This window comes from Tympanuchus pallidicinctus, unplaced genomic scaffold, assembly GCF_026119805.1.
Source record: "Tympanuchus pallidicinctus isolate F22 unplaced genomic scaffold, pur_lepc_1.0 scaffold5, whole genome shotgun sequence".
NCBI classification, from domain to species: Eukaryota; Metazoa; Chordata; class Aves; order Galliformes; family Phasianidae; genus Tympanuchus; species Tympanuchus pallidicinctus.
In genome coordinates, this window is record NW_026294769.1 from 53,181,514 (window position 1) to 53,325,692 (window position 144,179).

At 40.7% G+C, this 144,179-nt stretch overlaps 4 protein-coding genes across 9 annotated transcripts; 3 read left to right on the forward strand and 1 right to left on the reverse strand.

Annotated features, from left to right (window-relative positions):
* Positions 1-47,901: 47,901 nt before the first annotated feature.
* Positions 47,902-65,239, forward strand: CIBAR1 (CBY1 interacting BAR domain containing 1). Its single transcript, XM_052703376.1, has 8 exons — positions 47,902-48,068; positions 49,267-49,501; positions 50,395-50,463; positions 54,900-55,001; positions 59,232-59,336; positions 60,247-60,360; positions 61,512-61,631; positions 64,866-65,239. Exons 1-8 carry the CDS (start codon positions 47,902-47,904, stop codon positions 64,941-64,943), a joined length of 990 nt encoding a protein of 329 aa, XP_052559336.1. The 3' UTR covers positions 64,944-65,239.
* Positions 65,240-66,161: 922 nt separating this feature from the next.
* RBM12B (RNA binding motif protein 12B) lies at positions 66,162-75,123 on the reverse strand. 4 transcript variants are annotated; one of them, XM_052703349.1, is made up of 3 exons: positions 75,008-75,123; positions 72,066-72,111; positions 66,162-71,349 (listed from the first exon to the last, which is right to left on the reverse strand). In XM_052703349.1, the coding sequence occupies exon 3, from the start codon at positions 71,319-71,321 to the stop codon at positions 69,225-69,227; it is 2,097 nt and encodes a 698-aa protein (XP_052559309.1). In that variant the 5' UTR covers positions 71,322-71,349; positions 72,066-72,111; positions 75,008-75,123; the 3' UTR covers positions 66,162-69,224. The 4 variants fall into 4 exon arrangements, with proteins under 4 accessions (XP_052559309.1, XP_052559313.1, XP_052559310.1 ...); XM_052703353.1 differs by having other exon boundaries at positions 66,162-71,697; XM_052703350.1 differs by lacking the exon at positions 75,008-75,123 and having other exon boundaries at positions 72,066-74,644.
* A 778-nt stretch (positions 75,124-75,901) lies between these two features.
* On the forward strand, positions 75,902-107,007 carry TMEM67 (transmembrane protein 67). 2 transcript variants are annotated; one of them, XM_052703345.1, is made up of 28 exons: positions 75,904-76,132; positions 77,537-77,625; positions 79,997-80,090; positions 81,208-81,307; positions 81,821-81,890; positions 81,990-82,064; positions 83,478-83,540; positions 84,710-84,864; positions 84,984-85,092; positions 87,202-87,288; positions 88,114-88,179; positions 89,178-89,334; positions 89,733-89,856; positions 90,877-90,982; positions 92,339-92,395; positions 92,490-92,588; positions 93,035-93,133; positions 93,503-93,589; positions 94,221-94,320; positions 94,422-94,561; positions 97,350-97,490; positions 98,358-98,438; positions 99,498-99,614; positions 100,995-101,111; positions 101,194-101,298; positions 101,646-101,748; positions 103,983-104,125; positions 104,487-107,007. In XM_052703345.1, the coding sequence occupies exons 1-28, from the start codon at positions 75,955-75,957 to the stop codon at positions 104,565-104,567; spliced, it is 2,943 nt and encodes a 980-aa protein (XP_052559305.1). In that variant the 5' UTR covers positions 75,904-75,954; the 3' UTR covers positions 104,568-107,007. The 2 variants fall into 2 exon arrangements, with proteins under 2 accessions (XP_052559306.1, XP_052559305.1); XM_052703346.1 differs by lacking the exon at positions 101,194-101,298 and having other exon boundaries at positions 75,902-76,132.
* Positions 107,008-128,540: 21,533 nt separating this feature from the next.
* Positions 128,541-136,636, forward strand: PDP1 (pyruvate dehydrogenase phosphatase catalytic subunit 1). Of its 2 annotated transcripts, XM_052703362.1 has the most exons (3): positions 128,553-128,672; positions 129,066-129,100; positions 132,644-136,636. In XM_052703362.1, exons 2-3 carry the CDS (start codon positions 129,070-129,072, stop codon positions 134,293-134,295), a joined length of 1,683 nt encoding a protein of 560 aa, XP_052559322.1. In that variant the 5' UTR covers positions 128,553-128,672; positions 129,066-129,069; the 3' UTR covers positions 134,296-136,636. The 2 variants fall into 2 exon arrangements, with proteins under 2 accessions (XP_052559323.1, XP_052559322.1); XM_052703363.1 differs by lacking the exon at positions 129,066-129,100 and having other exon boundaries at positions 128,541-128,672.
* The last annotated feature ends 7,543 nt before the right edge of the window (positions 136,637-144,179 follow it).

Below are 144,179 nucleotides of genomic sequence, written 5' to 3' on the forward strand. Positions count from 1 at the left end.
TAATTACAAGAAAAACAGAGGAGAAGTTGGTCTTAGACCAGAAAGTCAAGACCAGGTAAGAATGCTTAACACCTTCATACCTATTCCCCATGCAAAGATGGGGCTAAGCAGGTTATAAATCATGTTTTTACTCCGGATACTCTGTTTGCATCTAGGTTGTATTAAAGCATGCTGCAATGCCCAGAGAGGCTGAAGTCTCCATTGTATGGTAAGCCAGCTGTAGGACTGGGGCTTGCTGAGCTTCTGCCAACTGACTGAGCCCCACGTGGCCCATGTGAGCTCCAGATCGTGCAACACCACATTCAGCATCCTCTGGTACCAGCACTGAAATTTCAGGCTGCAGCAGCTGAGCTGGGCACAGAACTGAGAAGGGAGTTTGCATTAGTAATACAGTTCCTCCCAGGGCAATTGCACTTATTTATAGTCTCTCTCCTCCCCAGTATCCTTGTGGGTTGTTATAGTCTCCCCGGGGAATGAATTTTAATTTTAAAAGAGCCTCCAGTGTATAACGTGAGAAGAAAACTCTTCTCACAGGAGCTGCTACACTTGCAGCAATAATATTCATCCTCAGGGATAAAAATGCTGACAAGTGGAGCTAGGTGCTGTGTTCTGGCATGGACTGCCCATCACCCCAGCCTCACTGTCTGCTGTCCAGTGTGATCAGCATCTACGGAGCTGCCCCAGGGACTGTAAAGACAGTTGGAGAGTTTAAAAGGCAGTTAACTGAGATGAACCGCTAATTTAATTGACTCATTTCAAGCAAGTTATGTGTGTTGTGGGAAGGAGATTTCAAAGAGCAACTGGGAATTTCTGGGTTCCCACCAAGCTGGTGCTGCTGAGCACACTGCACAATCCTCTGAGAAGAAGACTGGTTGGAGGGAAAGTCCTCATGACTTTCACAGGCTTTGGATCCAAGTCTTATTTATCACTTCACGTTTGAATCCACAACAATTTCTTGTAAACCTCCAATACAGAGACACTGCTATGAAATCGTGGAGTGTGTCAGGTTTAGGTTTTGGTTTCAGTTTCAGTTGAAGTTTTGGTTTAGGTTGAAGTTGGAAGAGATCTCCAGCATTCAAATAGGGCTTAATAGAAACAGAGTTCAATCGAAAGTTTTCTGACAAAGCAGATGAAAAAAAACACTGCTTTATCTACATAAGCACTTTTCTAGGAATTCATCTGAGTCCCAGAAAAACTTGTGCTAGCAAGTCCATCTCAACAGCAGGGTGTGATTTCTGGTCAAACTGAGAATAAAGATGTTGTCTCTGAGCTTATCACCGGGACACCTGGGTGTGCATGTTTCCAGACATGTTGTGCCTGACTCAGAAGAAAGACAAGCACTTTAAAGTGTCATAAAGCTGAATTTTTCATGCCCCAGGAATGCCCCAGGGATTGACAGACTGTCTCAATGAAGACGTTTCAACATCATTAAAGGAAGCTGAATATTCACAAGTATGAAATTCTCCTTGAACCAGCACAGGAGCAGCAGTGGCCAAGGCAGGGGGCCAGGAGCCCAGAACTGCAGGCAGACAAAAGTGGGCTTCTACTAGGCAGGTTTGTGCTTCTACAGGTTTTTGTTACATCCAGCACATTACAAAAAACTCCTTTTACCAGCAGAGATCTTGCAGGACAGCAAATATGACCAAGTTGCTGACAGACAGAGCTTCTCACCTCCAGCTCCATCAGGAGGCTTCACCTCCATTAGTGTGCTGCCATGTGCTTCTCATTGTGCTCTTTTCATTTATCTGTTTTCCCTTCATGCATGTGATGTTTCCTTTCTGCTGCAAGAAGCCATCCTACCAGCACCATCATCACCCTTCATTTATCACCAGGCAGCCTGGACAGAAAAAGGAGCCCTCCTGCTCTCCTCCTGTCTTGTGCCACAACTCTCTTCATCTCCAAGGGACAAGATCTCAGCAGTAATCTCATCCACTCAGCTTTAATTCTTCCTTTCAGCCTGGGCTAAATGTTTTCTCTCAGTCTATCTATCTCTCATCGTTGCAATTGTTAGTCACACAGACGCAAGGGGTCAGAAAGGTTTTCAGGAAAAGTGTTCAGTTAGTGTTGTTTTTTGCAGTCAAGTAATAGATCAGGTAAAACAAAAAATGGAGATTACCCTCCTCACTCTTGTGAGACCCCAGCTGGAGTATTGTGTTCAGTTCTGGGATCCCCAGCACAGGAAGGACATGGAACTGTTGGAGCAGGTCCAGAGGAGGGCCATGAAGATGATCAGAAGGCTGGAGCACCTCTCCTATGGATACAGGTTGAGGGAACTGGGGTTGTTCAGTCTGGAGAAGAGAAAGCTCCAGAGGCACTTCCTTGTGGCCTTCCAGTACATTCAGGGTGCCAACAGGAAAAATGAAAAGGGACTCATCATCAGGGAGTGCAGTGATAGGGCAAGGAGTAATAGTTTAAACTAAAAGATGATAAACTTAGATAGGACACTAGAGCCGATGAGAAATTAGGAAGAAATTCTTCACTATGAGGATTGAGCAAGTTACCTGCAGAAGCTGTGGGTGCCCCATCCCTGGAGTTGATCAAAGCCGGGCTGTATGGGGCCCTGGGCAGCCTGAGCCGGCAGGAGGTGTCCCTGCCCATGGCAGAGGGCTGAAATTATATTGCCTTTAAATCTCTGCCAATCTAAACTATTCTATGACTTTATAGTGGGCTTTTGGAAATAGGCAAAATTTAAGTGCTAAATGATGTCATTTCCTATCCCATCTCAAGTTCTTAAACGGTTTCCTTCTTTATTAGAGATTCAGATTTCTCATGTCTCATCTCACCTCTGCCAGCTTTTCTTTCTTCAAGCCCGTTATCAGTTTTCTCTTCTACCCCTTCATCAGTGTCCCTGTACTTGAGGACTCTGTGCCACCAGCCCAGTTTCTTTTACTGTTCCTTATGCCATGTCCTTTCTGGGACCAGTCAGAAGTTCTCACACTGAAACGATTACCATTAGAAAATCTAGAAATTCAGTCTATGTAAATACACAGAACTCAACAGTGTTTCATTTCTTAACCCTAGGCAGTTCACCAATCCTTTAAATAGAATTATAGTCACACCCAGATTTCCTTTTTTTTTTTTTTTTTAATGAAATATTTCTGTTCTTTTTCAACAAAATCCTTCAGGATTTCCCCTTAGTGAGAAACACTCAAACTCTGTCTTTGTACTTCTGCAAGCAACTTAGCAATTTTCCCATATCCTGGAATTTCTTGAAGATGGCAAATCCCCTCTACAAATCTGATCAACTAACCTTTTCTCTCTTTGTCATCAGTCATGATTCTACAGCATTTAACCAATGCTTTGACCAGAGAGCTACATTTCACTACACTAGACAGCACTAAATCCATGGGAAAAAAAAAAAAAGCTTGAAACTTTAAAACTTTAAAAGCGTTCAAATTCTGTCAGATGCAGCTTTGCATGAGGACTCTCAGCTGTAGCTCCGCTCAGTCACTGGACAGATGCCAAATTATGAACCAGTGGAAAATCTCACTGCTAATTACAGTGCCTTAAATGATCAGAGCTCCATCGTCATCACTGAAATAAAGCCTGATCAGCAAATAATGCTTAATTTTTAATTCACAAACGGAGAAGTCCATGCTTTGAGAAAGTCCTGATTGTTCTGAGCAACAGCCTTCAAGATGTTTTCTATTCCGAATACTCCTCATATCATTTCACTTGTTGCAAAATGACATTAATAAGAATCAATGCTAGAACCAGAACACTTCATTTTTATATATTTACATTTCAATCAGCATGAATGATCTCTTTAGCACCCTGCTTCTGACAGAGCTTAGGTTTTCACTTAACGCACACCAAAACCTGTCTCACTAGCATTCAGCAATAACATCCTGAATAATCTTAGGAACTCATTTATCATGATAACGTCACATCTGAAAATTGGCTACCATATCATCTGGCATGTTGAAATAATTGTATTATACTTAACTCCTCAATAACTCAGCTACCTAAATCATTTCCAAATTGTATCTTCCATTCTCCTAGGCTTTCATTATACTGACAAATATCTGTGTCACTACGTGAGCTACAAGTTCCAAGGAATGAGTGGTCTGCCTTGCAACATTATTGCCAGCTGATGCCAGCAGCAGGATGAGTGATTTGTTTGCTTTCTGGGATTGGCTTTCATTGTCCTGGATTCAACACTAACATCTTGCTAATCCCGTGTTTAAATTGACGGACACTAATGCATCCCTTTTTGGATCTTCTCACTGAAGTATCAAAGGCTTAGAAAGGCTAGCAATAATTTCTCCATCTGCAGAGCTCACAAAAAAAAACTGAGGATTAAAATCTTTGCAATGCATGAATTGTAAATTATGTATTTCTCTGGACATCGCTATGAGTAATTCTGCTTCACTTGGAATGCTATGATCCAAAGTCTGAGAAAGATTAAAGGATGAATTTCCTTCTTGATACAATATTGAATGTTTTGTTCTTTTTTTTCATGTTTCTATTTTGTTTATGTACCAGAAATGTTTTATTTATGGATCCTTACATAATTGTCCATGACCGTGCCACAGGGTACAATCAAATGCCTCAACGCTTCAAATATATGTCTCACTTTATATTGTTTAGGATTACACAGACATTAACTGCACTGTGCTCTTTTATTTCAATGTTATGACATCAAAACAAGTACATGAGTTCAAGTTCTGCAGCATAATAATCACTTCTCCACTGTAAAACATACAGATGCAGGCCTTGCTCGCAAGAGCTTTGTTTGAGATAGATTTTTTTTCCCAGAAAAAAAAAAGTCTTTCTTGATTTTCTTTCTTCCAGATCCATAAAGTTAAAAGGTCTGGGAAGGGCAGAAGGTAATACGGGAAATCTACATCAAAATGTTTGAAGGATCACGATATCTCACACTGGTAGCCTTTTTCATCAACACTTCCAATTACAATCACAATAAAAGTTCTTTTTGTCTGGATAAGGATTTGAAGCGCAGTTGGAATGGCACAAGATTCTGCTAATGCACTCATGCAAATGAATAGTTGTGGCATACAATAAAACCTCTAATTAGTTCAGATATGACAGTGCTCTCCATACCAGTTTACTAGTAAAGTTACAGGATGGTGTGTGCTTGTTGTGAATACATTAAACACTTCGTTCTGATTAGATTCCACGCACATTTCACAGAGGAAAATACATCTGCTCCATCAGTGATATAAAATGGGTATTTCCTCAGGGGTGTGTAAAGTGTGTATAAATCTCCGCATCTGCCTGAGATTTGCATAGATGCTGGTACATAGGTCACTTGTGCACTTAGTTTTCTCTGCGATTTGGGAGCAATGTTGGTTAGCTCTCAGTGGTGTAATGAGATCATAGACACTTTTTGCTTACATATGTGGAGCTTTATTCTGTTGTGCACAGGGCTCTGCATTGCATTCCTGCGCCAGTCTGGTGCTTTCACGTATTTAGAATAAAGACCTGGCTTTGAATGGGTTTACTGGCCAGCATTTACGCTCCCATATTAGTTTCATCTTTCATGTTAAATTAATAAGTTACATATTTTGTCCATCAAGTCATTGTAACAAGGCTGTTCGTTGAAACAGCTCATGGAGAAGCACCCTTCTGCATAGCCCATTGTCTCACATTAATTCACTTTATTTTTTTTTTCCAAGGAATTCCCCCTGCAGCAATCCCCACTGTAAGCCATTAGTTGAGCACATCTGCCCACTCTAATGACCACTCTCGTGCACACATACCTGACTGCCATCTAATTTAGACATCACCCATAGGACACTAATACTAATGTCTCCTGGGCCAGCTAAGTCCTGGATTATCGACTGGCTACAGTTATCACTTCATTTGGTCTTTGGAGGTGAACCAAGTGCACCTGAGATCATAAATAGGTCAAATGATTATACGGTCTGCAGAGGAACCAAAGATTTTTGTTATCCTAATAAGAAGCAAAAATATACTTTCTAATTTGTTTTGACAGAGAATTCAATTGCTTTGCCTTTATGCAATGTCCCCTTTGTGTAACTACAAAAATGCAGCCAATTAGGCATAGCATTCTTTTTCAGTATGAGCAGCAAGCTAAATAGATTGATGCCATTTAAAATTAGAACCAGAAAAAAAAAAAAAAAAAATTGGCAGCATCAAATATCTGATAATCAATCTTTTATTTCATAAAGAAAAGAAAAAAAGGAGAAATCAGGGCTGCTATTTCTAATTAAAATAATAAACAGAGATGTGATAAACAATGGAGGTTATGATTGCTCTCTGTAAATATGTTGGGGGGGAGGTAAATACATGGAGAAGAAAGAGCTATTTAAGCTAAAGGAAAATGCTGGCAAGAGAACAAATGGGTGTAAATTGTTCCTGAATGTGTAAAAATTGATTTAGAAGGTTTTGAGCCTTTAGAAAAGCAGGTTCTTGAAAAACATTACAGCTGGGAAAAAAAAAAAAAAAAAGATAAAAAAAGAAAAGAAGAAAACAACACATCACCAATGTAAACAGAAGCTTGATAAAGATATTGGATAACCTGCTTTCACCTGAGAACAGAGAACTGCATGCAGCAATCCACTATTTCACCTTCCATTCCAAAGCTGTGAAAATCACGTTTGGACACTGGGTCACATTCAGATCTCTTGCAGAATGCACAGCCCAAGAGATGTCAGTGTCACTGTGCATTTCCAGCCTAAAGCAAATCCACTTTTCTCTAGCAAAGCATGAAATCACCTTCTTCCCTAACCTGACAGACAAACTAGAGTTAACACCTCCTCTGAACTTGTTCCATGGTGGAGCAGGTGCAAATGTTCCTAGTTATAGAGGAAACTGTCCGTACAGCACCCTTCAGGATAAACAACTGTAGCGGGACAATGTCAGAGAATGGAAAATTCTGCTTTCTTTTTCTGTGGTTACTTACATACATAATAATCCATGTAACACATTTGTCATTCCAGAGGAAAAAAAAAGGAGACAATAGGTGTGGAGTCACCCTCCGTGGAGGTGTTCATTTAAACATTTAAAACATGTGAATGTGGTACTGAAGGTTTAGCAGGCAATATTGGTGGTAGGTGGATGGTTGGACTGAGTGACCTTAGAGATCTTTTCCAACCTTGGTGGTTCTGTGATTCAATGAGCATTCTATCAGGATGCAGCCAGGATTTCAACAGTGTGGATTTATGAGAGAAGATGAAACATGGACTTAAGAAACACCGTATCTGCTTACAAAAAAGGGAGAGGTTCAACACGCAAACAAATGCATGTGAGTTTTCATGTAAATCAGTAAATCTACAGCACAGCTGAGTGGGCTTGATCCTTTGGAGCCCCTACATCTCCAAATCCAACTGCCTTCAATGTAAGCGTGGCATTTCCAAACAGTGGTTACAAATGGATCCATTTGAAGATGCTTGCATTATAAAATGCAAATAGTTACTGCATGACAAGCTAAAAATACTTTTGATAATAAAGTAAAAGGATAAAACAAAACAAAAAAAAGAAGTACCAACTCTTCTCTCCTGACTTCTAATTCTTTCAGAGTAAGAAGCAGACACGTGGTTTTCTTCAATCAAATTGCTAAGAAAACCTGTATGCAAAAAAATGCTGTGAGGTGAAGAGTTTCCTTTACAAGCGTTTTACTTCCACCTGATGTTACAAGCTACTATACTGAATACTGTAAAATCCAGGGAGAGGACTGTCACTTAGACACGTTTCGTCCCATGAACTGCCATCAGCAGTGAGCCCTTCGCCTGCCTTCGAAGCGGGGTAAAAGTCAGCGCTGCTGAAGTACCCCAGTGTACTTCAAGGGGTGATGGAGGAGGAGCTGCCTGCTCTTCTGCACGTGGCAGAGCTTGGTGAGATGTGTAGAGACGTGCAGGAGCTGCTCCAAATGTGCGAACCTCCTTCATTATCAAACGTTAGTTCCACAATAACTAGGTGGTGATGAGGCTTTATTAAAAAACAAACAAAAAAAAAAAAAAGGAAAGAAGAGAAGTAATATTGTTACAAACAGCAGCTTTATTCCCAGAGTACCACTGAAGCTCAAAGAACTGCTGTGCTGTGCACAGCCTTGCTATTAGTACTAAAAATTAAGCAGTCTCACTAGATGTGGTTTACAGTTTTTAAACTGTCGAAGTGTTTCATATACAGTATCTCTGCTCCCAATTCCATTTCCTCATTAACAAAGCCAGAAAAAAATGACTGCAGTAATTAGTTCTCCTTCAGCTTCTTTTCTTTTTTTCTTTTCTAATTACACTGGCTCTCCTTCCCCTGCCTGAATACATCAAAAACTTTCCCTAGCTTTGGGGGACATTTAAGCAAATCCTGTCTGAATGATCAGGACTGCTGGCTGAACAAGCAATGAGCAGCCATACAGTCTCATACACAAGAGTAGCACTCAAGTCTGAAGCCCATTCCTTGAACAGAGAAACACTGATTGAAGAGAGCACAGTGATTCACAGAATTATAGACTCCTTCAGGATCAGATCAACTCCAACCATCAGCCTGATGCACCCACCACTACACCCTGTCCGTTGTAGAATCATAGAGTCATTTAGGTTGGAAAAGAAATGGCTCAGCATCCTCTGAACCACTGCTAACCATTCCCAGGGCTTTGCTCTTTACTGGTACCCAATTTCTCCCCTCACTGCTGCTGCCACTACTCCTGGTGCCCATGTAAGGCTGGAGGAAAAGAAGGGAGGTGGACACGGACACACGCAGCCCTAACCATGAATCCAGACCATGCAGGATCTCCCACCTTGAGCTCCTCAGAAATGCCCCCAACCCAACCGCTGTCCATCCCACAACAAGTGGGAGGTTGATCCAAGGCTCTCACATGGCCACGGCAGAGGATTCTGGGGCTGTGTACAGGCACTGTGATGCAGGGTGTGGAGCGTAATGGAAACTGGTGCTGCAGTGCAGGGTACACTCACATCTCCATGCACGGCTTCTGCCTTCCTGCCCAGCTGCAGCAGCAGGTGTGCAGCGGATGGCCACATGCTTGCCAGCACATTTTTTCGCACGCACACTCCAGGCTTGTCAATGCTTTTGTTAACACTGAGGTGAAATAAGGATAATGCCCCTACATCAGAGTTCTCCCTGCTCTTACTTTCCTTTCTTCTTCTTCGGCTACAAAAATGCTTGTTCTTCAAGTGCTACTTTGTCACTCCGTATTTCACAGGGGAAGAAAGAGAGAGCAAAACATTTTATTATTTTACAACTGCCTTTACAAAAAGGGTAAACATGTGCAAGGTGAAAGACTGAGCAGAGATAACAGCACAGCTGCAGCTGCTGTCTCTGTCTCACTTCCCCTCTTCAGTCACACACACACACACAGAATTGGCAGTGCACAGCACTAGACCACAGAATCCCAGAACCCAAGGATGGCAGAAGCTGGCAGAGTTCTCTGGGTCCATCTGGCCCATCTCTGCCTCAGCAGGGACACCAAGAACAAGGGGTCCAGGTCCATGGCCAGGCACCTTCTGAAGGTCTCCAAGAAGGAGACCCCACTGCCTCTGGGCAACCTGTGCCAGTGCTCCGGCACCAAACAGCGCAGCAGTGCTGCCTGGTGCTCAGAGAGAGCCCCTGTGCTCCAGTCTGTGTGCACAGCCCCTTCTCCCAGCACCAGGCAATGCTGAAAAGAGCTACGTGTCTTCTTTGCACCTTTCCAAAGTCATTGCATTCCACCATCTTGAGATGTTTTCTATAGTGCACTGACACCAAGGGTACCAGTGTCTCTAGCTAAGACACACACATCATGTACAGCTGCAAAGCCCCATCCCTCACTAACAGATTAGATCTACAGCATTAAAAAATAAGCATCTGCAAGAATTTTTAGGTAGGCCCAAAATCTGAAAAAACAAGGTGATACCTGCAGAGAAAGGACTTTGGTGCAATTTAATCATTAGTTTCCTTTTGAGAGGGACAACAGTCAGCACTGATTAGGTAAATTATCTTAATGGGATTGATATCTGTACACTCACAACTAGATTTCACACAAATTCCTTTCTCAGAGGCAGCCACCCATTGGACAGTTTTATGGCTCTTTGATTGAGCCACATTTCTTCTGGTAACTAAATAAGGAATGGTTCCACATCACATTATTAATTCTCCAGTCTCCTATTAATTTCTCTACTTTACTGTCCTGCAAGCACTCAGTCTAACTCTCAACTCAATAAATCAATGCCTGGAGAGCAGACAAATTGCTGCTGGTTGTGCCGTATCCACAGGACTGGGGGATGATGTCAGAATGTCTCTGGCATCTTCGTATGTAAGCGTATCTTTCTCCACATCAGTGTGCATAAGGGTGTACCCAAAAGCATCCTGACTCCTGAGCAGAGGCGAGGCAATGATTTTGTTCCCTCTCAAATTGCCAGTAGGGAAGTGCAGACAGTGTGATTTCAGCTCTTGCCTTTGGTCACGCTGCCATTCCCTGCCCTTGCTCCTTCCATTAAGGAGAGGAAACGGGGGACAAGAGGAGAGGACACATAGGAGAACTTCAGGGAACAACAAGAAAGTGCTCCAAGCGTGCCTGGGGCTGAGGCTGAGCCCTCTGACCCACCCCACGCCGGGGCAGTCGCTGGTCATTCACTTCCACTTACAGTCAATGTGTGTGTTTTTAGCTGCCCTGCCTTGGGGGATGGCTGGCCCAGTCCTCAGTCTCTGGGCAAAAGACATGACAAAAAGGATTAGATTTCAATAGAAAATCATCTTGAGATCACTGTGAAATTTACCAAAGTTTTTGTAGGAACAGTCAGGAAATTGGAAGGAATGATCTCTCAACTTGGAATCACTCACAGAACGTCACTGGTTTTGGAAATGGCTTCCTGGAAAAGTTTCAGATATGAGATTTAAAATAAAAAAAAGCAGAATTTTCAATATAAATACGTATTTTATCTTCTACACTGTTTATACACCAGCTTTATTTAAATACATTCTTAAAATAATACTGTTGCTTTGAAACACTAGGTTCATCTCACTGTAACAGAATTATTTTAACAGTATTATTTTAACAAAATAATTTAAAGAAAAAATACGACACAGATAATGATGCAATCTTTTAATATTAAATAGTTCAATCAACAAGAAAATTCAGTCTAAGATCCTAATATTATTAGACACATAAATCTGCACCTGTCATGCACTAAGCTCCAAGCTCTGTATGCAGAGTTCTGCATGATGAGGATTTTCTAGGTTCTGAAAACAAAGCCATATTTCTTTTCCAATTTTGCTATCAAGAGGAAGGGAAGTGATTTTTAAAATGGGTTAGATTTTGTTGTTCAGTGCAGTGGTGAAAATCAAGATTAATCTGAAGCAAGTTTCATCTTCCATTACAGAGCAGCTGAGAGCAGAATCTACGCAGCCCTGCAAGTTACATTTTCCATCTCTGAAGACTTTTCTATCGTGTTTGTACTTGTCTTGTTTTGCACATGTATTGTGCTCTGCTTACAAATGAAATCTGAATAACACAATCCTTGCGGACTCTGTGCCTGTTTAGACTGAAACATAATCACTGATGGTGATGTAAGTGACATGTTTGGCCAAGGATAGAGGAGCAGAAAGATAATTTTACTTCTCCCCACAAAACTAACAAAAACATTTAAGAGCAAAAGAAGACAGTTCAGAACTAAAAACTTGGCTTTGTCCCCTGGTGTGAGAACTATAAAGTTGTATGGTGGCGATTAATGACAGGCTGGAACTTGTAATGATGACAAGTTAATGAACACTAAGAGAATAAGCTTATGAGATAGCAAAGTAATTCTTTTGGTGTATTTCTCAATCTGCACACTCCACACCTAGTAAGCAGCTATTCTAAAGTGAGAATGTTTCATAAGAAGTTGCTTTTCTAATCAGAAGGATGCTAGCTGTCTTCACAGTATCTAGCACTCCATATTTGTTCACTATCATTACACTTTCAGCATGAATTTAAGCTTCTTCTGTCCCATCGTGCTGTCACCTGAACTAATCTGGAACCTGCAGTAAAAGAAAGACAGAAAACTGTTGGAGAGGGTCCAGAGAAGGGCCACAAAGATGATCAGAGGGATGGAACACCTCTCCTATGAAGGCAGGCTGAGGGAGCTGGGCTTGTTCAGCCTGGACAAAAGAAGGCTTTGGGGTGACCTCACTGCAGCATTTCAATACCTAAAGGGAGCCTACAAACAGGAGGGGAATCAACTCTTTGAAAGGGTTGATAACTGCAGGACGAGGGGAAATGGTTTTAAGTTGGGGGAGGGAAGATTTAGGTTGGGTGTCAGGGGGAATTTCTTTACTATGGGAATGGTGAGGTGCTGGTAAGGCCAGATTGGATGGGGCCCTGGGCAGCATTAAATGGGGAGGTTGGTGGCCCTGCCTGTGGCAGGGGGGTTGGAGATTCATGATCCTTGAGGTCCCTTCCAACCCTGGCCATTCTGTGATTCTGTGATTACCTATGTTCTCTGCTTCACCTGTACCTGCTTTTCTCAATAATCCAGTCCAAGCAGCAGCCTATGCCTCAGGTCCAGTGCATAGGTGCATTCCCTTAGACAAGACAGAGAGTATGATACTGGGAGCTGGAGTGTAAAACACTGTGTACAGTCATTTGGGATTTTTGTCTCCATGTTTTCTTCTGGATCCCAGAATGTTTGGGAACCAAAAGGCTTCCGCTATGTCTAGACTGTCTGAAAACATGGCAACAGATAACGAGGGAGACTTGTGTACAAAAATAGATCAATAATCTTCTGAGTCTCTTAGTGATTTTGATAGTAATACCTCGTCATGTACTTTATTTATTAATACAAATAAATAAATATAAATGATGCTCCTTCACAACAAAAATCCCCTTTTTAGCTACATTCAAGCTGGCTGTAGCAATTGCATTCAGCTTTAGGTGGGCGAGTCATTACTTTAGATTTTTCCCTTTTCTGTGGACTGGAATTAAGACAAGTAAACTGGCAGCTCAAAGAAGAGACCAAATTCTGATTTTCAAATTCTGAAATAAGCCAAGACTAGAATGCGTACTGTGCTTTTTATTTTGCTGTTTTCATCATTCTGGTGCAACTTTGTTCAACCATATTAATGTAGAACCTTTCCTTCCCTTTGTTTTGCCTCCCAACCCACTGACCTGCTAATTCCATCTTCTAGCTGCCATCTTAACAAAACACATCTCTGTCATTCCAAACACACGCTTCTAGTTTCAGCAATCTTATTCACAAGAGTCTGGCATCTGTATAAAACTCTTGCTGTAAAACATTTTTCCTCCCTGTTTTCCTTTTCATGACAGGTAGCACTTGGAAAATCCGGACAATCCTACCAAATTTTGATAGCCAAATACCCCCACTACAGTACTACTATCAGTTCTTGAATACTGATCTGTTTAAGGTCTTATATCCATACTGCACTTGAGCAAAGTCAGCATTGCTTCTCAACAATTATGCCATAACGAATCCCATTTCCTTAATCAAAACCCTGTCTTCCTGTAACTTTTGGAAGTCTCCGAAGCCCTTCCAAAAACCAGAATGACATTTCATTTGCTTTATGTTACAGTAAAAGTACAGGAGCCACATTCTGAATCATTCATGCTCCTTATCCTGTACTTTTTTATTCTATTTAATTTCTGCTCCCTTTTCTGCTCTCTGAAGCAAATTGTACAACAACACTCAGATTATGTCATCAGTCAAGTAGATGACAGTCACATCAGCCTGACTTTAATACTAAAATGGTTGTTTGTAAAATAGTAGCAATTGCTTGCCCCATCGCTTCTCTTTTATATTAAACCCTTATCAGGACACACTGTGTGCACCAGAGCCACTGATCTGAACTTTGTAACACCTATAACAGCTAATAACAAAAATCACTAGAGTCACTTCTTTGGTGTTTACATTCAGGCAACAAGAAATGGTAAATTATACATTTCTCCCCTTAGTGAAATACAAGGTCTGTTACCTAACATTTATTCTGACCTGTTCTGAAATCTCCCAAATCTGGCTTGGTGACATGAGAGTTTCTGGCAAAATAGTTCTAATTATCTTCATTCTTTAGACTCTGTCACTGACACCCTGCTCACCTTCAGTCTCTCCTGCAACACTGTGTCACTCACTGTCTGTTCTCTGTGTCCTTCTTTAGCAAGAAGATTTTCAGCCCATTAGCATCATAACTCTAAGCCTCTGAGCAAATCTACTTCTCTCCAAGTCAAGCTGCCTATGAATTTTAATTTCTCAACAGTACTTCTAGAAAAAAATATGTATCACATAACCCGTCATAATTTTAAATATTTCTCCATATATACAATATCTGAAAACATGAGTTCCTTGAAACTTACATTAAACTGCTGCTTGCACTGTGCAGATGCCTAGATCATTCAACACTTAGTTTCCAATCAAACTATGTTTTTTCATTCCTGGCTTATTCATTTTCTTTCTCATCCCCGTGATGCTTCACTTCTGGTCCTCTGTAGATGATGTATTTTTCATAACTCTTGTAGATATAACCCTTGTGCAGTTGCTATGCTTGTTTTTCAAAAACACCTAACCTCCACTTGCTCCTTGTTGGTGTTGACAACAAAACTTTGTCACTCAAAAAATGGTTTCAAGTCACTGGCTTCAGAATTACAATCAAAAAAACTGCAATATCTGTCTTCTTCCTCACTTTTACCTGAAAGACTGCAAACTTAAAAATGCATTGAATTCTTTAATACTTAATGCCACACAGGTTTTTTACAGGTTCCTTTCTGCAGAAAAAAATTCTACAGAGTGGCACAATTTATTAACTACTGTTTACTGATTCAGCAGTAGCAGTAAGGGTGCTGATTGCTACATTGAAATGAATTAACAGATTTACTCTCAGTTACACCACTAGCACAAGTTCCAAAACCTGACCTGAAGTATGCGGCATCTCAGGAGAATCTATAACACAAAAAATACAAAGATGAGCTGGCTTTCATCCAACATGGAAGTTAACTGCCAAAAGAACAGGCAATATTACCAGCACTAACATCTTTATAGCTTTTTATCTTCTCAGCTGTGCCTGGGATCTGCTGGGTACAGCCCAGGAAAAGCTGCTGCAAAGAAATCACGTTTGAGTCCTGATTTGGGATCTGTTCATAGCCCTCACTTAGTTCCAGCTCTCCCTAAAGACTCTTAGGGCCACTCAATGTTACATTTGCTGAGCCTAAGACCTAATCAAGGGAAACCCAGCTATAGTAGATCTCCCCTTCACGGATCCCCCATAATTCCACCTGTGGAAGAGGAAGGAGGTTGAACTGAAATCAGATAGGCTGATCCTACACTTCTAACATTACCTCTGTCACAAACCGTGCAATTCAAATAGAAAAACCCCATCCTGTGAGAGAGACACAGCCTCCTTCTACAGTGTGGATAAAAGGCAGAGAAGCATTCCCCAAAGTTGTTCACAGGTATACTTTTCATTCATGGACATCATGGCAATAAGGCTTCAGAAACTAACCCAGTCTGTTTGCTAGACAAAACCTTATTTCTTCTGGATAGCGCAGCAAGTGCCATAATTAGACAACTTTGTTTGGCAGAAACCTCTGCAGGAAATGACATAAGATGATCTCATATTTCATGGCTTTGTGACAATAAAAACTTTCAGTCATACAGAATCTGGATTTGAGCAGATATGTAAAATACACCTACTACCTCATTCTGTAAGGCACCTATTCTTAAAGCAGATTTTAACATGGTGTCACCGCCTGTATTCATTTTAACTCCTGTTATGCTTAGTGGAAGCAAATACTGTCTTCATGAGGGTGATTTACGCCAGAAATGGTGCTCAAGAAATATCTGCTGTTTGAAAAACCACAGGAGAATTTGCAGAGGAAGGATGAAATCATGGCTGCAAAGCCAAAATATTTTGCTCCAGTGGCAGCATGGAGACAGTAGCTCTGGATAAGCACAGAGGAGTGCCAGCATCCAGAATACCTTGAGATCATTCTGTAGTGGTGCTGGGAGCCAGGCTGGGTCTGTCTTCTTACCTGTGATTTCTGAGAAATAACATTTGATCTGTTTGTTTATAGAAAGAAGCATATAGGCTTTGAAAGCTATATTCCACTCTTAAGTCATAACTATTTCATAAAAGCTCTAACAAAAGGTAGACAACTGTACCCTTGTGTCTTGGTGCCCTACATGGTTACACAGTGATGTCAGTAGTGAAATTTTGCATCCATTAAAGTCAATAACTTACCCCTGTAGTGCAGACAGTCTCACACTTGCTTAGAAACAATCTTTCTGAGATTAACTAGCCCCCAAATCCAAAGTCTAGGACTCAGGACAGACACAGAAGTCACATACTCATTACTGTTGCACAGGATTCAATAAAATTACAGTAGAATGCATCTCTGCAAATATCCTTCCAGAGAATAATAGAAAATTCGTACAGGCACTTCCAAATCTTTTCATGCTCTAGTGGTATAAATTTGAGGTAATTCCATTGGAATTCACAGAGCTCTAGGGCTATAAAATCTGTATCAGTGATCAGAGACTCCAATTTATTCATTTTTGGCATATCTACCATGTTTTCTTTATGTATCTGACTAGACTTCTAGGTGTAATTTAATCAAGAGAATAAGCATTATTTGAATTTGTAAAATAAATGATAGCACGTCCTGGGAAATACTTCTGGCAGGTGCACTTCTATCTAAAACAGATTTAGCTAGGGCATCATTGCTACGATTGTTGGCACCTGGCTCTTTATTACATAACAGTCTAGTAAGAGTTATGGCAAAAGAGAGAATCATTTTTGGAGCAGATACATGCATGAGACTCTGGGTGTGTGTAAACCCAACCTACCCAGCTGCATCCAAGGCATTAAAGAGTTATATATACCCACTGGAAATGCACCACACTTCTGGCAGAAGTTCAAGAATCTCTGAATTTATATAATCCTCAGAAGACTTGTTAATAACCAAAGAGTGAAAGAAAAAAAAAAGAAAAAGAAAAAGAAAAAGGTTGGCAAATCAGTCATTTCTTTTTCTTATATAACAAGGACTTTTTAAAGCAATAAACCTGAACTTTCAGTATGAAAGTCCTAAATTACCTTTCAAAGAAGAAACTTGCAGAAAACCCATGCTCAAAAACACAGGGAAAAAATTGGTCTAAAAGAATGGAAAATTAATGAGCTAAAGAAGAGAAAAATGCACAGTAATGGGTAAAATATCCACGTATTCAAGATCGAACAAAATACCAAGAGTAAATCAGAGACTGTAAAACCAATAGCAGAGAAAAAAAAAAACAAACAATTAAATAGAAGGAATTGCAATAATGACTTCTTGTACATAGTAAGTTAATACTTCGTTACTATAAACCGTCCATTCCCAATACATCAGTTGAAATGAATGTATTCTCTGCTGAAAACTCCTGCCACTTTCAATCTCTTATTTATTTTCACAAAAGTTTGCAGAGAAAACATATTATAGGTTTTGAGATGACTTACACTGTTTTGCCTGTATTTTTCCACAGACCCAAATGTTAATGAGAGCAGGATCAACACCTGTTGCTAAATCTGAATAGTGGGCATTCACACCCAAGATAGAGACATAAATTTCACAAGATACATTCACAATTCACATGAGCACTGCTTTGTAGCACAATCTTATCAGTCTCTTATTCAGACACCCTGGGAGTCTTGGTGGGCTGGCAATGGCCACCTGCATGGACACAGGTGGATTCCTTTCCTTTAAGTTGAAAGCATTTGCTGCTTCTTTTTTTCTGGTTGCCTTTTAACTTTAATTCCATTTCTTTCTTGGAGGCTTATTTCAGCAGTTGCTTTTCTTCTCTCAGATGTTACATTAATTTATATATTCAAGGACATTTTTCCCAAATCTCCTGTGTCAGATAGCAGTGCGTGTCAGTATCTGCTTTTGATTCTAAGAGAGAAGTGCTCAAGAAAAATGTTTTTGTGATAACTATAGCCCATGTAAGGAACCATCTGCTTGGCCCATAGACCCTCTTGTAATAAATGAGACCATTATCCACAGCAAGGACTACCACTGCAGGTATCTGTGCTATTCAAGGTTTAATAGGTGATGGTTAGTGAAGTCAACACTTAGCTGTGGCCAAGACAAGGGCCTCATTTTTGAGTAAGGCAAGAAGCACCAGTCCACACTTGAGCCATGCAAATGGCTGTCCTTTTGGCACACTGCTTGCCTCAGCCATTAGCTAACCATTTTTACATCAGTAGGCACAAATAATTAGTATGTTGTTAGCATTATTAACACTATTAACACTATTAGTAAAACTGCAGTGAGATGCTACAATTATATATTTAAGGTTCCAGCAGCTGTGTGGGATCACCTAAAGAAAATTGCACTAGCAGTATTCTTACTTCTTTTGATTCATGGTAGTATCTGCCAATGTGATGTACACTTATCAAGACTATAAAGCAGCATCTGGATGCTTTCATAGCATTTCTAATAGTCATTGAAAAATTGAACTTTCAAATATTTCTTCTACATGAGACAACTTCATATCAGCTGCATTTGGGGTTATATTTTGATACGAGGTACAGTTTTTAATGAGGAAACTAGAAAACACAGGTGGCTTATACAAGAAAAGTCATCCACTAACAACTACATTGGTGTCAGTAAACACAGTTTAATTAGAGATGTCGTTATTTAGATCATATTTACACATTGTTCTCACATATCGTTTCCATACATAAGTTAAAGTTGTTTTCTTACTCCTCTGCAGATTTATCTAAAATGATACATCAGGCAATCACTTAGCTCAGAATGGTCCTGGATAAGGGTGAATAGTTTCCATCAAGTCTATGTTTGCCTTTATTTACCCATAACTGAATCCAACACAGTCCTTCAGATCTCAGTATATGCAGGACTTGATTATCTCCTCAGTGCTTCTGCTGCAAGTGCTATACGCAACCAGAAAGAAGGGAACATATTTTTTCTTTAAATTTCTACTATTTTCAATAACACTTCATTTTTTCATTTGTCTATTTCCAAGCAGGCAACACATCTCCTATCAACTTCCATTCCAGTATTACTGAGCTTGGCTATTGTTCAGGATCTAGAGGTTTTGTACAACACTGTATCTTCCAGTTAATTAGCAATGGCTTCAACACTCATGCTACTGACTTGTATGAATTTCCCAGTTTCTGTTCCTCTCAATGCCTTATACAGGAAGTCAAGATCAGCCAGACTTCATAGACGAAGCAGCTGTGAAGCTAAGTCAAATATTCTCAATTTACGATAGACAGAAAATGTAGAGTGAGCACTGGGCATTGGATAAGTCTGCTTCAGATTTTAATTTTATATTTTCTTCATTTTTTAATATAGGCTTCACATTTTGGGCAATACATGCTGCTCTTTTATTATATGCCCTTACTGAAATATGCACTGATCACTGACTACTTTATCAGAGTGTATTTTTAACTGGGATCTATTATCTTTCCCTCTAAACTTCTCACAGGTGTGTAATTTTAGTCAGGTGCATCCTCTATTCAGTGCCATACACCTACCATCAACCACAGAAAACCCTGAAATCACAAATTCAAAAGTGATTCCATGTACTGAAACAATTTGGCAGAGATGCTGTGAGGTTTATCTTTTTCTGTCACAATCAGCCTCTGTTTTGTTTTCTCTGCAAAACAAAAGTCGAATCCTCAGCTTCATTAGTAATCCTTCCATGAATTTAAATCTGAAAAATAGAACTTTTTTACTCAGGTCTTTCTTCTCCCTTTTCACTTCAACATAGTAGGGCTGGCCTCCCAGCCTGTGAGCTCTCAGAATGTTTCTTTTGTTTTCCTTAGTTTCCTTCGGCTCTCTTTTACTCAGCTTTCAATATTTCATTCTATCAGGTGCAACAATCATGCTACTTTATCCATCTTTTGAACATTTGCTTCTAATGCACGCCTGGCTACCTGGTGGTGTGTAGCTGACACTGTCTTTAACATACCTTGAATCCATCTGTCTGTTGGACCATATGGTTTGAATTTATTTGGCAGCCACCCTCCAAATCACAAAAGGAGCATCCTCAAGTCTCTCCTATCTCATGAGATGCAGCAGTTCATCACTACAGCACCAGGAATACTGGGGAATTTTCATCTCTGGCTTTCCCTTGCTGCTTTACCTCTCAGAGCCATCTTTAGCATTCAGTAGCTCTCCCTGGGGATGTCCAGGAATGTGGAGCCTGTGGGTAAATCCTGATGCCAGATGTGATCATTTATAATTTCTCCTATGACACACAAGCCTGAGTCATAGCCAGTTTCCTTCAGAGAAACATCTGTTCTATCCATGCCCTAGCAGCTGTGCTGGCTTTCTCGCTTGAAGTTGAAAATAGTTCTGGCAATTGGTGATACTATCATAAGATGATCCTTGTTTCCTTACACAGTTTGGGAAAGATGGATCCATTTCTTTTTGATAATCCAGAAATCATCTACTCAGCTTATTACTTTTGTATCTGGACTGCTGGTATATAAATCATACACTTCCTAACATGCATCTCTACATCTTTTTATCCTAGCCCATCACACTCCACTCTGTAATCTTGTCCAGTTTTTTTAATTCCTAAATTTCCTTGAGGGTGAGTTCACGCTGTCAACCTGATTTGTGTGTGTCCAGACACCATCCACATTTTACACAAGCCTATAGACATATGACACCTTACTATTTCCCATCTCAAACCTTCTTCTTCTTCCACTAAATCAGAGAGAGTTAGGTCTTGTTCTTGCAATTCTATCTTGCCTAAGCTCTCTGTCCTCCTTCTTCAAGATGATGCATCTGTTCATTTCTTAAGGGTTTCTTGGCCTTGCATGCTGAAGCCGAAGGAGGTGTACTGCCTGCTAACTTCATGACATTTTCCTTCCAGACAAAGCACTGGTCCTGCACCACACAATCTGAAACCGGTCCCTCACAGTGGCTGATCCTATGGTACGTCCTGAAATGCTGCCATCTGTTATCCTGAACAGAGAGTGACAGCAACTTTCCCATGATTATTTTGCTAGTAATTACACTCACTAACATGTACTTCATGTAAGTTGCTCCCTCTCCATAGAAATTTGACCCACCAACAAATCAACCAATGCACTCTCTGTTTTTTTGCCCCACCACTTTAACATTGCCATCCAAAAAGAACTGTGGTTTTGGTTTGGGGAGGAAGTACTCATAGTCTGCCACTGCTTTTCTTCATCCATTATACAACTCTACAACTGCCTGAAAGGAGGTTCTGGTAAGGTGGGGGTCTGCCTCTTCTCCTGTATAACTGGCAATAGGACTAGAGGGAATGGCCTCAAGTTGCACCAGGGGAGAGTCAGGTTGGATGTTAGGAAATACTTCTTCTCCAAAAGAGGGGTCAGATGCTGGTATGGGCTACCCAGGGAGGTGGTGGAGTCACCGTCCTTGGAGGTGTTCAAGAAACATTTAGATGTTTTTCTGAGGGACATGGTTTCATGGGAATTATTGGTAATAGGTGGAGGGTTGGACTGGAGGATCTTGGAGGTTTTTTCCAACCTTGGTGGTTCTGTGATTCTATGAAATCAAAGACTGCTGAGACAGATCTTGACATCCTCTTGCATCCCTTTGTTCAGCAGAGCCAGTGACCACTTGGTTAGTTCACGGTTTGATGCATGATCTTATTAGTCTTTCCTGATAACAGAGACATTATCAGGTGTGTGTCAGGCTCCTGGTATGCCATAGATGACAGGAGTGATATATATTTGAAGCATGAATGATTAGCTTTCAGTTATTTCTAATCTGTTTATAATAATGTAAGAGGAGATAACTGTTTTTATTTCAAAACAAAGTTGTCTTAGCACTTGCACCTTTCTTACGTTTAGAGAAGGAAATGATGATCCTTCAAACCTCTAGTTCTGAAAGGTTATCTCTCTCAGTTTACCCAACCTTCAAGCTCATCTAGAAATGCCAAATCTGTTGCTGAAGTGACAAATGTGAGTAGCAGGCATTCAGCAACTGAGATAAAAGGTCTAACAGACAAGCACTACTGGAACATCCACTAAGCAGTGATATGTAGTCTCTGTCAATAAAATCTCAGCAGTCTGCTGCCCAGATGTTCTGTGAGCCTTGAGGATCTGGAGATGATCTGCAGTAGAGATAATGTAGATTCAACTCCTTTAAGTTCAAAGCATTCACAAGTTCAAAGCATTTGCAGGTTCTCTGTTCTGGTCACCTTTTATAATTTTTTTCCAGTTCTTTGTTTACAGCTGGTAATGCCTCTTCTTACCTCAGCAGTCACTTTTCCTCTCTCAGCTGTTGCATTCCTTTCTTTATCTTTCCAAGGAGGTTTTCTTGGCTTTCCTTATCTCCTGTTTTGTTTATGGAGTCTTAGATAACACAATGTCAGCAGCTACTCTTCATTAGGAGAGGGGAAGGAAGGTTCAACCATAAATTACTTATGCTAGCTGTTGCTTATGCTGGCTACAGGCTATTTGGCTTATAGTCTACTGACTTAAAGTAAATCATAAAATAATTTAAATTTAGCTTTTGTTTGTCTAACCATATTAACTCATCACTAATAATTCTTCACAAGTACTGGAATAGATATATCAGTAGCTTTTAAAACCCAAGCACAGTAGAGCCTGGAGTTGTGTTTATCTGTTGTTTGTTTTGGTTTGTATTTTGTGGGTGTTGTTTGTTGTATTTTTTTCTCTTTTGATTTAAAGGATTCCTACTCTACAGGTGAAGGATTTTCTTTTACATAATCACTGTTCATGTTCCATCATATCACATCACGGTTTAGTAGGAGCTATTGGGAATAGGTGAACGGTTGGACTGGATGATCTTTTAGGTCTTTTCCAACCTTGGTGATTCTATGATTCTATTCTATGATCATCTGGCTGTTTTATAACTATTTGTAGTCACCCTTCCATTCAAGTCATCTAAGTTTTGCTGACTTTCTTAGGATCATGCCCAGGTTTGCCACCATTCTCTTACTTTGAGTGTTGGTTTTACTCAGTGGTAGTTTCAATCAGAGACATGCATCGGGACAGGATAATCTAATCAGCAGCCTCGTATTGTGCTCAGAATTCATGGGTGTTCTCTCATACAGTCTTGGAATTTTGTTACTTCTTATTCTTCCCAGACACTTTTCCATCTTTATTTGACATGAGTGAGATCTATGTAGTGAACTTCCTGACATCTTCTGAAAAGAGGAGCTTAACAAAAAAATTCAGTTTTTGGCAGACTGTTTACCTACCTTAACTGTTTGCTCAATTTTTTGATAGCTGGTAAAACGGCCACCACTTTTTTAATTCTTTTGCTGTCCCTAATCATAGAATCAACAAGGTTAAAAAAGACCTCCAAGGTCATTAAATCCAAGTGTCCACTTACCAACAGTATGTCCCCACTAAACCATGTCCCTTAGTATAACATCTAAACATCAGTACTAAACCATGTGCCTTAGTACAACATCTAATATACTTAAAGGTTTCTTGTTGTGTGTGCTAATATCTCTGAATAGTGTTTCACCATATTCCATTTAATTAGGAAAAAATGTAAGGCTGTAATTAGTATGTACTCTGAACAACACAAAGAAGCAATTCAAGTATGTAAACACATGTTCAAAACCATGAAAAACAAGAACATGACTGGGAACAGCCGGTGTGAATTTACCACAGGCAATTTCTGCCTGACTAACGTGATAGCTTTGCATGATGAAAAGGTTTGTACAGTGGACAAAGAAAAAGCAGCAGGATGTTCTTTTATGTTGGCTTTAGCGATGTCTTTGCCATGGACTTCTACGGTATCCATATGGTTAAACTGATGAAATACAGATTGGTGGGTGATAAGAGAATGGAAAATTGTCTGGACTGACAGCCTTAAGGAGCTGTGTTCACGAAGTCCAGCCAGAAGCTGGTTACTAGTGGCATCCCACAGGGATTGATGCTATGGCAAGTACTATTTGATGCCTTTATTAAAGACCTGGAAGAATCAGTAAATACACAGAGGATATCAGAGTAGCTGATAGGTTGAAGGTATACCTGCTATGCAGACAGACTTCAACAGATTTAAATAAAGGGCTGGCAGGAATCTCATGAAATTCAAAGAAGCTAAATACCCAACAGAGATGTAATAATCCCATGCAACACTATAAGCTGAGAACCATTTGCTAACAAAAAACAACAGTAGTTTTCCCAAAAAGGACATAGGCAAGTAGATGGCTGAACACCATCATCAGTAAGCCCCTGCAGCAAAGAAGGCCAACACACACTTAGTCCATTCTAGCAGGAGCAGCCAGCTAGTTGAGGAAAGCAGTTCTTCCTCTGCTTGACACTAGTGAGATCACATTTGGAGGACTGTGTCTAGTAGGAGATCTCCAATACAAGGAATACAGACATAGTGCAGCAAGGCCAAAGAGCCATCAAGAGCAGGAGATATAATGAGGACAAGCTGAGGAACCCGGCTTTGTTCTACTTGGAGAAAAGGCTCAAGGGAACCTTACAGATAGCTGTCTTCAGCTACCTGATGGCAGGGTACAGAGAAAAAAGAACTTTATGCTCTATCTGTATCTTCTCCCATTACCAGTGATTGGTAGGAGGACACTAGTGGCAAATTCTCCTTCACACACTCTGATTCTTTCTTCTCAGGCACGCCAGCATGATCCTTGACTTGCCCTGAATTTCCACTTTGGTAAGTGAGAACTACATTGATTCCTGTGTTGCACTCATTTTATCACTGTTTTTATGATCACTTTTGAGAGAAGACAGTGATACTGTCTTCAATAGCCTCTGTTATTTACACAAATTGAGGTTTTTGTTTATTTTTGTTTGCTTCCAGAATAAATTTTATGAATACAAATCCTGTTAAATCAGATATGCTTTTGAAGGGAGAACAGCAGATCTCTCATTTATATTCACACTCATACACTGTCTATCAACAATATAAAAAACAGTCATAGCAAAGCTCTCTTCTTCCTCAACAGTCTCTTTAAAGTTGGCATTAAAATTAGCAAATCAATCGCCTCCTTGAGATAAAGAAGGGACAAAAGTTGTCCAAGTAAAGTAAATGAGTACTTTTCTCAGCGATCCACCTAAAGATCCCCTACTGATTTAAACGATAATGGAAAAACCTTCTGTGAGAATTCTTTGATGTCTTTTAAGGACAGAGCCTTTCCTATGGTGAGGTCCTGTAGAGTTTCATTCCTCTGTAAGGATTTCTATTTTTTACCCAAAATAGAAGAACACAGTGACTGTAAGATTTCTACCCACTTACTTATTAAATATGGTAGAACTTGATCATTAGATTCAAAACTGAGTTAGAGCTTTAAGGCACTAAAGCACATAAATTTATATGCCTTCACAAACACACACATGTATTCCTGTTACCACACCTCATTTGCTTAAGCAAAATAAAAATACCTTTGCAGAAATACACAAATGAAATCTCGTGAGTAATATTCAATCTTAGCACTTTCATTGGAGATGGTGATTTTTAACAAAACAATAATTTAAGATCAAGTATTAATATTTCATATGAGAAGACCTACTCACTGCACACAACTATTCTATAAAACTCCAGGAAACAAGAAGGAGAAAAGCAAGGTAAATCACCACCTTTTATATATGTTATTCATACTCTTCCAATTATGAAAATCCATTACAGTTCCAGTAGGATTACAAAGGATTTGTGTCAGAATTCCATCTGTTCCAGCCCTCCCCAACAAACGTGCAGTCATTGCTCTCAATTACTCAGCATTCATTACAATCACCCCTTTTTCCAATTTCCCACCTAGCTTAATAGGACTCCAGGTTAGACTCCACTGTAACCCCATGGCCTAGGACAACATCGGATACACCAAGGCATAAGCTGTGCCTGCTGCCAAATGCGTAGTTCTAGCTGTGCCCAAGAGGTAAGCATTAAAAAAATAGTTGGGGACACTGAAACTCCAAGTCAGAAATTCATGGGAGGATCTTTAGGCTGTTCAGCTGTGTTTTCACTCTATAATTCCCAGTTCTTTTTACACAAACAAGGAGCACATCACTCCTAACCACCACTAGATCTTCCCCACCATGACCTTTTCATCACTGTTACCATGGGACTTTCCTCCTCCGAAAGCAGAGACCATGGGTGGTAACATCCATATGAACCAGACCTACTGCTGGCACCAGGCTGAAAGGCTACCTTCTGTGTGAAAAACAAAACAAAACAAAACAAAACAAAACAAAACAAAACAAAACAAAACAAAACAAAAGCTGAATGTCCTAAGCACATTTCAGGAGTGAAACTCGAATGTTAAGAAATGTTAAAAAAACAATGTGAGAGAATCACAGCAAATTGTATTGTGATGACTGTCACTGCCATTTAAATTTAGCTTGCATCTTCTTTGTACTGGCATCTGTCAATCCAACACAAATTTTAGTCAATATTGACAGGTACGTTGTCACAGATTTATGTATTTAACAGTGTGACTTAAAACTGGCTTAGTTAAATTCATGTCGGTTTTGGGGCTAGAAAAGGCGTAAATTGCTAGAATAATCTTTCCAAGTGATAGAGTAGAAAAATTATATATTCTAAAAGAATACGAATCAACTAAAAGAGTTTTAAAATTATTCTAAGTGAAAATTATCATCTCTTTGGGAGATGAAAGTTATAGAAGAAAGCTTCATTAAAATGTGTAATTAGGTGCAGGAAATACAAAAGATTGATCATAAAGCAGCACAAACTAAAGCCCTGAACTACAAAGGTATTCCTGAAAGATTATCCCAGTCTTAAATAGATGATTTGGATTTGATTAAGAGATTTTAATCCAGCAAAGAAAATGAGTAAAATTCAGGCTATATTTATGCCAATTGGAGATTGGTAACTTACGTGTTGTAAGGACTTCATTCTGTGTTTATTATATACAATGAAATTGGCACATTGGCATTCAGACTGAAAGCAGTTCATGTGCAACTTTAACTTTCCCTTGTCTGCTTTTATATAACATCATAATATTAAGGGTGCCCTTCCTCCAGTCTTCCTCTTCAACTCAAGTCAACACCAAGCATTCAGTACTATTTATTTTTCCTTTGAAAAGTCGAGGTCAAGAAAAGTATTTAAAAGAAGCTGCACTGCTGTGTTTGTACCTTGGCAAGTACTCTTATCATACAATCCTTTATATGTAGCTTTCTAGCATTTGACAGACGTTTATGCCATCATGTATGCAGCTCATAGGATGACAACACGTTATTGTTTTGTAAGGTGCCTGCCATATTCTCAGTGCTCAAAAAGATATGAGTGGCAATATTGTACAGCAGTATCTGGTCACTTTATCTTAAATCTTTAATGCAAATGGCATGACGAATTCTCAGAAGCGAGCATGGATCTTAGTGAGTAGAAAAATGGATAATTAAAATAACAGTTTCCATAAGTTGATCACAGAAATGAATTAGACCAATTGTTGACTGATAAAAATAAGTACAGTCATTAGTTAAGCTGTTTACAAAGCTGTAACTTCTAACTGCGCTCGGCTAAAAACATCTTTGCCCATCAAGCTAAGACAAAGCCTGTTCAAATGACAACAGCAGTTCCAGAAGAGAGGTTATAATTAAGGGGCCAGATGTCATTTCCTAGGATAAACAAAACAGTAGGCAGATAGTGGGGACAGGATAGGGTATAACTGTTCATTATTCATAGTATATTACATAGTGTCTATTTTCATATGCAGGTTGTTCCTAGTAGAATAACTATTGTGCCAATGAACAAATAGTGATCTGTGGTTATTTTAGCCAAACTTCCAGATTTTTTCACTGGTAATATTACTGCTTATTACATTTTGTGGGTTTTAGAATCATTTTTATAAAAATTCTATTTGACAAGTTTGGCTTCATTCATTTCATCTCTCAGATTCACTTCTTCAGGAAAGGCTTCCTTTCAAACAGCTAGAAGTAAAGCTGTTGCTGTTATCTCTATCATAAAAGTCCCCAGTACTCTGAGGAGACCAATGTGGGTCTGACCCTACCCCAGGTTATCCATAAAGTACTTCCTCTTTGCAGGTGTGCAATGGATACCAGGATCCTGGGAGTTCTGCACATCTGCAAAGCAAGCGTGCTGAAATGCAAAGTTTGGAATTGGGTCACGGAGCCTTTTGTTTAAATACTGGTACAGGGCTATCGTGCAAGATCTCCACACTCATACATCCCCATCAACTGGAAAGGAAAGGATCTGAGCTTGTCTTTCTTTCTTTGTAATACGGATCTCGATGAGATGTTCAGAATTCAGTGTGGGATGTCACCTCTGTAAAACATCAGCTTTTTACTTTCCATAAGAATTTGTGGTATGCTCATAAAATGTTTGTTGTCTCTGCCATGGCGTGCAAACCCTTGCAAACCACATAGGCAGCCACATCAGGCTCTGAAATACACATCTGGATATTGTAGGTCCGCATCTTCTCAATGTGTTACACTAGATAGAGTGATGCTGTATTTAATTAAAATATATTTCTTCAGCCATGGATAGCTTAGGATAGTTACACTCTCTCTTTTGTCTAATATTCTCTCTTAATGAGACTATTTCTATTTTTGACTAAAAGTGAGCAATTTCATCCTGCTACAGTTGTCCTTTTCTTTTATGTACATATATTAAGTCTAATTTGCATGTATAAAAATTCCTTAGGGACAAAAATCAGTTTTATCTTAATCTATACAGTACACTTGACATATAATATTTTTCTAAGCACCAGTGTGTACTTCCCCACCCATCATTTATTAATAGGCTTACCATCTGCATTCAGCTTTAAATTCCACCAATTAATAGATTCAAGCCTGGCAACATTTTGGGTACAGCTTTCATAATGTGCAAAATCTGATAAGCAATTCATTTTATTCTAAGGAATTTAACCCAATACCAAGGAGATTGTAAGAATACATTTGTTCCAAAAAAACTTAAAATAAACTGATCTGGTTGGATGAGACAACTTCCACAGGCATTCATTTAAACTCTAAACCTCAATAGCTGCACAGAGTTAACAAATGTGCTACAAAGCTCTTCGACTCCCACACAAGCTGACTCACACAAGATAACAAAACTATTAGTTCTTGAATGGACTCTGCATTTTTCTTTATTATTCCAATGACTTCTCCAGTTTTGAGGGCACAATTTCAGAAGTGTATAGTATAGGGGAAGTGATGTATGGAAATGGATGGGTGACCAGGTTATAAATCAAGGAAATGACTCGTGTTGACAAGTGGTCTATGTCATCATCCCAGCTGCAAAATCCATCTGAAACTGAGAAATTTATCCAGCTGTAACCATTATTTTTCCCACTAGCAAGCAGCCCATTCCAAAGCAAGCATAATCATTGTTGTTCAGTTCCCTCTTTTCACTGCATCCCTCTCATCTCATCTTCCCTCTCACCTCATCTTTCTTTTTTTGTTGTTGTTGATATCATTTCAAAACTCATTTCACATTCCCTTAGTTAATATGCCCACACTACTCATTTGTGCATCCAAATGTTATTTTCTATGACTCACATGTTTTCTTCTAATACTTTTTTATCTGACTTGCTGCACAATGAAATACTTTTTCCGCTGGATCAATACTGACCTGTCAAACACAGATCTCAAGTTCATGAGTTGTAAATGTCAAAATAAGATCTGATATTTATTTTTCATTTTAATCGGGGGTTTTTTTGTTGGTATTTTTTTCCAAACAGATTATGTTTCATAACGCTAATGAGATGTCATAGTTACTTCCAGGAACATTATTTCTTTGCTTTGTGTAATACACCTGAATGTGTCATTATTGAAGCAGTGATTTCCAAAACAGGTAACACCAATGCAGCCATGTGTTCTTCTTCTCTATTTTGCCTGACTTGGGCCCAAATACAAATAAATAATGAATAGAAAACAACAGAATCCTTGGTGTTCTTGTCTTTTAGGCTTTGTCCAAGCTGGGGCACCTTAGAGCCCTTCCAGCCTCCTTGGGCTGAAACATGCACTCTTCAACTTTAGACTTGGGCAAAAGCAAGCACACAACAGCAGCTGCTTTACTCTTGAAGCTGCCTGGTTTCCCCACAGTGAAAGCCAGAATACATGAATCAGATCTGCCAGTGATCTGAACCTTCAAGGGACTATGACTGCAGGTGTGCTGCTGTATTAAGTGCAGTTTATACACAGCATTAAAAAAATAAACCCAATTACTGAACAGTATGGGATGAATTAAGTCTTGTGCAGGTAGTTCAGTATGATAGCCAAGAATGTCAAATAGCTGTCCAGAAGAAAACTGTTCCTCTTACAAAGAGAAAGCCTACTGTCTTTCTGAAAGGAAGAGCAAGGAATTGTAGATCTCAAGAAGAGGTTTGTGGGAAATCAACAGAGAGAAGACTGTGAGAGGGACTTCACAAAAGGGCAGAGAAACCAAGATGGCACTTCAGAGAGAATCAAGTGCAGAAATTCTTTAATGCGTCAGTCAGGTCAGGAAGAATGTCTTCCTGAAATGTGGAAACAAAAAATGGACTGAAGAAAGTTGACTCTGGGTTAAGATTAAATTTGAATTGAGAATATAATTTGAATTGAACAAGTCTGAATGTGGTTGTGGGAAAATTGCAGAAGGAAGAGAGGGTGTACAGCAGGCTTGATACCATTTGGCATCCATACTGACATGAGAATGGGAATTCTTGGATCAGGCTTGAAGAAGCTGAAGAGAAAGAAACAAAACTCTCTGCTGATCTGTACACTGAGATGTAGAAATAAGACGAACCGCAACTACCACTTGATCTATTGATTAGATGCCACCAGATGATGAACTACAAGCTAATGGCAAGCTATTACCCAATTCAGTATAGGAGTAGTGGAGTAAATCAATACATAGAAGATCTGTGACATTTTTTTATGTTTTTAGTGGGAGGAATACTAGCAACTTGCTACATTCCTTTCAGTATGGACAAGACAGATTTACACATTAGGAATTACATTTTGCTCATAAGATTTCATGGGGCAATTATTTTTTTTTCTCTGCTTACTTTGATGGGCTGACTGGACCATGATTAAAAAGGCCTTAATCCCAGAATCATTAGCAACTTCACTGTTAAAGTTACACAATGGATTTCATAGGACTGTAGAATTGATTGGGTTGGAAGGGACCTCAAGGATCATCAAATTCTAGCTCATTGGCGATAGGCAGATTTGCCAACTTCTAGATCAAGAATTAGATCAGAATGCCAACAGCCCTATCAACCTCGCCGTAAACAGCTCCAGGGATGAGACATTTCCACAATCTCTCTGGGCAGCCTGTGTCAGCACCATGCCATTCTCTCAGTGAAAAACCTCCTCCTGACATCTAATCTAAATCTCCTTTCCTTTAGTTTAAAACCATTTCTCTTTCTCCTATCACTCTCTACCTGTGTGAAAAATTTATTTCCTCCCTGTTTATAAACTCCCTCTAAATACTGGAAGGCTACGGTGAGGACAGGTCCACAGTTTGGTGTCCACAGTTTGGTGGAATGTTTTTTCAAACACATTTTTGAAGCAAGAAATTTGAGTAGTTACCTGTCTACTTAAGTAGAAAAAGTAAACTGGCTTCTTACTGACTTCACTGAGTCCCCTCTATTTCTAGTGTTGAGCTATCTTCCAAAAAGCAGTTCTATATTCAGCTAATCCAACACCCAACAATTTCCTAAAACTTAATCAAACCTTCATATCTTTCTTGCCTCCTATTTGAAGGGGATCAGGCTTTATAAGTTCTCTTCATAAGGAAACTACTCCATCCTCATTCATCCTAGCTGCCTATATCTTCTCTAATTCCACTGTCCTTGTAAGCAGAGACCAGAATTGCATTCAGAACGCAAGATGAGGCCCACAAGGATGATCAGAGGGCTGGAGCACCTCTCCTGTGAAGAAAGGTTGAGGGATCTGGAATTTTTAGCTTGAAGAAGAGAAGGTCTGGGCAGATCTCACTGCAGTTTCCAGTACTTGAAAGGAGCTTACAATCAGGAGAGGGACTAACTTTTTACAACGTCTAATAGTGATTGGACAAGGGGGAATGGCATTAAACTAAAAGAGGTGAGATTTAGGTTAGATGTTAGGAAAAAATCTTTTACTCAGAGGGTGGTGAGATATTGGAACAGGTTGCCTAGATAGGTTGTGGATACCTCATCTCTGGAGGCATTCAAAGCCAGATTGATTGGGATTTTGGGCAGCCTGATCTGGTTGGTGGCAACCCTGTCCATGGCAGGAGGCTGCAACTAGATGATCCTTAAGGTCCCCTCCAACCCAAGCCATTCCATGATTCTATGTGTATATGCTACAGGCTTTATATAGTGATAATATCCCCTCCTTATTCTGTATATCCATTCTGATTATTTCCAATATTTTGTAAGCTATATTTGCTGCAGCAGATCGATCCAAGAAATAAATAAAATGTCTTCAGTTTAGTCACTAAATGAAAAAGTATTAATCTCATCATGCTCTATTTTTGCCTTTCTCAGTTACGCTGTATTCTTATTGATTTACCTCAGCTTCAGTTTTGATACTATCAAGCAGTGTCAAGTTTTGAATAAGTTTACAAGTTCCTTATGGCAATGAATATGCCTTTTTTATTGTGAAGTGCCCATGAATTTCTTGAGCATGCTTCAAGACTGATGTAGCAGGAATGATAATGAATTTATAGAATGATGCATGAAATATGGTACTTCAGGACTAATGACAAGAACTTTTAGCTTAGCAATATCAGGAGAGGGAAAAAAAGTTTTTTTAACTGATCGTATGGTTGATCCTAACCAAAGATGTCAACACTGGAGGTGATTTTGGTACAAAAAATCATGGAACTTACAATTGATTAAATGATGTAGAAAGAGATTTGGTACTGCTAACATGGACTCTACTGCCAGTAGTAAATCCTGATGTGGAATGCTATGCTTTAGGTTGGTTCCCCTTGTTCACAAACACAGAGAAGATGCTAAGAAGAACTAAAAGAACAACTGGAAAAGAAAATAAGAACAGTCAACAAACTCAGATTATTAACCCAGGCAAGCAAAGTCTCAGATGAGATAAGATTACTCTCAAGGAATGTAAAAGGGGTAATGTCGAGATTGAAAGGATTGATATACAAATCAAAAGAAAACACTAATGTAAATGGCCAAGAATAAATTTGCACTGGGAATGGAAGCAAGCAGAAAGAAAGGAGTAATAGATTGCTATAGGAAGATTTAATGTGTAGTGACTTATTTAAAAGTCCTCTCTCTCCAGCATTGTGTGGAGGTGGTTGGACAGCTCCTGAGACAACACTTCGTGAGCCACCTTGCTTTGCTGAGGATAGCCCAGCACTCTGACTTGCTTCTCTGTCAAGGCACTTTTAACAGCTTGCTACACAGAGGTTTTTCTTGGGACTACTGGTCTCAGAGGGGCCTCAGCAAACATTGGATCTCTAAAATTCCAGAAAAGTAGATAGAAGAAACTCTCCCATGAAAGATTAAAAGAAGGTACAAAAGATTCAGAATGAGATGGATATTTTTAGCTTAAGGACTATGGATTTTGTCAGTTTGCCAGGTTGCTGCTGTCTGTATCTGCCCTGAACTTGATCCTCTCTAAAAGCAATGCTGTGCTAGAAGAATTCTGTTCAACAACAAACCTGATAGGTCTCAGCTGGAGAACTTTGTTTAACTGCTTTCACATGACTATTGAGAGAGTTCAGGGAGAAGGCACACATACACACAAAAACAGAAAATCAGTTTTGGAAAGTATCCTCTCATGACAAGATAGGAGTGGTCTGCCTGCCCACCCCAGGGAGAAAATCTGCTAACAGCCACTGACAACCAGGACTTCATAGAGAGAAAATCTCTTAGGCAGCAAAATGGCTTAAGTTCCTGCGTCAAAGTGGAAAATAAGCTGGTGACATTCAAAATGTGATTTCAGAGGAAGATGAGAACTCATTAACAGAGGAAGAATCAAAGATTTGGTGCAGTTACAAAGTCAGAGACTCAATACATATGCCAAAAATAAAGGTGAAGACCTGCTCTTGCTTTAATTATTTTCATATTGCCTGCAAAGTCTGTTTTTCATTCAGTGTTTTCATAGGTCAAGTATGCAAAGGGGCACAAAGTTTGCTTATCCCAGTCCTCTCACTGTAGAGCTTATTCCAGAAAACAAGGAGAGCTTTAAATGTAAATTTTGCTCCTAACAGCTCCGGATGATTTTACAAAAAGTCTCTAAGCACTTTGGAGCTTCTGGAAGAAACCAGCAGTTTCTTTTGAGTCATCTTACCCTCCTATTTCAGTGCCTTTCCTCATTAGAAATCACCGCAGCAAAACTATTTCCACCACAAAATTGTTTCATGATTTTTTCAGCCCTGTGCCTGTGGTTTTTTGAACGCATTGCAGTCCTAAGAAAAACATAGGGAGGCAAATATTAGGCTAGCATATCAGCGTATGAAGTGGCAATGCAACTAGATCAGTGAACTTTTTGAAGTCCCAAATTTTTTTTATTCAGTATCTCTCTGTTCATTCACTCCAAAAGAAAGTGCAATAGTGATTATTCATCAGCAATCATAAATATGTACGATTATACATACATATATAATAATTATAAATAATTATTGTATGTTACAATGACTCCTCTCCCATGGCCTGAGAATGAAATAATAATGACTGTACTTAGAAATTTCACAAATATCCTTCTTACTGAGAAGCATAACATTTTTATTACGAATGTACAGAGGTTCCCAGGGATCAGACAGTTCTGCCTCCTGGCAACTTTTCAGAAGTTACCAACATCAGGCAGAAAGTCAAAGTGTTATGAACTGAATTAGGACAAGCCCTTCCAGGAAAAGAAAAGGCAAGCTTAAGAACACATGTTCATATCTTATAGAAATGCTCTTAGATGAAGATCCTTTCTGACTCATTTCTGGTGTCAGTTCTATGCAAGCTAATGATCAATTTCTCTCAAGAAGCTAAAATATATCTTAGCTGATTACTAAAGCTATGAATTACATGTTATTAACCACATAAAGAGAGTAGGATCCCACCTTAAGGGCTCAGTTCTGCCACAAGTAGACACTAGGCTTACTGGTGTATCTGCAGCTTGGAAGGGTTTCCTGCAAACCTAGAAGTATACTGCTATACTGATCTTGGAAGGCTCACTGCCCTCTCAGGTGTGGTTTCTCTCCTCACACCTTCCCACTGCTGCAGAACTGGGGCTGACACAAGTCAAAGGCCACAAACTCAAGGAAAAACAGATGCTCAGATTTCAATTTCAAAGTTATCCTACACACTGTTGCCTTCAAAAGAATTCCCAGGAGCTGGGTGTGTGTTCACCTTTCAGCTGTAATTTCAAACATCAGCCACCTTTTGTTATCCATCACATCTTCCTACCACTGCAATCAGCTGACACAAAGGGCTTGGCCTTCAGCTTGTGCCAGGCATCCCATAACTAGCATGCCTCTCCTCTGTGTATGTACACAGCCCATGGTCAGCAGGTGTAACACTCAGGGGTCTCAGACAAGCTAAGAGGAGCCCCTAGAAGGTGCTGCATGCAGTTCTCCCTCTGCCCTCCCTGGATGGCTGGGGCTGTAGACCTGTGACATCAGCCCTGAATGGAAGAGCTTGGGGGGCTTCCTGACTGTCCTCAGAAATTTGATGACTGATTGGATTTGGAGAAAAAGGAAAAAAGTGACTCCATGAAAGAAGAGCAGCTGATGGGATGCCACTATAAGTTTCTGCCTGGCACAGAACATGGCTCTCTGAGGAGCTCTCCAGTGCCTCCAAACCTCTACATACTACCAAATCTTCTTAGCCTCTCTTCCCCATCCAGGCCTTTTGCTCCTTTACTCTTTTGTTGAACTCGCTGTCTCACTCCTACTAGGGTCATGGAAGTAGCTTTCTATCTACAAAGACAAATATCAGTATACAGTCAGATAGCTGCAACTTGAAAATAAAATATAAACTCCTACAAACTAAGCATATTGATGAAACAGGCAGCATAATTAAAAACCTGAATGAAAATACCAATGGGACCTCAAGCTCCTAGTCAGAGAGCATAGGGTTGACAGAAAAAAAGGGATCCTGGATTTTTTCTACCTGAAGAGCACACCAAGTGCATCATCATCACTTAATTATATGGTGAAGTAATCTCTCAATTTTATTTGGTTCTATTCTTCAATGTTTAAAAAACTTACAAGCTGAGATGGTAAAAAAAAAAAAAAAGAAAGAAAGAAAAAGAAACAGTAGTGCCATTAATCTGCTCCAGATCTAACAGGTTGTGAAGTCTGAGGATAAGGATCTTCCTCAGATGAAGGTTTTCTTGTATGCAAGCTAAAAAAAAAAAAAGACATTTAAAAATAAGGAGGACTGTTTCATTTTAAAGAATATTTTAGAAAAAATATGATTTATTTTAGCATACCATGCACTTTTTCTGTTAAGTATGCATCCTGTTACTGTCAAATAGAAGATTAAATTCCTACAAGCATCAATTTATTATTTAAATGATACTTTACAGTTGTAATATATTTCATTCTCTTTTGGCTTTCTAATCAATTCTTAGAACTCCTTATGTATACAACCAAAATTATCTTAAATGAAGCTCAGCTTTAATAGAATCAATCTTCAGCAGATTTCTGTGAAGTGTCCAAGTATGTTTGCATTAGGAACATATCCTCCTGCTGCTGCACAAGAGATAAGAAGGGTTTTTCTGATTCCCAAAGACAAGTACATACATTCACTCAAATGAATCTCCCAGAACCCTGTATCTTTCTATCTTCCATCTTCTGTGAGTTAGCATTGCTCCAACCACGTTTATAATTTAATATCTGCTTTTTTTATTTTATTTTATTTTATTTTTTGCAACTACTTTCCGTTTTTTTCTCTTTTCAAAGAAGTCTGCTTTATGCAAGAATGCCTATGGCCAAAGTTTGTCACAAGCTTTTTGTTGTAATTCACTATTCAACTAATGAATTTTGTCTTGAACTTCCGCACAAACAAGAACAAATTGCTTTAATATTAAGAGAGTGTCCATAGGAATCTTTTAGCACATTTTGAAAGAAATGTAAGCAGTATGCTCTCATTAGAAACATTTCTGCATTTTCCATACACTTATTTTTCTGGAATATTATAAAATTGCAGTTACGCAGTCCATATCTGACAGTAATTCATATAACCTACAAAATACTAAGATTTGTTCAACTGCAGAATATAGAATTAATCACCTTGTGGGGACACGCTTCATTATTTCCTCATTGTCGAGGCTGACAAAATTAAATCTCCTTTGTAACCCTTAAACTCTTTGACAGATGCAGTGTCTGAAAACCTAAATTAGACAACCTTAAGAATAAATAACGGTGCAGCTACCAGAGAGTTTGCTGTGTTATGTAGTACATGAACTAAGCAATTAGTTGAAAACAAATAATTTTTCTGATTTTCCATTAATCTGTATACATTTCACCTCCGCATTATCTGCAGTAAATGTACACTATCATGATGATACATCACCAAAGTTCAAAGCTGGAGTCTCTCACAAAGCACTGGAGACACTACTAATGGAGTATTATTAATGTCTTGAAGATAATCATGCAGATGCTGGATGATTCTGTTTTAAACTTTAGTTAAAAGCAATTATGGAAAGCACTTTGGCATTTCCATGATTTTAGTTAGAAGTGAAAAACATGCATATTTCAAAAGTCTTTGTTTTCTCAATGAAAAAAAAGAAAAAAGATTATTTTTTTTTTACCATAATAAGCATCATTTTAGCTATAATTTGTTTTCATTACCAGTTGAGCTCTGCAACTGATGGCAAGAACTGGTAAGCAAGTCTTTGGTGACCTTTGAGCAGTTCCCTGGAAACTTTTCCAAGCACTCCCATACTGCTACCCTCCCAGCAGCTCCAGCTGGGCTCCAATGGGCAGCAGGGCAACCAGGGTGAAAACCTCTCCGAAAGGAGCTTAATCTCCAAGGTCTGCCTAAAACCACACTTAGCACCACATTTCAAAGCCTTACCTTTGCAGTAAGCATATCTTGACTCTATTGCAATAGCCAGTAGCATCGCTCTTCCAGAAGTATTTTTCTTGAATGTCCACTAAGTGGAAAAAAAGCACAGAAGCCAGGCCTAAAAGGGCCATAATGTGCAATATTTTCTATTTTGGGTGTGAACATTATTGTTATCTCAGCTAAAATTTGTATGGCATTTTCTTCTTAGTTGTGAGGTTGGCTTTTGTTAAATGATGTGGTTCCTTTGGGCTGACGTGGTCACTGAAAACAAGGCTTAACCAATAGTTTCAATCATTAGCATTGCTCTCTAAAGGTTTGCTTGACTGAGGATCTTATACCTTATTCATGTGATACATCAAATAAGAGCCCGATAATGTATGGAATCTGCAGAAAAAGACAATGCAGTATGACTTATTTATCTGATGACAGTATCTCATGGAGAATTTGAAGTGAGATATTTCTAATGTAATAGAGCAAAAATCTCAATTTCTAATAAGTTTTTAATGTCTGCTTGAACTGGAAATGATTTGTAATGCATGCCTGTCCATGTGCGTGTGCATGAAACTCCAAAATACAAAAGTGGAGAGTTTGTGACCATTAACAAATGGGGATGACATTATTGCAGCTCATGTTACACTACAGCAAGATTGCCTCCATATGTGCTCTGAGTGAGGAATGGGATGGATATTTTAGCAAATTCAAAGCAGCGACAATGGCTAATTTCACATATCTTATTTCTGTCAATCTTAAGAGGTCTTTTGTTGTTGGTGGTGGTTTATAAAGATGGCCAATTTTATTAATGTAGAAGCACTAACTTCCTGCTTGTTTTCAGTTTTGTGCAATTATGGTCTTAAACTAAGACAGGGGAGGTTTAGGTTAGATATTAGGAAGCAGGTTTTCACACAGAGTATGGGGATACACTGGAACAGGTTGCCCAAGAAGGCTGTGGATGCCCCATCCCTGGAGGCATTCAAGGCCAGGCTGGATGTGGCTCTGGGCAGCCTGGTCTGGTGGTTGGCAACCCTGCACATGAAATGGGGATGAAATTAGATGATCTTTGAGGTCCTTTTCAACCCAGATCATTCTATGATTCTATGATTCAATGAATAAACTGAGAACTGATCATAAAAAATTCCTTATGTGAATATGAAGTGATCTCCTGCCCAAAGAATGGGTTTCTCAGCGAGCTGACCTGTGCATGACCAGTTCAGATCTATTAGCCACCCCAGCTGTTACGCACCACATCTGGGGCAGCTCCCAGAGCCAGCGCAATCCCTTGCTCCTCTCACTGAACTCCAAAAGCAGCACACGAAAAGCTGACTCCTCAGCTTTTTTTTGTTGTTGTGCCCACAGCGTAGTTATGCCCAATAAAGCTGTAAACTGGAAAGGTATTGACAGCTCTGAACTCAGTCGCAAATTTTGCTTGGTTATCTCAGCCTTTAGTTTTCTGATTGCTTTGCATTGGAGCTGTCAAGCTGACTTATTTACTTGTCTGCTCAGAGAACAAAACGAAAGCATGGCTATTCTATAAGGGCTGGAAACAAAACCTTCTGAACTGCGTGAAACAAAACAAAAATCCCTACCTCCATATAATCATAGAGAAAATGTATTCTACATCACGAGAAAGAAAAACACAGAAGTGATTCCCAGATTTTTAAATTATCCAATTTGGATTTCATTGCTGAAATGGGAATAAAAGATTGAGTTTTTCTACTGAGATCTATTTAAAACTTGACTGATAGTTTAACAAACAGTAACTGTATAAAAACCTCAGCTGAAGCAGATATCCTTAATGGTACCTTATTAACAGGGAAAGAGTTCACAGAGCTGTCACACAGGAGCACACGCAGCCCTGAATACACCACATGAACACTTGGGCACTGGCTGCAACCCCTGCCCTGAGAACAGAGGGATAGATAATGAAATCTGGTTTTGGCAGTAGTCAATAATGATGCACAAGGAACTTATTTGCTGAATTAGTTGCTATCGTCTTAAAATCATCACATTTCAGAGCAGAACCACAGTTTAAACAAGGGAAATGCTATTTGGGGTATATGCAACAATTATTAAGCATAATGAAAGTTGAAAGCCACAGAACCACACTCAGTGCTACTGCAAGACTATGGAACATTTCTGTGGCCAACACAATAAAGTGCCATATGCTGAAGACGTAAGCAGCCAAGAAGTAATACACTAAGCCTAAACTGCAACATGCTGTGGGCCAGTATCCGTGCAAATATTTCTGAAACGAGTAATTATTCTAAGAAGCAACTATGCCATTGCAATCATCATTTTTAGATACACACATAGCCAAAAATTAAATATAATCCTTGGAGAAGAACAAAAATTCCCTTTATATGGGTGAAAACTCTACAGTATTTCCCTGCTAAAGACATCTCAAAGATATCATATCTAGCTAAAGTGTTTCACCTCTTGACTTTTCTAGAAGCCTTGCTGTGATTTTTTCAGGCACTAAGTCGCACAGAATATTCTATGTTCCCTTTGTACACTTCAGAAGAGACAACAAAAGCTTTTCTTTCCCTCTTACATTATGTTTTATTCATAGTCATTGAAAAGAAAAAATGAAACTATGGTGAGAGTCACTCTTTAGACTTGTCTCTATTAGAAAATTGAATCAGAAGTGTGAATGGTTTCTGATACAGATAGCCAGGGCTAGTGCTGCAAACAAGGGTAAGAACTAATGCAGAACTAGAAAAGGTAATTCCAGCACAATTTTTTAAAAAGTGATTGAAATGAGATCACCAGATATACCACTGGAATCATTCACTGGTGGAACAAGTAAACAGTACATCTAGACAAAGTAACTGTAGGCTTTGTCAGACTCCAAAGCAGCCATGGCACACAGCACACACCTTCCTTCCTCCCAGTGGTCCTGGACTCACAGCACTGGAAAGGAGTCAGTTCGCTCAGCAACAACCAGCACTGGCAAGAGTGCTGTACGTACGATCCATAATTGCTTTTCCATAATGAAGAGATGTTTCTCAGCTGAAAGAGAGTTCCTCAGAGTGTATGTGAGCAATCCCATTTGCTGACCTGTGTAGTACTGCAACTATGACCGTCAGGGCCTGATTCTGTTACATCGGCTGTTATTTCTGATGTTCTGTTAATTGGTAAAAAGGCTCTTTAGGCCAGAGGATAGACAAACTACATACATTCTTAGGCAACGATGTAGATTTTGCATTATCAGCATGAACTGAGCTATGACTGTTTTCACCCTTCTACATGCATACGCAGCAATGAGGAATAAAACTTACATTAGAAAACCTCCACAACGTCATCAATTTATATCTGCAGCCTCCAAAGAAGCTGCAACATGATCGGTTCCCAATTCCTCTGACTAGAATTCAACTAATAGTAATTTTGAGAAGAAACTGTATATTTTTTTTCTTGAGAGAAGAAGAGGTAAGGATCATAAGGGCTACAAAGTTAGAATAATTTCTACTGAGATAGAACACTGACCAAGAAAAATTAAATGACTATGAGATGTTGAGGCAATTTATCACCATTTTCATTGACTACTGATATATATTTACATGTGCTACTTTAAAGGGAGCTACAGAAAAATGTATGAATAAACCAAAGTGGATTATATTTAAAATAAAACATTTATATATCATCCCTTTTTTTTAAGTTGCATTAAGCAACATTTGTAAATCCATCATTGTTTTTTTAGGATTTTTTTTTCCTGGAAAGTGGGGAACGCTGCACAGTTCTCATCTACCATGTATGGCCATGAGAATTAAAAAATCTTTCACATTCCTCTAAATACCACAAAATAAAGCGGGTTAAAGAAAGAAAAAAATTGCATTGAAGTGAAATACTATTACAATCAGGTCACATACTTTTTTTACGTCAAGCGAATTGTCGCCATAGAAAGTTAATAAAAATGTGACGCTCGCACCCATTGTTCATTTCATTCTGTTTAAAGAATAAAATAAATCAATAATGAGTGCTTAACGGGAGTCTAATGTATTCTATTTATCCACTTGAAAAGTGGGGGGCAAAGACGGCAAGGAAGGCAACTGGGGTTTTATCCTGTTACCATCATAGAAAATGGGAAGTCTGACATTAACTACAAGATGTTGGATTGTGCCTTTCGTTTGCCAGTAAAACTGTATGTGAATTTTGGATTTTCTCTTGTAGCTAAAAGGCAGTCATTTGCTGCCCTCTACAAGCAGACCATTGCACACACTTCGGTATACTCCAAATAGCCACATTTTTTAGGATATATGCAAAAACAGTGCGAAGAAATGTTGAAACATTTTACTGCCTCACCATAAGCACTAAACTATATGACTATAATACGACTGATAATGATCATAGATTTCTACTTTGTAGTTCATTCAGTTGGTGCTATGGTAACAGTTTTCAAACAGAAGGAATGGAGAGATGAGATGACCTACAAGGTATTGGGAATTGTATTCTCTCAACTCAGAGTAATTTGATAATGTTTGATTATTGTGGTGGAGATCTGGAATGTTACCAGGTATTGCTCCTAAGACTGTTAAACAGAGTTAACTTCCCAGTGGAAAGTAACTGAGATTATTCCTTACCCTGTTTAATAAAACTGAAAATTAGCAAAAGAGAATCATTACTGTATTTTGCTAAGCTCAACCCTCATCACATTAATTCAGAACACATAGAGGAAGAATGGGGAAAACATCAGATTATGCTGAAATCATCATAAAATATGCCACCAAGTTCTAATCATGTGTAATTTATTAATAGCTTTTTTTTCTTGTCCCCTAAAGTTGTAGGGATCTTTATTAGTTCATTAGAGCATTATTAATAATGACTCTTTGATTATCAAGTTGCCAAGTTAGGTAAATTGAATCTGTAGACACTTACATTTTATATGCTCATAAACTTCAATTTATTAGTAATTTAAATGTTGCACCTCTTCCTTTGAAAAGTACAAATCAAAGATTCAAGAACTCATTTCAAACACGCTCTACATGTTATTTTTATTTCTAATCAACTTATCTAACATTAAAGCTTATTTTTAACTTCAGGTTTAACTTGAGGTTCACGACAAGGGCAAGACCAAAGGGCCAGGAGTTTATGCAGACATTCTGTGAATAAACAGCTGTCTTCCAAAAAACAGCATACAGACAGACTGTAACTAATCACTTGATTTAACTAGTAAATACCAGTAAATGTGTATACTCAAACACTAAAGGTGTATCACGCATATTTCAAGTCCTGAGCATACCAATCAATATTTTAAATACTCACAAAGAACAATAAACCAGGAACTTAGAAAGTTTTCTGAGCTTACTGGCTGGTAGTTGACAGCTAAATAAAGCATGGAGGGGATGCCACCAAGTGGTGGCTGTTGTCACATACCGGTATCTTCAGCACTACCTTGCCTAAGTCTGCCACTTTAGCTGCAAAGAATATTCCTGTTCCTGCTGTTTGTTGGAAACAGTGCCAAAAAAAAAAAATTGCTGAGGATAAAATTATTTGCTAATGATAGAACTGTCAGAGACTTAAATGAAACCAATACCAACTTCCGTTTGAAGCCTTGTAAAGTATTTATAATATTCTGAGAGCAAACTCAAGGCTACCCAGAAAAGCAGAACTGCAGGTCCTGTTGTCAGCAATCCACCAAGAGCAGCCCCAGGTGTATCTGGAAAAGGCCCTCTGAGTAAAAAAGATTATCTGGACTGCTAGATGATGTAGGGCCATGAGATACAACCAAGTACTGGAGAATTATCTCATCCTTCCCTCACTCTCGGCAGCTTCAAATTGGTCTCTCAGACAAAGTCTGTGCACAGTTCTGGGAACGATATTCTCCAAGGAATAACAAAAAAGTCATTGTGGTTGAAGCTACATCAGGTCTGCTTCTTCCGCTCTCCAGTTGACTCCCTCTGTTCTTTACAATCCTTCAACTTTATTACAGCAAATTTTGCCCCTCAAATATCTCATAAACCACATCCCAGGACATATATAGCCTCGGTTCCATGCTATAAAAACACTCAGGAGGGCTATTTCGTGCCTTTGCATTATTTCAGCCACTGCGGCGCCGAAGAGGCCCAGAGGAGACATCCAGGCCCGCAGCACGGATGCAGCCAGTCTGCCCTGATACCAGAGCTGAGCCAGTAATTGCACTGAGGGCATGAGCTACCCCTGCCACTTGCTATGGGATCTTTGGAAAGCACTTGCTTATATAAGAAGCAGCTTAGTAACATGCCCTGACTAGAAGCACATTCCTAAAGAGCAGCACAGACTTCTTTCAGGAACCCTGCCACAGCTCCAGTGTAAATCTTGCATAGAAAACATGAAGAAACTTCCATTGGAGGTATCACACCCAGGATGTGCTGCAGATGCCTGGCCCACTTGGAAGAGCACGATCCACCTCACAGTTTTTCCAAATTCACTCACTTTAGTCATGAGGGATCTAGGAGGAGTTTCCTACCTGCTGTATGGGGCAACAAAGTATCACAGAATTGTAGGGGCTGGAATTAGTATGGCCAGGTTCCTTTGTCTCCCGCCCCTTAAATATTTATGGACATTGATTAGATCTCCTCTCAGTCCTCTTTTCTCAAGACTGAATGGACCCAGGTCACTCAGCTTTTCTCATAAGTGAGGTGCTCCAGGCCCTTTATCATCTTTCTGGCCCTCCGCTGGACTCTTTCCAGGAGATCCCTGTCTTTTTTTGGACCGGGGAGCCCAGAACTGGATACAGTACTTCAGGCCTCACCAAGGCAGAGAAAAGGGGGAGGATCACCTCCCTGGACTTGCTGGCCACACTCTTATTAATGCATCCCAGGATACCACTGGCCTTCTTAGCAACCAGAGCACACTGCAACCTGTTGTCCACAAGGACCCCTAGGTCCCTCTCTGCAGAGCTCCTGTCCATCAGGTCATCCCCCAACCTGTACTGGTGCATGTGGTTATTCCTCTCTAGGTGCAAGGCTCTACACTTGCTCCTGTTAAACCTCATCTGGTTCCTCTGCCCAACTCTCCAGCCTGTCTAGGTCTCACACCAGAATGGCAACACAGCCTTCTGGTGTGCCAGCCATTCTTCCCAGCTTCATATCATCAGCAAACTTTTTGGGGGTGGACACTATCATTGATTAAGACGTTGCACAAGACCAGACCCAGCACCAACCCCTGAGAAACACTGCTAAATATAGACCTCCTGGTCTCTGGATTCTGCATTGCCAATCAGAACTCTCTGAGCTCTGCCAGTCAGCCAGTTCTCAACCCACCTCACCGCCCAGTCTTCTATTCCACACTTCCTTAGCTTCAATATAAGGATGTTGTGGGAGATAGTATCAAATGCCTTGCAGAAATCTAGGTAGACTAGATCCACTGCTCTCCTCCATTCTACCCAGCCAGTGATGACATCACAGAAGGCTACCAGGTTGTTTGAGCACGATCCTCCACCTGGTGAACCCATGCTGACTACTCCTGATAACCTTCTTCTCTTCCAGTTGCCTGGAGATGGCATCCAGCACAAGCTGTTCCATCACCTTTCCAGTGAAGGAGGCTGACTAGGCTGCAGTTTCCCAGATCAAGAAAAAGAACTTTCTACACTCCAGTGTTTCTCAGGCAACAAAGTAGATTGCCACCGGTTTTGTATAAATATGAAACTGAGAAAGAAGAATTCTCAGTTGCTTGTTCTTGTTGACTCACACTTACTTCATAAGAAAATGGCAGTCAGATTGAGACAAAGCCATACTTCCTTACCAGTCACTTGAAAACAAGACATCAAAAAGCCTCATATAGCAGCATATTTTGCCTTTCACCTTCAAACTCAGTTTGCACAGAGAGAAGCATAGAAGCAGAAATGTTTACCCCAAGGTAAGCAAGGAAGCAAGAATAAGAATTCAGCTTATAAAATACATAACTTCATAAAAGCGTGTCCATAGTAAAAGAGATCAGAGATCCTGCTAGTCTTACCTCTGACTGTGGCCAAAGCTCTTTTAAAGAACTAAGGATACAACAGACATTCATAAATCATCAAGAGGCTTATATATTCTAACCAATACTGACAAAATGGATTACAGAAGGTTATACCTGCCTACGGCTATTAGCCTGAGGAAACGATGTTTTGCTGGGCTTTTTTAATTACATTGTCATATTTTTCTGTAACAAACTGATTTTTAATTATGATATTTGGAACTTAGAATTAGAGTTGTACAATAGGGAAAAGTGGTTTGCAGAAACTGCACTTGTTCTTGAGAAAAAACAAAAATGGTGTAGTTCCTGCCTTAAATGAGAGAACTGCGGACCCAAACTTGTGGAATTAGAGGAAAAGAAGAAATGCTGCAGTAGAAGAAAGGTCTTGAAATTATTAAATCTCAAAGTATAAACCCCTATCCATTGTGAGCTAAACTTGTATGTTAAAATTAATGTTATTTGACATACAAGATAAACAGTGATTGCACTTCTATGCAAATAATAGGATTGGACAGCATAGGAAGAGGTGAAAATGAAAAATTATTGAAAATAATAATTAAATATTGTAAAAAATGTTCTAAAGATACAAACTGTGATAGCAGAAGAGTCACACAAACACCCAGCTCTCAGTTACAGAGACTCCTTCGCAGAAATGTGCATGGATGAGCCTCCAGACTCATGTGGATCCATTTGGAATTACTATGCCATATATGCAACATTAGTGAATTTAAATGAGCTACTAGATAAATTCATTCAAAATTCAAAATTCTGTCCAGTAGAGGGGTTCTAACTTACCAATATCTGCAGAGTTCCCTGAATACTACAGAATAAATTCTGTCCCAACATTGTGTGTTTGAAGTTACCCCAGAATCATGTACATCATGTTTTTTATACCTAGCTATGACAGACAATTTTTCACTGCTGCTGCAGACAGCTGGAGTTTTATACTATTTTTCAGTATGAAAGTACACGGAATTTACTTGAGTTCTTTTTGAGGGGAGAAGTTGCAGGGAGATTTCACATTGAGAGCATGCCTAAACTGATACCATAGTATAAACAGACATAATCATAAACCCTGTTAGTTGCTTATGCTCTGGAGAAATATTGGAAAACACTGCCAATTGGATATTTCAAAGCTTTCTTATCTTTAGAATTTGCCATTTGTAAGATATCATCATCTTTAGTATGTTATTCTAGAAACTTACTTAGAGGTAATAAGCAGGAAATTGGGCATTATTTTCAACATCATAATTACTTCTAAATGATAGTACAAAAATATTTTTCCACTCCGTGATTTATGCAGCTTGTGCTCTTGTGTGCACTCTGATGACTCAAAATTTCAACAGGCCCTCATGACATTAAAGTAATTCTTTTCAACCTTTTATGTGCAGCTGGAGCTGCTAGGCCATACATTCTAGGACTATCTGTAGCATCATGTTAAGCAAAATTATGTGCAAAATCAGCATATACAGATTACGTTTTTAACTGTCTATGCAAGTCCTATACTTCAGAATTAAAGTAGATTTAGTTTGCAGTAGCTGAAAATAAACTGTCATTGCTCTTCTGTGTCTTGTTCCATTGACAGCCACTTCTTTGGTTTTAATGATAGCTTTTCCTTATTTTCAAAGTATTTTACCTTACCACTAAGTATCGGTTTCTGTCTCTCATTGGCTCCTAATTTGAAAATGAAGTAACTCTGTATTTTCCCTTAGAATGTAGCACTTTAAACAATGGCATTCTGCTTTCCTGGGTGGCAATTTGAAATAGGCTTTAGGTAACAGAACACATTTTCAACTTTCAGACCTCAGTGCAACAGAACCAGGTCAGAATTTGTGAGCTAAAGGTCCTGCTGGAGTACAAGGGCTATTGAGTAGACAGGACATCCGCGGGAAATCGGGAGATTGAAGACATCAAGACCAATGCTTTGTGCTTAAGTATATAAAAGCAAGAAGCGTAAAAGCTGGAGACGGGGGTGAGTGGGGGAGAACATGTGACAAGATAAGCCTTGCTCTGTTATGTCAATTGCCTGTACACAGGATGAACTGCTCAGACTTAACTGGACCTATGTAGAGGAACGAGGACAAAAAGCAGCACAGTAATTCGGCTGTAATTGCGTGTAATCAAAAGGCTTACGCGTGATGAATTCAAAAATCGTTACAGGATGGAACGGGGAGGGACGCCTTCCCTCAGCAGACCCCCGCCATCCCGGGGCGGGGCGGGGGGCGGGCGATGGTTGGTGTCCAAGGAAACCGAGCGCACGCCGAGCCCGCCTCCTTCCCGCCGGGCCGCCGCCGCCATGATGATGCTGGGCCGCGGGCTGGACGCCAGGTAACGGCGGGCGGGGCTGGGCTCGGGGCTGCGGGAGGGGAAAGGAGAGGTCCAGGGCCCCGTGGGTGGGCGGCTGAGGCCTGGTCGCGGGAGTAACCGCGCACCGCTGGAGCTCTCTGCCCGTCTCTCCCCGCTTGGCCGGGCTGGGTGAAGGCCCCGGTTCGGTCGCGGTGCCGGGGATGTGTCCGGGAGCCCGCCTCGCTGCTGCTCCCGGCCGCCTTGCGGAGTGCGCGCTGCTCTGGGCTGTTACGCTCACCTCGTAGTCGGGCGGTAAGTTTGCCACTGCCTCCAGGTGGTCTTGAAGAACGAGTTAGGAGGGGAACAAAATAAATACAAGCACAAAACTTATCGCACCCTCCTTTAAGGAAACGGCGTTTCGTGTCCCAAACCGTTAGCTGCGGGAGCACGGCGGCATTGCGATTGCCAGAGGGGCGAGGGCTGCCGCCGGGAATAGCACGTTTCTAAACGCCAGGCCTTCAGAGAGGTGGGAAAGGAGAGGCACAGGGTGGAAGCTTTGCTATGCAGCTGGTTCTGTGCTCAGGCATGTCCTGCGGGAACAAAGTAACCAGGATTTATTTTTTATTCTTATATATGAAAGCACGAGATCTCCTTTGAAACGTATTTTAGATAGCTTGTGTAAGCAGCCTGTTTTCTCCCTGTAGCAGTACTTTTTTTTTCTGAAGAATATTTCCTTGAAGAAAGGCGTACTTAGTCTGAAGTGACTGCATTGTTGCTCAGTCTTAAAGTATTAATTTTGGTTTTTTTTCTCAATTTTCTGATTTGCCCACTGTTGCCCGATTCCTCAACCCTTCACCTGTCTGTATGGATTGCAGAGTGCTGCAGGAAGCCATGTAACCCTGTCTCGGTTGAGACCTGCAGATGTTATGTCAGTAACAGTAATCCTGAACTTTGTTGTTAAACAGCAGTAGGAAGGCTTCTGAGATGACTTTTGTGATTTGGGTTTTCCCCTATTGGATCAGTAAGTACGAATCCCGCTTTATTTTGTTAGTCCTAAGAACGTGTTCCATTAGAACACTGTTAGAAAGTTATGTTTTTAAGAGTAGGTCTGTGTTTAGCAGCGAAATGAGATATCCAAATCACGTATAAATTATTCACAGTATAATTACATGGTTTTTTTATGCTGTATGTGTTGTAAACACTTTTCTCCGTCTTATTTTTCATTTTCTTTGGTATCTAGGGACAATCAAACTAGACAAATACAAGATGCTGTTTCAAATGTGGAAAAACATTTTGGCGAATTGTGCCAAATATTTGCTGGATATGTACGTAAAACTGCCAGACTACGAGACAAAGCAGATCTTCTAGTAAATGAAATATATGCATATGCAGCCACAGAGACACCAAACTTAAAAGTTGGACTGAAAAACTTTGCAGATGAATTTTCCAGACTTCAGGATTATCGCCAGGCAGAGGTACAAAATGAAAGCTGTACATGTTGCGTTTGCCATCTGAACTTTGCAGTTACTTATCTGTGATTAAAAGGGGAAAAATATGCTCTGTAATCAGAAGAGAAACATAGAAGAAACCACTTTTAAATATATTAGTGCCAGAACAAGAGAAGCTGCCAAATCACTCATAGTTTATTGTGCTAATAACTTTAGTGAAAACTGCCTGTAATTAATCCTGCTGAAGTCAGTGGAACTGTGCATATGAATGCTCACTGAATTTGAGATAGAGCAAGTCTGCTACTGGTCTCAGATTTTGGATTATGATTTAAGATTAATGAAGTGATGATTGTTTGTTTGATTAGTTTTGTGACTTGAGTTCCATAGCAACATTTTCCTTTAGCTGAATTTGTGCAGTTCAGAAGAGAATCTTTCACTCTGACTGCCAGTCTCAGGTGCTGTCGGGGACCACTTTAGATATCTGTAAGGCTGTAATTCAGTGCTTCCCATACAAACTCGGACAACACGTATCAGTATGGTCACAGTTCTGCTGGATGCATTGAGAGTGGTTTGTGCCACCGGTAAATCTTTAGGTGCAGAACTGTCACTGTTACAGTTAAATGGTAATTTATGATCCAGATTTTGAAATGCTGAGATTTGAAAGAATTAATTTACATTTACTTGATCAAAACAAATTTTGGTGTGCATATCTATTCTTTCAGGAGGGCATATAAATAGGAATTTTGTAGTTCTGTATCTTTCATGGTGTACACAGAACTGGGTTTTTAAGAAGTAATAAGAAATCCAACGATGTGGATAGTCTAATGGGGTTGATTGATTTTGTTTGTTTTAAGCTTTAACCTTGTTTCTGCACACTATGCATGCAGATGATTTGAGCAGCCTCATGTTGTCTTTTATAGGTTGACAGGCTTGAAGCCAAAGTTGTTGAACCTCTGAAAAGTTATGGGACTATAGTGAAACTGAAAAGGGTAAGTCAGGTGTGCTTTCTCTCACAAAGTATGCTGTCTTCTGGCCACTCCATTGAAAATATCTACTTTGTGATGAGGGAGTGGTGTGTGTGTGTGTATCCGTGTATCCGTGTGTTGCACTCACCAGTGAGAATGCATTTGAATTGAAGCTATTTACATGATGGAGGAAAAAATGTTTGTGAGGTCAGGGATATTCCAGATCTTGGATCCCACACAAATGCTTTAAAAAAAGAATAGTGGATAGTGAGAGGCTTCCTGAGTAGTGCAAATTCAGTTGGAAGATGTTTTATTTAAAATAATGCCATTTTGTGTTATTATTCAGGCTTCCAAAAGGTGAACTGCATCTATTGTTTTTGTCTCTCAGTCATATATGTGCTGGATTTAAAGCTTCTCTAACTCAGAATTGCATTCTGTTTTGATGCCTATTACATAGAAAACCTTTTCTGAAACTGACCAGTAGGTAGCGGTGTGAATCTATCTCCATCCTATGATTTCATCAGGATGGCTATGAAGATATACAGATAATGAGATCTCTTCATCCCCTATATTCTGGAAACAGTGTATATAAGGGTTCAAAATTTTCCCACAAAACAGCTGTAAATTTCTTTCCCCCTTGTGGGATAGCTGGCTTCCCCTGAACAGTGAAATTTCAGTATGCAGTTACTGACTTAGAGGATGAAAGCAAATTCTTTGTGATACTTGTACGTACATGTATTACATAGAGGTTACCTTCAGCCTGTAAACCTGTAATTGATGTGTATATCTTTATCATAGTCTATGTAAACAGAAAAGTCAAGTGGTGAATACTAGTAGATAGTGTCTTGCGTACCAAAATCTTAAAGTGTTTTCATAATGGTTAATTTGAGCACACTGTGGCATGGCATCTCAGACTGCAGTATTTTTTCATGCATTTTTGTTCTTGTATCACTTTCATATGGTAAAGAATCAAGCGCAGCGTTTGCTATGCTGTATAGCTTTCTCTTGGCATGATGAAGGTATATCCTGCACTCAGGTGGTCTTTGAAAAGGCAGTAAACTATGGGGTCTGGATCCTAGAGTTTAATAGCTACATAGTCACAGTGAAGCACAGTTGGTGAAACCTAGAACTTGACTGAGTATTCTGTATGTTGTAAATACTGAAGGTGAGAGACCAATTTCTTTGCATTGTTGTTAACACAGACATGAGGAGACATGCAGAACACTGCACCAGTTGTTGGGAAGTTGAAATACTGCCTTGAGGCGTCCTGCGTTGCTATGCCAGTACTTGCGGGGTGTGGAACAAAGCCAGGTCATGCCTGGCACAACCAACAGCATTTCCTGTCATCTTTGCCACTCAATGCTATAAAGCATTACATAATGTTTATCTTTGCTAAAGTGAGGAGTCCAGGAGCATTGCTGAAGTGTAACTGGCATGCATCAAGATACTTTTGAAGTAAGAGAGATGTTACTAAAAATGTAGGCCATCAATTTATTTTTTTTTCCTGCTAATTTTTAAAGACTTTGGTTGAAACTTTGCCTGGCTGGTCTTTTATCATCTTCAAACAGTGAGATGTTTTTTAATGATAAAACAAAGTTTGTCACTCATGTAAAACTAGCACAGGGTGCTGGCTATAGGACCACTTCACCTTCACTGGTTAAATAAACCTGGCATAATGTATCATCGTATCACCCTTTTTTAAAAGGGTGGTTTTTTTTATTGAATCTGTTCAATTGTATACACAAACTACTTTTGTGCCATATCTAAAAATAACTAGCTATTTCTTATGATAATAAATGCTTTAAAGAGACTGAGGTCAATCAGAGTACATTCATCTTTTAACTGCTAATGCAGTAAAATTGTTTGAATGAGGTGTTTACCCTTTTACTATCTTGAGTAGACATTTGGGGCAGAGTTTGGCAGCCACCATGGAAGCTAGTTTAGTGGTCTTGGCCTGCAATGCAGCTTCAGTTTAGGATTTGTTTCTTTTTCACTGTTCTACACATCAGTCTTCATTCTCTTTTTGGCAACTCTCTTCCTGGTTCCTTTTCTCTGTATAAAAGAGGACATCATAAAGTCAAGGTGATCCACCTGTAGGAGAAAGAACTGGTTTGCTCTAATAACTTCACAGTGACTAAAGCAGGTGACAGTAGAGTGATGGGGATCTGCCAGCTCTCTGGTGGCTGTAGCTGTACTTCTGTGTGGTTTGAAATGAGATGGCTGAACAGTCTCAATGTTTCTTAAATTCATGGCTTAATCCAGAGGAACTATGAACAATTTAATATTCTGTATGTCTCCTTTATCTCACTGGTGATTACATTCCATCCCATTTCCCATTGGATGCAATTAAAGCATATTTTTCAAAAACACATCCAGTCTGGGTCTGCAGACACTGGAGGAGCGCGTATGACTGTCTGTAATATTTAATGAGTGGTTTGCTGAGGTTTGTGGTGTTGTGCTTTAAATGAAACATTTTTCCAACTCTTTGGTGCCTGTTCTATCTTCCACTGAGATTAGAGAGCTCTATGATATTTATTTATTTTTTCTGGATGAAGGTATTTAGATGCTAATAAAAACCAATTTTTCATTGGTAAACTAATATTTAGACTCCTAATTCTTTCATCATACTAACATTATTCCCTTCTTTTGAATATTTATATGGCTGTTCTCCCTTTTCAGTTTTCAAGCATCTCAGGTAAAGTATATATATAAATACATACACATACATCCAAAATGTCAATATATCACTACCACAACATCACCAAATCTTTGTCAGTCTCTGGCTAGCACAGGAAAAAAAAGAAAAAAAAGTTTGGCTGTTCTTGCCACTGGGAACAGAAGTGGGGAAAGGAACAGTACAGTCAGCCCCAGCCCCTTTTAGACATTTCCAAAGCCATTGTGTGCTAGAAAAAAAATACTGAATTTTATAATGGTAAGTAATGTTTTTCCTCCCATTCTGAAGTGTACTAGGATGAAGGTCAGAGCCCTTTTGAGCCAAGTGTTAAATTCATCTGAGTGATTCAAATGGCCCTTAACAGTCACTGCTGGAAAAAGTGCCCAGTCCTGTTACACAGTAATAGCAGACATTCAGCTGTTATTGTTAGATACAAAATGGCCCTGCTCTATGGCAGAAATAAATATCTTTTTTCCTCTTCTCTTTTTGTACTTTTAATTTAAAATGTAAAGCATCAAAAAAAGCTCTTTTTTTTTATTATAGTTGCTTGATTTTCATAAAGGAGAAAGCCATTTCCAGCTGTCTTTCAGATGGCATTAATTTGCTGTGACTTCCTTTTGCAAGAACAGAAGCAAAGTTAGTTTTGATAGTCTAAAGGAGTGGTTGTTTTTATTACGACAAACCGGCTCTGTCTGTGTTCTCTGAAGACAATGCAAAATGACAGTCGTATACACAAAGACACATAAATTGCAATAAGGATAGAAAGAAGGAGGAAACTGCACACTGTGATGCTGACTCAGTTAAAGGCTTATTATTGAAGAAACGCACAGTACTTCATCAGCCTTTACTGTATCATGGAGGTGGAATTATACTGGGGGGAAGGGGGCAGGACTTCATAGAAGGGAAAGTAGCAACAGGACAAGGGGAAATGCTTTAAACTAGAGGAGGGTAGATTGAGACTAGATACTAGGAAGAAATTCTTTACTGTGAGGGTGGTGAGACACTGGAACAGGTTGTCCAGTGAGGCTGTGGATGCCCCTCCCTGGAAGCATCCAAGGCCAGGCTGTGAGCAACCTGGTCTACAGGGAGGTGTCCCTGCCTGTAGCAGGGGGTCAGAACTACATGATCTTAAAGGTCTCTTCCAACCCAAACTGTTCTATGACTTTATGATTCTGTGATCAACGAGTTTCATCTTTTCCAGCTCCATCATTACTAGGATGTACTTTATTCCAAATGTAATTAAGCACTTTACTGCATGTACGAATACGCAGTTAGTTGACCATTTCGGCCGTGAATTTTCTATGTCATCTTAAGTTCTTCATAACAGTTTTCTTCTTAACTTGTATTTTGAGCCTACTGCTGCCTGGTGTTTTCTTGTTGTTGTTTGGTTGCTTTTGTTTGTTGTTTTTCTTACTGATTTCTTAGATGTTGCTTTTTAGTTCCGGATGTCAACTTGATTCCATTGCTCAAATAGAATGGACTTCTTACTGCTTTGAGGATCTCAGCTTTTGACTGCCTGCTGTACTTTCTCCGAAAAGTCATACATTTCTTTGCTTTTTAAATTGTAGTGTGCATTATGTCGAGTTGTGCAAGGTGCTAAACTCTCTTGTTCCCCATTGCCTTCTTTTTCAGGGCAACATTTAACAGGAGATAAGCTCAGTAAAACACAGTTTAGTTTAAACCAGAAGTTTTATTAATGTTTTCCAGGGAACTCTCTTATGATAAAATGTATATTTCACATTTTCCTAAATCTGTTTCAACGTGTCTAAAATATCTTTATTTCCAGGACGATCTTAAAGCAACTTTAACAGCAAAGAATCGAGAAGCCAAGCAATTATCTCAGCTGGAAAAGACACGTCAGCGGAATCCATCGGATAGACACATTATTGTATCCTGTATTTCTAATTACTATAAGATTTTATTTTTAGATTTTCCAGTACTTAAAGTATTTAGAAGGTATTTAGTATATTTAGTATAAAGTATGTAGAAGGGAAGTAATAGAATGCTTTTTAGAAAGTCTATTTGGGATATTGATTTTTAGAGGGCCTATGTTGATTTTGGATCTAAGCAACTTTTCTTAAACTTGATAATTATAAGTTATTATTGCTATAATAACATAGCATATAATAGTTGCTTTGTTATCAGATCTCTTTTTGATTAAAAAAAAAAAAAAAAAAAAACAAAACTGAGGCAGATGATGCATTTATGCAGGAGAGGTAAGCATAGATTACATTTGAAGTACTGATGGGCTTTGAAAATAAGTAGATACTTTTATTACATCTGTGCAGTTTTTGCTTTCCTTTCCCCTAATTTTGGTAGTTCTGCTTCCTTGTCACTGAGCAGGATATGAATGTTCTCTAGCTATGAGATGATGTGTTGTCAGAAAAGTTGCAATTCTGCTAGTTGTGGTCAAGTCAGACCGCTCATTCTCTGAAGAGACCAGTGACCCTTCCCAGTATATTCCAGGGAAAAATCGAGCCTCTAATTGAATTTCTATTAAAATTTTATAGTAGTTTCAAATTCTGTAACAATGAGAATCTAGAAAATAACAGAATAGAGATCTTAAAGGTGATCCTAGTTTGGTTTCTATGCACCTCTGTGTTATGACACAACATTTAAGTTCATTTCCTTGTCCTGTTTTTCTTGCACACTGGAGTTGGACTCAGGGCTGCACAGTAAAACATTGGTATCCTTTGTAGGATTTCATCTACTTATTTCAGAAATTAAGACTTTTGTAGCAAGTGGGGCATGGTACTGCAGAAGGAGAAAAATAATTGCAATGGTCAAATGCCACCCAGGACAACCACATTCTGTTTTTCTCTGTGCCAAAGAATTTCTGTTTATTTCTAATGAAATCAACTAAACTAAGTGATGACTAATCAGATTCCTCATGTGACATGTGGGTATCAGCAGTAGGACTGGAACCTGAGCTGTGATGTAGAGTTCTCTTCCAGTAAGATTAAGATAGTAAATATTAACAGTAATACATTGTCCCTGCAGGAAAACTGTTGCTTTTTTCTTCTCTCTTGATCTAATTCCTATTTAATTTCACATATAGATTGCTGGCAACTAACTTGTTTCTTCTTCTCTCTTTGCACTTCCAAATGCCCTTGCATGGCCTACCTTCTTGTAAAACCTGTGTTTTTGTACTTAAGATTTTGCCTGAAAGCTTAAGTCTATTTTCACATATACCCAAAGGCATATGCACACCAAACACCATGCATTTGCATTTAAAGTGATCAGCAAAAAATTTCTAAGAACTACTGGGAGTAGGAAAACATTGTGCAACTTGGTGGGGCTTCCGTGCACCAGGAAGAGACTCGGCGCTCTAAACTCTGCCTTGAGACAGAAAAGAACACTGCAGTTGAGTAAGTTTTGTGGCAATGTGGCTATGACAAATTCTGGTGAGAGGTGGGTACAGTGCATTCGAATGAGTGCAGACTGAAAAGAGCTTGTTTCCTTTTGCATGTCGTGTCTCGTCTCAGTCTTTTCTATTGATGCCCTGCACGGTCTCTGTTGTTTAGTCTGTCTTTTGTGGTGCTGCAGTCAGCTTCTCCTCCACACTGCCCAGGACCAGCTAACAGTATTCAGAGCACTTGTTAGGAGAGCTTGGCTCCAATCCCTCACCCTCTTGCCAAAGAAAGAACATCTGTTTCATTTCAGTTGAGCTGGAATATGTTAAGTTACTTTTGAGGATGCGTGCAGGCCAGCTTTTAGATCTGTAAGGTTTCACCATACTCACTGATGATATCACAGCTGTTAGGCTCCAGCAGTGGTTCTGTTCTTCATGCATATCTGTCATATTCCAGCAGCTAACAACTTTGGCCACAGATAGCAAAGGAGTTGTACTTGCTCCAGATTTTAAGTCCATCTTAGAAACCATGGGAGTAGCGCAGCTTAGCAAAGAAAACCTTGCCAAATTTCTTTCTATATAAAAATACATCTTTAAAATCAAAACTTTTCCTGACATGGTCAACATAGGTTGTCTGAATTAATTTAAAAAACAAAAAGTAAATAGCCTTCAGTCCAAGACAAACAGCTGTCCTGAAATACTTCAGCCTCGATGTCTGAATTCTGTAACAAATTGTAAGAAAGCTTTAACAAACTGTAAGTAATGTCTTGCAACAGGAAGCTTCAGGCAGTAACTCCTGCCAAGTAGGGAGAAGTTGTCAAATATCTGAGGTAAATGTTTCACAACATGTAACATGTGGAACTGGAAACAGCTACTTTTATGGCTATTGGTTACTTTGCTATTTGTTTCCTTTACTATTACTTCCAGTCACAGGTGAGTGTTTCAGACAAGAAAATATCCAACTGCTGTTATGGAAACTATGCGGGTGCCTCAAGTTTGAACATTTCACTTTACAACAAAGGAATTTCCTTTCCCAAAGCTTCTGCATGTATCTGCCAGTCTATTTAAGATGACTCAAGAAGATACATTTGATCATCATAGATATAACATATGTATATTCATGTGTAATGGCTGCTTAGGCATAACAGCTGGCTTTGACAAAGGATGGCACTGTAGTATCTGAGAAAAGCACAAAATGTATTTTCTTAGTTTTTCTCCTGTGCTTTGGACAAGATCAAGAAAGGGAAGTGAGCCTATGACCTAATGTCATACTATACTGGGCTACATTAAAGGAAGTGTGGGGCCTGAAGATCATGGGAGGTGATTGCTCATGTGGGACCCTACCTGGAGGTCTCCCCTGGGGAGACCTTACAGTGGCTTTACTGTACTTGAAGTGGGGCCTACAGGAAAGATGGGTAGGAAATCTTTGTCAGGGAGTGTAGTGCTACAACAGGGGGTAGCACACTTAAACTAACAGAGGGTAGATTTAGATTAGACAGGAAGAAATTTTTTACTCAGAGAGTGATGAGGCACTGAACACAGCCCAAAGAAGCTGTGGATGCCACATCCCTGAAGGCATTCAAGGCCATTTTGGGTGGGGCTATGGGCAGCCTGGTCTGGTAGGGAGCAGCCCTGACCTTGGTGGAGAGAGGTGTAACTGGGTGCTCTTTAAAGTCCCTTTCAAGTCAAACTCTGATCACCACTAATTTTATATCCCAAGTAATGTCAGAATTATATCTGTGCAGACTTAAAACCATTGTGGTATGGAGATTGTCTGAAGTTGATAAGCTGGTAATATAAGCTTAGTAGATTTTGAAGAAAAGCAACAGAACATGCCTTATGTATGTTTTCAATAGATAAGTAACAGTAAAAACTGGATCATAGAAATTGGGCTTGTGATGTCTGTTTCCATGCCTCAGCACTCACATTTAAGGAAAAAAGAGAAGTTCCTAAGGTACAGTTCGGAGAGATGTGAAGAATTCTACATCTTGATAAGATACGACTGTTTGTTGCATATACCATTTCCAAATGCCAAGACAGAACAGATTCCTAATGGTACTCACTGACCTAGTCTTTAAATAAGGACTTGACAAGTCTGTGATATTTGACCAGTAATTTATGGAAAATAAAGCAATTTTCAACCCAAATGTTGCAGCTTAAGTGCAAGCTCCTAGAACTTCACATTTTTTTAATTGTAATAGTACACAGTTCTCAGACTTTGGATTACTTAACCAGCTTCAATAATGTTAAAGCAGTACTGTGCACATAATACTAATAATGTCTAATTAAAATACTACAAAAAGCTTTTAGGATATGTAATAAGAAAAGCTGCTTACGTATTAGGACTTGGTTTGTACAACCTTCTCGCCAGCGCCCTGTTTAAGGTATTTTTATAAAATACTTATATCAAATGTTTCTAATATAAAGTATTATAAAATAGATAAAATGCTTTTGGAGCTCAAAATGTTGCCTGCTCATCCACCACTCTGGCTTGTGCATTTCTACTCTCTCCATTATCAGCAGCTCTACTAGCAGGTGAGTATTAAGGAAGACGGCTACGACAGTGAGACTTCCCTGACTGCCTGGAGTTCCTTTTACTTTTCATGTTTTGCATCAAAATCCCAACAGTATAAGAGACATCTTTATTGAAACTACAAACCCAGTAATCAGAAGTGTAGTATTTTGAAAACCAGGTTTCATAGCAATTATAATAAATAAATTTGTATCAAATATAGGACTAATTTCACCTTTGTGTTACTTCACCAGGCTGAAAGTGAATTGCAAAGAGCTTCACTGGATGCAACACGAACAACCCGGCAATTAGAGGAAACCATTGATAATTTTGAGAAGCAGAAAATAAAGGACATAAAAGTACGTGTGCTCCCATACCTGTAACACCACACTTTTCCTTGCATAACATTTGCTATAGTTACTCTTCGGCAAGATTTACACCTGTATAAATACAAAACTTAGATTATGAAATTCTCAATATCCTAAACATCATGAGCTTTGTAACTTGAAAATGTATTTATCCATGCTGGGATTTGTGTAGGCTAATGTAGTGCAGAAAGCACCAAAGCCTTACTGACTGCAAATAATCAAAGGTTTCATTTCCCTCTTAAATCTCAGATGTGAAGTAGCCTAAGTCCCAAAAACTACAGTAATTGAAAAGCATTTAAATTGTGTGATATAATAACAAAAATGAGATAGTTTTTATTAAGATTAAATAGGAACGAATGATTAATAGGGACAGGGTTGGGGAGGGGAAAAGAAACAGAACAGTGATGTTTATTAAATATAAGAAAAAAAAATTGTATTGAGTTCTGTATCACCCATTGAGATATATATATATATATATATGAGAAAAATAGATCATTATCTGTAAGTTATAGATGTGTGTAAAGTTTACCACTGATTTGTTGAGTTAAAAAAAGATTCCTATCAATGAATAAGTCAGTCAGTGAACAGTTATGATTGGATTGTGAAGAAAATCATCTGAGCTTTTAGTGTGATGTTTTATTTACTCCTTATAACTCTTATCTTCAGTGTTGGAGTGCTTCCTCAGAATTTAGTATGAAATGATGACTGCTTAGATGACAGCCCAGCTAGTATTTACATGTAATTTCTGAAAACCAGGTCTGACCACTTGTTACAAGAATGTAGTAGGTACTGTGCAGTTATTTGTCTCATACAGATACCAAGTACAGAATTCAGTAGTTCCTGGCACTTCAAATAGAAATATTTATTGCGTTAAGACAACTTTATTTTCATTTCCTTTTAGAACATATTTTCTGAATTTATAACTATTGAAATGTTATTCCATGGGAAAGCTTTAGAGATTTATACTGCTGCCTACCAAAATATCCAAAATATTGATGAAAATGAAGATTTAGAGGTAAGAGTGATGAAGGTTTGCTTTTCAATTTACTCGCTACAGAAAGACAGCTCTCACTCTTCAGCAGTATTTACGTCTCACGCACAAAACGCAACGTTATTTTTCTGGTTCCCAGAACTTCTCATTTACACTAAGCCCCTTTTTTGCATTTCTCCAGTGAGCGTGTAGGTTTATAAGCACAGAGAGTTTAGAAGCAGACAAGAACCATCCGGATCATCTAATGTTGTCCACAAAATACAGATGAGAGGCTTTTCCAAAATTAATTGTTATTCCATTCACAGTTTTTAAAGAACACCTTTGCAGTGAATTTTACAGAATAGATACACAGAAGAGAATGTTGTGCTACGCTGATAATTTAAAGACTATTCCATTAAAAATCTCTGCTTTTTGTTCTGAGTCCTGTTATTTTTTATCTTTCAGTTGCTTTATGTGAGGCTGTATGCTGTGGGAATTTTGTGCTGTTCTAGTTTCAGAATTAAAATGGTATATAACACCGCTTAAACAACCTTTAAGTCAGTATTTTACCTTTCACAACCAAGTTTCTAGTCTCGTTTTGGAGTTCTTGTTAATCTCACAGCATACACTTCCCACAAAAATTCTGATTTACCATAATTCTTACATCTTCTTTCATGTTACTAATGAGGTTTCGCACAAATTTTTCTATTATTTTTCATATCAGGCTTAATTCTGTCATGTACTCTTTTTGGCTATTGGAAGGAGCTATTAAATATAACAGATACTGTGTTCTCCCCTGTTCTATAAGAGTTTTCCAGAATTATTCTTGAATTGCACATTGCTTGAATGTTTCAAATGGAAAGCCTGAGAGGAGCTGCTGGGGTTGCTGTGTTGCTGGGATAGGTTAGCCTGAAACTGGCCATGTGGTAATGGGAAACCATTACAGTTTTTCCTTTGTAAATTCCTTCAGATATCCAACAAGTGGCTACTTTGACCACATAAATGTGCATAAGTTTCAAGTTGAGTAGGGTTGTTTCACTTCAGCTGAAAGCAATTGCTCCAAACTGCAGTCAATAGATCTATCTAGAGCAGAGTTAATCGTCCAATGCTGCACTTTTATTAGCATCAGGTTTGGTGGCAGTTAACTTGCAAGCTGCATCCTGGCATCAGTGTAACAGCTTTCTTCATCTGAACAGGTTTTTCGGAGTTCACTTTATCCACCAGACTATCAGTCTCGCTTAGACATAGTTCGTGCAAACTCCAAGTCCCCCCTGCAAAGAACTGGCTCCTTAAAATCTTCACTGAAGACAGTCCAGGTAAGAAAATTTAAATGTTAGATCACTGTATAGAGAGAATGTCTTAAGGAAAACCTTAGCCAATGTGAATGGACGTTAATCCACTACCTTTAGTCAGTTTAGAAAAGTCAAAAAGTTTGGGCATGAAGATCATATTAACTTTTAATAATGCAGCTTCAATTTTTTATTTATATTTTTTTTAGGAAAAAATACAAAGTCATTTTAATTTTTAATTTTAAGCAATGTTGTTTACTTTTGAAACTGCCGTTTCCAATGATACCATTTCTTTTATTAACAAACAGTGGCATCTTGCAGTGCAAAGACATAGGAGCTTCTTGGAAACAGAAGTGATGTTCTTTAAAAAACACTTGTGTATTACTAGTCAGTTTCCAGAGCCCAGTGTGAATTCCCTACTACATCCTGATTCAGACTAGTGATACCTCCTAGCAGCAAGGCAAAACTATGCCCAATATTCCAAAACTTCACAGCAGATGAGGTAATGGAAGATGGTAAAAATTAGTGAAAAAACTGAACCAAGCGTCACTGCTTCTGAACTGCTAACTTGCAAAAATCTGTTGTTTGCAACACTGAACTTGCAGTCATCATCACTAAATAACTAATTTTTTTATTACTAAACTGATTCTTAGTAGTGTTTCAGTTACAGAGATGGCCAAATGTAAAATGTACGCATCCCACCTTTCCTCTTTGGATAGCCATGCATTGGTAGTGTAACACTGGAAGGTTTTCCTGATTCCATACTCTGCATTACCCCTTCTCTGCTCTCAAAACTTAAAGGATCATTACAGTTGAGTTACTCTGTTGATCAAAACGGGAGTTGTGCCATCTGAAACAATGAAAGCAAGCTGTGTTCCAGGGCACGATGGCCAACTTTGACTTTAGATAGGCTGCCCTTCCTCTTTAAACAAGCAAATTTCAGGTTCAAGTTATTTCAGAAATTGTTTAACCATTCCTTTTTGAAGACCAGAGAAAGCCATGAAAAATCCATTGCCACAATCCTTGAGAATTCCCTGCAGCGCCGTACAACTTTATCAGCGTTATGGAAGTATTTGTAACTTCAGGTGAAACAGCTGTATGTTTGATCTGTGTTGAGAAAAATGGAAATGGAACATATATGTGGTCAGAGATGGCACAGACTCTGTTTGGACTAACATGCAAGTTTACCTTTTCTCCCCAACCTCTCCTTTGGCTATGTATTTTAGCGTTTAATGTTCTCTTATTATTCTTATATCTGAGCGGAATGGAAAGTCACCTAGACCCAGAGGGGAAAATAATGCCATGTCACTGTTATGCAATGTATCCACAGAGGAGGATCCTACAGCTGGGAGAAAAAAAAAAAAGGTGGAATACGTTACTTAACACAGTCACTAGAGAGCAGTAAAGAGACGCAGACATCCCGTTCAGTACCTTCCAACTACACTGCTCTTTCTGGTTCTGCAAATACCGCGTTGCCATCAGCTCCTTGAATTGCACTAGGGGCTACAGTCTCTTAAAACCACCAGACATCTCGCTAGCAAATCATGCTGCTTTCAGGAAAACCTTCAGCTGACTGGTGTGATCTTTCTGTAGATCTTTCTCTCCTGAAGTTTTCCCAACTGTTTGATTTCACACGTCACAGTAATCTGTTACTGACCACAAGTTTGGAATTTTCGATCTAAAGCAATATAAGTAATACTAGTTTGTAGAACAACACAGACTAACGCTGTAGGGAGGGGAAAAAAAGTCACTGCGTATCAGGTGGGATGAACTGTGCCTATAATAATACAGTATTTGTTTTTCAGAGGATTTAGCTCATAGCATCCTAGAATTAATTTCTAGTTCTGCAACTGGTTTTCTGCAGTTGTTTCTACATAGAAAATCAGAAGTGATCCTTAAGCATACAGCTAGATGTGATAGCCGTTCTGTGGGCAGCAAAGTATTTTAACCATTGTTAGAAGTGTACACAGCAAGTTGTTTATCACTGTATGTGACTAGCAAGGAGAAAAAGCTAAAATTAGCAGGAAGTGGAAAGCAGCTTTTATTCAGAAACGTGATTTGAGCTCTCTTCTTTCTAGAGCATCTGAATTTCTTAAGACTTAATTTTCCAATCTTTTTTTAACCTATTGAAACAAAGCTACCTTAAGAGGCTCAATTTGCAGCAGCACTCCTTTATCTCCGATTACAGATTGGCATTGTTGTCTTTCTTCTTTCACAGAATGAAAGATTGGTATTTTAGGCATTTAGACTCCATGCAGTTCTATTTAATGATTAACTCAATTTTCCTGTTACATTCAGAAATTTGTAACCAAGCATTTGTGTAGACCTAGATAATGCATTTTGTGAGCGTCAACATAACTGAGGATTCTTCTGCTTTCATTGCTTTGATAGTTTACTTTTATGCACAAAAATACATACACAGCTGTACAAACTGTAACATTTCAAAAGTCAGAATAACCAGCTTTTAAATAGGGTGTTTGGGGGAAAAAAAAGTTTTGTCTTCAGTACTGAAGTTTGTAAGTTCAAGTGCATGTGAGAAAACTAAGGAAACAACATTAGAGCAGCAGCTTCTCTCAGAGTACTGCCAGAACTAGAATCATCTTTCAAAAACACTCCAGATGACAAAGACAGGTAGAGAGCTGTCTTTGTTGAGTTTAATGTTCCTTTATTTGAAGGGAGGAACAAACACCTGCACTCTACCTCAAATTTCAAATACTCCATATTTTGTGCAGAATCTATCTTTAACAGGATTGAGCTCTCCTTAGAAAAGAACTATTGATGGCAGAATCTTAAATCATTCTGATGGGAAAAATCTACTGGGAAAAATGTTCATATGTGAATCAAGACTTCAAGTCAGAAACATCGTAGAGCAGCACAGTTCTGAGTTTCTCAGCTGCCTGAAAAGATCTGATGTCCACAAGATAAGATTATGCCCTAACACTCACCTTCAACCTGCTCTCTACGCAGCCAGCCTAGCAAAGACCTGACTTAAAAATCAGCAGCTTGTAATATTAATTCAATCAGTAGTTTTCCTTATCATATAAGTAGCTCTCAAGACTATGGGAATGTTAAGCTTTTAAGATTCATATGCTGTTTTTCTATTTTATGCCTTATCTTTCTGTTGGCATTGTGCATTTTGCTGTAAGTTGCAGATTAAGGGATAAACACCACCATCAATAAAACCATAAGAGTACTTTCAGTGCCAACAGAGAATTTTTGTTGTATGATTAGAAACATACTTATGTTGCATTTTCATTTTAGATTTCTAGCAGTACCACAAGGAAAAATGAAGAGGAAGAAGAAGAGGAGGAAGATGAAGAAGAGGAGGAAGAAATATAGATGCTAAGAACGAAGAGACATAACTAAACTGTTATGTCTGAGTGTCTTAATTGAATGGCAAATAGAAAAGACATCTTTTTACATAAAGGTATTTATGTATTAATCAAGAACTTCACTGTGGTTGTATTTTTAAAAATTGCAACAGGAGTGAGAGTTAGTACTAATGGTAAAGTGTACAGACAACAAATGATGTTTCAAAGAATGGAATGTTAACTTGGTGAAAGTGGGCAGTTACAGTAGCTAGAAAATGAAAAATTTAAATATAACCCTGTATTAAACAGGCTCAGATGTTCTAATAGTGTAGTCATTCATTTAAGCTTAGATAGAATCATAGAATGGTTTGGGTTGGAAGAGACCTTTAAGATCATGTAGTTCCAACCCCCTGCTATAGGCAAGCGCTCCTCCCTCTAGACCAGGTTGCTCACAGCTCCATTCAGCCTGGCCTTGAATGCTTCCAGGGAGGGGGCATCCACAGCCTCACTAGGCAACCTGTTCCAGTGTCTCACCACCCTCACAGTAAAGAATTTCTTCCTGTATCTAGCCTAAATCTACCCTCTTCCAGTTTAAAACCATTTCCTTTCATCCTGTTGCTACATGTCCTTATAAAAAGACATTCTAGCTTTGTAGTAGTAGTAGTTAGTAGAGTAGTTAGGCCCTGGAACGGGCTGCCCAGGGAGGTTGTGGATGCCCCGTCCTTGGGCGTGTTCAAGGCCAGGTTGGACGGGGTCCTGGGCAACCTGATCTGAATGTGTACGTTTGGTGGCCCTGCTAGGCAGGGGGGTTGGAACTACATGATCCTTGAGGTCCCTTCCAACCCGGGTGATTCTGTGATTCTGTGATTTGTAGCCCCCCTTCAGGTACTAGAACACAATGTTCAAGAAGTGCACTCAGCTGACAATTTTCTCATTCCTGAGACTTGACTTCTGATTCCATTCCACATACAGAATGAAGCATTCATGATTAAGGATCTAGCCCAGTATCTTCTTCCAGTACTGCATTGCTTGTATTTAAAAGTGCCTTCATACTGAATCCAGTTGACGTTTTATATAGTTGACATTTTTTATGTTAGTTGAGATTCCCTATATATAGTTCAGTTTCATGTATTTAACTGGTTAAGTTACCATTTCCATCAGACATGTAAGAAATTACACATTATGAGTGTAATTTTCAACTTTTCTATTTGCTAAATGTATAAACGGATCTTCATAAATTCTATGAAAAATGAAGATTTTTTTTTAAAAAGTTTTTAAGGTGTTTAGCATGTGTATAAATAAGAATTTAAACCTGTAACTGGGAAAACAGTTTCAAGTTAATAAACAAATACTCCCTCAGTTAAGGAAATAAACCATTAATATTGATGCTATCCTTTCTCACTGACATCAAGTGTGCAACTCACACCTGACAGAACAAGTATGTAAGTTTTGCCAAAAACTGCTGTGATAAAAATCTGAGTGAAAACGTTGCTATATGGGGTTCTGGTTAAAAACCCAGCCATTAGTTTTACAGCACAGTATAATCATTTAACTACTGCTGACAAGGAGTGCTAATGAACAAAAGCTAAGAAGTACCAAGGTAACTATGTCTCTGTTTCAACAGATAAGCACTTAGATATATATTTGTATCACATCAGGACCATTGCTGTCACCACTTTACCATTTCAGATTCAGTCATGCACTGCTGTCTATTTCCTAAACAAATGGTTGGTTAATTTCATGACTGTACCAGTGTGGTACAGCTATATGCATAAAGGTATACAACTATGCTTTCAAAACTGAATTATTAATAAGGAAGGAAAGTGTTTACATCAATTCTCAACTAATTGGTTAGGAGAAGAAAAGGTTACCAACCCGAAAACGAGCAGTCCCTTATCAGCAGTTACTCAGACTTTCCTTAAGCAGGCAATGCCAATGAAGTAGGCATTTTCCGACACAAATCTCACACTTAACCAGCAATCAATTTTCTTACCCTTTCGGCCTCCAAATCCTTTTTGTTACAGAAGTATGAGTGTATCAACGTTACTTTAGAATCACGGTAAAAATTTTATCAGTTTGTATTTAGTACTTGACAGTCACTACTGTGTAGATGGAAGAACTTTAGAAAGAACAGATCATGTAAAACTGAAGGTGAATATTGTTTCTTTCACACAACAGCTGGCAGCAGAGGCAAGACTTAATAGTACAAATGATATTAGCTTACAAAAATAATCATGATTAAGTTCTCAGTAGCACAATTAGACCAAACAACTTTGAGGATTCTTGTATTCATACTATTATTTTCCCTGCAAAGTCTGTTGGCTTTGTTAGGCATGGTTGTGAGCAACTAGGAAGTAAAAACATCATTTTTTTAAAATTGCATTTAAATTCAGATTAGTATACAGAACAGTAACACCTCTGAAGTTAATTCCTAACAGTCAGCAAAAGAAGATAAGTATATACAGAGTCTGAAAGTTCGACCCCATCTAAGTTCCTGCTCTGAGGAACCCTCATCTACACACCTGGCATTAGCATTCTGACTGAATCATAGAATCACGAGGTTGGAAACGACCTGTAAGATCATCCAGTCCAACCATCTTCTCATCACCATTGCCATCACAACACTAAACCACATCACGCAGCTCCTCATCCAGATGCCTCTTGAACACTGCCAGGGACGGCGACTCCACCACCTCTCTGGGCAGCCATTCCAGTGCCTGACCACTCTCTCAGAGAAAAAGTTCTTCCTCATGTCCATCCTAAACTTCCTCTGGTAGAACTTGCAGCCATTTCCTTGGGTCCTGTTTGTTGCCTGGGAGAAGATGATGTCTCCCCTGAGCCTCCTCTTCTCCAGACTAAACAACCCCAGCTCCTTCAGCCACTCCTCATAAGATTTTGCTCCAGGAAATTTGTGCACAGAAAGTACAGTTCTCCTAGCACAAGACAAATAATATGCCTCAAGAAATGAAACTATATTATCTTTTTAAAGGTTACGGAAGCAAAAGAAGTTTGTCTTGTTCATTTCTCTAAAGACATTACATGAGATGTAGTGATTATGATTTTATATAAAAGAATTAAGGTCAACAAGAAGTATTATCCACAGAACTGGTTCCCTAATAAGCCTGAATTTTGAATGCAGTGCCTTTTCCTCAAATGGGCTAGCTTTTATTTCTTACTAAAATTTACTTATGTTGTTACCAAACCAGTCACAGCATTCTGAATACTAATCGAGATTATTTTCCTATGTAAGAGAACAACATAGCTGGTTGCCAGCACAGTTGCCCATGACAGATGTTATTTCAAACTGATCATATATTGACCTAGAATGCATCCACACCATCATCAGCAAGTTAACATTCATACTGTGAGCATGTAAAGGTGAAACACGGCTACTGAAAGTTCTGGCTGAAGCCAAAATTCTTGACCCAACTCCAATATCCATTTTCTGCCTCAGAGGAACAACTACACTGAGTGAAAAGAAAGCCTATCAACCTCATTTGTATAGATTTTTGGAGTCTTTATAAACCATATATTCATTGCTATGTTGGCAAATACTAACAGATCAGTCTTTCCACAGAAAGCAGCCAGGATCATTCTCACTAAGATCCACACGTGCTGAGAAATAGCTGAGACCAGTAACCGTACAACTTTTAAATAGGACAGACACTTAATAGCAATTTCTTTTTTATTTAAAAAAGTTGAAAAGCCAGCAAACCCAGCTAATGTGAACAGGAAGATCTTTTTTCTTCTAATAGCGATGCCTGGAACCACATAAAACCAAACAGCTTATTAAAAAAAAAAAAAAAAAAAAAAAAAAAGCCCAGTCATTTTTTAGTTTTATTAAGCTAACCTCAATAAGAACTGTTTTCGCTAATGCAGGTAGCGCTGAAGTTTTTCTATTTGAACTGTGCATGGTCATTCAACCAACACTTACAATTTTATCTGCAAAGTCAGGGAACTGAACAAAGTCAGAGGAATTAAAGCAAACTAAAAAAAAAAATAAACATAACCCAGCATTTTTTTCCTTAAAAGAAAAACCATTAAAACTCCATGCTTTTATACCTCGACATAAGATACTGAATGTCCTCCAGAACTTTGAAGCTCTTCTCCGCTGTAAGAAGTAGGCACTATATATTTCTCGCATCTTAACAATACAGATATTTTAACCAGGAACTTAACCAAATTAGACACTATTTACAACCGTTGTTGAAAACCGTTTCTTCTGCATCTTCTAGTAATTAAAAAAGTGAATGTAACCGTCAATACTGTCAAATCTATAACGTTTTATTCTAGAGCATCCTCACTTCCTCTACAGCAAACTCAACTTAACCTTCCGTGGACCAATTGGCCTATCGTTCAATTCATTAATAGCAGTCATAGCTTCCTCATAGTTCGTCATAGCGACGATGGCATCACCTGAAGGTAATCCTTGTTCATTGTACTGTACAGAAACCGACTCTGGTATAACTCTGTAGCCATAGAAAAAATCCAGAATCTCATTAGGAGTTGCTTTAAAAGGTAAGTTTTTCAAGCGGATAGGAACAATCCGGTCAGAACCACCACTGAAATTCGGGTCTGGCATAAATCTTCCTTCAGGAAAATTTCCCATTTTATTATTCCCAAATTCCATTCTGCCAAAAGGTTTGCTGTCACCACCAAAATCCATGAGGGGCGGTGGACCTCTAAAATCCTTAGGAGGGCCCATGAAATTCTCAGGGGGGTGCCTAAATTCAGAAGGATGCCTGAAGTTCCCAGGGGGACCAAATGAATGCATGGGTGGCCCTTGTGGTGGTCCAGGTGAGCCGACCGGACGGGACAGCTCACCTCTGTTATACGCATGTGAATGACCCTGCATTTCATTGGGTGTAGAGAATGGAGCAGTTACACCAAATTTCTGCATCTGCTCTTCAGATATAAGTCTCAGTAATACCTCTGTTCCCAAATACCGTTGATGATTTAAATTTTCTGCTTTCATGGCTTGTTCTTCAGATTTAAACTTCACTAACGCCTCTCCCAGCCCAACGCCTTTGTCATCATAGAGCAAATAAATATCATCTTCGTCAATATCAAACCTCTCAAAAAACCTTCGCACTTCAACTTTGGTGACATCAAATGGAAAATTCCTTACATAAGCACATATCTTCAGGCCAGAATGACCTTCCCGATAACTTTTTTCTGTTAAGGCCTGCCCAGGATGACCTCTTTCCTGTGATCTTTTCCTCTCGTAAGAATCAAGCATTTTCAACATTGACTTTCTTGAAATTGGAAAAATGTAAACAGAACGATTGAGAAGAACCTTTCTATGACATTCCAAAGCAGCCTGATAATCTCTCTCGTTCCTTAACATCACGAAGGCATCTCTAGTCCTCCTCTGATGCTTTTCCGATAAAATCTTTATTTGTTTGTTGCTTATATCCAGATCAGGGAAAAATTCTCTCAAATCTCTCTTTTCCACATTAGTTGATAGATTCCTTAAGTGTATGTAATATTCCTGGCCGGAAGGCGATCGAGAACGTGTTCTTTGTCTCCTAGGTGATCTTGAATGAGAATGTTTCCTTGCATGCATGTAGCCTGAACTTCTTGGAGAATGTTCTTTGCAGAAAAAGTGATCCATTTCATTTGGTATGTCTACCCTCCCACCATATTCAATCCACCGTTCCTCCGTAGTTGGACTTATTTCTATAAACCTCTGACCCATGTACTGTCTGTGCCGCTTAAGTCCTTCTAAGGCATCACCAGGCGTAGCAAATTTTACCAAGCAATTACCGTTATTCAAACCATTACGATGCTTGATCAGAATGACTCCATCCACACGTATCCCAGAAAGGAAATCGCGTACTGCATCTTCTGTTGCAGAGTAAGGTATACCACGTAGAAATAAGTAAAGATCATCTGGGTTAAATGCATGAGAATCCTTTCTTGACTGATAGCCTGATTTAGGCATACCTACATCACCTTGTCTCGTACCATTGGTGTGGAAGCCAGCCTCTGGATGATTTGGTGGACCGTAACCAGGTTTATTTATCCCTTTTGTAAATGCTGCAACTAAATGTGGAACATCTCCAACACCTGATCCACCAGAACCATTAGGACCTGTTCGTCTAGACCCAGGCATAGCTTCTCGTCCCCCACGGTCAAATCGCTTCCGGCTCATTTCTATGGTATTCTGCATTTCTGCCTTGCTGCTGAGAAAGAGCTCTATGCGCGAGTCCTTGATAAACCCTCCCGAACAGCTCATGGCACGCCGTGCATCTTCATCTGTTGCAAATATAATAAAAGCCTCCCCAATTTCTCCTCCAATAATATGCACACCTCCATCGGGAATATTCAATCCCAAGAAGAAACGACGGATATCTGCAGGACCCGCAACAACAGGAAGCCCCTGCAAACGGATGACTACAGCCATGCTGAGCTCAACCCACAGCAAAAATCACCTGCAGACAAAAAGGTACACATGATAGCACGTCTTTAGTACTCAGCTATTACAGTATCTTAACACTTAAACTAGAGCCTTTTTAAATGACTGTCCTTGTCTCAATCAAGAGAAAAGATAGCAAAATAAAAAAGAACACCTTCGCGAGTTCACAATAGGATTAAAACAAGATTCACTGAAAGTTGATTAGTCAAAACAATTAGCTACTCCACCTGCACAAGTCTATCAGCATTCCCTATCCTAAGGGCAACCAAATCCACCTCAGTTATCCTCTCCATCCATGATACCTGAAGAACGCCTACAGTCTTTCACGGCACAGCTGCTGTATGCCAGAGAGCTCAGACCAGTCCTAAGGAACAAAAATTCCTGTTTACTTTTGAACAGGACGTTTGTGAACATAAACACTAAAAATACTAGATGAAAAAAGGAGAAAAGAAAAAGGGTAACTGCGACACTGGAAAATGAAGTAATTCAACAGCAGTGATGACTTTACTGCTTTGACAAGTTGCTCTAACCAGTGATCAGTTCTGCAACCACGTGTTTTTCTCAGCGTTCAGAAATGTTGTCTCTTTCATGTAGTCAGAGTATTAATTGCAGCAGCCACATGCACTCAGGAGAGCATATCCTAGTTCCCAGCCACAAGTCTGTGCGAATAAACTGCCGTGTACGATCTTGTCACAATACTCAGTGAGAAGTGTTAAGCTTTTGGCAGCTTACCTGTTTCTGCTTGGAAGACCTGATAAATTCTGTAAAATCAACTTAACTGTGGAAAGAAAATGAAACATAATTAATGGCTGATATCTGTACTTCGGTTTACAAACTTTGCTACATTGCTGCAGCTTCCACAGCAGCGGCTAATATTAAAGCCAAGCATGTAATGAAACCACAATCTGTGATAAAATGAAGGCCTCCTTCCATGTTCCAAGGAACATTACATCTTTGTGTTTCCAAAGCAAAGGATATTCAAAAGTTGACTTCTGCAAATGATGAAAACACGATGAGGTTCATCAACTGTGTCATACCAAACCGCTGAAATCAAACAGACCGACTATATATCGGGGATAACCCTCAAGTCTTTGAGATCTTGAAAGATGCGTAAGTCCATCTCAAGATTATAGCACGTGTCCATTCTTCCACAATCCACCTTCTTTCACAGTTCACAAGAGTATGCTACTCACCAGTCCAGCACCATACTTAATGTAAGGAGTGAAGACAATCAAAAGAGCAAACGTATGTAGTGAGAAGAACCTTCAATGAGCTTCTCAATTCACAAAGCAGAATTCAGTGTCTTCCCTAACTATTAACTGCCTTTCAAAATCACTTAATACACTGACTTGATCACATCCAAATTGTCAACATTATCATCTAATGACACGCAACACACAGTGTAATACTGTCAGAACAAAGATAAGCTTCCAGAGCATACAACTACATCCCTTTAAAAAGAACAAGAACCCAAGGCCCTGTTAACAAGCATTTGCAAACATCTCCTGCAAAAACCCTTGTTCAGTAACAAGTATAAAGCATTAGATCCTGATGTCAACTTAGCTACTGATCACAGTAACTCTGATTTCACCAAAGTCCAGAAAAGCAACAGCAAAGACCAAATTCTGTAACTAACACATTCTGGTCACTTCTACATCACCACTTTATAAACAAAACTAACCAAAACAAATGCCTGCTTAATACTTGTACTGAAGATCATCAGCCCTCTGCAGTTTTGCAGTGAACTGACTCCAGCCAGCAGCCACGCAGTTGATTGTTTATTCCACATCCCCATCAGCAGGACAGGGAAGAAAGTAAGAATGGATGCAAGAAAACTCTTGGTCAAGATAAAAACAGTTTAACATGTAAAGGAAAGATTAAAAAAAAAAAAAAAGGAAAACAAAGGAAATCACTCACCAACTCCTACATGAAGATCTGCCTCAGAACAATAGCCACCTTAGAAGCCAAAAACATATCCTGCCTCCCTTTCCCTCAAAAAATCCAGAGAACAAAAATCTTCCTCTATCTCAGTTTGTGCTGCTGAACAGGATGCTATATGGTAGAAAACACTTCTTTAGTTACCTTGGGTCAGCTGCCTTGGCTGTGTGCTCTCACAACCTCTTGGCCACTTCCTGTCTATACCAACTGGAGTAGCTGAATGGGAAAAAGAAAGCCTTGACCTTGTACAAAGGCTGCTTAGGGAAAGCCAAAACGCTGGTGTCGTCAGCACTGTTTAGCCAAAAATCCGGAACACCATATTGTCTGCTATGAAGAAAGTTAACTCCATTCACTCCATTCCAGCTGGACCCACTTTAATCTATCTTCTCAACAGATGTGAAAGCAATGCCAGAAGCAAGGAGAAATTCAAGGGCAGGATTTTCTTTGTAGGGCCTTCATGTCTTGAAAAGTCAAATCCGCTGCCCTGCTACTTGCCGATGTATTTAATCTGTAGTATTTCTGAATTTCATCCCAATCCTTAAACAGCATTCAGACCAGATCTCCTCAGAACTTCTTCGATGATAAATGGCAAGTTCTGTATGATGTATCATGGATACAATGTACAACCTTCACTGGTTAAAACCAGACAGTTCAAGAAGTCCTTAAACAGAAAAGCAAGTTCTGATAACACATTTTTACTCACTGCACATTAAACAACCAAGAAGCAGCAGGACCTGTAGACAAGCCATCCAACTGTTTAACTGAATGAATATGGTGACTTTCAGGATGTAAGTGCCAATTCATAACTTGAGCAAGGACTTCAGAGAACGGGGATTTACATCATAAATAGACTGACAACCTCATGCCACCCATTTAAAAACATGGAAGTACACCCACCAATGCTTTAAGAGATTCTGCGCTTGACTGGGTTGGCTAGAAAGCAGTGCTACATCTATACTTCCACAATCTTAGCAAATTTCAAATACCATTAAAACCTCACTAAATTAACACTTCTCTCTCTCAAAAAAAAAAAAAAAAAAAAAAAAAAAGTAACATTTTATGAAACTAAGTCTGAATCTGACTAACATTCTTGCTGCAATGTAGTGAGATTGCAATGGCTTGGCGACAGTGAATGTGCAAACCAGAAGGCACGTTCACAGAAATGTCACAACTGTAAAACCCGGTGCGTATGAGAAGTGTCAAACAGCTGGCGGGGTGATGATGATTTGTTATTCCAATCGTCTTACAAACGAGCACTAGCACTGGCAACGGGCTGTCGCACACCGGTTTCCCGTCGCGAAGCCAGATGCGGATGACCGCCGCAGGCGGGCAGGCCGCCGGCGGCGCCGATCCCAGCGCCGCAGAGCCGCAGCTCCGCCCGCAGCCAGCGCAGCGCCCGCCCGGAGGGGAAGCAGATCCCGCCCGCCAGCAGGCCGCAGCAAGGGGCCGCGGGTTGGAGGCCGAGCAGGGAGCCGCGCGGCCGCGTCCGGGAGCCGGCCCGGCAAGGAGCGAGCCCGGCTTCCCCGGAGCAGGGTGACGGGAGGGGCCGCGGAGGGAAGGGCGAGAGGCAGCCCGGCGGCGCGAGGAGGCCTCGGGCGACGGCCGCGCAACGGCTCCCAGAGGGCCGGGCTGCCGAGGAGCGGCGACACGCGGCCGGCTCGCGGCGGGAACCCCGCGCCCTCGGTGACCGGAGCGCCCCGGGACCCCGGGCGCCGTCCCTCACGGCATCCACCCACCGGACAGGCCGCCGGGACAGCCTCCGCGCCGAGCGCCGCTCCCCGCAGCTCGCGGCGCAGTACCGCCAAGATGGCGCCCTCCGTCGCTCCCTCCCACAACGCTCCGCGTAGGAACCCAACTGCGCCTGCGCGACCCCCTCCCCTGCCCTCGAAGCCCCGCAAGTTCTTCCGTCTCTCTCCGCCAGCACCCGGCGCGGGGCTTCTTCCGTAGGGCGCGCTTCTGCAGCTGGCACCGTGTGCGCGTGCGTGGCGCCTTGGCGCGCAGTCGGAGTCCGGCAGCCCCGAGAGAAGCGGCGCTGCGCGTGCAGCCGGCGTTCAGCTTTCTCAAGGCGGTCGGGCGGCGCGGGCCGTGCCTTGGCATCGCGGTTACCTCAGTAGCTGCGCTGCCGGTTTCTTCTCAGAAAAATAACACACAAAGCACTTCTGTTATACTTCCTTATCATGCTTTTACGTTTGCATAGCGATAGACAAGGGGGAAGGGTTTCAAACTGACACAGGGGAGGTTTAGGTTAGACGTTAGGAGGAAGTTTTTCACACAGAGGGTGGTGACGCACTGGAACAGGTTGCCCAAGGAGGCTGTGGATGCCCCATCCCTGGAGGCATTCAAGGCCAGGCTGGATGTGGCTCTGGGCAGCCTGGTCTGCTGGTTGGCGACCCTGCACATAGCAGGGGGTTGAAACTGGATGATCTTTGTGCTCCTTTTCAACCCAGGCCGTTCTATGATTCTGTGATTACTGTGTTATGTAACCAGTCTACAAGTGAGGCCCCAGAAAGCGAGCCGCCAACCCCCCATTACCGCACTGTTACTGACCCAGCCGCGCTTCCCCAGCGCAGCCCCTCGTAACTCCCCCCCGCGCACCCCGCCACGCGTTCCCGCCCCGCGCCGTCCCTCGCGGCCGCCGTACGAGGCAGCCGTGGGCGGGTAGCGCTGGAGGCCGCCCGTAGCCATGGCGACCGCTGTCGCGCTGCTGCTGCTGCTGCTCCCTCTGCTCCGGGTGCCGCCATCCGCCCGCGGCTTCTCTCTGCCCCTGCAGCGTCCCGGCGACTGCGGCGATGCGCACTACTTCGACATCTCGCAGCTGTCCTGCGGGCCCTGCGGGGCGCACCAGAGGCGGAGCGCCGGCGGTGAGCGGGGCGGCAACGAGTGGCGGTGCGGGGGGGCGAACGGAACCAAAGCACGGAGCGGCTTGGGTTAGAAGGGTCCTTAAAGCCCGCCGAGCTCCAGCTGTGGGAAAAGACGCCGCCCAGCAGCTCAGGGTGCCCAGGGCACCGCTAACCTGGCCCTCAGCGCTGCCAGGGATGGGGCAGCCACAGCAATGGGCAACTGTGCCAGCGCCTCACTACCCTCTGAGTGAGAAATCTCAAGTCCCGTCTAAATCTCTGTCAGGGTAACCCACCATTTTGACAAATGCTGGTTCTGTAAAAGTGGGCTGGTAAGGATGCTAGTGGTTCTTGCAAAATCACATCCTTGCACGTGATTTTTACGCAGCCAAATTTAGGAGTTTACATAATAAATACGGTTCATTAGCACTTAGAATCAATTTTATTTTTTAGTATGTGCTTAAACATATGGCAAAATGTCTGTGATAAAGAGGCTATAAAGTTTATGGAAAAAAAAAAAAGCTATTGAGCATTAGCAAGTGCCATGAAAGTAGTGTTTACATGAATTTCAATGTTATTCACTGAAATTTCAAGATAAACCTTAGTTCACATGGAAAATGTTAAGTGTTTAAAATAGCTTTAAAACTACTTTTATATTTTTATGAACTTTTGCAGGTAAACATAGAATCATAGAACAGCTCAGGTTGGAAAAGACCTTCAAGATCACTGAGTCCAACCACAACCTGACCATACTACCCTAACTAACAGCCCTCTGCTAAATGATGTCCCTGAGCACCACATCCAAATGGTTTTTAAACACATCCAGGGATGGTGACTCAACCACCTCCCTGGGGAGCCTATTGCAGGGCTTAACAACCCTTCTGTAAAGAAGTTTTTCCTGATATCCAACCTAAACTTCCCCTGGCACAACTTGAGGCCATTTCCCCTCATCCTGTCACCAGTGAGAAGAGACCAGCCCTGCTCTCACTGTAGGCACCTTTCCAATATTGGAAGAGGGCAATAAGGTCTGCCCTCAGCTTACTTTTCATCATATTCAAAGGATAAAAACGGAATTCAGATACATAATGCTGGTGACGATGTAGAGAGCGGGCTAAGGATGGCACTGTGGTATTATTAAACCAACTGATAGAGTTGGAGAAAAAACACAAAAGTGCATCTTTTATGTGTTCCTCCTTAGCTCCCTCATGTTTCACTCAACCCTGTAACATTCTCCCAAAACCTATCCCTAGAAACAATGGCATGAACATTTTTTTAAAAAACAGGGTAATTTTCACATCTTACTTCTGTGTTTTATGCATACATCTGAAAAACTATATTGATTCCTTGAGGAGAAAATAACATTTGTTCTTAGTATTCTGTGACAAAAAATCAATTTTGTGTAGATTAAAAGCTTGTTTTTGTTTTCAGGTTGTTCATGTGTATGTCTGCCAGGGTATAGGATGGTTTCTAATAACGGTGGGTCCTCTGTTGTTTGTGAAAAATGCCCAGCAAATATGGTGAGTATTGAACTTTGCACACTTTGCCATAAAACTGATACTAGATTTCCATCTGACTGCGAGCTGTTTTTAATTTAAAATAATTTTGAGAGATAGTCTTTACTTGGAAATTTTTTACTTTAAAACAATGTTTATCAATAAGAATATATTTCTCTTTAGAATGATATATTATTTCAGAGGCATCTTTTCATTATAAATTTGACTGCACTGTCAAAGCAAGAGGATTTAAAACGTTCAGTTTCCCTGCAGTGCTGTTGAGTTCTGTCTCATGTTATATTACCTTTGTATTACTCGTGTTATATTAGCCTTGCACACCAACCACTGTTTTATGGAATGCTAAAGAAGAATTGCCACTCATTAGTGTTTTATTTATATAAATCCTATTATAGATTGTTATATTCAGGCTGTATCTTTCTACTCCTTGATACTTTGCTTTGAAATGAGCTGCTACTTTTATGTTACTGTAATTATACCTATGTGCCCTTGTAGTTTGCTCAATTCTTTCAGCCTGTCTTGACAAATTAAAGTACGATTCAGTGTCATATTCAAAGCATAGAGCTGGAGGCACCAACCTTAACCATCTTTCTCCCTCTAGAGTAAACAGAAAAATAATATTTCTCGAGGAGAAAAAAATTCTAGGACACCAAGCTGAGTGCTGTAGCTGACACGCTAGAGGGAAGGAATGCTATCTTGAGGGACCACAAAAGGCTTGAGAGATGGGCCCATGCCAACCTCATGAAGTTCAGCAAGGCCAAGTGCAAGGTCCTGCACCTGGGTCAAGGCAAACCCAACCACAGATACAGGCTGGGCAAAGAATGGCTTGAGACTGAGGAGAGGGATTTGGGGGTGTCAGTTGATGAGAGATTCAACGTGAGCCTGCAATGTGTGCTTGCAGCCCAGAAGGCCAATGGTATCCTGTGTTGCACCAGGAGAAATGTGACCCGCAGGTCCAGAGAGGTGATTCTGCTCCTCTACTCTGCTCTTGTGAGACCCCACCTGGAGTATTGTGTCCAGTTCTGGGGCCCCCAACATAAGAAGAGCATGGAGCTGTTGGAGCAAGTCCAGAGGAGTGCAGTGAAGATGATCAGAGGGCTGGAGCACCTCCCCTACAAGGACGGACTGAGAGAGCTGGGGTTCTTCAACCTGGAGAAGAGAAGGCTCCTAAGGGACCTTATAGCAGCCTTCCAGTACCTGAAGGGAGGCTACAGAAAAGCTGGGGAGGGACTTTTTATAAGGGCAGGTAGTGATAGGATGAAAGGAAATGGCTTTAAACCGGAAGAGGGTAGATTTAGACTGGATGCTAAGAAGTAATTCTTTACTATGAGCGTGGTGAGGTGCTGGAACAGGTTGCCCAGTGAGGTTGTTGATGTCCCCTCATTAGAAGCATTCAAGGCCAGGCTGGATGGGGCTGTGAGCAACCTGGTCTACAGGGAGGTGTCCCTGCCTGTAGCAGGGGGTTGGAACTACATGATCTTAATGATCCATTCCAACCCAAACCATTCCACAATTTTATGATTCTAGAATCACAGAATCACCTGGGTTGGAAGGGACCTCAAGGATCATGTAGTTCCAACCCCCCTGCCTAGCAGGGCCACCAAACATACACATTCAGATCAGGTTGCCCAGGACCCCGTCCAACCTGGCCTTGAACACGTCCAAGGACAGGGCATCCACAACCTCCCTGGGCAGCCCGTTCTAGAATAGTTTCCTTCTCAACTCAAGAGAAGAGCTTAATTGCATAAGTTTAGCAACTAACTGGGTAATGTGAGTAGTTTTTCTCTTCTTTTCATCTTGTGACTAGACCAAGTCCTTGGCAAATATCTATTGATGTTTTTGTCATTCCACTTGTACTGGTGGTAATTTTCTTCGATCCCATGGCAGTGGAGAAGGGAATAACATCTGTATCACCCAAAGATGGTCATTTATCTTCACTTCTCCCATTGTTTTTGATCTGGGGTGCCCTTATTCCTTAATATAACGGAAGTGTGCTTGTGAACTGTTCAGATACATGCGTGCAGTTACGATAGCTGATCAACTCTAAGACTTCTTCATTTCCATTAGTTCTGTATATGTAAATATGACTTTATGCATTAGTATTTTGATTGCTTTTATATATATGTATACACATGTATATTTTAGCAGAAAAACTCTATCTTTTTTAAACCCAGCACTTTCAGTGAACTCTAGTCTTTACTACAGGTATTAACAAATGTTTCAGAAAAACTCAAAAATACTTTTTTTGGTCTGTCTTTGGATAGAATTATGTTGTATCTGAACAAATTTTCTAGTAAAGAACATCTGGATCAGTCATTCGTCACAGGTATTTGATGATTGATTTTGAAAAAGTTAATAGTTTTATGTTTAATTTTAGAGTGGGGTTACTCAAGATGGATGGAATTGTATTACTTGCCCTAAGGGCCTGACTTCTGAAGGAAAATGTAAATGCCTCAGTAATGAAATATTAGGTAAGAAATATATGCAAGTTATGCGATATTATTGCTTGTTTTAGATATTTGAGTTCTTTTAAATAAAAAAGGAAATTTAACATATGTTTGCATTTGTAAGGTAATAATTTAGCATTGCTATTGATCCCAAACTTCGTTCCTCAAAGACAGCAAATCTTTATCACTGTTCCTAGAAACAAAAACTAATGAGAAAGAGTTGTAGAAAAGAATACTGCAACACTACATCACTTTCCTGAAGCTGGTTGGCACATGGAAGTAGGTGGTGAAATGGGGAGTAAAACCAATTTCAGTGCAGACGTAAGAAAAAACACACACATGTTTTGGAGAATATAACGCGTGGGCACTTTGCAGTATGGAAATTACAGATACATGGGCAGGTGGAACCAGGAAGCCTGAGTGCACCAAGCAAGCCGTTGTGTGTTCAGATCTGTGGATTTCACGCTTCCCTAAAATGCACTGAATCTGTGATTCCCTGACAAACGCCTGCCTAAATCTGCAGCTCTTAAAAAAGTTTCTGAGAGTTAAAAAAGTAGTTAAAAAAGTTTCTGAGAGCTCTAATTTTCTTCATTTGCAAAGACACAGGATGGAAAAAAACTTCTCACGTGTCTGTAATTCTCTGATTAAATATTTAATGGCCAGTTTGGTTTAATTTCTTACATAGTCTACTAGAGAGTCACTCTTTCCAGGATGACTAATTTTAATTTTTTTAGGAATCTAGAAATGTTAATATCACATGAAAAAATATATCTATTCTGAGCCTTTTTGGTTTGAAACAGCAAAGCAGAAATACATGAAATACTTCATGACTACAATGGTGTGTATGCACTGTATAAACAACACATTGGCATACGTACATGTATAGAGTCAGAAAATCATTAAGGTTGGAAAAGACCTCTAAGATCATCGAGTCCAACTGTCAGCCCAACATAAATAAATATGAGTATGCATTTATGGTGGATGTATTGTGCAAGTTGTGCTTTTGATTTGGAGGAGACAAAATCTTTGCATTTATTTCAGATCTCTGCGCTGACGCTTTCATTCTTAGCACTTTTTTTAAGCTGCATGACATACTGTGCATCACACTGTTATATCACAGCTGCTTTTCTTTTCAACTCAGTGGAAAGAAGTGTTGATGGCATTTTGCTAAATGAAGCATTGTGCACAGCTTGTAATGGGAGCGCAGAGTCGTTCTCCACTTCAGATGCGTCAGGAAGCAGGTAAGTATTCTTCCTTTTTACTGATAAATTTGGAAGTCTCATATTCTGTTTAAATGGAATATTTCTGAGATAAAGTCTGTATCCATGGGATACAAACGGTTATGAATAATAGAAATGTTCTCTTTTGCTTCTACTGTATACGTCCTTAAAGCTTGGTGAGAGTCTTAAAAGCAATGAGTTGGAATCTCTCGAGCCAATATCAAACTTAATATGTATTGTGTTTGATAAAATCCTTACCTTCCCAGCACTGTTCTTTTCATTTTTTGTGTGTTTTGCTTCTGTGGGCTTTTTTTGTTGTTTGTTTTGATGTCTGTATCATTTCTTTGCTTCTTCACTGACAGTAGAAACAAACTAATAAGGAGTTTTGGATTTCAGTTTGAGTTGTTGAAGATGCTCTTGGTGTCATTAGGCCTTACCTCTTTAAAAGGCATCCTATGTAATCAGCATTCACTAAGCACTTAATATCATACTTAACTGCATTTTAAGTGTTTTTTTCATGTTTGCAATCCGTAGGTGTGTAAGATGTGAACAGACATTCATCAATGTAAGCAAGTCGTGTGACTGTAGCACCCCAAATATTTTAGTAAGTAGAGGAATGCTTATTTCATCAAAGTTCAGAAAAATGAAAAGTTGTGTTGAAAAATGCAAACATTTCCATTTGTAAATTTTGTTTCTTTTTCAGAGTGGAGGTTTATGTTTCAGCGCTCGTGAAAGCTTACCTCCAAAGGGAATTGCAACTGTTCGGTTTGGACAGCTAGTAAGTATTTTTGTACTGAAGCATTTTCAAGCTGTATCCAGCAAGTCTTTTAAATTCTCTTCCTGGAAAACGAAGGTGGTGGTTTGCTGTCCAGTCGCAGTGATTGTGAGGTAATTTGCATCAGCATAGAGAGAGGAGTGGATATGTAGATCTGGCAAGCATTGCTCTGTTGGGATAGGTTTGAGAACATCTTGGAGGCTGAAAAGCGGAGGTAATCTACACAAGTTTGGTATCAAAACAAAGTTGTATGTGGTCTGTTGTATTTATTGTGTGTGGACTTCTTTGGTGGCATGCAGCAACAGAACAAGGGGCAACGGGCAGAAAGCTTCCTGAAGGACAGGAAATTCCATAATAACACCAGGAAGAACTTCTTTACTGTGTGAGTGATGGAGCACCGGATCAGGCTTCCCAGAGAGGCTGTGGAATCTCCTTCTCTTGGAATATTCAAGACCCATCTTGTTGGGAAGATTTCTGCTCCAATAGGCTTGCTCAGTTATCCCAAAAAGAGACACAGGAGTCTTCAGCTTTCTTTATTCAAATAAAGGGAGAGTCTCCTGAGGGCATTTCTGGGTAGGATCTCTCAATCCACCAGAGGCCCAGCCTCTTTTTACTACTATACCCTGATGCTATAGTGAGCTTGCTCCCTTATCCCCCTAGTACTCAAGGTTCACATTCTTTTCAGTTCACCTACCACGTGTTCATCTCCCCACTAGATACCCCCCCTTTGTTTCCTGTGTTTTTACAAACTTTGTAATCTGAATTCAGTGTTTGCTGTTTTGCCCAACTTTGTGTCCTGTCAGTCAGCAAGATGTATAAGCAGGTATTAAACCAGCATCTCCTGTCATATACCCAAGATAAATTTGTTCAAATAGTTCTCCTCAGTTTTCATTTGTCAGTCTTATTTTGCAAGCACGTCTTATCCTTTCTTCATTCATCTCAGTCTCAACTCCTATCTGTGTGACCTACTGTAGGGAATCTACTTTAACAGGGGGGTTGGACTCTGGAAGAACAGAGTTCAGGAGTTTGGTTTAAATCCAATTGTAAAATGCAAGTGGTGAAATGAATTTGGCAAATGTGGTTGCAAGTTAAATTTACCATCCAGTCAACTCTTTACTCTTGAAATTATTAGTACTTCCTTGTACAGTAAAAAGAGCTCCTCTGCCACAGAATCTGTACTCAAAACTTCAGTAGTTCCACTCTTACTATGTGTATTTTGTCTAACTTATTGGAGTGAAACAAAGGATTTCATTTTGGTGGTTGAGTTTAGAAGGGAGCTGGTTCGATTTAGACATTTTCAAAGATTAGAAAGCTCTTATAAAAAATAAGTAGCTTCTTCTGTTTGACAGTTTCCCAGACTGTTGTGTTCAGTTAATTGTTCTGAACAAAGACAGTGAAGCTGTTCCTTACTTACAGGGTGTAACACTGACATCGGCTTGGTTTCTGAAAAACCTGCAATCCTCAGCCTCTGCCTGCTGGGTGAGTTTCATTAATGTTTGCAGTTTGCTTTTTTATGCAAAACAAGTACTGTGCATAAGAGCCCCTCTAACACTGGGGCTTTAGTTTGTGGAAGTTGGCTTGCTTTAAATAACTTTATGTTGAGAAGACAACAGATAAGAGAAATATATATCCAGAATGCTTAGAAAGGCTATTAAGCTCTAATGAATGGTATTGCATTCAGCCACTCTCTGTGGCTAAAATCTTCACAGGGTGAATAGTGTGAAAGTCCTGCAATAGTCAGTTTTCTACTGATAATTCTGTTTTGTGATGGAGAAGGATAACCACTGAACCTTCCATTTTATTTCTGTTTTGATTTATGTGTTAATTTATTTAACTGCATATTGCTCTGGGTGGCAGTAACCATGAAGAGTGGCTGCAGCAACAGAATCACGCACAGTAGCGAAGAGGATAAGCCTGCCTCGTTTACCAGCCCCCTTTTCTCACTCTTGCTTTGCCACATTCCTTTCCTCTCAACCTCGCTTTAACTTCTCATGACCCACGTTTTCTCCCCATTTCACACACACTGCTCTGAGATGCATCCTCCTCCTCATTCCCTTCATTCTCACCAACTGAATCTGTTCTCATCCCATCGATAAGTTTAATCCTGTTTCTCCTGCTGAGCTCTTCCGAGGTGCTGCCTGAATGTTTGTGCAGCTGCTGATCTGACCCATGCAAAGGCAGCGGGTGCTGGCGAGTTAATGCTAATTCTATTATTGGCACCTGTGTGCAGCTGCCAGGAGTCACTTCTGGCATCACATGGCAGCAGTTTGTTTGCCAAAATTGAACAATCATGTAAATACAAGGTTTAGAAGCAGCAGATTACAAGAAGTACTAAGCTGAAGAGAGGATATTTATGAAGCATGTAGCTATAATAAAGCCTCATTTTTCAGGTGCAGTTTCTGATTTAATTTTATTTTTTTTTTAATCATAACGATCCAAATAATGCAAAAAAAAAAAAAAAAAAAAAAGACATCTTTAAAAATGTAGAACCAGAATAACTTGAAGAAAATATTAGATGTTGGCAAAACAAAATCACTTTCAAGTGAAGATGAGGTTTAGGAATGACTAAATGTAACAAATTTTGTATCTCACAAAAAACTGCTCATAGATTTTTTTTTTTTCTGTGTTCCTGTGTTTCTCCACTGCAGTTGTACTCTAACCTCACAGCATGCCAAGCTCTTGGAAATATGTGTGTGATGAATATGAACTCACTGAGTTCTTCAAGTACAGATGCCTGCACTTTATTTCAATATATTTATACCAATACAGCAAGGCTAGGTATTGTTCATTCAATAGCATTCTGGTAAGTTACCTTTTCCATTACATTCTGTCTTGAATTGTGTTTATGGAATTTATTGTTCTGAGTGTTCTTTGATTTAAAACACTGTGTTTATGTAGAGAAAACGTTGTGATGTTTTTCAGGAGGCATAATCTGCCATGGCTGTATTATGGCTATCAACCAGGATTAGCATCCCAAGTGCTTGAGACAAATCATCTCCCTACTGTCTTCAGTTTTAAAGGAAGAAGTGAGGTAAGTGGGAGGCAATAGATGTGGGGAATTGCATGTTAGGAAGAGGACATCATCACTTAAAAAGTTTTCAATTTGTTGCAGATCCAAGTCCACTAAAGATAATTTTTAGGCAGCTGGTGTAACAAAACTCAGTGGGAGATCTGTATGGAAGAAGAGGGTGATATTTATGTTGAAAAAACTTCTCCAGGAAAATATTATTTTACTAACTCACACTTGCACACATATTTCTGTTGCTCATACTTGTGTGCTCACGTTCGTAATGCAGAGCTAAGCATACCTAAGTGATCTGACCAGGACCGATTGTGTGTGACACAGGAAACAAGCCAGCTAGTAAGTCCTCAGTAAGACTCCAAGATTCTTGTGGATTGGCAGTGATAAACTAGAATTTGGATCTTTTATACCCCTACAAAGTTAATACGTTAGGCATTGCCCTTCACTCCTAGTATTCTTTACTTCAATTTCTCTAAGTCTTAAGAAAGTTGTTACATGTGTTTTTCCCTTACTTGAAATGCATACATCCTTACAGATCTGTTGGTTTTCCTCATGAGCTAATTAGAAAAATAAGGGTGTAAGTGATGTGCTGTAACTTTGCTGCTGTACTCCTGGTGTCAGGGTGCAGAGTTTTTACTGGCATGTCTGACCTGTAGTTTTATCTCAGCCCTCTCCTCATTTGCAGTGATGGGAACTGTATTCTCCATAGTTGTTACACTATTTAAGCCCTTCCTTCTCTTGTTTCTGGCACTTATGCACATATTTCTATTCATATGTCCATTACATCAATTTTCATTCTTGTGTTACAAGTCTGAACAAGCTGAGTTCTATCAAAAATTGATTCAATCTATCATTCCAGCTCAGAAATCTCATTTTCTTTAGATAAGTAATTGGTGTTTTATTTTATGAAATTGTTGTAAAGTTAGTAAAATTGGAATAGTTCATACAGATTAAGTAGATCACAGAGAATAGTTTTAGTGGTAACCTGTTGTTTGTACTGCTATATTTATCTTTTCTTCCAGTTGACTCAAAAATAAACTATTAGGCTTTTTAGCCAAGTTGTGTTGTATTTTATATTAAACAAAGTTGCAGTGTTGCAGTTCAGCTTCTGCTTTAACAAGTAAGAAGTGTTCATCGTAAGGCTGAAATTCTGAGGCTGCTGCATGTTAGAAACCTGCATAGATTTCAGATTACATAGGGCATATCAACCTGTATAATTTTCTTAATGTGAATAGATTTTTCCAGTCCTACCAGTTCTAACAGCAGAGGCCTATAAAACAAAATACTTATTATATATCTATAGGAAATGGAAATAAGAGGCTGGAGAGATATACAAAATCCATTCCAGCAAAATAGAAAAAGTCACGTTGTAACTGAGCTGTTTTGTCACTGTCAATTAAAATATCTCAGTATTTATTACTTTTGTTAGGTTTACCTTTACCTGCCAGTACTGAGATAAATACAGGAGGTCAGAGGCCTCTCAGCAGAAATCAAGAAGTAAGACTCGTGTTCTTTTTCACTAAGTCTAAATAAGTGTTTTTTACAGTCATTTAAGGCTGCCAGCCTTTAAATGAGGTTAGGGAGGTTCTGGTTGTGCAGATGTGTTTGCAGCTGTGCTCCTAGGCCTGGCTGTGCCCCTTCACCACGTGCTTCAACCATTGGTTCAGGCCACGACCTAAGGGTCTCATACACCACCAAATCACCACCAAACATGAAAGTAGTTGAATAAGCATGATCTGGTAGAAGCATAGCAGTGGTATGGTTTTGTAGCTTTCAGGTTGTGGGTAATTTGTGTTGATTGTGAGTTTGAGTTGAGAAAATGCCTGATATATCTAATATACAATTACGGGTGTGCACTCAAGAGAAACCATTTTCTATTCTCTTGGAAGCTTTTGGTTTGAGGGCAAAAAAATACAAGCAAAAAGTGAGGCTATAAAAGAAAAAAAAGATAATAAAGTTTAAAAACAAGCAAACAAAAAAAGTAAAATACCAAAACTAAAAGCATAAAATCTAAGGGAGAAAAATAAATCATCCTACTGAAAGTTTTAGAGGTGCATAGAACAATGACACAGTAATCCCTAAAGTGTTTTGTTGTTTGTCTCCTTTTTTTATCATCAGGATGTGAAACTGCAGTTTATTGCAGCCTCGTATGATGCAGCAGGAAACTTTCTTAAATGGCAGAGTTTGGAAGGAGGCCTCTTACAGGTAGGTTTGATGTAATTGCCTTTTTTGGATAGCGGTGGTGTTGTGACTGCCTGTAGGCAAAGCCTTCAAACAAAAGCCAAGTGTCTCATTACTACAGTAGTGACAGTTCATAAGGTAAACATGGGTAGATTAGGGAAAGTAACCCTCGATTGAGTCTCAAGATGATCTCTCTAAAATGAAGAGTGTAATCTCAGCAACCCATCATCCAGTGGTCCAATATCCGCTTAAAATACCTGAAAGTTCTGAGAAACAGCAGAAATTGGAAGCTATGGAATGTAACAAAGCATAATTCGGTCAGCAGTCCAGCAGTGATGTAGGCTCTCTCAGCAATTCTCTAGGCTGGCAATAAAAGGAAGACGGGCAAAAACAATCAGGAATTGTCCATCCTCTTGTCCAAGCCCTTCACGTCACTCTCGGTGCACTTTGCTTTCAATGCTTCAGTATCTGCAGAAGAATAGCAGACGTTCAGGATTTAGATGGTGGTTTGCTCTTTGTTTTGGTACCTTCTCAGGATGAATTGTCTTGCTTCTGCCTTCCAGGTTTTAAGGAAATGGGTGTTTGAGAAAATGGGTTACTGAGCTAGTGATGACATTGGAAAATACTGTGCGAGAATAAATTCAAACAGCATTTTAACACCTACATTAATACAATAAGTATTATTGCTTACTCTTTAAAACCAATCCTTAAAAATAGAACAAAATAAAACTCAGTGTATATTTAATGAATCTGCTGATTATATAAGCTGCTTGGGGTACCTGTGAATTTTTAGTGTCAGAAAGTAATAGCCTAATTGAATTAGTCTAATTATTATTATGTTTTGTTCAGCTTTGTCCTGATACCCAGACTAAATTGAGTGCAGCTTACGTATTTGGAACAACTTATGAACAAAGTGTAAGTAAGAGAGAAAATGCTTTTCTGACTATTTAAGTTAAATTGTTTTATGTATCATCAATAACTCAGTGCTAAGCAGTCCCAGCTCTCTGCCTTTCCTTACAGGAGAGGTGTTCCAGTCCCTTAATCACCTTCATGGCCTTGCACTGGGCTATATCAAGTAGCAATGTACCTCTCGTGCTGGTGAGCAGAGAACCAGACATGACTGGTGTTTGTGCTATTTCTAATTTTGTGTCTGAAAGTTGCTAGAATATTTTTTCCTGGTCTTTTGAAAAATAGCAGAAGAAACGTTAGCAGAGCTTCATTCTCTTTGGTTATCTGCTCAACTGCAGTCATTTTTATGAATCACAGAATTGTAGGGGTTGGAAGGGACCTGCAGAGATCATCGAGTCCAACCCCCCTGCCAAAGCAGGTTCCCCACACCAGGTCACACAGGTAGGCATCCAGGCAGGTCTTGAACATCTCCAGAGAAGGAGACTCCACCACCTCCCTGGGCAGCCTGTTCCAGTGCTCCGTCACCTCACTGTAAAGAAGTTCTTGCACAATTTGTGCAGAACTTCCTATGCTGCAGTTTCCAGCCGTTTCCCCTTGTCCTGTCTCCACTCACCACTGAAAACAGTCTGGCCTCACCATTCTGCCCCCCACACCTTAGATATTTATAGACCTGGATCAGGTCCCCTCTCAGTCTTCTTTTCTCAAGGCTGAACAGACCCAGTTCACTCAGCCTTTCCTCATAGCAGAGATGCTCCAGGCCCCTCACCATCTTTGTGGCCCTCCGCTGGACTCTTTCCAAGAGGTCCCTGTCTTTTTTGTACTGGGGAGCCCAGAACTGGGCTTCATATGAAATCATGCCATAATTGCAAGTAGCTGGAATGCATTGTCTTTTGCAAAGGGCAGAACAGATTTCATAGCAGTTTTATAAGGGAAGAATCCACGAGTTGAGAAAATCATGAAATGGCTGAAGTGACCTTTGCATTCTGATGTGTTTTTCCTCGTAGTGCAAGATTTCCGTTTCCAAGATTTTACTGGATTTTACTAATCCAATCTTTTATGACCTGTTCTATGAATATAACGGTGACAGTGGACAGCAATACCTTTGGGCTGTGCCAGTGTTAAATCTGAATCTGCAGTACAGTGAGATGTATGTGAATCAAGGTAAGAATATCACAGTAACAATTCTCTGAATTCCGATAATCTGAATAACTCAGAATGCCAAGGCTTTGTATTAATTACAGTCTCCAAGTTGTTTTTCAATATACCTTCATCCACTGTAACTTCTGCCTTCCTCCCTTCCTCCCTTCTTTTCTTTTGTGAATTTATCATTTTTCTAGGCATGTTCTGATAGTGTTATGTGCAAATTTCGGTTGAAGATACTGGTCCAATCAATAGTATGCACAAAAAGGTTATCTGGTGTTATTATATACCAGTTTAAATTGGAAATATGTAATTCTCCATCCTGAATACAAGAGTATGTACTGCTTTTATTAGATTTCGTCCTGCCTGTGCATTGAGTTAATTTCTTCAGTATTGAGACTCTCCTTTTCTTTCCAAAGGCAGCAGTATGAGAAACTGGCTTTTGACTCGTCGCTTCTTTTTGGTGGATACATTGAGTGGAAGAGAAAATGACTTGGGAAAGCTACCAAGAGTAATTCGAGTTGCTAGCAAAATAACAATAAGGTGATTAAATGCATGGGATATACAGTCTTGTGCAATCTGCATTTTATGGTGTCTTAAGTGGAAGTTGTTTTGTTATGTTGTTTCTCCTATGTTCTGTGCTTGACAGTAGCAGGCGTTTCTGTAGGTTATTCTCCTGAGTGAGAGAGAATACCTAACACTGATCTGTGGGGCTTAAAGTCACTGTGATTACTTCTCACTTAAGATGGATCAATCTATGTATGCATAATGCAAGTTAATGGGCATTCAGTCATCTTATATGAGCAAGTGTCATCAGAACTCCTCTGTGGTTTTTTGGTGTGTATATTGCTGACTGTATAAGGGTGCTATTTCATATTCCATATTCTTTTCACAGTGTTTTTACAAGCTCTGGCCTATAAATGTTGTCATACAGTCCAGAATGGTCTTTCAGTCATTATACGTACAGTAGCCTTGTAGAGGAAGACTGCCTTTTAGGGTCATCACTGCTTATGAATCTGCAGTGGAATCTGTTTTGAAAGAACATTTTCTTTCCTTCTTTATGTAACGTATTTCTCTGAGATCGGTGTCTAAACAAAATTGAGATCTTTTATCAGCGCTTCTTTACAATTTAGTATGAAATTATAGCTAAAAAGATTGCTGATTAGCAGTGTCTCATCACCTATGCAGGTAAGCATCTTGCAGGTTAATTTAATGTACCAGCTCTGGTCGTTATGACGTACATACAATGCTTTTCAAAAAGGTAAGGATTAGTGTATTAGGAGACCTGAAGAGAACAGTACTGTTCCCCTCCTCCTCCCCCTTTCAAAAACAGAATAATGAAATACATTCTAAACAAGTATAGAAAAACTTGTTCTGCAGTGTTCTGAGAAAACTCACCTTTTAAAATGTGAATTGCCATAGTTCTGAGTTTGCATTGCGCATTTGGTTGGTCAGGTTGTTCTCTTTATGTAGCATTTCCTGTCAGTGCAAGTTTCAATCAATACCTTCCAAGCAGCTCATCCCTTTGCTGTGGTTAAATAATACTTGTTTGTATTTCTGCAGTATTCGTCTGGTATCCCACGCTCAGAGGGGAACCATCCACCCACCTCTCCTTACTGTTGCTTACACAGATGTGCTTGTCCAAAACCCCGAGACCCAGAGTGTGACGGTGAGACCCTCGTGCTATCTCAATTGCACTGGTTTTGTTAATCAGCCTTTTAGTTCTGTTGAAATTCTGCTTCACTGAGCATGCTGGAAGGATTGTAAAAAGCGAAGCAGTCTGTAGTTCTGCTCAGTTTTGAAGTTGCAAGTTTTCACCCAAACAAAGCTTTGAAGATGAAGCAGTTGAAAGCTTCTTCCTTTTGTCTCAAGTCTTTTCTAAATCAAGATATGTAGGATTTTACAATTGGGTGTGTAATAGTAAATTAGACTGTAGGGCAAAGGAAATAGTAAAAGTGTATCTGATTTGTGGAGTGCACTAAAAGCAGCATTTTATGCAAGAAATTGAATATTTTTCTTTAAAGAAGTGCATTAGGAGGAAGTTGTTATGACACAGATCAGATCACTTGTGGTTTAAGTTAAAATATTGATAATGCATATATAACATCCTTTATTTTTTTGTCTGCTTATGTTAATTATTTGCAACAGATCTTAAGAGTTAAAGTGAAATAATTCAATAATCTGTATCTGGAGGGAATCAGAAACAAGTGCCTTGTTTGCTTGTTAGATCACACTGCTTATAAATAAAAGAAAATACTGAATTTAACATAACACAACAATGATTCTGCCACAAATAAATACTAATAATAATGTTTTCTGCTTATCAACATTCCTCTGCAGTTCAGGTATCCAGTTCAGGTAGACATTCAACTGGGAATTCCTGGTACTGGAACCATTCCTGTATCAGCTGAACGAAATGAAGGAAGGGATGGGGAATTAGAAGAATAGGAAAACAAAAGTCAGCTTTCTTCTCTGTCACTATCACGTCTTTATTTAACCACAGAATTAGGTCTTAGAATAGGTAAATAGCTAGAGAGAGCAGTTTTGGTGTTGTGTGACAGTTTTTATTTCACTCAAGTTGGAAAAGAAAGGTGTCTGAGCTACGTAAGAGCTCACTTAATGATTTTGTATGTTGATGTAGTTAGATTAAATCTTCTTTTAATCAACAGTGGTAAGGGGGAAAGTATCAAACCTGTGGTGTTCACTCTCAGGTAGAAAAAATGCATGCAAAGTTGAAAAGGTTATAATAGGGTGCAGCTGTGAACCTGGAGGTAGTAGGGGTTCATCCCCAGGGTTATTGTTAGTAAAGCCAGCACTAAGAGTTGGAAGCACACGTGCTTGTTCTGTGCTTGGTACTGCAGCACATCAGGTGAGGATGCGTGCAGGAGAAGATTGGTGTTGCACCCACACTGTAACCCTAGATGGGGATCCCTATCAACTAACAACTGGGACCCCCCACTGGTTACAATCGTTGTGGCATCTAAAAATTTCTACAGATATTTACTTTTTCCATCTGAATATTCAGGTTTCCTTCTCAGTCCGTTATGAGATGAATCAGTCGGAGGCTCAGATTCAGACAGATGTAAGTTGTATTGCTATTTAACTCACCAGTGTAATGATTTGCTTCTATTTTGTCTTCTTAAAAATACCTACAGAGAATGTATCATTTATTTCAGATCACGTTGGGCGTGTTGGGGGGGCTCGCAGTGTTGTGGTCCCTTCTCAGGACTGCAGGCTGGAAGAGGCGTACAGGCAGTTCTGTGATTGACTTACAGGTATAAATAGCTGTAAACCAAACAAGGACGTTTTCCTCTCTTTAAGGAGACCTTTGCTGTCATTCATTCCCTGTGATGTAACTATTCTGTTCCCTATGGTAACTGATATAATTTCTAGCCTGCCTGCACAGAGCTATGACTTGGAGTTAGGGTCACTTGAGGAAGTAGGCTTCTTGCATTCTTTGCATTCTGATGCTGTCATTCAGGAAATAGCTTTGCTTGGAGATAAAAAAAAGTATTTATCAGAAGAGCTATTCGGATCAGTTGGGTGGCTTTGTTTTCAAAGTCATTCTTTTATGTATTTATTATATTATGGCTGCAGTACAAAATTGATGTCTGGGGCTACTTCTCACTACTAAGAGGTTCCTGAAATGTCTTATACAAACATACACATGCATGGCTTAACTATATTTGCAAACCTGTACAGTGTGCTTTTATAATTGCAGACAGTTTTCAAGTTCTTACTATTTTATGCTGGAGACCTTGCCAACGTATTCTTTATCATCACCGTGGGCACAGGGATTTATTGGCTGGTGTTCTTCAAAGTAAGTGTTTTCCCAGATTTTGGTGTTATGTGAATAACTATTAATATGGCATTATTTTATATTATCATTTTTACACAAAAATTCATTGTTCTTTTTTTTTTTTTTTTTTGCCTTTCTGATCAGACCATTGAGGCAAGTTTGTATATGATATTCTATTCTGTGTGCTTAAGTTCTTGTGATCACCTGTTTCTCTTCCTTAGGTTCCTTTGTGCTTACAGTCTGCTTAAGAGTCAGCTAAAATATTTTATGAACTTGAATCCACTGCATGTTAAATATGGATCTTTTTTGCAAAAGGCATTCAGTTCTCAGCCCTTCATATATTGTTACGTTTGCCTTCTGCACTGTTTCAATGTTGGTTCTTAATTACAGGCTCAGCAGTTTGTCTCTGTCCTTTTACCACTCCCATCTCAAGAGAAAGCTTTTGTTACATACATAGCATGTGCTTTTAGCTTAAAGGTAAATATTTTTCCTCTTATATTGAAGACACTTTAACGTACGCATCTGTATTTTCAGTAGGCTTGAGCAGTGCATTTTATTTGTGTGTAGAGGTGAACAATTATTCTAAGAATTGTGTTATTTTTCCATAGAAATTTATTTTGTGGAGCTTTAATGGGAAAACAAATGTGTAAGGACTTTAAGGAAAGTTATTTTTTCATGGAGAAAAGTTAAGGAAACCCAAATAAATTAACAACATATCAAGAAAGCCAATGCTTTCTTTTAATGCAGGAAACTGCAGTCAGTTCCTGATTAAAAATGAGCATAATTCGGATTAACATAATTATCTTCAAACATTCATGTAGAATTAAGAGGTCGTTTTTTTGTCTCCATGGAAGAGTATTGAATCAGAATTCTTACCACTGGTTAATATGTTGTGGAAAATGATGGGCTGATTTATTGGAATTTATTATTTTGATGAATTCTGTTCATAACTCTGGCCATCATCACATGACTTACCATTCTTCCAAGCTTTTAATTATATTTACATATCAAAACTTAGTAACCAAATTGCAGTCTCAAGTGTAGTAAAGTGTATTACTTATTATGAGCTCCATTTCTCTCATTTTCTTCTCTTTTTATTTTTTTACAGGCTCTGCAATTCTTGCAGTTATTGGTTTCACAACTTACTGTAGATATTTTCTTCATTGACTGGGAAAGACCTAAGGGCAGAGTTGTTAAAGCAGTTGAAGGTAACTCCAGCTGTACTTGTTAATATACAGAACTTTGGTTAAATCTTGATATTGATCCAAAATATTAAACTCCAGAGCTTTAATGTGTGTATTCTTTTTAGGTGAAGGTGATGTAAAAAGTGCTGCTGCACCTGTGAGCATATGGAGAACGTATTTTATAGCCAATGAATGGAATGAAATTCAGACAGTGAGGAAGATAAACCCTCTCTTTCAAGTGCTCGCCGTTCTTTTTTTTCTGGAGGTATTACTGCTAGAGTTGTTATTTTTTATTATTCACATCCAAAATGTAACAGTCTGTATTTAATTCCTGCAGGCTCTGCGGATGCCTTTCAGGACCACTTTCATGCATGCTGCTTTGTGAATAACTGTGTTGCTACCTTCTTTTATTCTCATGTACAGGCGTACACATCACTGTGCTATTTCGCTAAGGAAGTCTTCAAAGAAAAAACAAACCCTTAGGAAGCTCCATTAGTTTTATTTGTTCTTAAGCTAATGAGTTACCCTAAGCAGCTAAGAGGCTGATACATTTATGTACGTGCTCAGTTCTGTATTTGCTTACTTGTTCCCTGCTGCCACAGTCTACAGCTTTATGTCTGGTTTTATATTTGTCTCAACTGGAGTTTCCTCCCTGCTAATTTGCTATTTGATGTCCTTTTATAAAGCAGGAAATGAAATGTGCCAGTTCTGTTCCTGATGTCATAACATAAGGCAGTGTTACAGCTTCAGTTACAGCTCAGGGATATGTGAGAAATCGTGCTTTAGCTTTTCAAAATCATTTGGGCTTGTTTCTTCAGTGCAGTTTAGTAACTACTATTTTGGCAAGTACTCTTAAGGCATACAGCTGTTTATGTGAGATTTCTGACCTATTTTTAAATACTTTAATTCATTTTAATATATTTTTAATGTTCTATTTTTCCTTAAAGACAGTTAACAAATTAATTCTTCATTAACTGTTTCAGTACTTTTGGTAAATATTGGCCAGATCAGCTTCAGTGCTATGATATGAGGAAGGAGTGAGAGGAGAGCAAGTATTCCCAAAACTTAACTAGCCTCTGTTGAATATTCTTAGGCTCCTGTTATTACTAGTAGGGAAAGACTAATTTTTTTATTTTTTTTTTTTTTTTAATTTTTTTTTAATTAGTTTATTTTTTTTTTTACATTTTACTTGATAATTCCTGCTATGAATATGCTCTGGAAGAGTCCCTTTCTTGACACTAATAGTGATGGAAGTCGTGAAGGATACCTGAATAGACTAAAATTGGTGTTTGTGGAAACCTCCAGTAATTTTAATGTCTTTCATTGCTGTTCTGGAGTTTGAAATGTAGTTTCTCTGGAAGGAAAACACGCTGGATAGATAGAGCTATCAGCTGCTATCAGAAGAAAAGTGTATTGGTCAAAAGCTGTTCAGTTCTCATTCATCACAGTTACAGGCTGTGTGGTATTAGTATAGAAGCCTGCAAAGTATTGGTTGGAGGAAGTTGGAAAGTACTAGAGGAGTCTCCTTTGTCCTAAGGCTTGTGTCTGGCACCTAAGCAGCCTGTGGCTGGCACTGGTCACCATTGCAATGGTGACTCTATGGGTACTGAAGGTAACGTTGGCAGTGTCACTAAGGTTTTGAGTATTGCATGGGGTATGACTTGGATGGAGTTGAATTTTCTCCTAGCTCTCCATGTGGAGCTGTATTTTGGATCTGTGGCTGCAACAGTGTTGATAACATAAAGGTGTTTTAGCTGTTGCTCGGCAGTATTTGCACAATATGGCCCTTAGCAAGCAGGGAAAGGGACACAACTTCCCAAAAAATTGGGAAAGGACAGAACCTCAATAGCTGACCCAAAATGCTCAAAGGGACCAGATAGCATCATGCACAACAAACCAGCCCTGAGGGGGATAGGTTTTTCTGATTAGGTAACTGTTCCTGGGCGCCAGTCTACTTGTGGGAGGTATTTGGCGACTGCTTTTTTATCACTTGTTTTAGTTGTTTGGGATGTTGTTGCTGTTCCCTTGTCATTGCTTATTAAATTATCTCCACCTTGACCCACAAGTTGCATTGCTTTTGATCGTCCTGTTCTCGGTCCCATCCTGCTGTGGTGGGGATTATCCCACCACAAATGTGTTTCCGTTGTAGTTTTTCTTCTAAACGATTTTCACAAATTTTCATCACATAAGTGTTTCAATACCAAGTTTTTCTCTCATTATTTTGATTAGGGAACTTTGTTTAGGTGGTTTATTTAAAATAGATTCAGCTGTATGGGACAGTGGAGGAAAATATATTTCTGCTCAAAAAAACATCTCAGATTCTTACACTTGAAAAACAAAAATCTGTGATCTCTTCAATATATGTAGGACTATATAACTGCCTGAAGGGAGGTTGTGAGGAGGAGGGGTTTGGCCTCTTCTCCCAGGCAACAAACAGGACCCGAGGAAATGGCCGCAAGTTGTACCAGAGGAGGTTTAGGTTGGACATGAGGAAGAACTTTTTCTCTGAGAGAGTGGTCAGGCACTGGAATGGCTGCCCAGGGAGGTGGTGGAGTCGCCGCCCCTGGCAGTGTTCAAGAGGCGCCTGGATGAGGAGCTGCGTGATGTGGTTTAGAGTTGTGATGGCAATGGTGATGAGGAGACGGTTGGACTGGATGATCTTGGGTTTTCCTTTCCAACCTTGTGATTCTATGATTGTGTGACTAGAAAGCTAGAATTTGGCAGAAATAAGATTTCTCTGTAGTTGAGCAGTAGATTCTTCTATACTTTTTGAGGAAAAATTAATCTTGATTTGTCATGAGATTTAGCTGTGTATGTTTATTTCTATTTGTAAATATTTATATATGATAATATAAATATATACATCTGTGCACAGATCATGTTTTTAAGTGTTTCTCAGTAATAATACTGGATCCCACGACTGGGCTATATCATAATAACGTGCTGCTACTCCCAGCTCTTTTCTTATTTCCTGTTTTGAGGAAACAGACAGAGCCATAACTAATGCTATTTATTACTTCACATTTTTTATATTAACCTTTTTATCTCTTCAGGTGGTGGGATTTTCAAACCTGGCTTTAATGGATTCTTCTTCCAGTCTTACAAGAAGCAGCGAGAGTTACAGAGCGCCATGGAGTCGCATTTTAAGATTTGGCGTGTCTGCTGCGCTGTGGTTAGCCATTGCCTTCCTGCAGGTATGTCAGGCACGTACAGAATGATCAGGTCTTTGTTTTGCTGGTTCTTGGAAAGTAAAATATATCCCTACGGCATCCTAGTGATAATAACACCGCTTACTATGGCAGTGGGTATCACAGAATCATAGAATGGCCTGGGTTGAAAAGGACCACGACGATCATCTGGTTTCAACCCCCTGCTGGGTGCAGGGTTGCCAACACCAGACCAGGCTGCCCAGAGCCACATCCAGCCTGGCCTTGAATGCCTCCAGGGATGGGGCATCCACAGCCTCCTTGGGCAACCTGTTCCAATGTATCCCCACCCTCTGTGTGAAAAACTTCCTCCTAATATGTAACCTAAACCTCCTCTGTCTCAGTTTGAAATCATTCCCCAAGGTCCTATCACTATCCACCATCGTAAACAGCCGTTCTCCCTCCTGTTTATATGCTCCCTTCAAATATTGGAAGTATTGGAGTTTAGGTTGTTTTTCGTTGTTGTTTTTTTTTTTGCTTTTTTGATCTGGACTTTGAGCTTGTTGAGTGTGGTACAAGATTAGAATAAAAAAATGAACCTGCCTAACTGTGAGAGATCTTTCTTTGTTGCAGTTTTAATTCTGTCAAAGGAAGAATTTACTCAGTTCCTTTTTTTTGTTGTAAGCAAATTTAGAGCATCTACCAAGACCAAGAAATGAAAAGCAAATTATTGCTACATCCTTACTTTGTAGAGGAAGGATGTCAGTCCTATTTCAAAGAGCTTGATGCAGTGATAACCACTGCAGAAGTCCGTAATTTGTGGATGCTGAACTTTGAAGTTAACTGCTTTACAATTCAGAAAATAAAGTAAAATCTGCTGGAATAATAAAATAAAATACGGTTGATTTATTTCAGGTTATATTTTTTGCTGTGTTTTATGAAAGATTTGTTGAAGATAAGTTGAGCCGATTTGTGGATTTGTGTTGTGTGAGCAACGTAAGTATTCCTTTGTCTCACTTGGACGGGGACATTTTCACTAGAATAACATTTAAGTTCACTATAAGAGCATTAAGTAATATTTATTCACGTAATTTGTTCAGAGATCACAACCAAAGGAGGTGATTTTTTTTTCCTCAATTTACTGATGTAACCAGGAAGATGATTTTACTTTAATTTGAAAACGATTCTGGAATCATCCATGTCAGTATGTACTTCTAGACATGATTTTTACATTGCTGTTTGAAATCATATCAGTTATAATGCTCATACAGAATTCAAGAGTAGAAAATGGTGACAGAAATTTGATAGGGAATAATTTTTTGTCATTTTTTTCTACTAGTTTTGCATTTGAGTACATTTTTTTTTCTAGACACAACCGTGTTGGTTTCAACTTTACGTCCCATTTCCATTCTCGTCTTCTGGTTCTTCCTCAAATGTTGATGACTGCCCTGCTTGAAATAGCTGTCATCTTTCTCAAAACCATTCATGCATGTCTGAGCTACTTCCAGTAGTTTGAGACTTGAAGTATTACAGGAAGACCAAGTGAGAACACATGAGATTCAGTCATTTGGCCAAAAATTTAAAAAAATATAGGTACGAACTCCTTTTGTCAGCCTTGCTTTTTCCTTTCCCATGAAAATACCATGTAGTGCATGGGTTGCAATGAAAGTTAATTTTGTGATACATAACCATTATTTCACACTGACTGTTGCATGCAGTCTCCTAGAAACTCAAGTGAAATCACGCATTTGTGTTATGTATCACAGAATCAGAATGAAGGCCAACTGATTACTTTGTTCTCAATTTTTCATTTTTTTGTTCTGTGGAATTAAATTCTTCAAGTTCTTGACTCTGTGATCCTTGCCATTCATGAACTAAACTTGAAGCTGTTCTGCATCCCTACTTAAGCATAGAGAAATAAGTGAAAATGTTACTAAATGTTTTCCTACATGTTTTAATACGTACCTACTTTGCATTCTCAATCTGCTGATTTACACTGTGGAAAAAATGGTTGTATCTACTGAAAGTATTCTTCTCTTCCTGCACTTCTCTTAGATTTCAGTGTTCCTCCTGTCACACAGCTGCTTTGGTTATTACATCCATGGCCGCTCAGTGCATGGACATGCAGACACCAACATGGAGGAAATGAATATGAACCTAAAGAGAGAAGCAGTAAGTAGGGAAGTTTTACACCTACTCTTAATTATTTTCTTTAATTGATTAATAAATATTTGTATATTTTGAAAGCTTTCAGTTACAGACCTAGTCTCCCATGTTATGTTGCACTGAGTTAAGGTACTTAAAAGATATAAGCTGCTAATCTGCAAATAAGTGACTTGACATTTTCTTTTTAACTAGCTCTTCACCTTTCTTCTTTGCTTAATCTTTTCTTTCTGTTCTTCAGATGTCTTACACATGAAATTCCTGTTTTTCTAACAAGGTTATTTTTTTTCCATGCATTTCTACACCATCTTTTTTTATATTGAAAAACTATATATTAAAAAAAAGGATCAGCTACTCTTCTAATAAATTATTTTGTTCCATCTCTTCCTCCTCTGGTGACATCAGCTACCCTTTACAGGCATTCATTTCAATAAACTTAGTAATTATTTTTTCATGTTTCTCGTTAGTTGTATCTTTGCAGCAAGTGTAAAATATCAAATATGATTGGGAGCGCAAAAAATTCCATGACATCTTGCTTCGTTGTATGGATAACTAGAAAGAAAGTGCCTTTGGCAAAGGATGTGTCTGTTTTAATGCTAGACAAGAAAAAAATCTAAACATGAAAATTAACATTCAAATATGGAAATGTAGAGGAATCCTTTAAAGGTTATTTTTGTGTCTCCCTGTGTGTTTTTTTTCTGAATTTTAGCATAATACTGGGAGAAGCAAGGAATTTTTTTCCCCAGTGTAATTAATGAATTTTCAGTGTTCTTGGGTTTTCTGAGATCTATGAAGCATGACCTGAGAAAGGTATGGAGAAGTCAGGAGTGCAAGGCATAAGAAAAAAGCAAGAAAAATAGAGACTAAATGATAAATGCAAAACAAAAGGCTTCAGAATGAACCTTAAAAGATGTTTTAAAAGGTAATGAATAGAACACAGGTAAAAAGATGAATATGACTTTGTGACAGCAGGGGTCAGGATTTCATGTCCTAAAAAAATCTTGCTGAAATAGCATCAGGAGTGCAGTGAATTCAAAGATTTAGAGATACCGTGTTGTGTGTGTATATATCAGGATATCAAGAAAAACTTCTGTATGGAAAGGGTTGTTAAGCCCTGCAATAGGCTCCCCAGGGAGGTGGTTGAGTCACCATCCCTGGATGTGTTTAAAAACCATTTGGATGTGGTGCTCAGGGACATGATTTAGCAGAGGGCTGTTAGTTAGGGTAGTATGGTCAGGCTGTGGTTGGACTCAGTGATCTTTAAGGTCTTTTCCAACCTGAGCTGTTCTATAATTCTACATAAAAGAGAATAAATGAAAAGCCCTTGACTTTTTTTTTTGCTAATATATGACAAGAATAATGTTAACTTACAGTTATTGTAATTTGTAGGAAAACCTATGTAGTCAGAGAGGTTTGCTACCAAACACAGATGGCCAGACATTTCAGATTTCCATTTCAAGAAAAATGAGGCTGCAGTATGACAGGATTCACGAAACCCTGACGAGAGTAAGTGAGGCATTTTTATTCTGTTAATGTTATTTAAAGTCTGTATTTCTTCCACTAAAGCCAAGGCCATGCTGTATTTCAGAGACGTGGTCCTGCTAGGTTTTTGGATTCATCTGCAAATACTTTTGAACAGAGCACGAGGGCATACAACACCATGAACAAATTCCTCAGTTCTTTTATTGATCACGTATGTATATTGATATTAATATATTAAAGAAAATTACAATAGACTAAAAATTGTGAATCTGCATGCCTGTAGTTTCTGTGTAAGCATATGTCCATAAGGACCCCTTGTTCAGGATTTCATAGGAACTGAAACAGTGCTTCATTCAAATAAAAAAGTGGAGTACTGTGCAACAATGCAGCCCGCTCTTCAGAAGGACAAATCCTTTCTTGTTATGTGTTTATTTTTACCTTGGAATGGACCGATCCTTTCTTCATTCATAGGGGTTTGAGTGGCTGTGCTCCACTTTGGAAAAGCTACACTTCCTTTGAGGTCGTAAAACAGAAGTTGCACCTTTTCTTTTCTTACAGGTTCATAAAGAAATGGATTACATTGTCAAAGAGAAGTTGCTGCTTGAGCGGATTCTGGGCATGGAGTTCATGGAACCAATCGACAAAAGTATTTTCTACAATGGTAAAAGGATGTGTGACTTGGGATTTGTACTTCTATAAGTGCACGTGTTTCAGCGTAGATTTACTTCCAGGGTTTCCAACCTAAACTGGGCTTTACGGCAAGAGAGGCCTTAAAATGATTGTGAGGGAAGTATCTAAGAGGTCTTCTCTAGGTTAGAGAAGTCCTACTTACTATTTGTCACTTAATTGCAATGTGTTTTTTTTTTCCTGTAGGCATCTTGAAAGGATGCAGTGTAGAGATGTGCAGTTTTTTATGAAGTGTTGCCTTGATACCCACTTTTTAAATGGAAAGGAGATCCTCAGTATTTAAATAGTTCAGCACTATGCTTTTGTAGAGAACTAAATTTCCTGTGGAAAAAACTAAAAGAGCAGAAAGACAATTTCTGTAGAGAAGATATTGATCACAGTAAGGATGTTTTAGTGAAATAAATTGATTATATTATTGGTTATATATATGGTTAATTGATTATAATATTATAATATTATTATATTGATTATATAATCAATAATAATTGATTCTATATTATACCACACGTTTTTGGAGACTCTACTGAACTTAGTTCAGACCCTTATTCTACCCCTAACCATAAATATGGGCACCACTTCAGTGAAAACTAAGTATTGACGAGCAACCAGTGATGGGGGCTCATTTTGAGCCCCTTAAATACTTGACTCTCCAGTCTCACTCTTCAGAAACATCAAACCTTATCAGAACCATAATCTAATCCATTGGTACTAACAGAATGACCATCACACCTAAATATGCCATCCTTACATAATGCCAACCCCCAGGTTAGATTATTGAGCGGAGCAGAACTTTTTCTGCTGTCTCCGATACCAAGGCTACAGAATTGAACCCCTCATGTGAATCACAAACCTTGCTCTCTAATCAGGAGTACAGCACATGCTTTCTAACCAGATAGGAGCCATGGCTGTAGCCTGATAGTTTTGCAGTCTGGATGTCTGAGCTGCATATAATTCATCAAAGGACTGGGCTCTCCTTCCCTGTTACATGGAAGCACTATCTTTAGTAATAAATGTTACAAGATAACAGTAGGAACTCTCAGCAGCCTCTGGCTGCCAGTCCCCACCATACAGTTGTTCCAAAACCCTATTCTAGTCCTCAGGTCTACTCAGCCATCAGTACTGTCACATACTTCATGTTTGAGTTAAATGCAGAAGCACAAGAAGGCATCTCTAAACCATGCAGTGTTCAGCTTTTAATCTTCTGACTGCCATTGTTTCAAAGATCGTGTAAGCACTGAAGTGAATATTTTGCTTGATGGGTTACACTGCAGCAGTCTCCAGAAGTTCAGATACAAATCAGGATTTCATAAAAGCAGAACATAAGCAATGTTTAATGAAAGTTTTATTGGCAACACCATACTTTCATTTTACATTTTAATAAGAAAGCAGAAAGAGAGAGAGGAGCACTTTCTGTACTTGCTAAATGTTCTCTTTTAAGAGAGGCACTGCTTATAAAAGGAAGGGATGGATAAGTAATCTAATTTGGCTACAGAAAATGGTGTTTTAAGGTTAAAATACCCATTTCTGGGGAAATCAATTACTAAGTGAACAAAGATACCATTAAGCTCTGAAGCACCTTTTAGGTGAGGTTTAAGCACGTTTTGTTGATTTTTTTGACCTGGGGCCAGAGTTAGCACTTGCTGTAAATCTCAGTGACAAGGAAGTTTTGTCTGTTTCATACTCAAAGCAGCCTTTTTTCATAGAACCGTAGAATGGCCTGTGTTGAAAAGGACCACAATGATCATCTGGTTTCAATTCCCTGCTATGTGCAGGGTCACCAACCAGCAGACCAGGCTGCCCAGAGCCACATCCAGCCTGGCCTTGAATGCCTCCAGGGATGGGGCATCCACAACCTCCTTAGGCAACCTGTTCCAATGTATCCCCACCCTCTGTGTGAAAAACTTCCTCCTAACATCTAACCTAAACCTCCCCTGTGTCAGTTTAAAACCATTCCTCCGTGTCCTATCACTGTCCACCCTCATAAACAGCCGTTCCCCTTCCTGTTTATACACTCCCTTCAAGCGCTGGAAGGCCACAATGAGGTCTCCCCAGAGCCTTCTCTTCTCCAAGCTAAACAAGCCCAGTTCCCTCAACCTTTCCTCATAGGAGAGGTGCTCCAACCCTCTGATCATCATTTTTTAGTGACTTAATTGAGATTTCTGGAGCAGATGAAGTAAAAATCCTTCACAAACCATTGTCTCCCCGTAGATGAAGGACACTCTTTCAGTGAAGTTCTGTATTACGGCAATGAGACGACGCTGCTCATCTTTGATATCCTGTTCTTCTCTGTTGTGGATCTGGCTACCCAAAGTTTTGTTTTAGCGGCTGTTCTAACCTATTTGCAACAGGAGGTAAACTTCTTCTATTTAAATAATATGGGGAAGTCTGAGAGCTTAAATAGTTGGATAATGAAAGCCTGGACACAGTATGTGGTGTTAAATAGTCCAAGTGAGCTCATATGCATGTCATAAACAAAGAGAAGGACGATCCGCTTTCACTGGAAAACACGAAAGAACAGCTAAAATTAATTGCAATTAATTGAACCATATTTCAAGATGGAAAGATACTGGAAAAGTTTCAAAATCACTAAAGGCAATCAAACACTTGATTCTCTCCCTTAGGATTTAAATATAGTAGGGAGTTATTCTGCGCTAGGTATTGAAGCATGCTGGTTTAATTACTTGCTCTTTAACACATTGCTTTTGCTGCTAGATTTTTAGGTTCATTCGTAATACAGTTGGACAGAAGAATTTGACTTCTAAAACTTTGGTGGATGAAAGATTTCTCATTTAATTAAGAAGACTGCAGACCTTGAGCGCTTAATGGAGGAGATTGTGTCCAGGACCAAAGCATCTCAGACCTACAGATTAACTGCAGTGCACTTCTCAGTAATAGTGGGATGGTTTTGAAATGTATCATTTTGATATTGTCTGGTATTCATTCTTATTTTTGGTATATTTACAGATGCTTTTGAAGCTGGGAACACCAAACTGTAGGCCTTTAAAAGAAAAGGTACATGGAAATAAGACAAGAGTAAACATAGTTTTGTTATTATTAGAGTAAGATTTTAAAAAAATTAATGGCTTTTCCTAAGACATGGAGAGCTGACTGAGGCAGTAATTTGAGTGTTGTGGATGGCAGTTTGGTTGTCAACTCTTAGGTTTCCTGAAAATCCCTTAAATTTTTTCTTTCCTCCTTCTTTTTCTTTCTTTCCTCCTTTTTTTTTCTTTCTTTCCTCCTTTTTTTTTCTTTCTTTCCTCCTTTCTTCTAATTTGTTTTGAGACATAATGTTTAGCAACCGTACTTCAGTTTTGTTCAGTCCAGAATTTGTTCTGAATTGAATTAATATTTCAAGAGAACTATTTAAAATCACTTGCTCACTGGGTTTCCTACTTGAATTTTCAACTTCACTGTGTCGTAGCATTGTATGATTCTGTCTGTTCTCTTCAAGTTTAGTTATTTAGTTCATTGTTTTTTCTCGGGTGTAGACTATGTGTCAAAGTTTCCTTGTGTTTGAGATACAGTAGCATTACAGTGATGCAGAACAGCAGTCTAACCATAATTGCAGAGAGATGTTTATGGGTACTTTCAGATTCAGTCCTGATCCTCTCTCACCCGATGTGAGATGCCCAGGGAAACAGAGCAGTAATTCTATGCGGTTTCCACACAAGTGAAAAAGCAGCATTATTCCGATCTGTTGGAAGCATTTTCACAAGTGCCTACATACGATCATGCACTTCTGGCTGTCTGATGTTTGGGCTTTGATATCATTTCACTTTCATCGTTATTTTGGAGTGTAGAGAAGATAATAATTATTCAAGTGCCATGTAGTGAGTGTTAAAGGAGATCACGAATGGCCTTTGAAACACCTTGAAGTGGGGTGCCTGCCTCCCATTTGTATCTCTGAGAAGTTTCCATACTTTCCTAAAGTTCACTGGTTTTTATAACTGTTCTTGTCTTTGAATAACGACGACAGACTTTCACCAGCAGAAACTCTACAAAAATGTAAACCAAGGATGGTGTGTTTGCTCCACTCACAGACGAAGGATGTGTTTGGTTGCACCCTGCACATCTGGAATGCAGACACACTTATCTGAGCTGAAGCAGCACTGTACTGTTTTTCAGTTGTTTCTTGGCTTCATGAAGAGGAAGGAGGTGTTGTGTTGATACCACGTCATATCTCAATTTCAAACTTTCAGCAATACAGACTTAAATCTCAGGGTCACAGTTGCTCTAATGCTTTTGCTTAGTAATGTCTAAGTACAATTTCCAGATCTTGCAGGTGATACTGAAATGGTGATGTACCACAGGGTGACTGAAGGATGTAGAAAGTGGCTGTGGTGTGTAGATGAGGAAGTAGACTACAACTGATCCTGATGGAAGTCTTCCTGTGGCTTTCCAGCAATATAACTGCGCCAGTGATAACAGCAGCTTTTTCTCTGTGCAGATTCTGATGATGTGTTCGTAGTCACAAAGTTATTTCGGGGAATGGAACCACACTTCAAACATATGTCCTCCCCAGTGTTCTGATTTATGACCGACTTCAGTCAGAATAAGTAATGTGTAGGAATCAGACCCCGGTAAACTAGGGAGTGTCTGCAAACAAACTGAAGATGTGATTGTGCCATCTGCAGCCCTGTAACTAATTTAATTGGTCTGCTAACAGCACAAGGGAAGGTACAGCTTCATGTCACTTCTCACTGTATACCCAATTCTCAGTGCTTTTGCTCAGCTGGTTTCTTTCTACACAAAATTGTGCTTTTACTTCTAGACATGCCTTTAACTCAGAATGGCCTTGCAATCTGAAGGACCTACTGCTAAAGGCAACTCTTGTTACAGATAAATTAATGTGAACTTGTCCTAACAGTTCTGTCACTTGCCTTCCTTCTTCTCCTCGATGCACACACTACTGTGTGTTTTATCTTTCCAGGCCATTTATCTAAGATGTTAATGTAACTAACATTGCTGCTGTATGTGATCTAGGAAATAATTACAGGAGACAAAAGCTCCAGGAATTCATAGCAGCTTTCCTTCATTCTTGCTGTGTAGTGAGTGCTTGAACTGGGTTGGCTGCCCTGTGATCTCCTGTGGGTTCAAGAAATAGCTCACCATTGAATTTCCAATTTTGTTTTCTGCTTTTTTAAATTAGTATGCAGCTGCAGGATGTCATTTATGTATTAAATGCTTTTTAACTTTATAAATGTTTTAATTAAAGGACTTTCCAAGGACCAGACCCAAGCCTATGACACTCTATTCCATCGATATCCACAAGGGCTTTCAGAACAGGGCAGGGGCTTCTGCTGGCTCAAGAGGCTGTCTGGGGAGAAGTGTAGGAAAGGGATACTGTGGGCTGTGTGGCAGCAGAGGGACATGGGTTTGGGATGATGGAATGAATGAGGGGTGACTGAGGGTTATTGAGGGATGTCTGTTGGGCTAGCTGCCAAAATAGCAAACTCCATAAATAATTACAGTTCACGTATACAGACATGTCATCATGAACAGTTGCAGTAATTTCAGTATCATTAAAATTCACTTTCATTTCCCAATGAGGACATGATTGATTTTTATTTTAGTAAGGCAATCATTTCAGTGATAGGTCTGGTTGTATCTTTGCCTTTTATGCCCCCTGAGGTAAACCATCCAAGAGGTGAGAAGTACAACTGGCACAGAGCTCCACGTCTGTCCGGTTGCTGCAGCACAGGCACAGTGGCAATGCCATGAAAGTATTTCTGTGTGTTTATTTGCAAAGTATGACTAACAGGTGACTTAGGGAGGGTGACATTGCAATCTACTCATAAGAAAACCCCGAGTAAGCTGGGATGGCAGAAGTTAATCAGCAAGACCCTGTGAAGCAGCCTCCTTCAACAACGGCTTCCTCCTACATCTCTGCTTTTCTCTAACCCAGGTTGGGGCCTGTTCATCGTTTAGAAGCACTTCTCCCAGGTCCTGCACCTCAAACCAATACCTCCACATGTGATCTTGCTGCAGCTTCATACTTCACCCCCACATCATCAATAGACACACAGCTCCTACACAGACCTTCATGTCATGTTGGGCAGCATGGCTGGGCTGGGCAGTTACATCCTGTCTGTGCTTCTGTGCAAGTGAGGAAGATGCTGTCTGGCTGGCCAGAAGGCAGTGGGGAAAAGGTCTTTGCTGTACAGCCTGCTAAAATTCCCTTACAATGAGTTACATACCAAGGTGTTTTTTACATGTTGTTCTACAGGGGGAAGAATAAAAATCCAAATACAGCATCAGAAATCAGTTTAGTAGCGTGAGGTCATGATTTCCACATATGTACAAAGGGAAAAGAACGAAGCTAAGACACCTCCAAGCAAACTGCATTAGAAAGGAGCAGTTTGGCTTCCTCCAGCTTTGCCCCCTTTGCTGCCTGTGTGCCACCTGTGTGTCTCCACCCCAGCCCTCAGCTTCCTCACAGGGCTCTGACACCACTCAGCACACAAAAGATGACACAGGCCATTGCTGGCTTGGAAAAGCCACCAGACTGTTGGCCAGCTGCTGGCCACCAAAAGAAAAAAAGGATGCCTTGTCCTCAGCAAAGGTATTGTTTAAGTTTCAGCTGGGACAGAACTGTTTCCTTCAGAGTGTCTGGAATGATGCTGCGTTTTGATTCTAGGAGGAAAACTATGCTGATAACACACCAATGTAATTGCTGCTGCGCAGAGCCAAGGCCACTCTCAGCAAAGCTGAGCTGGGAGGGAATAGAATGAGGACTTAAACTGGACAAAGGGACATTCCATACCAGGTAACATCATGTGAAAGGAGTTTTGAAGGAGATAGGAGTTCATCTCTTTCCTGTTGCTCATGGGGCAAGCTCAGCAATGGTCAGAGGTGGTGAGCAATTACTTGTGCATCACTTGTTATATACATTCATATATATGTACATATATATATATATATAGTCATAACTTTTATCCTTTTCTCTATCTTAGTAAGTAGTTTTATCTCAACCCACGAGTTCTTTTTTTTTTTTTTCTGATTCTCTCCCCATCCCACTGGGAAGGGGGGAGAGTGAGTGAACAACTCACTCAGCCACCTGCCAGATTAAATCACAACAGGAATTAATAATTAATTTAAATTAATACAGCCTCTCCTGCACCAGCTGCTGCTACTTATGCCCAAGGACCTTGGCTCTTTGATAAAAGTTGGCAGCTTGCTCAGGAAAGGAGCAGCTTGGCTCTATTTCTGCAGGGAGCCACATGGAAAGCAGTCCCTCTCGTAGCTCACTGCTGTTGCCCCAGTTTTGAGCTCTGCATCGGGGTGGCAGAAAGCCACAGTGTGAAGTTGTTGGTTGTTTTTTCACAGAAAATAGCAAATTAAAAGCTGGCGAGCTCACGAAGGATGGAAGGAACCAAAATGGAAAAAGCCAACAACCTGTAATGTCATCTTCTCTGTGGCCTTCTCACCCTGCTTCTCAACCAATAGGAAACAAAGCTCTTCTGATCACTCGCACTGCAAATGCCAAATGAAGACATCGGCTTTAAGCTCTGATCTCTGGGGCAAGAAGAGCTGTGCCGCTTTCTGGCCCTGGCCAACAGCTCGCTGCCTCCAGGAGCCTGACCTCACCCCTTCCTGTCGCTGCCCCCTGGAGCAGGGATGCTCGTCAGACACTCAGGAGGTTCACCACTGGAAAGGCCAAAGCTGCTCATCTGTGCTCTATATACAGTAGTTATCTTCACAAACATTGCAAAACATTACAGCATGGACAGATGCATGACACAATATGCAGGAACTATTTTCCATGAGGAGATTGCTCTGTGGAGGTGAACTGTAACACAAAATACTCAAGCCTGGCGCAGAACCCACTGAAGTTCCCCCAGCAGCATCCCTAACATGGAGAATCAGGGCAGTATCCCTCTCTGTACAGATGCAGACAAAACCTGATAAAAAAAAAAAAAGAGAGAATATTGCTGAATGTTTTGCAGACACCTGAAATCCTCAGCCCTGACCTAATGCTGACCTGATCGCATGTTATTTCTCTTATGTGGCACTGTGTATGTGGATTTGCAGAGCAGCCAGCGATGCTCTGGTTGGAAGGCAAAATCTCCAACCTGACGTGAAGACTGGGAATGCTGCAGTGGACTGCAGGGCTTGATGAGGATGGTGGCGTGGGAAGGCTGAGCCGAGAGCTGGAGCCCATCTGGTTTGACCACAGAAGCAGCAGGAGCATACAGCAATGCTGTGGTTATCTGCTTCATGAAATAGCTACCAGCTTGGAAGTTTTGCTTCCTCACCCCCAATACTGTGAGGAAACCACAACTTCCTGAACCACTCTTGCTGTTTAGAGCTTGCACTGCTCTCCAGCGGCTTATTTCTGATTACATGAATAAATGCAGAGTGATGCTTGGAGGATATTTCTTGGAAATAACAATACTCAGTGCTGGGCTGTGTGGCAGTGGGGGCCTTTAGGCAGCTGAGCCTCACTGTGTGCCGTGCAGCGCTCTCAGCTCCCGGTCCCCTCCACTGCTGGGTTTGTCATTAAGGGCACTGCTGTCTTTACTGGAAGGGCTGGCACTATTAAAGACACAATTAAGTAGTAGAGGCACTTAAATATTTCTAGAATTGCAGAGAGGAGTTCATCCCCTCTGGGGAATGGCTTTTATTTTGTGAGCCTTTCAGGGCCTCAGTCCCAGCTTTCCACCTAACCCTGTTTGGCTGGAGATAGGATACACAAATAAATACCAAAAAGGCAACAAATAAATCCTGGCAGTAACACGGCTGGGATGGGGCCTCAGCCAGCACCCTCACCTGAGAAATGCTGCTGGGCTGGAGCCAAGCATGGCTGCAGCCTCACAAGCTGCAGGAAGCTCCAGACTGCAGGAAGCCCCTGTACATTCCGTGTTCCTTCAGAAAGGTGCAGCCCTGGGCCGGGCCATCCTGGAGCCTTTTCCTCATCCTCTGGTGAACAACACAGGGCTGAGGGGAGCGTGGTGTGGCCACAGTCCTGGTGAACAGCACAGCTTCACAGAACTGTACACAAAGCATGATGCTGCCTGTCCCTGGATCAGCTGAGGAGACCACATTCGTGACAAGTGTGCTGGAGCAGGTCTTAAGGAAACATATTTATTGGGAAAAAGCATTGTTTTGATTAAAGAATGCGAGCCAGCAGGGACAACATGCACATAAACAACACAGCCAGCTGGGTTGGTTTGCCACTGACAAGGTCCAGCCCCAGCACGCCAGCCCAGGCTGCCCCTCACTGCCTTCCCAAAAAACACTGCTCCAGGCCCCAGTGTGTTTATGGCCAAAGCCCAAGAGCCAGCAGGGCCCAGCTCTCCCTGTGCCCCAAGGCATTGCTTAAGAGGAAGGTTGTAAGCAATTGTAAAAATGTCCCAAAGCTCACATTCCCAGTCCAAAGTCTTGTGACGCTACAATTTTAGAGCAAAATCGCCCAGTTTGCTTTGGCTGCTGCTGCCTGTAGGTGCTTTGGTCAAAAAAAAAAAACCAACAATCACTAAGCCCATGCTGACAGCACAGCACGGCCAATTCCCATTGCTGCCTGATAGCACAGGCTCTTACACAGTTTGCTCCTCAAATATTTACTGAGCAGAGAAGTTACGTGCGGCCCTTGTGAACAATGCTGTGAATGAAATATGATTTTCCTTTGCATTTGTAGATGCAGAATGAAAGAAACCTGCACTCCAGCCCAGCCTCAAACAAAGACGTTTGCAGTCACCTCAGAATGCTGCCTGGCTGCTGACTTCTTCAAAAAGTTTACATATCCTTCTCTGCAAAGCCCTTTCCAAACCCAAACCTGCCTGGCAGCACCGGGCTTGTGGCCGACGCACGGACCTGCTGGGCCAGCAGTGCCAGCAAAGCCGCCACTCACTCTCTTGTCTCTTCTGAAGCACGCAGGTCTAAGTGAGGCACAGCTCACAGAAGCGATTTTGGAAGCCGCTTCAATTGGCTGAGCCAGCGCTGGGGCTGGCGCTGGGTGAGGGGCAGCGCTGGCAGGGGTGATTTTATGGCAGCCAGCCTCTTTGGGAGCGTGTAAAAGCGTGGCACAAAGGATCCCTTTCTATAGAGCAAGGGTGCGGGAGGAGGGTAGGTGCTCCGGGCACCCCTGCCTCGCTGCTGCTCCAGCGAGCACCGCCACACCCCCGAGCTGCCGACCCGCCTCCAGGAAGGCATTTTTGGCAGACGCAGCGCCTTTGGGTCAAACGTATTGTGCAGCAGCTCTGCTGTCAGCTCGGCTGAGCTGCTCCAGCTGAGAGCGCATCCTGCAGCTGCTGCTGGGAGGAGGGCAAAGCGGCCTGGGAACGCAGGAGGCTTGCTGCTGTTCTCCAACAATACCTGGGCTGAGAGCTAAGAGCTGAGAGCATTAGGGCGGCAGCTTCAGCCACACAGAGCTAACAGCACACAGGCTGCTTCAAAAGGAGCAGAGCTGTGATGTCCTCTGACCGTCCCACCCGTCTGCTGTCACAGCTGGCTGTTGAGGGACGAGTCTGGAAGACACCAAAGAGCACGACTCCCATTTCTGTCTGTGACTGAAGAGCGAGGTAAAACTGAAAGATCATTCTCTGAGAGAGAATAGCAGATGAAAAAGCATACCAAAAACTGCAAAAGGTCAGGTCAAAAAAGGATTGTTGCTTAAACATCCCCCTGCCAGGAAATGACCTTAAATATTCACTGTTTTGTTTGTTGTGACAAACCTGCTTATGTTTATTTGATTCAGCCTGCTCCGTGCTGCTCCTCTGGGATCTTTTCTGGTGTCATTCGTCTGCCCTTCTGTGAAGCCAGCAGTCACAGCCACTGCTTGCTTCCCTTCTCTTGGTGCCAAGAGAGGAGGGTGAAGGAACAAAGTAGCAGAGCTGGTGCTTCCAGGGGAGAAAGCGTGGTCCTGAAGTTAACCAAAACAAATCTCCCTGGAATGATCTCAAGCTAATGTTATTTTTTAATGTTAGGCCTACAATACTCTGAGTCAAAGGTGTTGTATTGTACTGTTACATGCATATGTTGCACATATCTGCTGTTACATGCAGCAACACACAAATCACTGTCATCAGCTCCTTATTACTGCCATCTGCATCTTACCAGACTTAGAAAGTATGCACTGGTGCAAAACAATTAGATATTACCAAACCCTCAGTTCTCTTAGACTCGTTCTGATCAGAAACACACATCCATGAAATGGTATGTTGAGGCCACATACCCACCTGCATGTACATACACTCTCTCTTTTTGCAGTGTAATCACTTCAGTACTTAAAGTCACATTTTCTAACCACCAGCACAGCAAAATGCAAGTAGGAGACTTGCTTTGCTGCTCTGCTCCATATATCACTGCCAAACATCAGCCACAAAAGGGCTCAGGAATGAGTGCTTAGCTGGCAGTTCTGCTGATAACACGGGAGGCAAAGCAGCCTGCTTGTTTACAGCTGCATTGTCACTGCTGACAGAACTAAAAATGCGCTTTTGTCAATGTCAACAAACAAATTAGAAGGTGCTCAGAGAGTCAGGAGCCCTGCCTACCCCTCTGTGTCAACAGGCCCAGAGGGCTGGGCACTGCTAGCAGCCAGCCCAGGAGATGGGAAGGAGGGAGAACCACCACCAGCCTGCACTTGATCCTGCTTCTCATACCACTCTGCACCAAGGTTATCAGGATTCCCATGCCCACCTCCAGGGAGCAAGGAGTCCAGACACATTGAAGAGGACCCAGATAAATCAATAGGAAATTCCTGAGGGAAGGAACACTATACTCAAAATAACAGACCCGATGCCCAGGTTTTTGTTCAAATCTCACACACGCCCATGGCTTTATCTAAACTCCCAGTCTGAAGCCCAAACTCTGCTTTGTAGCTGTGAGCACCAAACCCAGCCATCCTTCTGCTGCTGGGCAAAGAGAGCACTTCGGCTTTGTAACTCTCCATTCCCCCTCATTCACTGCAGGAATTGCCATTCCCAGGGATTTCTTATGGGACAGTGCTCTTCCCTCAGCACAGCCTTTGCTGTATTGAGGGCACACGTTCTTTCTTCCCAGCTGCTTCTCTCCCTGGTGTTTGATGCTTGTAAGAGCTACTGCCTGATGATGTCCAAGGTGTCATAATAGCAGGTGTTGCTTCTCTTATGAATGAAACTGCCCGTATGAGATCCAAAGATACGGTGGAATAAGAGACCTGGCAGTGGCTGTGGCTCCCTCTTTTCCTCTCGGTAGATCCTTGCTGCCATCACTCAGTGCACAACCAGGCATCAGATTGGACAGGTGTAAAATAGATCAAGGAAGCAACAGTTATACTGTATAGTTTAAAGGCATTTCACACCACGTAACAAATCCACAGCCCCCACCTCCTCACCTCAGCAGAGCCCTTCTGATGCCTCACCAGCACTTGGTTATGAGCACTGACTTGAATTTCTCTACAACAAGATCCTTGAGAGTCCTGATTTAGGACCAGACCTGGTGCTGCACACCTGTAAGGGGTGGCAGAGAGCTGAGGAGGTGTCTCGCAGCTCTGGATCCATTTGAGGAAGGCGTTAAACATATTTATTTTGCCTGCAGAAAGTAAAGGAAGTGAGTGATGTAGAGCATGGCAGACAACATGAGGAAAGGGATTTCAGAAGAAGTTTTCCCATTGTCACCATGGAGGTGTGGTGCCTACAGTAGGGTTATGAGACACCTTCTGACATCACATATATATGATATATGACATCATATATCTTGGCCTGGTCTATCACTTCGTTTTCCTTAATCACTAGACTTTGATCACCAATCCCTGAGCAGTGTCTGCCCGACCCCGGCCAAGCCTCCTCAGTTGTATTGGTTTCTCACACGATGTCATATGGGTATGGAATATCCCTTTGGCCAGTTTAAGTCAGCCCCCTCCGAGCTCCTTGTGCCCACCTCACTGGCAAGACAGTATGAGAAGCTGAAAACTGAGATGTCCTTAGCTTTGTACAGCAACAGCTAAAACACAGGTGTGCTATCAACATTGTTTTTCTCCTAAAGCCAAAACATGCATCGTAGCAAACACTACAGTGAAAATCAACTCTGTCCCAGCTGAAACCAGGACATACATTCAATGTCTTGCTATGTCTTGTTCCATCAGAACCACATGCAGCTCAGAAAACACAATTACCTCTGCAAACAGGCAGCTGCCCCCTAGAAACAGAACCAGACTGCACTCCGTCTCATCACCAGGGGCTGCGGAAGTTTACAGATCAGCTTTGTGAGCTCCACAGTGATTGATGTACAAAGCAACTGTACCTTACAGTCCCTCAGGTGTGTCTGTTCTCCCACCAGACTTGGCCAGCTTGTCACTAAGTCCATCAGCAAGGCAATGTACTCCCCTAACATGTTCATTCACATTTTATGGTTTAGTTAATGATGCAAAAGAAAATCTTTACAGAATCACAGAATCACAGAATGGCCAGGGTTGGAAGGGATCCTCAAGGATCATGAATCTCCAACCCCACTGCCACAGACATGGCCAACAACCTCCCCATTTAATGCTAGACCAGGCTGCCCAGGGCCCCATCCAATCTGGCCTTGAACACCTCCAGGGACGGGGCATCCGAGAGCCAAGATGCAGTACATGGAGAGATAAGCTGATCGGGGGACCATCCTGCATTTCTCCCACCCTGATGGACACAAGTTTTCTGAGCTCAGAGACACAACTCATCAATCTTTCACTCCCTTCTTGATCTCTTTCTGCTTTTGCTCCATATGCTGTTAGCAGGGCAAGCTCTGCTCAAATCCCTCCCATGCACATGGTACATGGTGAGCCCACCAGCACCATGCACATGTACCTGAACATACAATGTGCCTCACATTAGCAGCTCACTTCTAGGTCCAGTGTCACTTTGCTCTTCGTCTCATCAGATTTGCACTACAGGAGAATTATTTCCAGTGTTAGGTTTTAGTTTAAACAAACAGTTTCAATTCTACTCATTATTCTGATGAACTTCAACAGTTTTAATGGAGCTAAACGCACACTTATTCTTTTGAAATTGTTTTTTATCATACGACTTTTCATTTTCTAATTACTCCATGAAGGTTTGGAAAATCCGATTTTCTACGGTCTGCGTTTCAGCTGACGGCCCAATGCCAGTTTGCTACGGGTATTTAATACAAAGTCAAGATGAAAGAGTAAATGCAATCCTTGTGTTTGATACAGAAGCTGGCAGTGCTGTTTCTGGAGCTGTGCAAACTGATTTAGAAAGGAAAACTCAGCTGTAGGCTTTCTGAGATAATCCAGTGCTAACTGAAGCAGGGATCTCTCTCTCGCTCCCTTTTTAAACTGAACTTTATCAGAAAAACAGAGACATCCTTAATATTCCTAACACAAATAAGGCTCAATTCCAAAAATATTTTACCTCTGAGTAACCAGGGAAATGAGCTTATTTGCTGTGCATCCTACTCCACTGACTCACCACGCAGTGCAGCCCAGAGTGCAGAACATCCCTATACAGGGACCTGACAGTAGCAGCACTCAGCCAAGTGCGTGCCAGTGCTGGGCAGAGGCAGCTCACTTAAGCACTGATATCTAACACACTGACAAACACTGAACAGCTCTGTTTCCAGCTTTGGGAATTGCACTTTCTCAGTAATGGCTCTGGAGAGAGCAAAAGCCAGCACAAGGGAGGGGCAGGGCTCCCTCGGTGGGAGATGCAGGTAGAAGGAAGGAGTGCAGTGAGCATATATTCCCTGTGTGCTGTGTCTGCCCAGCCATGCTGCCCCAGCTCCTAGTGCAGACCTGGGCACAGCCATAGCCCCAAGCACAGCTCCAGGGCACTGCATCAGGGGGTGACCCCCAAGCATGGGACAGGCCTGGCTGTATCAAGCCCTTGCCTACAGGGCACTCTGACCTGGCTTGCAATCTGCTTTGCAATGACCCAGGCGTCTGCAAAACCTCCAAACCATTACCAATTATTCATGTGGCATTCTGGATGTGCTAGCAAACAGTTCCTGGAGACAAACTGTTCTGGCAGTCAGACAGATACCTTATCAGCTCTCATCTAGACGAGGAGCTGTTTGTTTCTTGGTAGATACTACATGAAGTCCTTGACAGTTCCTTCGTACCACCCACCATCTCAAGACCCAGTCCAAACTGCACAGAAGTCCACGTTCAGACTGAATCCAGTCACACTATCATCTCTTTTTGTTGGCCAAAATAAGTGCTAATATTATATAAGTCTTTAAAAACAACATATCCTTCACAAAAAAGGAAGTCAAGGTTCATTTGCTTGTTTTATAGTTCTTATTACTGCAACATATTAAAATAGCAAGCTAAATTTCAAGAAATAATTAGAAGTTATGCACAGAATTTATGGGTGCAGGAGAAATCATGTAGCTCCCTGCTTCTGCTGAAAATGAGGGTGAAAAATGTCCCCCCTCAGACAATTCTAAATGAATGAGCAGAATTTTTTAATTACGGAGATGGAAACGTGTCTTCCATTGTACCGGAGCAAGAGGGGAGAGATAAAAAACTAGAACTGCACTAAAATAAAGCTTACTTCTGAAGTGAGCTGTAGCTATGGTAACCTTCATTCACAGTATTTAATGGGGAGGACAGAAAGATGGTGCTCTCGGCGAGCCTGAAGAAATTATCTACAGCACTGGCTGACAAATGTTCCAAAGACATGAACTTCCACAAAAATTAAATCGGTAAGAAGTTTAAATTTGCATAAACATAAATTTGCACTTGAGATTACCTCTGTATTCCCTGATTACATTGCCTACAGGACACATCTTCACCAAACAGCCAGGCATTATGAGAAATGTGTTTCAAGACGACCAGCAAAGGAAAAAGAAAAAAAAAAGCGAATTCCAAAATTCAGTGTTAACATAAATCTTAGTAGAATGTGCTGTGATTGTGCAGCTAGTGTTAAAAGCTGGCATTGTTACCAGCAGTAATGATTTCAGATTTCCTTGACTGTACAAAAGCTAGAGGTGGCACTGAGCCAGATTCTCCTCTCACTCCATGTTTTTCCTCTCCACATCCAACTTCTGATGCCAGGAGGCAGCTTCCCTTGCCAGCTGCTGCCACACACGTAGACAACAATTGTTTTGCTCTGCTTCATAGGGTGGCCTTCGTCCTGCTCATTTCTGATGAGGTCACGTTTTGGAGTGCCCACCACAGCAGCAAGATGTCACAACAGTGGTGGCACCCAAGGTTGGGACCAACTACAACATGAGCTACATGGCCAGTCCTGCCCCGCTGCTCAGACACGGAGATGAGCTGGTGGGGGCAGCTCCCAGAGAGAACTATTTCTGAAAGGCTCCCAAACTCAGCAGATGGTGGGAGCTACCTCGCCAGGGAGGGAAAATAGGGATTAGAAGTAATTTGTGCAATTCAGCAAGCCTTTGCATCGGGGTGGGCTCTCTACAGGAGAGAGGCTTTTAACAGCTGCAGGCAGCTGGTCCAGAAAGTGGCTGTAGCTGAAAGACGATAAAGCAAAAGGAAGAAAAATAATAGTTTTCAAAAATCAAAACTCTTTATCTATTTGAAGCTGTCTGGTTTAGGCAGCCACTGAGTGTACTTTCACTTGCTGCTTATCAGCTTTCAGAAGAAGAGAAAGAACGCTGCGGATGCTTTGATGTTCACTATACCAATGCATGGCGTGGAACAGCAGCAGAGTGACAGTCTCCTTAACCAGTTAGCCCCACAGGATTGACTAGCGGTGCTTGGATGCAAGAAAGAAGGATTTCTACTCCTCAGGGATGGGTGGCAGGGCTCTTATCACTGTTATTCTCCACAGTGTAACAGCAGTGCCCTTGTGGGGCCAGAGTCACGGCTTCCCAGCACCTCATCTGATGAATTGGCCTTGGCTGGAAGGCCAAACAGCCTTAGACACGGTCACAAAACCTGAGGAAGAGGTCCAAAAGGCTCCTGACAGCACTGTGATTGCTGCAGGCATGCTCAGAGCCTGCAAACATGAGGGTCTGGTGCTGTGGCCTTAAGGAACAGTCTTAAGGAACAGCCCTGCAGAGTTGGAAGATACTACAGTCCCTTATCCCTTAGTTGAGATTTCCTCATTTCATGTACAACATCACTGCTCACAGGTGGGTTGGCACTGCTGGTTACAAGCATGCGGGGTCATGCAGCATTTGAGACCAGGAGGTAAGGCTGTTTTCACAGGTCATCCTTAAGCATTTAAACCCAGCCCTCTTTATCTATTTTTTTCTTTTGGAGGAAGCAAAACATTTGAAAACTTTTCTTTCCTGACACGATCGGAATGTTTGGGTGTGAGCCTTGCTTTGTGGCAAGCCCCGTGCCTGCAAGCACAGGCTGGGCACGGGGAGCCCACACTGTGGGCACATGGCAGCCCAAATAAATCGCAGGCTGGAAGCGGTTCAGAGTTGTCGACAACGAGGATTTGCTAATCAGAGCCCCGCGTGGCTGAAGGACGCAGCGCACTGACCTTTCCGACGGCCCTGGGAATGTCGCAGCAGCCTGAAATGACTTCCTAGAGCCGTTGCTGCTGCTCAAGTCAGGGAAGGCTCTTTGCCAGCGCTGTGTCTCTGCACAAAGCACCTTTTTCATATGTGCTTTTCAGAGAGAAGGATTTATCTCTGATTCAACAGGGCATTCAGATACCATTTCCAGATTGCCACAGTGGCTTCATTCAGTTACACGGGCTTCAAATTAAAAGTTAATGAAAACTAACACGCTTCTCATTTCTCCTGAGGAGAGAAACGCTCTCCCACTTAGATGGCTGAGGAAATTAAGTGAGAAGAAAACTCCTCCCTGTTTGACAAAGGGTGTGGGATCTCAGAGCTGACTGCACATTCCTACAGCAGTATCATTGCTGTCATTTTGAATTAGAAGTGCTCATTTTCCAAGGGTGCGTTATAACAGCCTCCTACAATCGATGTGCGTGCAAGTAAAGTATCATTAGGTCTGATGGGCACCCTTTGTCTTCTCAGGAAATGATTAAACGGTGTCCTCAAAAAGATGACAGTTGGGGAGTAGTAGAAATTACAGACTCATGTTTGGCACGGAGCGTCGCATTCACAGCTGTACTGAGTGCCTGCCAGGAGCCATCTGCCTACAGAACATGCCGTCTTCTAGTTGCTCGACCTGAGATAGTTCAAGAGGGTAACAGCAGTGGGAGAGAAGAGAACAGGCTTTCTTTGTGCAGATCTCTTTTGCTTGGTTTTATAGCTCTCTGGAGGAAAGTGAGTTTGTTGCCAATTTCCAAGTGATGGCAGGTTCAAGCAGTGCTTTCTAGATTAACCCAAGGCATTGCTTTTTGACCCTGGGTAAGGTTTTTCTTCATTATCAACGTGCTAGAAAGATATAAACCTTTCAGTTATATATTCTACCTGCTGAGATGTGCAAACATACAATAGCAAATCTTGAATTTAGGAAAATCAACAGTTTTTGTTTGTATGTTTGTTTTTTGTTATCATCTCTTAAGGCTCGGTAGCCCCTGGTCTCCTTTTCACCACTCCCTCTTTATGGCCAGTCCTGTGTGATCCTAGCAATCACCCCTAGTTGTGTTTCTGGCACCGGTTACACTGCAGCAAACTTTACACAGTCCCTCAATTTAACAAGACACGTACAAAGTTCTTGTTTTTCTGAGCACTGCAAAAAACATCCAGGCAAACAGCAAGAGCCTACCTATGCTCACATTCAAGCCCTTTCCAGGAAGCCCTTTGCCCTACTGTTCCCTTTTTTCTGTCGTTTTTAGTGAGATGTCCCTGAATTCACTTTGCCCTTTCATTTTTATGGTGGTTCGTTGTTGTTGTTTTGTCCCTTTTTTTTCTCTTACATGCATATTTGTGATTCATATTTATGGCTTAACCACCTTCTGTCTGTGCCATCTACCAGCACACTGTAGAACCAATCTGCACGGGATTTACTATTGCCTAATTTTATATCAGATCCTGCTCCCTTGGCTCTGGTGCATGTTCTTCCCTGCTGGTGCCTGCTGAGCCATCTGTGGAGCCATGCCCTCAGCTGCTCTGTGTGAAACAGTCCAAGCTTGAAAGTATTTTTTGGCCATACTTTAAATATGGGCAGACACTGGGGTTAGCACTCTGGCACTGGTGGTGACTTGGAGGGCCAGGGTGGGAACATGAAGGAGGATACAAGGAAGAGCTTCCTATGGATGAGGTACAGCTGGATGGCATAAAGCAGGCAGACCACAGAGTGAACAGAAACCTGCCCAAAGGACTTCTGTTCTCTGGTTTTGTGCCTTTTACCAGCACTGCTATGACTAAGCCAGATTACCCATGAGCGTAGTGACACAGTGGTCACTGCAAGCAAGTTGACCATTGGGTGGAACGAAACACTCAAGTACACACCTCGATTGTGGACCTCATGTTTGCTGTTGAGAACAAACAGTAAGGGTTAGTAATTATTGTGAGCACTGAAAATGAATAAGCACTGATACTGCCTATGATGGAAATATTTGTGAATGAACTTGTTTTCTGAAGACTGAAAGTAATTTTTTTATTCACTGTCTGATGTATATTTACATAATGCATACATACAAAATGATACAGCAATGCATATAAAAGAAACAGGAATACTGTGACAGTGCAGTTTGTTAAGGAAGCAGTAACACTGACTTCAGGTCCAGCAGCCCTTGATAACCAGCGCTGTAATTTAAAACGTAAATGCTTTTCTGAGCTCATCTATTCTAAGCTGGATAGAGCCCAGCATGTTTCAGTTTTTAAATAACTCATTCCCATGACCTTTGCAACTCACTAACTTACACAACAGTGCAAAAAAGAGGCCCATACACATGACTCAGGCTGCCTTAGGGTTGCTGAAATTTAAGAAGGCAGCCTACATAGCATAATCACAAGCAAAAAGAAAATGAAAGACTGATTATATAACATCCAGTCAAATTGAACAAATCTCTGCAGTCATACAAAGCTGTGGGCTGCAGAGATGCACCCAAAGCTCAAAGAAGTTTGAATGAAACAGCCTGCTGCGGTTGTTCTTTAGCCTTGGTGCTTTGTATTGGAGCTAGTAGGAGAAATAATCTTTCCTCCCAAAATACACCGTACCAGACGCCTTACTGAATGTCTTTCTGATGCTTCTGGATCTTTCTGGAGCATCCTCACAGGCACAGTCCATCCATGGGGAAATCTGTCATTTTGCACCACTTCCCTGAACGCTGCCACCAGGGCATCACTGATCTGTGCAGCTGAATAGTCAGGTTATTTGGAGTTCCAAAATAAATCCAGTACTGGGCTGGAATCTTGTGGCACAGAGGTGCCAGTCTGTGGCAAAACAACAGCTGGGATTCCTAAGTGACCTTCTGAAAAACTCCTGAGGACAAGAACAGCACTCTGAAAGCAAGCCTGGTGGAAATAGTCACAGTCCAGCTTTATTTTACAATTAAAATCTTGCTCAGCAGCATAGCTTTGTTCTGCTGAGATCAACAGGATCTCTCAGAGCTGATCATCTCCAGTTCCTCAACACCATAAAGAAGTTCAGAGTTCTCTTCTATGGCAAGGTTTTGCTCCTTCTACCAGTTCCTAACTTAGTGCGGAACAGCCCAGTGGCAAACACTTAGAGAATCATAGAATCATGAAGGTTGGAAAAGACTAAGATCACCTAGCCCAACCATCGTCTCACCACCACGTGCACTAAGCATGTCCCTCAGTGCTACATTTACACGTTTCTTGAATGTCTCCAGGGACAGTGACTCCAGCACTTCCCTGGGCAGCCTGTGCCAATGCCTCACCACTCTTTCTGAGAAGAAATTTTTCCTGATATCCAACCTGAACCTCCTGTGATGCAACTTAAAGTCATTATCCCTTATCCTGTCACTGGTCAGAGAGGAGGTCGACCCTCACTTCACCACAACCTCCCTTCAGGCAATTGTAAAGAACAATAATGTTTCCCTGAACCTCCTTTTGTGCAGACTGAACAATCCCAGTTCCCTCAGCCACTCCCCATGTTCCAGGTCCCTCACCAGCTTCATTGCCTTTTTTTGACACGCCACAGTGCCTCAATGTCTTTCTTGTAGTGAGAGGCCCAAACCTGCACACAGTACTCAAGGTGCGGCCTCACCAGCACTGAGTACAGAGAGAGGATCACCTCTCCAGTCCTGCTGACAATACAAGCCAGGATGCCACTGGCCTTCCTGGCCACCTGGTCACACTGCTGACTCATGTTCAGCTGGCTGTCAATTAACACCCCCAGATCCTTTTCCTCCACGCAGCTTATCAGCCACTCTGCCCCAAGCCTGCAGTACTGCATGAGATTGTTGTGACCAAAATGCAGGATCCAGCAGTTGATCTTGTTGAAGCTCATACAATTGGCCTCAGCCCATTTATCCAGCCTACCTTCCTGGCCTTTCTAGGCAGGTCAACACAATTTGGTGTCCTCTGCAAACTTACTGAGAGTGCACTCAATACCTTCATTCAGAACTCAATCCCCTCGTCCAGTTCCCTTTAACTGGAAAACACTGGTACAATTTTTACCTTCTGTCCAGACTTACTGTTTTTCCAGGAGGCTATTCTGACTGTGTGACCACAGGTCAGCTGAGGTGAGGGTAATCCTTACTCCAGCAACGAAGACTGGTCTCTGACACACAAGAATCTGCCACTCCTTGACTGAGGACCGTGACCAGGGCTCTGTGACCTTCTGCTGACAGTACTTCACCTGGAAGAACTGAGTAATTTACTGGATCTAGCCTTACAACTTCAGATCTTTTTAAATGTTTTTATTAGTTAGACTATATTGTCAGATATTTGTCTGTGGCTTGACCTAAGCTAATCCTTTCCACAGCCAACAGCAAAGTATTTTCTCTGTTTTGTGCAGCACACTGTCCAGGGACAAGCAGACAAGCCAAGCAGAAGGTAAGAGGATGAAACAAACACATCTTTGGTTTGTTGTTTAAAAACAAATACAAACTAAACATACGGTATAAAACAATCAGTAAATATTTATGTAGGTGGGTTGTGACTGAGACAGTGACTCTATTTATCAAGAAAAACAGTAACCTAACTCATCTTTCCTCTAATGAAAAAAAAGAACAAATGCTTCTATTTTTGCATCACATACAAATTTTAAATTCCAAAGGATAGAGCTGGATGTTATTTTCCCAGTGTTTAGGCAAGGACAAACTGCAGGAAAGTGTGAAAGTGCTCTCTTTTGTCTGGTGGTCTTTCTAACCTTCCCTGTTAGACGAGGAAATGTGAAGTGTAACCCAGGGCCCTAAGACATCTTAGAGAGTAGTTCAGAGTCTGCTCCTGGTTCTAAATCTGAGCAACTGATTTAATTTCCAGTGCTACTTCCCACTCCAAAGTACACTTTAGCGCCAAGAAGATTGCAGTCATTGAAGCAGATTGCTTTTCTCATCGCCGGGGAAGTTACTGCTCTTTAACGTTCATATTTGCCTAGTGAGATCTAAAATCAGACGGCTGTTTCTACCCACCATCACTGGCTTGCTGTCTCTTGACTGCAGTGATCTTAAGCATCTTCAATTTTAGTCTCTGAAAGAAAAATCTTTAATTTCAGAAATACTGGGGATGATAGAATGAAACTGGGATATCATTGTTCTAGCAGTCTCAGATAACAAATGTTTCATCTGTTGCTAAATGTGAGCTATTTTCCTTCTGGCAAAATTCAGGCAGATTCCCCTCCCCTCCCAGACTTCATCTCCACTATTTCCCCCCGAGAATCTGCTGCACAGCAGCCACCATAACTGTAAATGCTCATGCTTTTTTAAATGGCTGTAGCAAATCTGTAAAAATGCACACAACAACAGCTGGAAAAGGAATCTGCCCCTTCAGAGCCAAGATAATTCTTGGAGCCAACAGATTTCTTCCACGTAGAACAGATAGTGATGACAACTTCAGTATCATTCTTGAATCTTGCAAAAAAGACTTTTCCACTAACAATTCAGTATAGTATATTCTTTATCAAGTTGCCAGAATGCTGGATTCCTCAAATTGGATAACAAATCCTGGAAGATCTACTCAGAGGAAGTACATAAGCTAGTGCACAACACCTATCAAATGCACGAAATGCATTTAATTACATGCTAATTAGATTTGAGGAGTACAATATGACAGTGAGAAGAAGCCTTGAAAGGGCAACAGTCAGCAGACTCATTCTGAGCAAGGAAAGCTTTGTTTAAAGAAAAGAAACCCCCTTCACACCAAAAGTGGGAAAGCATGAGACTTGGGGTTCAGGAAGGCTGCAGTCTGCCCTCAGAGATGTGCTCAACTGGAAAGGCCACGATCCCAAACAGCCTCACTGAGCTGTGAAGTTGGCTTTGAGTAGGGAGTGGGGCTGTGCGACCTCCTGAGGTCCCATCTAGATTGTTCTCTGACTCTGGGATGCTGCATCCCAGCTGTTCTCAAAAAAACAAAAAGCTGCCAGACGCACGGCTTCATTTTGGAAAGGAACTAAAAGTGAAGATACAAAGCCTCCAAGGAGACAAAATAAATCAAACTATCTTTGGGTCCCACAGTGACAGCAAAATGCCCCCTGGGAGCAACTTCCTCTGCAGTTCCCCATTAGCTTCCCCACACTTGTATCAAAAAAGACAGCAGGGAAAGAGGAGCTGTCTCTATGACACTCCTGCAGAAGGTGGCTCAGTGCTGCTGCTTGACTCTCAGGTTGACATTCTTAAGAGATGTTTTTAAAACATCACCTTTTGCAGCACTTCAGAAACTTCAGAAAGCCAAATCCAGCTGTGTTGGAGGAATGCAGTAGGGTGACTGCACCATACACAGCAAACACTCCCTAAGAGGGCAGTAGAATACATGAATGTGCAACCTAAGCCTTTCTTTGAAGCAAGACTGAATGAAGATCACAAGCCATCACTGCTTGCAGGTATTCTGTCTGCTTTGAGTGCTGATTACAAACTTATTTTTTGCCATGTAATGCTCCTGATTTTTGTTAAAAATAAATCCTGGATCAGATTTACATTACTATCATTGCTTCTGCAGTGCTTTCAGGGAAGGTGACAAGGTAAGTTCGGCCTTGTCCTATTCCTCCCATTTATTCAGTGCATGCCATAATTCTCTCCCTTGTTTTCCCCCTTATTAGGCTTTTCTTCTGGCATTCAAAACTTGTATGACTCTTCTTTTATGCTCCCGGTTGGTAAGGCAGCATGCCAGCTGGGAGTGTTTGATCTGTGCATACAACTTTGAGCCAGCTGTCATAGGTGACTGCTCTTTTCACCAGGCTCAGGAGCAAAACAGCATTTTGGGAACACCGTGGGCAGAGATACTGTAAAAATGTTAACAAGTCTAGGGACATAAAATCAATGGAGGAATTACTCTCTGTTCCTGGACCTGCTTTCAGTAAAACTGAGCTGATAAAATACTTACTCATTGGGCACAAAAACTTGCTTAAACTAGGAAGTTATTATAAGCATTGTATTTAAAACAAAAATGCATTCCAATGACCTGTAATGCAGATTTCAGTGGAAAGCTTGTGAAGAAAGCTTGAGAGTAACTGCTGCAGCACTTAAGCTGCAGTGAAATACACAGCTCTATTGATCCTGCAGTGCAGAATTACCCACTGTTGGCCACAGACAAAGCAAACAAGAAATGATGTGTGTTGTTAAACTCACATGGTAAACCTTTCAGGGTGAGATTTCACAGTTTTGGGAGTAGCTACAAGCAATTGCTTTTCTATCAACACTTGATGTAAATATGAAACAGTGAACAATCTGCTTTTATACTCACATTTTCTTTAAAATCAGCAAAATGGACAGTTGCTCAAAGTGCATGAAAAGGTTTTAGCAGCACCAATGTGAAGGAAAAAAGAAACCACATAACTTTCCAGTCAGCCTGCAACACGTAGCTCCTGGCGCACCAGCTCACTCATATCAGTTTAGGACCAAAATGTCAGCCAAGTTTTACTATTTCATCCTTCATTTGTGGGATTGACTTGAGGCTAAAGCCAAATTCTCACACAGTATTTTAAAATTCAAGTTTTATTGTATTTTATTTTATTTTTAATATCTGTGCTATGAGCAGGGTATAAGATAGGGAGCCACAGACCCAGTATCAGCTCTTTTAGCCTTAAAGCAGGAAAAAAAAAGAAAAAAACAAGGGGGGGATTGATAAGATAAACAGGGTGGCTACAACACTAGCCGTGCAATTTCACAGCATGTTATGGGGAATTGAACTAATGGTCACAAGATGTTCTGAAGACCAAGACTGCCACATGCTAATTAATTTGAGAGTTTTTTTCCTCCATAGACAACTATAGGAAGAGACTTCTTCAGATACGAAACAGGAATCCACCCTCCAAAAACCATATTGGGAATAGGAGGCAATCAGTTGTGACTTCATCCCAATCTATTTCTGCATGCCTACTCATCAGCTATCACTTAAACAGACCCAGGCATGGGTCTATCTTCCCACAGCCTTATACCTTCTGATGGAGAAAGAAGATGCCTTAATTGTACCTTCTTACACAGTCTTTAGGAACATTTCTAATCTCAGATGCTTCATAGTCACTCTTGCTGCAAGTAGAAAATTATGTAAATGGTGGCTGTTACAGTATTCTGCCAATCTATTTCTATCCATGTGCTACTGTTAAAAAATTACTCATCTTCCATTGCATACAGTGAAATATTTTATGTACAGTGGTGCCTGTCATATATGCTTAACTTGCTTTTCATTCCAAAACGTGGTGCAAAGAGAAAATTATGTGCATTTCTAGAGAAATAAATATCAAAAAAGTCACTCCGAACATCAATCAATGAGAATTTGAATATTCTGTACTTTCAACTGCTGCTGTGGGAGAGGTGTATATTGAAGGATGGCACAGCTGATGTCTTCTCAGCTGGTTTCCACACACGGGGTCATCAGGCAGTACTTCCCACTTTCCTGTATCCCAGATATGCCTTTTGAGTCTTCTGGGAAATAAGCACAGACATTTTCCTTTGTTTTCTCTGCTCATTTCACCACACATCTGTAAACAACCTAACGTTGTTGGGTAAAGACATAAATATGGTAAAAGACCTAGGTTTTGTTATAGCCATGAATGGAATGCTGGTTGCAGTACCTCACAGGTGAATGTCTGCTGCCAGCACCACAGCAAAGCGGGCATCCTGGCCACACGATGATTAAAAAGCCATGAGAGCACATGCATCTGTAAGCAGAGAAGACAAAGGAAATCTAAACCTTGTTGAATTTATGTACTTTCTGCATTCCGAAATCATGGAATAGCTTGGGTTGGAAAAGACTTTAAAGATAGTCTAGCTCCAACCCTCTGCTGTGAAAAATGCGTACAACGAAGGCTTGCTCAAAGCATCGTGAAGCTTATGCAAAAGTGAACGCTGACTCAGAGATGTGGAACGCGGATAGGTTTGGATGTAACACACAGGAGGCCGCAGCTCCCTTCCGGGCAGGGCCGCGTGCCCCAGCAGCCTCCACAGCCCTAGTGTTCCCCAGCATAAGGCAGAGGACCACAGCCTGAGGTCCGGATTTGGGCTGGTGATGACAAAACTGCGGAGCGTTTTGGGGAGACGGAAAGCCCTTTCCCGGGGTGAGGGCACGGCTCCGCCACAACCACCATGCCCACACCATGCCCACACCGCGTCCACACCATGCCCACACCATGCCCACACCGCGCCCCGCTGCCGCCCGCCCCTCAGCGGGGCGTGGCCTCGCCTCACGCACGGCGCGGGTGAGAGAGGGAGGGGGCGGCGCTGCGCCACCGTCGCGTTCGCGCCTTCCCGCCCCTGCGCGCGCGCAACGCCCCGTTCTTCTTCCTCCCCGCTCTGCGCTCCCTCAGCCGCCGCCGAACCTCCGCGTCACGTGACCTCCTTGCCCTCCGCGGCAGCCAATGGGATGTGCGTCGCGGGCGGCAGGGCCTTTATAAGGCGGCGCGCAACACAGCGGCCGCGGCATTGAAGTGGTGGTGGCGGGGGGTGTGCTCGTCCGGCAGGGCGGTTCCCGCAGTCGCTTCCCGGGGTGCCCGGGCTGAGGATCTCAGGAAGGGGCCAGGTCTGTGTCTGCGCGGGAGGAAGGAGGGGCTCCTCGGAGGGTTGCGGCAGGGAGGAAGGGGGCTTGAAGGGGCGGCCATGTCGCGCCCGCGCGGCGCCTCGGGGGGTAGCGGTCTCCGCCGCGGCGACGCCCAGCGCTGGCGGGGCGGGGCAGGCAGGGAGCGGCGTCTCGCCCCCGCCGGAAGGAGAGCGGAGCCCGGCGGGCGGGGTGAGGGATCTGTGTGTCCGCAGTCCGGCTGCGTATGTGCGTGCCTCCTCTCTGCGCCCCTCCGCAGCGCCGGAGCTGTCTGTCTGTCTGTCCGTCCGTCCTCTCTAACGAACTCTCTGCCTTGCTTCTCCCCCCCTTCCCCCGGGCTTCTGCTTTGTGGATGTTGGCGGCTTCTTGTTGTGACAGGAGAATGTGTGTGTGCCCCGGGCCCAGGCGCATCGGTACGTATCTCGCAGCGGGGCTCGCGGGGGGCGGAGGGGCCGGGCGGGGCGGAGGGCCGAGCCCCGGCACGAGGGAGGGCTCAGCGCTCCTGGCCTGTGTTCCTTCTACCCCGTGTCGCCAGCGTTGTCAGGTGCCCGAAAGCCACCGGTGTCGTTGCACAGCTCATGCGGGTGCTGGAGAAGCCTGTCGGTGGCATCAAGTGTCCTTAGCGTTGTATAGCCATAATGCTTCGCCTTAAAGCAAGGAATTGTGTGTTTGTTTCATCAGGGTAGCACTACTGAGTCCTTAAATTACCCAACTCTTTATTTACGGTGCTTGTGTATTTGTCCTCTCTTCTAATATTGAAGAGGCTTTTAAGACTGCTGTGATACTAATCAGCTGACAGATGTTGACTAGGTAGTAAAGATTTTTATCTAACATCCTTTTTGTGTTCTTTCATCTCTTGATCAGCTGTAATTAGCAAGGGGATTTGAAGTACTGGAAGGGTACTGCAGTGGTTAGATTTAGAGGCATCCATGTTGCAGGGATAAATGAGAGAGACTTGGAATGATTTCAGTTGATGTTGGCAGACTTGGAATTTCTCTTCGACTTGATCAGCAGGACTTAAATCTGCTATGCAAAACAAGTTGACGGCTTAAAGTGACAGAGAGTTGCTGTGAGGGAATGTAAGAGATAGAAGATTGGAGGCTGCATCCTTATGCATCTCCAGTAATATTTATAGAATCATAGAATCACAAGCTTGGAAATGACCTGCAAGATCATCCAGTCCAACCGTTACCATTGCTGCCACAAACTAAACCATATCTCATAGCTCCTAATCCAGGCGCCTCTTGAACACTGCCATGGACGGCAACTCCACCACCTCCCTGGGCAGCCATTCCAGTCCTTGATCACTATCTGAGAGAAAAAGTTTTTCCTTATGTCTCATCAAAACCTTTTCTGGTACAACTTGTAGCCAGTTTCCTCAGGTCCTGTTTGTTGCCTGGGAGAAGAGGCCAAACCCCTCCTCATCACAACCTCCCTTCGGGAAGTTGTAGAGTGCAATGAGGTCTCCCCTGAGCCTCCTTTTCTCCAGACTAAATAATTCCAGCACCCTCAGACACTCCTCATAAGATTTGTAGAAGATTTGTAAAGAATCATAAAGTCCTTAAAGTTGTAAGAGACTTCTGAACGCCATCTAGTCCAGCTCCCCTGTAGTGAATCCACAGCTAGATCAGGTTGCCTAATTACTAAATTAATAACTAAAAATCAGCAAAGTGAATTCTGTTCCTGAAGAGCCACTCTTAACAACAGTATGTTTGCAGTTTTTCTTCATCACGGGTTGACAGTGAAGCTGTCAGAACAGTTGTGGAAACATCCATTTGTCATCCCTGAACAGGAATATGTAATGGGCAGGGGAGCTTGGTTCAGCAGGAGTCAAGCAGGAGACCAGTGTGAAATCCAAGGTACTACTGTAGAGTTGACACACCAGTAAGTTGCTGAGGTTCACATTCTGTAAGCAAAGTTGTGTGTATTTCTTCATATGGTATTTAAAAGCAACAACTGTTACCAAAATAGCTGCTTTATAATTAGAAGGCAGTAATCGACCTTAAAAATTTGTATTGCACTTCACTTCTGTCATGCTGTATGCATGTGAAGCCTGGGCTAGAGAAATATACTTTCTGGGAAGCAAATGATTAGCATAAATTTAGTACGCATTTGGAAGTTCAAGCCAGAGCATAGGGAGAGTTGGCAGTAGTGCAGCCAAAGCTCTCCCTGGTAGCTGAACAACAGAAAACTGGCAAGTCAGGCGTCTTAGCTGTCAATAGGAGACGTGGGATAGGTCAGTGGAAAATCTTCTGTCACTACAAGTCAAGACTGATAAACACTGGTTTGTAAGGGGTGAAGATATTGTGCTAGAAGGCCTCCAGAGTAGTAGACAGTGTTATTTTAACTGATTTTCAGCACTTTACATACTTTGTATTAGAGAAGCAGGATTCTCTTAGAATTGTCTTAGAGCATCATCACTTGCTTTCTTACAACACAAAGAATGGAGTATATTCCTCTGTTTCTGGATACTTCTTGGCTGATTATCTGAATCCTGTGACAGAATCTGTGAAAAGCATGGAGGAGCAGTGATGGAGCTAGTGCTTAAGAATAAGAATTTAAGTTGTGGATGCCCAGTCCCTGGAGGCATTCAGGGCTAGGCTGATGTGGCTCTGGGCAGCTTGGTCTGGTGGTTGGCAACCCTGCACATAGCAGGGGGTTTGAAACTGGATGATCTTTGAGGTCCTTTTCAACCCAGGCCATTCTATGATTCTGTGAAGAATAATGCTTAGGACTCCAGGGAGCCTTGTATATTATGATTTGTCATGATCCTTTCTAGGAAGAAGTTGAAGCTTCATCATGAAAGATGGAAAAAAGTAAATGGCCATTAGCTGTACACTTCCCACAAAAGAGTGTAATTCCCTTTTCTTTGCCCTGTGGAATTGCTTTTCTTAAGTATGGTGTTGTAAGAGTCTTCCTGAGAATGAAACATAATGGAGAAGATTTAGGCGGTGCTTGCACAGACGTTGTAACTGGGAATGTAAATGGAGATAAGGAATGTGATGTTAGAGTACTCTGTTGTCAGAGGAGTGAAAACTTAAATGAAAAATTTAGGTTTAGGTTTAGGAAAAAGTACTAATATTTTTCTTGAGTACTTGGATTTTGATGTAGCTTTGATTTATTGCACATGGCTCTCTTCTATTGATGAAGGAGAACACAGCTTGTGTAGTTCTTCAGCTTTAAATTATAATCTTTCAGACTTATTGGGATAGATGAGCTGTTGGTAACAGAGATGTTCTCTGCCACTTTTATCCGATAAGCCAGAAAATTGTTGCCTAGACTCCTGTGGCTATTTGTAGATATACACATGGTGTATATGTTCACAAGTGTGATGAAATTCTGTGTGTGAAAGGGGGAGAAGAAACATCCTGCTAGAAACAACCTGCTGCTGGCTTCTATTTGTCTGAGATCTACTGTTTATGACTTACTGCTTGCATTTTATCACCTAAAATGTATTTTTAAAACCACTTGTCTGTTATCTCAGTTGTTTTGGAATCTTTGTTAGACACATTATCTCTTCAGCCTTACAGAAAGACTATTTTCTTCCTGTCACATCTGGTTCTGTCAGCTGGAATCTCAGGATCAGTAGGAAGAGAAATCTCCGTAAAATATTTGCAGAGTGTAGCACAGCTATAGCATGTTGTATGCTAACTGTTGCTTTAACTTGCATGTGAAACTGTTTTCTGTCTGGATTTTGTTTCCACTGCCCTCCTACTATTTGAGTGGTTGTAAAAGCTACCATATCTATGCTGAAGTTCAAAGTATGGTAGCTTTGTTCTAGTCCAACACACTGCATATAAACAAATGCCTCTTCCTCTTCTGTTCCCAGACATACTAAATCTGTGTACTTCATATTATGAGGAACTTTGTTCAGTGACTGTAGGTGCTTTAACAGAGACTTCTGGGAGAAATCTGTTAGCTGTCTCTCTAAATGCAGTTGTTCTCTTGCCTTTCAGCAATTCCAGTCCGAAGCTCCAGGCTGCCACTGTTATCTGATGCCATGCCAGCACCAACTCATCTGTTCCCATTGATTCGTAACTGTGAGATTAGCAGAATATGCAGTACTATGTGCTACTGCCACCATAAACATCTGTGTTGTTTATCGTCTCATTTTGCTCACGGTCACTTCAGATATGCACCTCAGAAGAAATTTGCAGCACTCTATAGGCCAAAGGAGAACTTCTATCAGTTTATTCACGCGAGGGATTATGCTTCTACACCACAGAGGTTTTACCTCACTCCTCCGCAGGTCAACAGCATTCTGAAGGCAAATGAATACAGTTTTAAAGTCCCAGAGTTTGATGGTAAAAATGTAAGTTCTGTCCTTGGCTTTGACAGCAACCAGTTGCCTGCTAATGCTCCAATAGAAGACCGGAGGAGTGCTGCCACTTGCTTACAGACAAGAGGGATGCTTCTGGGTGTGTTTGATGGCCATGCAGGTTGTGCTTGTGCTCAAGCTGTCAGTGAAAGACTGTTTTACTACATTGCTGTCTCCTTGTTACCTCATGAGACTTTACTTGAAATAGAAAATGCTGTGGAAAGTGGTAGAGCCCTCTTACCTATTTTACAGTGGCACAAGCACCCCAATGATTACTTCAGCAAAGAAGCTTCCAAGCTTTATTTCAACAGTTTAAGAACTTACTGGCAGGAGCTCATTGATCTCAATAGTGGAGAGACTACAGATGTGAAAGAGGCTTTAGTTAATGCTTTTAAGAGGCTCGATAACGATATTTCTCTGGAAGCTCAAGTAGGAGACCCAAATTCTTTTCTCAACTACTTAGTACTAAGAGTAGCGTTTTCTGGTGCAACGGCCTGTGTAGCCCATGTGGATGGTGTTGACTTGCACGTGGCAAACACAGGAGACAGTAGGGCCATGCTTGGAGTTCAGGAGGAGGATGGATCTTGGTCTGCAGTTAATCTCTCCTATGACCACAATGCGCAAAATGAACGTGAAGTGGAACGTGTGAAAACAGAGCATCCAAAGTCTGAAGAAAAAAGCCTTGTGAAACAAGATCGTCTCTTAGGCCTTCTGATGCCTTTCAGAGCTTTTGGTGACGTGAAGTTTAAGTGGAGTATTGAACTGCAGAAGAGAGTAGTTGAATCGGGCCCAGATCAGCTAAATGACAATGAATATACAAAGTTTATTCCTCCAAATTATCACACTCCACCATACCTCACAGCTGAACCAGAAGTCATACATCACAAGTTAAGGCCACAGGATAAGTTTTTGGTTTTGGCCACGGATGGGCTGTGGGAAACTATGCACAGGCAAGATGTGGCTAGAATTGTTGGGGAGTATCTCACCGGTGTTCACCATCAAGAGCCGATAGCTGTCGGTGGTTATAAGGTAACTCTGGGACAGATGCACGGTCTCTTAACAGAAAGAAGAGCAAAAATCTCTTCAGTTTTTGAAGATCAGAATGCAGCAACTCACCTGATACGCCACGCAGTGGGCAATAACGAGTTTGGCACTGTGGATCACGAGCGGCTGTCCAAGATGCTCAGTCTTCCAGAAGAGCTGGCTCGAATGTATAGAGATGACATCACAATTATCGTGGTGCAGTTCAACTCGCATGTTATAGGTGCATATCAGAATGGGGAACTGTGAATTTTAATGTAGTGAACTACTTACCAAAGCTGTAACAATGGCCAGTATGAGCAGCAGATGGGAAAAAGACAAATTCAATAAGCAAAGAAATTTCTTGCTTGCTAGATTTAATGTATCTATTGTTTCTGCCTTCCCCCAGAGCTCTAAATACAGGAGAAGTGCTATTGACCTAATATAAACTTGAAGAGGATGTCTGGGAAAAGAGGTTTCTGTAATAACTTTGCACTATTGATTTCATGAATGCTGCTAGAACAATGCCTTGAATTTGGCAGATCTGGATGAGGGAGGGAAGGAGGATAAAGGATTAAATATCAAGCATCTGGTTGTTCAAGAAAAAGCCTGTTAACATCTGAAAATATTCACACTCATTTTTTAAGAGTAACAAGGAATATTGTTGCAAGAATTCTCCCTGTAGGAATTCAAAATAAGTGTGGTTACCTGTGAGTATATTCTGTCAGCCTTTTCCTCTGAATAGGAGGATAACCATGTAGTTCTTCAGTGTAACAAAGTTGTCTTGCTCTCATATAGACAATGTCATTCACTTAAGAATATTTGTTTAAGTGTTGACTTTCAATGCAGGTCTAAGCCATAATCAGTACTTGAGATTCTGTTATTGCTTAATTGTATCCTATACACAGTAACTTCTAAGTGTCCGTGCATCAGTTGCTTCTTGGCTTGTAGGTTCTTGCACAACTTGTGGGGCAATAATACATTACAACGTGCAGTAAGATATCAAGTAAAGTTGTGGAGGACCTCGGTGTGAAGAAAGTTTCAGACTCTTTAGAGAGTCAGCGTTGCTGGTCAAGACCATTGTGTTTCCTAAAGGTCATGTTCTTTATGGACTCCATCCCTGTCTGGTGTTTCTTATCTAGGAGGATAAATTTTCACCTGAGAAGATCAGGAAATCATTGCTAACCTCATTGTGGCTTTGTAATTTGCACTCATTTTCTTTGGCTATTTCAAATAGTGACGTATTGGATGTTTTGCACTTGAACACATATTTGTAAGTATGTCAGGTTGAAAACTACAGATTACAAAATGAAGTATGGTTTGTAAGTAGAATTTCAGTTGGGGAAGCCAACTGGCATGCATGTATATGTTTAATGGCTTTTTCTAGCAACTTTATTAGCAGCTTTTTATCTCTGGACAGCTGGTGTATGCATGTTCTTACAGTCCAGAATGTATTATCACAGCAGTCTCTTGGATGAGTCTCTCTGGCTTGTGGTTGAATTTGAACTTACAAGGTAGTGTCCTGGGCTGTAACTTGTGTGCCTAAAGTTGTTGGGCTCATAACTGTAAAAAGTGGGAACTGACAACTAATCTAATGATCATCTTTGCATCTGTTTTAGGTATGTTGCATTGTGTAGCTTACTCTTCAGCTGCCCTTACTTCAAAAACCCAAGTGCTATCTGAAATACCAGTCCCTGATGACTGATAGAACACTTGTAACTTGATTCCTGTGTTCTGGATAAACTCTTAAGCAGTGGTAGGTCAGCATATTTGATTTCATGGAGGTGTTTCAGTTAAAATAACTTCCTAGCCTTCAACACAGCAATTAAACAAACAAGCAAAAAAATTAAAAACCTAGCTTACTTTGAGTAATGTGCCATTTTCCACTAACTAAAAATATTGCCAGTTAAAGCTACTATTACATACAGGATATTTAATACTGACAGTGATCCTGTGCTGTAGTAACATTGGGTCCTCAAATGCAGAAGTGCTGTGTGTACCTAGTGGCCTGCAGCTTTAACATGTCTGCTTATTTACCCAACTTTAAAAAACAAAAACAAAAAAAAACAACTTTGCAATAAGGTTATTGATATCTGAAGTTCACATTGAAGATGTGAACAACCCTTCTTTATTTGAAGGGGAATGGGGAACTCTAAAATGCTTAGACTAGTACTGGCTTTTGACATTGCTTCTATGTTGTCTTCTGGTGACTATCATTAGCTAGGTCAATAGACTTTGTTCTTCTATCATTCAAATACAGTATGTATCTAAGCTGTTACAGTATTTAACTTTCCTACTTTTTTTTTTTTTTTACTGTTAAATCTCTATTACATGTATTGATGTGTTTAACCTATGTTTCTTGATATGGATCTGGGACAAGTCATGGCTGGAAGGACTGACTGTTGGTTCCATGTATAGAACTTTTATTGAGGAGAAGCTGCTTTTTGTAGTAAAGATGCGTATGTATGGGGTCAGACAATAGTATTTATGTGTTGCTTGGAAACTTGCTCAGTATGTATGCAGTGAATAGAAATAGCATAACTGCCTGCTGAACAGGTGATCTGAACAAACATTTTAATAGATTCCAATAAAATGATCAATTATGCAGAAATCTGTCTGTATTTGGTTGATACAGAAAGCAATGGCTGTTTTCCTTAAAGCTTGTGAAACGACTTGGTTCTCAGAAATGCTTTCCATCATCTAGTCACTGTTATGTTAGACCAGATGGCCTAACGAAGCAATGTGCAAATGGAAACAAGCTGGGAACTGGGCTTCAAAGCTTTGAAATGTCACTGTGAGGCTTGAACCCTGTATCAGGCATGCTGGTTCTGCTGCCCCCTGGCAGTGAAGCTTGTATGTTTCCCTGTCAGTATCTCCTGAGTGTTCCTGTATCAGTTTGCCTTGCCTCATCATCCCCTGTGGGGAGAGGGCATTAAAGGCTGCAGATTAAGCAGTCTACAACAGTGTACTGCCTAATCTGTCATCAGTAATTTGTGGACTGTATTCTGTACAGAACAACAAAATGATTTCATACACACAGGTTCAAATGTCCTAAAAATAAGTTGTTAGTAAACTAAATAGGAACATCTTTTATACCATTGGCAGAGGATGTGTTTTGTTGCACTGCAGAAAGTACTGCAAGTGTATGGCTTAACCAAGAAGGATGGCTGAAGTTTGACAACACAAGCTTTCAAGTTCACCTTCAAGCTATCTTTAAATTCTTTATAGATGATTATTAGATGACTTCAACAACTGTTTAACAGTAGTAATCCTAGGTAAGAGGTGAGTGGGAAATCTTCATCGGGTCTGTTTTCAGTTTAAGGTTTTAACTGTGCTACCATTTCTTTTTTTTAAAGAGTACTGCTATGTGTATTATAAAATACTGTCAAAAACAAATGCAGCATGTTGCAGCAGTTACTGTTAGAGCCTTCATGTTCTTAATTTGCATTCTATATGCAGAATTTGATGAGCACTGAACTCTGTAATTTTCTGCTTGTTTCCTTATCAGAGGGTGGAGTTTGGCATTCAGAACTCTTAAAACATGACACATGCAGTGAGGAGTATAGTTCCATCATGAAATCCTGTTTATAGCTGAACTCCCAGTCTTGGGTTTCTGTACTTTGAACAACCTTGGAGCGAAGGATATTGGGTGACTGCTTTCAGTACATATGCTTAAAATGGTTAGGTTACTCTTTCCTCTCTGGGAAGGTACAGCTGTAATGAGATTACCTGGCATGGATGGAGATGCAGGTTTTCAGTCCTACCCTACACCATCAGCTCACCGATGGAGATGGTCTGTCTGCTTTCATGACTTCTAATAAATGCATGCCTCCTGATTTGCACCAGTGATCTTTACGAGCATGAGTGCTGAATGCTGTCATCATTGCTGCTACTCAGCAGCTCAAGAACAGGACTGGCACAAGGCATTTGGGTGTGCCAAGGGAATAATTATTCTAGCAGATACTGTGGGTGGCATGAGAAGTAACTCTTCCAGCCTGCCAATTGCACACTGCAGGCTGATACAGCATCTTGCTGTGTGGGACAATGAAGTTAGGTTCAACTTACCAAAATGAGCTTAAGTGATTGTCAATCTGCAACCTCCTGAGAGGTCCTTCGAGTACATTAGTACTGGTTTTGTAGACACTTTTTTTCCTATTATGTTCAGAGGCTCAAGTATGGAAGTTAATAAAATACTTCATTGTTGTGTTTTGGTTCCTGTGTGAAAACAAAGGTGCTTTAAATGAGGTGGGCTTCAGAATGGATGTGTCTGTGCTTTCAAGTGCTGGGTTAATTGATTCATCCTTTTCCCCCCTCTGTTTTAATTTGAAAGCTCTCCTTTTCCAAATGCTTTTCAGGATCCTGCTTCCTATTGCTTTGCTTCTTATTCAACAATGAATGGAGGATGTTTGTGTTTTTCCTAGCACCAAGTATTTAATGTCTACCTCTAGATATTTGTGCAGTAAAAAGACTTAGTAATGTGTTTGGATTGAATTATTCATCCAGAACTTTTAATCGTTCTGTGAACAGGTAGGTGTCTCTTTGTCAGGAGTGGTATCAACTATAATCATGCAAACTTGTTACGAGAATATTCTGAGAACTTGATTTTTCCAAATCTTGTTTGGGAGTTCTTTTAGGTTAATCCCTGCTAATTAGTGAGCGGTTGGAAATTAACTACATAAATGTTCTATCAAATACCTGTTCAGTGAAGGAAGCCTGTAGGTTCACTTTTTTCTCTTCTCCTAATGATCTCCTAATGAGCTAGGCATTAAATATTGATGACTGATTTCACTTGCTGTCTTATGGAAAGCCAAGTGTGACGCTTGTTCCCGGGTTGCTCTTATCATTTTAAAGTGTGTTCTTGTGGGAACGGAAGAAAATACATGTTTCTTTGATTTGGCTTGCCATCTGTGTGAATATACTGAACATCAGTTGTGCATAGTGTTTCAGTGATAGAAAAATCAGAAGAACTGAACTCCAAGTCCTCTTGGCAGAATAAAGAAGTAATAAATTCCCTACCACATTAATTTGATGATAAATCCAGATTGTATTTGTGGTACAGTAGATGAGACCATCCTCATGAGGATTATGCCTTCTGTTTTATTTTTGCTCATATGTATATTTTAATAATAGATTGGGTAGTAGGGAGGGTTAACCTTCTAACCTTCACAATTGGATCACAAATGAGCATGAGTTTGCGGTAGCATTGTGTGGTGAAAACAAAAGCAATCTGAGATAGATAAGTGGTTGTCTGTTCTCATCTGTGCTGCAGGGCTTTGGCATTAAAACCGTGTCTCATGCACTGATGTCAGTGAGCAAGTCTTCTGGGGGAAATAATGCATTCATTGCAAATGACTCATCTAATCACTTGTGAAACTGTCCAGGATTACATCAAACGCAGCATGAGGAAGTACAAATTCAAGTTCTAGTCTATTCAAATTCAAAGTCTAGCATAATTGACCACTGCTGAACTCATGTAGCATCATGAGCAAATAGTTCAGTTTTAATATCCTTTGTCCGTACTTAAGGGTAGCATTTGCTAGTGCCTCGCATTGTAATTGCAAAATTAATCCAGTTAGGTCTGTCTGTTTGCAGTGTCACATGCCTTACAGCTAGCTTTCAGAACAGGGAAACAATGAAAAACAAGGAAATCAGTGATGTTAACAGGAAGGCACCCCGTGAGTTGGCACAGCCCTGCCTGTTCAAACGCTTGAAGTTCATGAATTGAGGCAGCTCCCTATGAGTTTTGTCTGACAGAACTGTTTTAAATTTATAGTAAAAGTCATCTTATTCACATGCAGATAATTCCATTCAGGTGTTCTGGAGGCAAAGCCTAACCTTCCTTTCCAGAATCTTCAAGGATACAGTCACTCTGCAGTTCTTGCATTTGCCCATACTGTACAACAACTAAAATATCTAAGATTTTTGAATTCAGTTTTGCACATAACGCACCTGCGAATATTTTATTTTTGTCCATTGGTCCACTGGGTAACTGGAAGCGCCTGTCTTGCCTACCATCTTCTTTGTATTCATATGTTAACCTACACAGTAAGCATATAGAATAAGGTTATCGTCCTTGTTCTTCTGCTAAAAATCTCACTTGTAAGAATTAACACCTACATAGAGAAGATGATTCTTATGCATAGTTCACTTTTCCCTATCTGAAGAGGAAATAAAAAATCCAGAATGGTAAAGAAAATGCCTTGTACTGAAACATCCTGGTTGGTGAATGGATAAAGTATGAGTAATAATTAGGGGAATAAAAACCATTAGCTGTGGTTAATAATACAGAAGTGAGTCTTCTAGTAGGGAGCCTTGCAGAAATGTAGTGTAGCAGTGGAAGAAGTATTGCCAGTGAATCTGATCTGGAAGCAGACAGTGAAGTGCAATTAATTGCTTAGCAAACATTGAAGTGGAAGTCTGAGAAACTGTCTAGCAGTTAAGTATTAAGTCTTTCTGACAAGGTAGATGACAGTATTTATTTTTCACTGTTTGGACCACGTTTCTGTAACTTTAAGTGAATTCATCTCATTCCTCTCGAAGCAGGTTAAAAAGAATCCAGAGATGCTCATTTCTTGCATTTGAGGAATATTACAGATTACTGCCCCTGATGCTTTGTCAAGAGTAGGTAAGAAATTTGTAAAAATACAATGGACGATGAAGTACAAGGAGAGAAAGGAATAGAAAAGTAGGTCCCCAAAATAGTGAATGCCTCCCTCTTTCCAAGTTGATAGTCAGCAAGCATTCAAGATAACATTACTTGCATTTTTAAAGAAACCTTAGCAAATGATATTTTATGAAGGAGAAATACTTGAGCTACAACAACAGTTTGAACACTTAGAATATGTCATTGAGTTTGTTCAAAGACAATTTGAACTTTGATGTCTTCTGATTTTGTTAACCTGCATAAAAATAGAAATATCAGAGTGCTATGTGCCCTCTTTCCTGGTGCAGGTTCTTGTGGAAGCCTTTGAGGCATGTCACAGCTGTGAGATTAAAAGTTCAGTCCTGAAGTCAGAGTCATGAAACTCCCTTTGATATGAGATCAAGCCTTCCAGTGTACTGACAGGAAGGGTTCTTGAAAGCTCTGCCTGATTCAGTGCCTCAAAACATTACACAAGATCTGTTTGTCTAATGAGAGACGGAGAAAGCACAACATAATTGCTAAGGCAATGAATGAAATAGCAGTAAATATTTAGATGACTTCAGAAAAACAGGAGAATGTGTGGTTTTTCAATAGTACACAGAATTACAGAGAAAGTGAGTCCTAAAAAGATCAGAATAAATTAGGTAAATCTAAGGGGAGAAATAATGTAATAGTGTGTTTCTGAGGCTGAAATTGCACACATGAAACTAAACAAAGCACAGGTTTTGTTCTCTAATGAGGCTCACTTTCCCACTTTTATCTCCAAAGGTGAAAACAAAGGTGAGTCAATAGGACAAATTCATGAATGGGGACGGTCACCTGCCTCTTCCTGCTGGCTACCTCTCTTCTGATGGAGCCTAGAACACAGTTGGCCTTCTGGACTGCAGGTGCACACTGCTGGACCCCCAACTCTCAATGTAAGGCTATTCTCTGTGAATTCTTCCAGTCTGTACTCATATCTGGGATAATCCTGACTCAAGTGCAACATTTGCCCTTGGCCATGTTGAACCTCATTAGGTTCATGTGGGCCCATTTCTCCAACTTGTCCAGGTCCCTCTGGATGGCATCTCTTCCTTCTTTTGTATCAACTGCTTAGTGTCCCCATGTATTCTTTAAACAAAGTGTGCTCAGTGCACTGATAATCCCTGCCAGTTCCACAGAGAACATCAAACAACTGTGTCATCTGCTAGCACAGAGGTGAGCGCATAGCTAGAGGGCAGTCTTGCTCAGATGACAGAATTGTTTGGAAAACTGGGAGCATCGCATATTCCTGGCAGCTACAATGTCAGAGAAAGACCTAAGATTTACTTTGTAAATTGATTTTCTGGGTTGTTTTATACCCAGGCACTTTGACTGAAATAAATTAAGTTCCTAAAATACTTCCCTGGTGAGAATTTAGTAGAGCAATAAATATTAAAGTGAGAATTTGGGCAAAATCTGCAAGGAATGTACCTCAAATGTACATTTGGAATCTGCAGTAGTGAATTGTTGAATTATTAAGATGATCTTGCAGGTCGTTTCCGACTTTGTGATTCTATGATTCTATGATTTGCATAGAAAGGTCAGAATAAGGAAGAAATGGTGGTTTGAAATTTTCCAAAAAATTAAGCAATTGGAAAGAGTGGGCTGTATTGTTTTTTAATATGAGGATGATTCTGGATTAACTACATAAGACTTTATATTCACAGAATTGTGGAATGGTTGATGTTGGTAGGGAGTTCTGGAGATCCAGTCCGCTGTCCTCCTCAAGCCCTCTGTTCAATCAGGTGAATTGCTGTCTCAGCTAAAACAAGCAAAACTTCTGCAGGTCAAAAATGTTTAGAGAGTATGTCTGAGAAGACTCAGCCTGAGACCTTGCAAACTCAGTACAGTGCTTATGGCCTGTTACAAGCAGTGGTGATGCTGTATTCCAGTGTGCATGGTTGAAGGATCCATGCTGACTATGCACAGTCACCTTGTCTTTCTTATGCTTGGAAGTGGTTTCTAGAAATATCTGCTGCCTCAATTTCTAAGGGTTATAGGTGAGGCTGACCAACCACTAGTTTCCTGAGACCTCCTGTTTGCCTTTCCCAAATGTACAAGCAAGATTTGCTCTTTTCCATTCTTCAGGAACCTGTCCCCATCACTATAAACTTTCACAGACAATTCAGTGCCATAGAATCATGAAATTATTTCTGTTGGAAGGCATGGATGCATCCCAGAAGGTCCCATGAACTTGTTTATCTACCATTTTTTCCAAATGTTCTTTAACTGGATCCACATCTTTTGCTCAGGCTTTCTCAAATGGCTCAGGAGCCCGGAACACCTGAAAGCTGATCTTACCTGTAAAATGCAATTGAAAGTAGGCACTGAGTATCTCAACCTTCTCCTTATCCTTTGTACCCCATTCAGCAGCAGGCCTTCATTTTTCCTGGTCTTCCTTTCGTAGATAATACACATGTACAAGTCCTTCTTGTTCTTGTGCCTCTTGCCAGATTCAAATATAGGTTGCTATTGGCTTCCCCAGCTCTGTTCCTGCACACTTGAGCAATATCTCTTTATTCCTCCCAGGACACTTGCCCTTGCCTTTTGCTTGCATTCTTTTTGTGTTTGTGTTTTTAAGAAGCTCCTCATTTCACGCAGCTTTGTTTGCTTGATTTCCAGCACATTGAGATGGATCATTCCGGAACTCATGGGGACTTGAAAGCCGACTGGCTCTCCTGGTCCCATCTACTCTGTAGGGAGGTACTGCTGTGTGGGCAGCTAGTTAAGAAAACAGAAAAGTAATCAGGATAGTAACATAAAAAAAAAAGAGGAACTGCTTACCTTATTCTGAATTCTGAGTATGTAGAATGTTTAAAGGGGAAGTAAAAACCCTTGGCTCTATAAGCCACTTATAGAGAAGGTGAGCCAGTTGAGAACTGAACTAACATCGTTTTACATGGAACAAGTTTTGAATAAAATGTGGCTCGTGAATTCTACAGAAATCCTTGCTGTTTCTCATCAAGTCATGTGGCAGGGTTTCGCTTATCTTGAACTGATAAGGATTTTGTTCCTTATTCTGCCAGGCACGGCTGGCTAACCAAAACCAGTTTGCCTAACATGAAGTTTCCACACGTGGCCACCTAATTTACAAACCTCAAGTTTTGAATTTTTTTCAAAAAAAATCAGCTCAGAGTACACATGCATCCTTTTGGCATCACTTGGCTCTCTGAATTCTCATCACTGAATATCAAGCAGAAAGAACCTGGCCTAGTAGCAGACCTGGCAGTTGGTGGCACTGCCTGACGCAGATGGGCTGGAACTTGATGGTCCTTGGGATCCCTTCCAACCCAAACCTTTTATGATTCTTTGAAGTCACAGCCAAGGAAGCACCTTGCATGCCTTTCTGGCTAGCAATGTGTCAGTTGTCCTCTATTAGAGATTCTTATAGCCATGAAATATTAATGATGCTATTTACGAAGGTTGTGCAAAGTTAAACTGATTTGATTTTATAGACTCTTGTTACAGGTGGTTTGTCTTTGATGTTCTC

What these genes read in the sequence shown, in the direction of transcription:
- TMEM67 (XM_052703345.1), top strand. Translation starts at nt 75,955, where the DNA reads ATGGCGACCGCTGTCGCGCTGCTGCTGCTGCTGCTCCCTCTGCTCCGG. An exon ending in AAAAATGCCCAGCAAATATG is followed by an intron (nt 77,626 to 79,996) that starts GTGAGTATTGAA and finishes GTTTAATTTTAG; the next exon opens with AGTGGGGTTACTCAAGATGG. An exon ending in ATTGGCTGGTGTTCTTCAAA is followed by an intron (nt 93,134 to 93,502) that starts GTAAGTGTTTTC and finishes TCTTAATTACAG; the next exon opens with GCTCAGCAGTTTGTCTCTGT.
- RBM12B (XM_052703349.1), bottom strand. Translation starts at nt 71,321, where the DNA reads ATGGCTGTAGTCATCCGTTTGCAGGGGCTTCCTGTTGTTGCGGGTCCT.
- PDP1 (XM_052703362.1), top strand. Translation starts at nt 129,070, where the DNA reads ATGTGTGTGTGCCCCGGGCCCAGGCGCATCG. An exon ending in CCCCGGGCCCAGGCGCATCG is followed by an intron (nt 129,101 to 132,643) that starts GTACGTATCTCG and finishes CTTGCCTTTCAG; the next exon opens with CAATTCCAGTCCGAAGCTCC.
- CIBAR1 (XM_052703376.1), top strand. Translation starts at nt 47,902, where the DNA reads ATGGAACGGGGAGGGACGCCTTCCCTCAGCAGACCCCCGCCATCCCGG. An exon ending in CATCGGATAGACACATTATT is followed by an intron (nt 55,002 to 59,231) that starts GTATCCTGTATT and finishes TTACTTCACCAG; the next exon opens with GCTGAAAGTGAATTGCAAAG. An exon ending in CTTCACTGAAGACAGTCCAG is followed by an intron (nt 61,632 to 64,865) that starts GTAAGAAAATTT and finishes TTTTCATTTTAG; the next exon opens with ATTTCTAGCAGTACCACAAG.